This window comes from Sciurus vulgaris (assembly GCF_902686455.1).
Source record: "Sciurus vulgaris genome assembly, chromosome: 10".
In the NCBI taxonomy this organism is placed as follows: Eukaryota; Metazoa; Chordata; class Mammalia; order Rodentia; family Sciuridae; genus Sciurus; species Sciurus vulgaris.
This window is the reverse complement of record NC_136470.1, coordinates 87,228,206-87,338,840: the sequence shown is the minus strand read 5'-3', so window position 1 is coordinate 87,338,840 and position 110,635 is coordinate 87,228,206. Positions and strand designations below refer to the sequence as shown.

At 40.8% G+C, this 110,635-nt stretch overlaps 1 protein-coding gene across 2 annotated transcripts; it reads right to left on the bottom strand.

The window, feature by feature from the left end:
- Window positions 1-50,738: 50,738 nt before the first annotated feature.
- ETV5 (ETS variant transcription factor 5) lies at window positions 50,739-107,955 on the bottom strand. 2 transcript variants are annotated; one of them, XM_079100621.1, is made up of 13 exons: window positions 107,787-107,955; window positions 104,619-104,717; window positions 104,406-104,493; window positions 104,225-104,272; window positions 104,081-104,131; window positions 80,823-80,952; window positions 79,650-79,937; window positions 69,224-69,483; window positions 66,571-66,630; window positions 60,739-60,807; window positions 60,397-60,566; window positions 55,544-55,645; window positions 50,739-53,257 (listed from the first exon to the last, which is right to left on the bottom strand). In XM_079100621.1, the coding sequence occupies exons 2-13, from the start codon at window positions 104,661-104,663 to the stop codon at window positions 53,036-53,038; spliced, it is 1,533 nt and encodes a 510-aa protein (XP_078956747.1). In that variant the 5' UTR covers window positions 104,664-104,717; window positions 107,787-107,955; the 3' UTR covers window positions 50,739-53,035. The 2 variants fall into 2 exon arrangements, with proteins under 2 accessions (XP_078956747.1, XP_078956746.1); XM_079100620.1 differs by having other exon boundaries at window positions 104,619-104,737; window positions 107,787-107,954.
- Window positions 107,956-110,635: the final 2,680 nt, after the last annotated feature.

Sequence of the window (110,635 nt, the reverse complement as noted above, 5' to 3'; positions counted from 1 at the left end):
AGTCAACCCTCCAAAAACTGGCAAAGCCACATGTACTTATAGGCTGTGAGCTACAACTTTCCATAGGATGTTGCTTGCTAACCCTGTTTCCCACATGCACACACAGGAGAAAAATGAAACCAGTGCTGGGGTAAGTATTAGGGGAAAGAAGTATCACAGAATTCCTGTATGTGAGCCAGGAAGTGGCATGGACATGTATGTAGTCCCAGCTACTTGGAAGCTGAGGTGGGAGAATGGCTTGAACCTAGAAGTTGAGAGCAACCTGGCAATGTAACAAGACCTTGTGTTAAAAACCAAAAACCAACCAGGTGTGGTGGTGAACATGTGTAATCCCAGCATCTTGGGAGGCTGAGGCATGAATATCCCAAGTTCAAAGGCAGTCTCAGCAACTTCGAGCCAGACCCTGCCTCAAAATAAAACATAAAAGGGCTGGGGATGTGGTTCAGTGGTTAAGCATCCCTGGGTTCAATCCCTGGCACCAAAAACAACAAGAACACACGCAGAAAAATCCACTACAAACAAATAGCAAAAGTTCATGTACATGTCTAGAAAGAGAAAGCAGAGCAGAGGCTGGCCTCAGGGTACAGGCAAAGCCATGAAGGTCAAATGGCTGGTCAGTGGGCAAGAGAGGTCACAGGTTTGAGTGTGGAAGCCCAACATGGAAATCTAGAGAGCCTCCAGGAGGCCTTGCAAGTATCAAACCCAAATGGTTCCAAGAGCCAGGCTGGTAAATGAAGGAGCAGGCCAGATAACAGACAGCATGGAGTGGCAGGGATTATGCCAACTGGGATCTAGGTGACACACCTGTGGGAGGCATGACCGATAATTTTTTGGCGGGGAGGGTACTGGGGATTGAATTCAGGGGCATTCGGTCACTGAGTCAAATCCCCAGTCCTATTTTGTATTTTATTTAAAGACAGGGTCTCATTGAGTTAGTTGCTTAGTGCCTCACTTTTGCTGAGGCTGGCTTTGAACTTGTGATCCTCCTGCATCAGTCTGCTGTGCTGCTAGGATTACAGGTGTGAGGCACTATGCCTGGCTTGAACAATAAATTTTAATAGAAACAGTGACAACCAACTTTGTCCCAGCAGTTCCTAAACTAGTGGTTTCTTGGTCTTAGATTTAGCACCTGAGCCTTCTGATTTTTTTTTTTTTTTAATTTTTTAAAGATGTTGATAGACCCTTATTTTATTCATTTATTCATACGTGGTGCTGAAGTGCCTCACACATGCTAGGCAAGTGCTCTACCACTGAGCCACAACTCCAGCCCAAGCCTTTGGATTTGTGGCAGGGGAGGGGCTTTGTGAAGCAGTAGGGGTGTAGAAGGATGCTATCCCCCTGCAATGCTGCTGTGTGTGGAAGGACTAGCGAGATGTTTACCCAACCTGCTCTCCTCGACTTCCTTGGCATGCAGCTGGGCCCCCTTTTCCAGTGTTTTCTTGCAATTAATTGCAGCCATGTGACTGAGTTACAGACACTAGCGTGGGAGTGGAAGTGATGTGTGACACTTCTAGGGCTGCCTTACAGCTCTTCTCCTTGCTGAAATCCTCCATCGTCATCCCCCTGCACATGTGATCCATGTGCACAAGCCAGATGACCTTGAAAGCCACATTTAGGAAAGAGTGTTTAGGAAAGCCCAGCCACCTAAATTCTGTCTTGGAGGAGAGTGGCCCGCAGACAAGGAACATCTGTTCTAGACTTTATGCAACCCAGAAATAAATTTCCATAGTGTTAGAGGCAATTTACAGTTTGTGTGTGTTTATTATAGCAGTTAGCATTGCCTTCACCAACACAGTATTTTATGCCTATTAGAAAGAAACAAACTGAGGCCAGACAGAGCAAGTCATTTGCTCAAGGTTTTGCAAGTGAAAATAATGAAAGTAACTCCAAGTTCATCCAGCTCCCATCCCAAGCCCTCTCTATAATAACATACTGAATCCAAAGTAACCAGTACATCCTATAGAGCTTATTTTGTGATTCTTTTCTTATCATAGACCACGCCCCATTTGTGGGAGTCTCCAAAGTGTAAGCAAAGTGGGTGGGCAAGAGTTGGAGTCATGGCGTGAGGCACTGAATTATGAAAAGTCTCCCTCTGATATCAAGTTGCTTAGGGGGAAATCCACAGGCAACGCTCAGGTCCTTCCCTGAAAGCCAGGTGTGGCTGCTGGCAGAAATGAATCGGGTCAGCATCCCGCAGTCTGCCATCAGGAGCCTGAAGTCCTGGGTGAGCTTTCCCTTCCCAGTGCACTCTTGCTGGTCCTCTTGTTCATTAACATCTGTGTCCCTCCAATTTTGGGCTGTGGCTTGAACTCTGTGAACTGCTCAGAAAGAGGCCCTTGCTACCTCTTTGTTCAAACAGACAATAGCTGCATTAACAAGGAAAATCAGATGCAGGTGAAAGTTTATTTTTAACATTTCCGAGGCCAAATGGGGATTTGACATGAAAATAGAGCCATCACTTCCTCCTGCTCTCTCCCAGAGTGGCCGGGGTGCTTTGGACTGGCCAGGACTCTAACAGGCTTGGATCCGATTCAAGCAAGTGTCCCACTTGATGCGGTAGACAGTTCAGTCTTTCTAGGACCCCCTTTTACAAGAAATAGACATTGTGCTTATAAATGGGTCAAACTTGTGCCCATTGGGCATGATTGGCCTAGGGAGCCCCGCCGCTCTGGGCACCCCAAATATGTGCAGTTTCTTTACATTTTCATCAAATGAGACAGAAACCTGAAAAAACGTGTGATAAAGCACCATCTCTGAAGCCATTAGGATGAAATCCTCTTTGGAGGCAAGTGCCTAGCTGATCTTTCCCTTGAGGTGCCCCTAGATGCCTGTAGATGGCAGAGGTCTGGGAGGCTCAGGAACCAGCAAAGACTCCTGAGAGGTGTTAAGTGAGGCACCCCTACATTGTGCACACAACTTGGCCCCCTTATCACCACGACCACCTCCTGAGGCAGGAGTGGTTATCAGCCGTGTCTGATCAGGCAGGGAGCGGGCTCAGAAAGGTGATGAGTTGCCTGTTAGTTGCAGAGCACACCTAAGATTATTTGGCTCTGAAACTGATTTCCTTCCCATTTCTTCCATAGTGTGCAAGGGCCTTGACTTTCTTTCCCTGCTCTTCCACCTGCCAGGGGGAGGCAGAAGTGTACAAGTGCTGTGTTTGCTTTCTCCTGAGAACCCAGGCAAGGGTGCTCTTCCTGTAGAAATGCAGAAATGAGAAGTTAGTCTGGTGCAGTGGTGCATGCCCGTAATCCCAGTGACTGGGAAGCCTGGGACAGGAAGATCGGAAGTTCAAAGCCAGCCTCAGCAATTTAGTGAGGCCCTAAGCAACTTAGCAAGCCCCTGTCTCAAAATTAAAAAAAAAAAAAAAAAAAAAAAAGCGGGAGCTGGGGATAGGAATGTGGCTCAGTGAGTGAGCATCCCTGGTACAATCCCGGGGGGGGGGGGGGAGTTATGGGTTCTCAATAGCTACAGTTGCAATAAATGTTTCAAGAAACCAAAACAATTAAACAGTGAAATGGCTTGCTCTTATTTCTGGGCTTTGCTTTAAGCTAAACTGGTGTTCTGATATAAAGTGGCTTTCCTCTTTATTTCAGTTCTTCCATTGACATGTCTGGATAAAGTGTGGATTGAGAAAGAAGGAAGAGGGGGGCAGTGGGGGCTGGGGTTGTGGCTCAGTGGTAGAGCACTTGCCCAGTGTGTGTGAGGCACTGGGTTTCATTCTTAGCACCACATATAGATAAATGAATAAAATAAAGGTCAATCAACATCTAAAAAAGTAAAATAAATAAATAAGATAGAAGGGGGAGCAAGAGCTAAAAGCCACCTTTCTGCTCTCAAGACACCTGGTCTATAGTCCCTGAACGTGCTTGTATTTTATGTCTTCCTTCATGAAGCAGGGGAAAAAATGGGGGCACTGAAAGGAAGGGAAGAACAGGGAAGGGCATGATGAGGAGGTGCAGAGCAAGAGGACATGGGGGGGTGGGGATGTGGCTCTGTGGTAGAGTGCTCACCTAGCACAGGTCAGGCCCTGGGTTCCATCCTCAGCAACACACACACACACACACACACACACACACACACACACACACAGAGGATATCTGGAAAAAGGCTTCTCTTCTTTTTTTTTAATTTTAATTATTTTTATTGTAAACAAATGGGATACATGTTGTTTCTGTTTGTACATGGAGTAACAGCATAACATTTGCGTAATCATACATTACATAGGGTAATGATGTTTGATTCATTCTGTTATTTTTTCCTTCCACCTCACCCCTCCCACCCCTCTTTTCCCTCTATACAGTCCCTCCTTCCTCCATTCTTACCCCCCTCCCACCCTCCATTATGTGTCATCATCCGCTTATCAGCGAGATCATTCGTCCTTTGTTATTTTGAGATTGGCTTATCTCACTTAGCTTGATATTCTCCAATTTCATCCATTTGCCTGCAAATGCCATAATTTTATTATTCTTTATAGCTGAGTAATATCCCATTGTATATATATACCACAGTTTCTTTATCCACTCATCAAATGAAGGACATCCAGGTTGGTTCCATAGTCTGGCTATTGTGAATTGAGCAGCTATGAACATTGATGTGGCTGTATCTCTGTAGTATACTGATTTTAAGTCATTTGGGTATAGGCCGAGGAGTAGGATAGCTGGGTCCAATGGTGGGTCCATTCCAAGTTTTCTAAGGAATCTCCACACTGCTTTCCAGAGTGGCTGCACTAATTTGCAGCCCCACCAGCAATGTATGAGTGTACCTTTTTCCCCACATCCTCTCCAACACCTATTGTTGCTTGTATTCTTGATAATCGCCATTCTAATTGGGTGAGATGGAATCTTAGTGTAGTTTTGATTTGCATTTCTCTTATTACTAAAGATGGTGAACATTTTTTCACGTTTGTTGATTGCTTGTAGACCTTCTTCTGTGAAGCATCTGTTCATATCCTTAGCCCATTTGTTGATTGGGTTACTTGTATTCTTGGTGTAGAGTTTTTTGAGTTCTTTATAGATTCTGGAAATTAGTGCTCTATCTGAAGTATGAGTGGCAAAGATTTTCTCCCACTCTGTAGGCTCTCTCCTCACATTGCTGATAATTTCCTTTGCTGAGAGGAAGCTATTTAGTTTGAATCTGTCCCAGTTATTGATTCTTGCTTTTATTTCTTGTGCTATGGGAGTCCTGTTAAGGAAGTCTGATCCTAAGCCAACAAGTTGAAGATTTGGACCAGGGTCTCTGGTCTGATTTCAAGGTCCTTGATCCATTGTGAGTTGAGTTTTGTGCAGGGTGAGAGATAGGGGTTTAGTTTCATTCTGTTGCATATGGATTTCCAGTTTTCCTAGCACCATTTGTTGAAGAGGCTATCTTTTCTCCATTGTATATTTTTTGCCCCTTTGTCTAGTATGAGAAAATTGTATTTATTTGGGTTTGTGTCCTCTATTCTGTACCATTGATCTACCTGTCTATTTTGGTGCCAATACTGTGCCGTTTCTGTTGCTATTGTTTCGTAGTATAGTTGAAGTTCTGGTATTGCGATACCCCCTGTTTCATTCTTCCTGCTAAGGATTGCTTTAGCTATTCTGGGTTTCTTATTCTTCCAGATGAATTTCATGATTGCTTGCTCTATTTCTGTGAGGTACGTCATTGGGATTTTAATTGGAATTGCGTTGAATCTGTATAGCACTTTTGGTAGTATGGCCATTTTGACAATATTAATTCTGCCTATCCAAAACATGGGAGATCTTTCCATCCTCTAAGGTCTTCTTCAATTTCTTTCTTCAATGTTTTGAAGTTTTCATTGTAGAGATCTTTTACCTCTTTGGTTAGATTGATCCCCAAGTATTTTATTTTTTTTGAGGCTATTGCAAATGAAGTTGTTTTCCTCATTTCCCTTTCAGCTGTTTCGTTGCTTGCATATAAAAATGCTTTAGATTTATGCATGTTGATTTTATAGCCTGCTATTTTGCTGAATTCATTGATGAGGTCTAAAAGTTTTCTGGAGGAGTTTTTTGGATCCTCTAAATATAGAATCATGTCATCCGCAAATAGTGACAGCTTAAGTTCCTCTTTTCCTATTCATATCCCTTTAATTTCTTTGGTCTGCCTAATTGCTCTGGCTAGAGTTTCGAGGACAATGTTGAATAGAAGTGGTGAAAGAGGACATTCCTGTCTTGTTCCCATTTTAAAGGGAATGCTTTCAGTTTTTCTCCATTAAGAATGATGTTGGCCATCAGCTTAGCATAAATAGCCTTTACAATGTTCAGGTATGTTCCTACTATCCCTGTTTTTTCTAGTGTTTTGAGCATGAAGGGGTGTTGTATTTTGTCGAACGCTTTTTCTGTGTCAATTGAAATAACCATATGATTCTTATCCTTAAGTCTATCAATATGATGGATTATGTTTATTGGTTTACGGATGTTAAACCATCCTTGCATTCCACGGATGAAACCCACTTGATCGTGGTACACAATTTTCTTAATATGTTTTTGGATATGGTTTGCCAATATTTTGTTAAGGATCTTTGCATCTATATTCATCAAGGATATTGGTCTAAAATTTTCTTTCTTTGATGTGTCTTTTCCTGTTTTGGGTATGAGGGTGATATTAGCTTCATAAGAATGAGTTTGGTAGGGTACCCTCCTTTTCTATTTCCTGGAATACTTTGAGAAGTATTGGAATGAGTTCTTCTTTGAAGGTCTTGTAGAACTTGGCTGAGAATCCGTCTGGTCCTGGACTTTTCTTGGATGGTAGGTTTTTAATGACTTCTTCTATTTCATTGCTTGATGTTGATCTGTTTAAATTGTGTATGTCCTCCTGGTTCAGTTTGGGAGGAGCAAATGTCTCTAGAAATTTGTCAATGTCTTCCGTAGTTTCTATTTTGTTGGAATACAGATTTTCAAAGTAGCTTCTCATTATGTTCTGTATCTCAGTGGTGTCTATTGTGATATTTCCTTTTTCATCACGAATTTTAGTAATTTGAGTTTTCTCTCTCCTTCTCTTTGTTAGTGTGGCTAAGGGTTTGTCTATTTTGTTTACTTTTTCAAAGAACCAACTTTTTGTTTTGTCAATTTTTTGAATGGTTTCTTTTATTTCAATTTCATTGATTTCAGCTCTGATTTTAATTATTTCTTGCCTTCTACTACTTTTGCTGTTATTCTGTTCTTCTTTTTCTAGGGCTTTGAGCTGTAATGTTAGGTCATTTAGTTGTTGACTTTTCATTCTTTTCTGGAATGCGCTCCATGCAATGAATTTTTCTCTTAGTACTGCTTTCATAGTGTCCCAGAGATTTTGATATGTTGTATCATCATTCTCATTGACCTCTAAGAATTTTTTTATCTCCTCCCTGATGTTTTCTGTTATCCATGTTTCATTCAATAGCATATTATTTAGTCTCCAGGTGTTGGAGTAATTTCTGTTTTTTGTTTTGTCATTGATTTCTACTCTCAGTCCATTATGATCTGATAGAACACAAGGCAGTATCTCTATTTTTTTGCATTTCCTAAGGGCTGCTTTGTGGCATAACATATGGTCTATTTTCAAGAAGGTTCCATGTGCTGCTGAGAAGAAAGTAATCCACTTATTGATGGATGGAATATTCTATATATGTCTATGAAGTCTAGGTTATTGATTGTGTTTTTGAGTTCTATGGTTTCTTTGGTTGGTTTTTGTTTGGAAGATTTATCTAGTGGTGACAGCGGTGCATTAAAGTCAGAATTATTGTGTTGTGGTCTGAAATTGAGAAGGATTTGTTTGATGTACAGGGATGCACCATTGTTTGGGGCATAAATATTTACTATCATTATGTCTTCCTGATTTATGGTTCCCTTAAGCAGTATGAAATGTCCTTCTTTGTCCCTTCTGAGTAACTTTGGCTTGAAGTCCACTTTATCTGATATAAGGATGGAAACCCCGCTTTTTTAATGAGTCCATGTGTGTGGTAGGTTTTTTCCCATCCTTTCACCTTTAGTCTGTGGATGTCTTTTTCTATGAGATGAGTCTCTTGCAGGCAGCATATTGTCGGGTCTTTCTTTTTAATCCATTCTGCCAGTCTATGTCTTTTGATTGATGAGTTTAGGCCATTAACGTTCAGGGTTATTATTGAGATATGATTTGTATTCCCAGTCATTTGGCTTATTTTTGGTTTTTAAGTTGGCTTGGTTTCTCCTTTGAGTGGTTTTTCTCTAAGGTAGTTCCTCCCTTTGCTGACACCTCCATTGTTGTTTTTCATTTCCTCCTCATGGAATATTTTGTTGAGAACATTCTGTAGCGCAGGTTTTCTATTTTGAATTCTTTTAACTTTTGTGTATCATGGAAGGATTTTATTTCATCTTCAAATTGGAAGGTTAGTTTTGCTGGGTATAGGATTCTTGGTTGGCAACCATGTTCTTTCAGAGCTTGAAATATGTTGTTCCAGGCCCTCCTATGTTTTAGAGTCTGGGTTGAGTAGTCAGCTGCTATCCATATTGGTCTTCCCCTATATGTAATCTGATTCTTTTCTCTCGTGGCCTTCAAAATCCTATCTTTATTTTGAATTTTAGGAATTTTCATTATAATGTGCCTTGGTGTGGATCTGTTGTGATTTTGTGCATTTGGTGTCTGTAAGCCTCTTGTATTTGATTTTCCATTTCATTCTTCAGGTTTGAGAAATTTTCTGATATTATTTCATTGAATAAGTTGTTCATTCCTTTGGTTTGTATCTCTGTGCCTTCCTCAATCCCAATAATTCTTAAATTTGGTCTTTTCATGATGTCCCATAGTTCTTGGAGATTCTGTTCATGATTTCTTACCATCTTCTTGGTTTGGGTGACTTTATTTTCAAGATTAAATATTTTGTCTTCCTTGTCTGAGGTTCTGTCTTCCAAGTGGTCTAGTCTTTTGGTGATGCTTTCCATTGAGTTTTTTATTTGGTTTATTGTTTCCTTCATTTCAAGGATTTCCGTTTGGGTTTTTTTTTGAGAATCTCTATCTCTTTTTTGAAATGATCTTTTGCTTCCTGCAGGTGCTCTTTCAGCTTATTGGTATTATCATTCATTGCTTGCATTTGCTCTCTTATCTCATCTTTTGCTTCATGAATCATCTTAATCATGTAGAATCTGAAGACCTTGTCTGACATTTCTTCTAACATACTGTCATTCGATTCTACTAATATAGAATCTAGATTTGTTTGGATCATTTTCTTCCCTTGTTTTTTCATGTTGTTCATGTACCTTCCCCTCTAGCAGTGCAGACCTGGGGTATTGAAGATTTCCTCCTATAGGCTTATAGTGTCCCTATAGGTTTCCAAAACCCTTTCTTTAAGGGGAGATCAATATTAGCAGTGCCCAATTCAGACACTATGCAATCCTAGACCAAATAGCCCCTATGAGGACAATAACAAAATTGTCATAATAAACAGAATGAGTTCAAGTATTATCTTCAGTAAAACAAAGAGATTTGCAATAAGATCTGCAGTTTCTAATGGAGGACAAAGAGATGCAGAGGGGTGTAGAATGTGGCTGTTAATAGGAGAAGAAAAGAATATACAGAAGTTCTAGATAATAGAAAGGGTGAGAGTGTAATCAAAAGAAATTGGATGTTAGCATGTAAAAAAGGGAGAAAGAGACTCTGAGGGAACAGGTAAACAAAAGGAAAAGAGAGCAAGAAAAGTAAAGAAATAAAAACTTAAATTTTTTCAATAAGGAGAAAAAAGAAAATCTACAGTGTAACAGTCATATAGTAATGAAACCTCCCAGTAGCCTGATGCATGAGTGGTACCTCACAATGAGCTTCAGCCACCAGCAGGCATCTCAGGATGGGATTTGCCCCACCTAAAGATCGGAGCTATGGCTTCCAGGATTATCCAAGATGGACACTCTGGCTTCAAAATGTGTTGGCAATGGGGAGCTGCAGCTCAGGGTGTGGACATGGTCAGTTGGAGGTCCTGGAGGCGGGATGCGGTTGGTCAGGCAGGGGTCCTGGAGGTTGGGTGTGTTCGGTGTGGTTGTGAGATCCTGGAGGCTGGGTGCAATCAGTTGGTCTGGGGTCCTGGTGATAGGGCGCAGTCAGTTGGTCTAGAGGTCCTGGCAGCAGGGAGCAGTCAGTCGATGTGAGGGCCCTAGAGGCAGGGAGTGATCGGTTGGGCTGAGGGATCCTGGAGACGGGGCTCAGTCAGTCTGGCTAGGGGTCCTATGGAGCCTGGCTGTTGTCTCAAAATGGTGGCAGCCACGTGTAATCAAACCTGCAGGTACTGTAACAGTGAACTTCCAGGCAACAGCGGGCAGCTGGTGCTCCACTGGCGGTCGGCGATCAGTTTGCTGACTGTTGTTGGATGATTGTGTGTTGGGTAATGGATAGGTGTAAGGCAGGCGATGGACAGGCAAGAGGCAGGCAAATGGCGGATGATAGGCGCCTGACAGTGAGCAATCTGCACTCAAAAAAGGCGTCGATATGCTGGAAGACTGCAGGTGATCACTGCAGACAAATGGGGTAAACAGCAGGGGATTGATAAGCAGCAAAAACTGCCTCACCAAGAAACAGATATCCTCTGCTTGAAACCGGAGTTATGGAGCGACAAGGAATGCAGCCTCCCTCTAATTCACCATCTTGGATCTCTAATCAGCTTCTCTTTCTTATCAAGCTCCATGTCTTTTACAGGGCCTCCCTCTATGGAAAAAAACAAACAAACTGGGTCAGAACTCAGTTCTGTGTTCAAGTCCTAGTTTGCCGCTGTCAAATCTGTTCTTCCTGCCTCTCAGTTTCCCAGTGTCTACAATAGGAGCATTACTATCCCCCTCAGAAAGCCATTGTGAGTATCACGTGAAAACAATCCAACTGATGTGTTTTGCAAACTCTGGAGTCCTGTACAGATGCAAAATAATTGATATCATTTTCCCCTCTTGTTTCTCAAAGTAAGAACACTTCTATAAAGTCCACATTTCACTATAGCAAAGTTGACTCACACATTTCTTGAGTAGTTGCCTATCTTTCTAAACCTCAGCTTTCTCATCTGAGAAATGAGCACAATACCATCTGCTCTATGTATAAGGCAGTTGTGGGGATTAAATGAGATACTTTTAAAGAATTAGACACAGACCAGACATTCTAGAATGTGTATTGCATGTCCCCGCAACCCTTGGTTTTTCTCTAGCTGCTGTGGATACATCGGTTTTGCTTCTCCTGGGGGAGGGGAAGAAATGCCTTCCCTCTTCTTCCATTTTTTTTAGTGCATGAATGGCTCCTGTCTTCTTGGAGCTTCTGAGTTCATTCAGTATTAACACTGCAGCATTTGTTTACCAAAGAAAAGCATCTGCATGCTCCTCTGTGTTGTCCACACGCACCTCCACCAGCTGCCCAAGCCAGTTGTGAAGTGGCAGAACATTTTGCGAGCTTAGCAGCCCTCTCTGACCCTCAGAGTGCTTGTTCAGCTAAAATGACTTGTGTCTGGCACAGACCTTCTCTTTTGATTTTGGCAGTGCTTCAGGGAGTGAAAAAGCTGGGTTAGTGTTAGGGCTCGGATTAGAATTCGGGACTCAACAGATCATACTGTTAACACTTCTCTTCTTTGCTAACTTTATGAAGTTCAAGAAAAGCTTTCTGGGGAACGGTACCAATGTATTTGCCAAAAGCTGAGATGGGCCAAGGAAGATGTAGTCAGCATTTGGACTCCCCTTGCCTTAGAATTTAACAGCCAAGGAGGGAAGAAGGATCTGCTGGGGAGCTGGGGAGCGGGGGGCCATGTGGGTAATGTGTAAAAAGGATTTGGAAGGATTCAGGACGCTGAACAGGCTTGGCTCCTTGTGCTTCCACCCCCGCAGCGTCTCTCAAGCCACCCCTTCCTCTCCTTCCCCAGCACAGCACCCTGTCCTGGCTCTCATCTTTGCCAACCACAGCGATACTTTCTGATGCACCCTCTTGCCCCTCTTGTCTACCCTAAACACTGCTGCCAGTTTTTATTTCTGTGCTTAAAAACATTCAAGGCTCTCTGGTGCTTATTTAATAAAAACCTCGCCTTTCAGTAGAGTGCTTAAGCCCCCAACAAGTCACGTGATCCTTCTGTCCTCATCTCATCCTTTATCTATCTCCCATGAAGCCTTTAATGCCAACCAGCTAGAAACATGCTCTCCAGACATGCCATGTCCATTCCAGCCTACCAGTCTTTCCCCAGGCTGGTTCTTCTGCCTCGGTCTCTTTCCCCTCATTCCCATCTCTCCCTGGCAGTTCCCTGGTCATTTTTGAGGACCCTGTTCAAGTATTACTCTTTCTGTGAAGCTTGTTCTGTTCCTCCAGCAAAGCTAATGCCTCCTCCTTTCTACTCCATGAGGCTTGGGTACTGCTGTCCTTTGTGTGTGCCACTAGGCGATCTTTGGGACAGGGCTGTGCCTTATTTATAATCATGCACCGTGTACTCCAAATGGAGTGCCCCATTTTAGCACATCTTGCTTTATTTGAATTTTTGCAAGCTGATGGGACAAATGCTCATGATGCCAGGGAGGAGCCAGTGCCATAGACTGAGTTTTTTGCTGTGTCAGGCTCACTGATTCTGCCTTCTCTAATTTCAGAAAAATGCAGCATACTGGGTAATGGACACTGTGTAAATACCCCCTTGTTTGTCATGGGTAACTGCTCCCTGTGAATGTGTCTGTCTCTGAGAAGGTGTCCCAATTGGCAGGCACTTCAGCCCAATTAAACTCACAACATTTATCCCCAGTGCATGGCAGACCCTGTGTTGCAATCTGGGGATGTCAACCACAATGCCAGCTCTGTCCCTCCTGTGTACATTCCGGCAGTTTAGAGAGGGAGGGACACATACAAGAAATGAAGCTTAATGGGGTTCTCAGCCAAACCCAGGAGCATCAGGGTAGGCTTCTTGCAAGAAGTGATAACTGAATCGAACATTAAAAGATGCATAGGAATTAGGCAAAGGCAGCAAGGATAACCAGACAGACTCAAGCTACCACAGGCATTCTGGACTGAAAGGTCATTGGCGAGATGGGGAAGAAAGAGATATCAATAGAGAAGATGATGGCATAGGAACTGGGCTTTGAACATGAGGAATACGATACAGGCTGAAGAATAGTCTGGGCAGAGGGAGGAAAGACAGGAAAAGTAGGCACCTTGCTTTGAGTGATCAACTTCAAGGAGGTTATCACTGAAGTAAAGCTAAGAGATGGGTCATGGGAGAGATGGGACTGGAGAGAGGCAAGGGGCCAGGTCTTGGAGGTTCTAAATGTCCCCAGAGAGTAATTTGGAATGACGTGGTTAGACTTATATTCTGGGCAGATTCTGATGATCTATTACCAGTGGCGTCTGAAGACCTGGGTTAGTCTCCCTGCTACAGACAGGGGTCAGGGGCTTGGTCAGCTCTAATATTAACTAGCAAAACACCAGCAGGTCATTCACTTCTTTTCTATCTTCTCTGTCCCCACACGGTATGATCAAGCTGACTCACCTCCTAGTGGCAGAGGTAGGAATTAAAGCAACTGGGGACTCACAAAGCTGAGAAGCTGTTGAAGGACAAAGCAGGTTTCTCTCTTTGGAAACACAATCAAGTACACATTCCTCCCCTGAAGGAGTAGCCTGGGCACTCCCATGCTGGATAGCCTGTTCTTAGAAGCGAAGTTCTCTGCCTCGAGCATTTCTGTTGGCCGAGAAATGTGTTGGGAATTGAGAGGCCTTAGGCCCTGCAAACAGGCTGGAGGAGCCTCAAGTCAGAGCCCAAAGGAGAGGACTGTGAAATTGTCCACTAGCCTCCAAAGGAGTTCAAGTTGATCCAATAATTCTCTCTGCTCTTAGCCCCAGGTTCTGCCAGAAATGAGTGTCTGTTGGAATGTGAGGATGCTGAAGGCTCTGGTAAACAAGGGCATGGCAGTCCTGGACCCTTGACCTCAGGCTTGCTATTGGGCTCCTCCACAAAATATCTAAGAAGGGCTTCTGCTTAGTTACAAAATAAACAGCTCCTGAGGAAACACCTGCATTTCAAGGCCTAGTTTGGGTGAGGGTGAACACTGAGATGAGTAAACCTGGCCTCTATACTTCTAACTGGAAACTGAAAGTTAGCATTTAGTCTTTTTTTTTTTTTGTACCAGGAATCAAACTCAGGGGCACTCGACCACTGAGTTGCATCCCCAACCCTATTTTGTATTTTATTTAGTGACAGGGTCAAGCTGGGTGCTTAGGGTCTCGTTTTTGCTGAAGTTGGCTTTGAACTTGAAATCCTCCTGCCTCAGCCTCCCAAGTTGCTGGGATTGCAGGTATGAACCACTGAGCCCAGCTAGCATTTAGTCTTGACCCACACTGCAGCTTCCCTCATGACCCAAACCTATTCATCTCTGCTGATGACCCAGGAAAGATTTTGACCTTGTTTCAGTCACTGCCCAGAGAAGGGACAAAGCCTCTTTTAGCTACGCAGAGCTCTGGGATCTAATTAGAAATGTCTAGTGGCGGCAGCCTCAAGTCCATCCAAGAAACCACTTTAGTACCTACAATGTGCCATGTATGTGCCAGTGGTATGACCACTGGGGACAAAACTGAAGATAAGACCCAGTCTCTTCTCTCAAAAACCACCCTGCAGGGTTGGGGATATAGCTCAGCTGGTAGAGTGCTTGCCTCATAAGTACAAGGCCCTGGGTTCAAATCCCCAGCACCACCAGAAGTTAAAAAGAAAAAAAAAAAAAAAAAAAAAAACCCTCCTGCGTAATTGCAGCAGGAGAGTTGAGCGATAGGACCTAATAGTTATTGCCCTTTTGTTTGATGACTTAAGCAAGGTAAGTGAATAGGCACAAGAGGGGCCAGGAGCCCTCTTTGGGTTGATTCCATGTTCAGGTAGACTTTGCCCTTGTGGTTGTAAGATGGTTCCCAGATCTACTGGACTACCTATTGGGTTGATGACTAATGGGAAATGGAGAATAGTTTTTTTCTCCCAGGATCATTGGCAAAAGCCTCACAATGCATCACTGGCTGTATTTCTCAGCTAATCATTGCTGTGATGCACAGGAGGAGAGAATGCACAGATAAATGTTGATCCTAACTACAAGCTCCATCTTTGAATCAAAGGTAGGACCCAGGTGGACCCACAAGCTGAAGAAAAAGGGGGTTGTGGTTACCTGAAGGGTGAATGGAAACTTCACCCCCCAAAATTAGATACTCCAAGGTAGACTAAGGTAATAGGGTTCTAAATGCAATCTACAGTAACCCAAAGCAAGTGAAGGGGTCAGGGAGGAAAGACACTGGGGTAGGGGTCACAGGATTGAGTGAAGAGTGGAACAGCAGATTTCCCAGGACAGCTCCTGAATCCCGTGGAATCTGTGAATGACTCATAACATAGCTTGAGGCTGTGTTGATTACACTCAGTGCCTTTGCCTAACTCTTGTGCATCCTTTAATGTTCTATTCCAGTGAAAAGACTTGAGTCAATAGCAATGTCCAACCAGTAGAGAGAACATAGGCCTTTGGTGAGACTATTTAGCAGCTGTGTCAGTCAGCCCAGGAGACCACCTTGCCTGAGATTATGGGAAACATTTAATTAAAAAATTTTTTTTTCATTTTGTTTATGGTTTGAGTTCAATGTCTCCTACTTTCATCTGAAAGAAATTGGTACGGGGTCAAACCCACACCTTTAGATTCTGCATTGCATATGCACTTTCTGGCTTCATTCACTGCAGGAGGGCTCCTCAGTGGCAGGCTCCACACATGCATCTTAATGCTGAAAAATCATGGGGAAGTGGTCTGATTGGTCTGGCATGAACAGCTTGCCTGCTCTTTGCACCGATTATGTGCCAATGGGCATGCTGGTTTCTGAATGGTACCCTTTGAGTTAATTATCTCTACTCTTGGATTAAGTAGCCATGGGCAAGTGTTGATGGAAGAATAGACATTACCCCTGGGGGCGAGTGTTCTACTGCATCAGTACCTGAGACTACAAGGGTTTTCAGAGTATGGTCCCCAGGTTAGCAGCATCTGCATCACTTGGGAAATTGTTAGAAATGCAAATTCTTGGATCCCACCCCAAACTTCCTGAATCAGAAACTCAGGGGATGAGGTACTGCCATCGCCTCCACATGTCCTGATGCACACTAAAGGCTGAGAACCTTTAGGTCACAAGCATATGAGGACCAAAATCAGATACCACAGTGGTTCAAAGAACCAATCACATTTTGTCCAAAGATGAGGAAAGCCTTAAGAAACGAGGAAGTTATGTGAGCACTTTTGAAAATTGGGTAAATGGCTTGAGAGGAATATAATTTCACAAATAATATGGAAATTACAGTGAAGAATTTTGAAAATCCTTCACCCAGATAAATCAATTGTTTCCTTTTACCTATGGTCTTTTTCACTCTTGGTCCATGAATAAACAAACATATTTGTAATGGACACAGGTAAAATGATTTTACTGTTTTCATTTAACATTCTTCTTCATAATATGTTAGGGTTTCTATTGCATAAACATGTTAGCCATTTAAAATAACCTTGGGGAAATTCATTCAGGAAATTTTGAGGGGGTGGGAAGCTGGAGATTGAACCTAGGAGTGCTTTACCATCAAACTATATCCCCGGTCCTTTTTATTTGAGATGAACTGGCCTGGAACTTGTAGTTCTCCTGCCTCTGGAATCACTGGGAAGCTCTGTGCTTGCCACTGTGCCCAGCACATTGGAAGAAATTTTGAAGTTAGCTGTGGACCTACTACCCTAACTGGATAACTATCCTAATTTCCTTCTTTCATTTTTGTTTTTGGTACTAGGGATTGAGCCCAGGGGTACTTTACCACTGAGCTACATTCCCAGTCATTTTTATTTTTTGAGACAGGGTCTTGCTAAGTTGCTGAGGCTGGCCTTGAGTTTGCAATCCGCCTCAATCTCTCCAGTCACTGGGATTATAAGCATGAGCCACCATGCCTGGCTCTTCTTGTCTTTTTCTTACTGAAATTATTTATATAATTGGAATAGCAGTAGATATATATATTGTGTGTGTGTATGTATATATATATATAAAACATGATAGCACAAACATTCTTTTTTCTTTACAGAACAGTTTTCTTAGCCATAGTTTTCATTATGCACAAGGGGCCAGAAAATAAATTTATCATGATTTATTTAACCAATATCTTATTTTTGGACATCAGTTGTTTCCAGTTTCTGCAGTGATAAACATCTTTGTGTATGAAGTGCTTTTCCCCACATTTTGAGTTATTTCCTTAGGACAGATTTCCAGAAGTGGAATTACAGGGTCACAGGATACAAACTTTTTTATGATCCTCAATACATCTTGCCAAACTTCTTCCAAAAAGTTTATACCAATTTACATTGCCACCAGCAACGTGTGAGAGTGCCAGCTTCCTCGCACCCTTGGCAGTTTTAGGTATTCTAATTAAAAAAAAATTTTTTTTTTTTTTTGCCAATTTAATAGGGGAAGAACTTTGCTTCATTTTAATTTGCATTTTTATTAGTTTATCTAATATTACTTAATAAATTTTTTTCCTCTGTTGCTTTGAAGTCCTTAACAAGCCCTTGTATGGTTGCCAAGCTCTTTTATGGTTGAGATTTGAGGCGTGAACATAAGGGTAGGGCAGTGTTGTTTAGAGACTCCCATGAGCAGCAGCACAGGGTCAGGAAGGTTCCCACAGAGCCAGGCAGGAACCAAACTCACTATTTTTAGCATCCTTCTCTTTCTGGGCTCCCCTCCTAGTGGAGGGCCCCACCCGTCATCTAATCATTCAAACCAAAATCTGGGTGTCATTGTTGATTCCTCCCTGACCTTTGCTACCTGCATCCAATCAATAGCCAAGTCCTCTGAATTACTCTTGAAGTTGTCCCTATTGCTACTACCAAAATATCATATTTTTTTCCCTGAAACTATTGCACAAACCCCTAATGGGTCTGATTTCCCTCCAAATCATGCTTTACATTGCAGGCAGACCAATCTTTCTAAAAGCCAAATATGACTCAAGCTTTTTATTTTCTAAAATAACTTCCCATTGCTTTCAGGATGAAGTCCTCTTGCTCCTTAGTCCAGTTTGCAAGCCCTCTAGGATCTGAACTCTGCTCTACAAGAACTTTTCTGAGTGGGGCAATATAAGGAGGTTGTATACTTCTGTTTTTTTCATAAGCCATATGGCAACCATGTCCCAAGACTTTGGGGACCATAATCACATTTTCAAAATGGTTGATTGGGACAGGGGTGGGAAGATGGGAAGCATTACTTGGTTCCATGAATGGACATAATTATGTGCCCTATCTCCAGACCAATCACCCAGAATTTACTTTACCCCAGAGCTACTCAAAGTAGCTACAGGTTTAGTGAAGTGTTTGGAATCAGAACTTTTCTACTAGGAAATGACCTTTGGTCATTTGGTAAAAGCTAAATGATTTATAAAAATTATCTATTAGTAGTGATTTTTTTCCCCCTAACATCATAATGCAAATAATTGACTGCTCAGTCTGCTTCTGGATGTTTCTTTTTATGTCTGATTGTACTTGTCAAAAGACTTGAAGCACCAAGGGTCAGTGCAAAGATGGAGTACTCACGAGAAAGAAAACATGGTAACCCCGTGTCTGTAAGAACACACTGGAAAGAACTAGCCATTAGTGCTTGAAATAGTAGTAAGAGGAAGGCTTAACCTGAAGACATTCCCTGCATTAGAGCCATCTGGTCACAGCAGACTAATAACCACATTTTTCATTATACGGAGTTGATTGAAAATGTCCTGGTTGCAAAACAGTGTCCACGGTGGGGAACTTGGGCCTGTGACTCTACTTGCATCCATCTCTGCACGTGGAAGTCCCCACTGCAGTCAGGGTCATATTGTGTAGGCCTCTTACCATGTGCACCTTTGGCATCGAAGGCTCTGGGATTGGACTAGAAATGTGACTAGTTGATTCCTACGAAAAAGAACTTCATCCTGTTCAGACACATCGATCTCCTTTGAGTAGTACTTAAGTCTTCTAGCCCATGGCCTGAAGCTTGTGGCAGCTTTTCAGACTGGGAACCTGAGACTCAGCAGGAACCCCCCTGTTCAGCCTTGGGTGTGGAGGACTCAACCAAGAAGTGCATTTCCTCTGTGGGCTGCTGTGTGTTTACACAAATTTAATCTCGACTTTAAAAAGTGCTGCTGTTAGTTTGTACTTTTGGTGAACTGTACTTTTTTTTACCCCTATTGAAATGATACTTCCATACTTATAGAGTGGTCATTACTATTTATTTTAAAGGTGCTAGATTTATTTTTGTTATGAAGTTGAAATGCTTATCTTGTACTCTACTTAGCACAGCACTGATATTTTTCTTTTCTCAACAACCTGCACTTAATGTGAAATAACTCAGGGATACTGTAACAATTTGACCTAAGGATTTTGTTTAACCTTATAACATTGAACCATTAAGATGTTCTTTTTTCTGTACTTTTGAGCAAACTGTCAATTTAAATGAAAGCAAAACCCTAAAAAAAAAAAGGGGGTGGGGAACTGGAAAAAAGAAGCAGATGGATAACTATTACTCTGTCATTGTTATTATTATTTTGTATTTTCTACAAGTTCAACAAAATTTCTAATGAATGCATTAAATACTGAATCACTTATTACAGACTGGGTGCTTCACCCCTAACTTGCTATGTGACTGAGGATAGACACCTTCCCTTGTTTGTGAAGAATAATGAGGGGGGCCAAATGAGTGGCCAGTATCCTTAAAGTGTCATAGGGTACAGGGGAGAAAGATGGGAGCCAAGCAAGGTGGGTACTTCTTGGGAGTTTCCCCATCCTCACACAAAAGAACTCTTATTTTGTGTTTAGAGGTGGGCCTTTGTGTAAGATTTTATTAGAAGAAATACTTCCCTGCCCTCAAAAGGTTGGGAAAATTATTAGGCCATATGATCAGCAGTGTCCCTGCTAGCTATTTCTTTATTGGTGCATTATAGTTGTACATAACGGTGGGATTTGATTTTACGTATTTGTTCATGCACGCAATATCACAATATAATTTGGCCAATGGCACTCTCCAGCACTTCCCTCCTTCCTCCCTCATCAGCTTTATTTCTGCCTACTGGCCTTGTACCCTTTAGTAGCAGATGCCTGAATTGCAGTGTAGGTGTGGGTTGAGAATTCAAATGTATAGAAGATAGGTAAGCTACGTAAATGAATGAGGAAAGCTGGAAGAAAGTCCGGTGAGGACTGGGGGAGACAAGGAAGTGCCCTGTGTAAAGACAGCCTCAGAAATTCAGCTCTTGCCATTGTTGCTATGTGGGGGTGTAGGCCTGATTCTCATCAATATGTCTTCTGGAAGCTAAATGTGACTCAGCTGCCTCCGAATCATAGTTTACCTGAAATTCTTAGAATTGTTTTTTTTATGTTAAATTACTAGCACACGTGAACTCGCCGGCTAATAGACCTGATCATCTTCCCAGTTGCTTAGCCTTGTATCTGGCATGTGGTAAACAGACTATGGATATTAGCTGTTATTATTATCATTATCATTATTACCAAATAATGATGGAGCAGACTTGGATCTGTTAATAATTGCAATGGAATTGTAACATAATTATACAATTTTGTGCTATTCAAATTTAATTCCTTTAAAAGCCATATCATAAAACTGGAACATTTTGGAGAATTACTGACAACAGGAAAAAGGAAATAAATGAATCTCACAGTGAACTTGAGTCATAGCCAAGGTAGGGCCTATGTTACTCTGCCAAGTGTGGCCCTTCAGACTCATCACTGCTCACAATGAAAAATACGAGGGTGGCCAGCACAGTCACACACTCGGATGTGATTTCTCTGTGTGTGTCTCACAGTCGGGACTATTCCAGCGATAATAACCGACTCAGTCACACTCAGGTGCTTGGATCTTTGGTTTCTTTCTTATTCACAAGATTATTGTGGCTTTGTAAAAAGTGATAGCATCTATGGAATAAGATCCTCTTCCTTACTCTTTAAAAAAAAAAATGCCTTGCCTTGTCTTTCAAGTTTATAAATAAACTTGCTTGTGCCAGATGAACTTGATTATTTATATGGGATATAAATGCACCGGGACTGATTTCAGATACTACATAGTGAAACCTGTCCTAAAATTGGCTCTTAAAAAAAAAAAAAAGAAAAAAGATTGTGAAACAAAACATAAAAGGGAATTAAAAAAACTTTTTCTCTCAGTTCCATCAGCCTAACAAAATTATTGCTATTTTCTTGCATTAGCTCTTGTACATGATTTTACCTTAAGTAAAATAAATTACGACTTTTTGGAACTTGTTAAAGGCTGGTAAAGGGGTAGGCAGTCACAAAAATGAGTAGAAGAGCTTGGTTTCTATGGTGCGGGGAGGTGAGGGGAAGCTGAGAGGCAAAGAATCTTTTCTTTTTTTTTTTTTTTTGGTACTGGGAGTTGAACCCAGAGGTGCTTAATCTCACTGAGTTGCTTAGGGCCTTGCTAAATTGCTGAGGCTGGCTTTGAACTCCAAATCCTCCTGCCTCAGCCTCTGGAGCTACTGAGATTACAGGTAGGCCCCACCACACCCGGTGAGATAAAGAATCTTAGACTCCTTCTCCTGCTTCTTTTATGGTGCTGGGAATCATACCCAGGGCCTCACACATGCTACAACTCCAACCCTAAAGAAGCGTCTTAAATGGGTTGAAGAGAGCAGAAGATGACAAGAGCTGTGGCTGGCTAGGTGTTGGAATCATAAGGCAGAAGCACTGATTAATACCATGGAGTTATCGAGCCTAAAATTTCCCAAATTCCTTTCAAACCTGCTCTAGTCGAGGGTTTCTGATGGATCTGAGGGCTAAGGTTGTACTTATTGGTTATATGCAATTTCATATTTTCCTTTTATTAAATTTTATATTGAGAAGAGAGCCATTTATTGTGTTACTATGAAGCCTCTATAATCTGAAATATTCCCTTTGTGTTAGGTATATATGCTATATCCAATTTATCACTAATATAAATAATACTGTGACAATATTTTTTAAAACTATTTTTAGGGGGCTGGGGATGTAGCTCAGTTGGTAGAGTGCTTGCCTCCCATGCACAAGGCCCTGGGTTCAGTCCCCAGCACCACAAACAACTATTTTTAGTTGTAGATGGACACGATACCTTTATTTTATTTATTTTTATGTGGTGCTGGGGATCAAACCCAGTGCCTAACACATACTAGGCAAGTGCTCTACCACTGAGCCACAACCCCAGCCCACAAACATCTTTCTTCTTCATTATACTTTTTTCTTAGAATAATTTCCATTGAGAATGTTGAATTTAAAGAGATGATTATGATTTTGACTTGTGACATGCTGCCCAGTTGTCTTCCTAGGTGTTTGTACAAATCTACATTGCTATTGGAGCAAGTGGAGTTTGGGTTTTCCTGATGACTTCTAAGAACTGGAGTTTTATACAATTTTTGATTTTTATTATCTTAATTCTTATATCTTTGATAAAATAGAGGCTCTTTTAAAAGTTTCTTTATTGCTTTTATTATGTGCTAATTGCCTACCTTTCACCATTTTGTCTAATGGATATATATATCACCATGTTTAAATATAAATGCCCACATTTTTATAGTATAAAAGTAGCTATGTCCAGTGCAGTGGTTCAGGTCTGTATTCCCAGCTACTCAGGAGGCTGATGCAGGAGGATCTCAAGTTCAAGGTCAGCTTGGGCAATTTGGTGAGATCCTGTCTCAAAATAAAAAATAAAAAGGGTTGAGGATGGAGCTCAGTGATGGAGCACCCCTGGGTTCAATCCCTGGTACCAAAAATAAACAAAGAAACTGTGACAATTATTTTTATAAACAGTTGTTCTGATCAGCAGTCTCTGTTTTTAAATCTGTACTTTGCATTGAGCTCCCCGTTACTTTGCATTGATGTCCCCACTAGGTCATTTTTTTTTTTTTTTTTTTAGGTCATATTTTATTATTGGTTTACTCGTCCCTCTCTCCTGTTCATCCATGAGTTCCTTTCTACGTGCCCAAAATCTTACATCAGTTCTAGTACATAGTGTTTACTCAAAATTGCCTATTGAGGTTTTGAAGAAAAAGAACACTTGAATGAAAGAATTAAAGGAATGTACTGCAGCCATATCACCATTTGTCCAATGAACAAATAAAAATAGTTTATATTTATGGTGTACCATTATGGAATAATGAAATCAAGCTAATTGACATATTCCTCATCTCTCAGACTTATTGACTTATTTTGGCAGTGCTGGAAATTGAACCCAGGCCCTCGTGCTTGTTAGGTAAGTGCTCTACTATCAGCTGAGCTACCTCCCATGCACCCAGCCCTTTTCATTTTAGTTTGAGATAGGCTCTCTCCAAGTTGCCTGGGATGGCCTTGAGCTTGTGATCCCCCTGCCTCAGACTCCCCAGCTGCTGGGATTACAGACATGCTGCACTGTGTCTGGATACTGATCAGTTTAATTTTCTTTTCCTTAGGAGTTTTGAAATATACATATTATTACTAACTTTAGTGGACCTTCTGGGCAATAGATCTCAAGTCATGTTCCCTCTGAATAACTGCATCTTACACGATTGACCGGCAACTCTGTGTGCCCTCTCACCCCGCCCCACGCTCAGCCTCTGGTTATCACCATTCTACTTGCTGCTTCTATGAAACCAACATTTTTAGATTCTCTATATGAGACATGCAGTATTTGTCTTTCTGTACCTGGTTTATTTCAGGATCATTTCTATAGTTTGATATTATCATTCTGAATTTCAAGAATTTGAGGGAAACCTGAATTTTCTTCTTCCAGTCCTGAGGAAGTAAGGAAAACCTCTGGCTGACCCTGTAGGGAAGCTTAGCAGTTGGAGAACAGGCCTTCCTCTCTCCCCTGGGGCCTCACCCAGGACTCTGAGGTCCTCTCAGGAGAGCCCCTGGGGGTCTGGTGGGCAGCTGCTTTCCTTTGGTACCTCTTTCTGGGCAAAAGGTTCCAGTGTTCAGATTTTATTAGCCAATAAAATTAAGGAGAAAATGCTGGAAAAAAAATCACAGCATACTGTTGTTACTCTTGTGAATGAATAACATAGCTTGCAACTAGACTATTAATGTCTAAATGGATTTTCTGTGCTCCAAGCCAAAACACATTTCATAAAGTTACACAGAGATGGACGATATCCCAGTTAATAAAAACAGTCGTGGGCGAAGGATGCATGGTCCGACAGAAAGGAAGCTGATTGGTGCTATGTTGTTGAGTTATTGCTTTAACAGTGATTTTACTTTACTTTTAAAAATGAAACATTTTATTAAATAGTTGCACTTAAACCTTCTTACCAAACCCCAACTCTAAAAAAATATATATATATATATATATTGAGCAAGTTCTTGGAGATATAAAGATAAAATATGTAGATGGATTTTTTATGAATTATCTTGAATAATTTTCAACACTATATTGCCAACCAATTTACTCCGATTCTAGTTTGCCTCTGGTTGTACATAGAGATGCTTCTTTTTAAATCACATTTATTTTATTTGCAACTCTACAGATTCTGTTAGCTGAGAATACCTTAGCTCAAAGAATTATTTATGTGTTTTTCTTCCTTCGCAAACTGTTGTGATAATACAATTCAGAGTTTAGCATCTTGAGAGGCTCCTTTATAGTCAGTCACACAAGAAAAGAAAGAGGACAAGTTACTGCATCAAAGGCTAAAAAGACCTAAAACTTCTGTCTGAAAAAAAAAGGTAAATTTTCATTGTAAGAAATCTTTCCATCTTCATAGATCTTTTTAGTAGGACTCAGTGGCTGGTGGCTGGTGACTGGTGGCTGGTTATCACTTCAGTCACAACTGCCTTTTCCAGGAAGGCAGTTTTGTAACAATGGCAAGGGAATGTGTGGCACAGACACAAATGCTTGGACAAGAGCAGGGAGACTCCCGTATGTATTTAATACATACCGTTTTCCTTTTTTCTGTATAGTACTACAACATAAAGTGAAAAAATTGATAAAATTCAAAACCAAATTTGATGTACATGTGGAAATGCCTCAAATGCGAACAGGGGTTATGGTCTGGGTCATCAAATTAGAAATAATATTTACTCATTGTTGGTTTGCATTTGTTTTAATCTGTAAATAAGCTTGTACCTCTCTTTTGGGGGGGGGGTACTGGGGATTGAACTGAGGGGCACTCAACCATTGAGCCACATCCCCAGCCCTATTCTGTATTTTATTTACAGACAGATCTTGCTTAGCTTCTCACTTTTTGCTGAGGCTGACTTTGAACTGACAATCCTCCTGTCTCAGCCTCCTGAACTGCTGGGATTACGGGCATGCACCACTGTACCTGGCCCCATATCTCTTATGTTAGGAAAAAATCAGCTACTTTTTTCTTACTATGTATTTTTTAAGTTTTGGAATTTTTAAACAAATATAAAAATAGCCAGACTAAGCTGGGCTCAGTGGTTCCATGTTTATAGTCCCAGCTACTCAGGAGGCTGAGACAGGAAGGTTGCTTAAACCCAGAAATTTGAGGCTAGGCTGGGTAGCATAGTAGGACCCTGTGTCAAAAAATAAAAATAAATAAACAATGAGACTAGTGCGCCTAGGTATATTGAGACTTGTGCATTGAGCTTCAGGCTTGCTTGAGTCCTGTGACTTCTGTTTCCTTCCTATTTCTCCCTTTTGCAAATGGGAGTATCTATCCAGTAACTAGCCCACCACTGTATTTTGGAAGTAGGTGTTAGTTTTCTGGTTTTGCAGATCCACAGATGGAGAAGAATTTTGCCCAGGATGTACCTACCATACCCCAAGTCTCACTCATAACATATGAAATTTGTGACTTTTTGAGTTGGCCATCTCTAGGTAAGATCTTGAACTTTAAGAGTTGATGATGAAATGGCTTGAAACTTTTGGGGACTTTGGGATTAGGTGACTGAATTCTGTATGTGAGACAGATATGAATTTTTGGAGGGTCAGGAGCCAGACTCTACTAGATTAGTTAATGTTCTCCCAAATTAATGTCCTTTGTGGAACTTCAGAATGTGACCTTATTTTGAAATAGGATAGCTGTAGATAGAGTTAAGGTGTAAGTTGAGATGAGATTATCCTGTCATAGGGTGGGTCCTTAATTCAGTACGATTGATGTCCTTTTAAGAAGAGGAGAAAGATACAGAGAGATACACAGGGAGAAGCGCTATGTGACAGTAGGGGCTGAGACTGAAGTCATGTGTCTCTAAGCTGAGGGACACCAAGAATTGCTGACAACACTAGAACTCAAGAGAAAGGCATGGATCAACTTCTCCACTTTAGAGCTTTCAGAGAGAACATGACCCTGCAGACACCTTGACTTTGGATTTCTAACTGTAACTGGGGGACAATAAGTTTCTGTTGTTTGAAGTTATACAGTTTATGGTACTTTGTTATGGCGGCCCTAAGACATGAATTCTCTTATGTGTATATGCTACTAGATTTTTCAACATTTTATACATAAAAAAGCATCCATGGAAAGAAATATTGAAAAATGTATAAGGTTGAAACATTGATATCTCAAAAATAATTACATATTGAAGCCAGGCATGATGGCTCACGCCTGTAATCTCAGTGATTTGGGAAGCTGAGGCAGGAGGATAGCACATTTGAGGCCAGTCTGAGGAATTTAGCAAGACTCTGCCTCAAAATAAAAAATAAAAAGAACTAGGGATGTAGCTTGATGGTAACCCCTGGGTTTAATCCCCAGCACCATAAAAATAAACACTAAAATAATGGTAATTTCATCTTGTTTATCTATAAGATGCAAAAGAATTTTGAGAGCAATGATATTGATTTTGTGTCATTTTAAAATAAACTTTTAATTCTGGAATAATTTTACATTTTCAGAATAGTTGCAAAGATAGTACAGAGCGTTCTCCAGAGCCTTCCCTGGTGGGGGTGAGGAAGCAGATGGTGCCTCTCAGATCAGTAGGCTTCTGTGATACCGAGAAGAGCGATGGCTGACTTGCTCTCCACATCCAAGCCTAGCTTTGTGCCCTCTGCTCTCACAACCTCCCCACCTCAGTTTCCTCATCTGAAAACGGGAAAACTTGTGAAGGTAAAGAGAATCCTGGCTCTGTCCTGTGCGAGCTAAATGCACCCTTTAAGGTATAGCTCACTCCCACCCCACAAAGTGGCAAAACAAATTCCTTCCCTGCAAGGCGGTAGGTTGGAGCAATGCCGTTCAACTCTAGGCTACTGGATTGTCTGTTCTTCCCTTTCTTTGCCTTTCAGCCATGTTTCCCAGGCTCCTACTTAAGCTGAGTTCTTGTTTGTGGTTGTAAAAAATGCCAGAAGGTAGATCAAATATCCTGGCATTAATATTAGTGTACACACGAGAGAGAGAGAGAGAGAGAGAGAGAGAGAGGGAGGGAGAGAAAGAAGAGAAGAGAAGAGAAGAGAAGAGAAGAGAAGAGAGAAGAGAAGAGAAGAGAAGAGAAGAGAAGAGAAGAGAAGAGAAGAGAAGAGAAGAGAAGAGAAGAGAAGAGAAGAGAAGAGAAGAGGAGAGGAGAGGAGAGAGAGAAAGGAGAGGAGAGGAGAGAGAGAAAGGAGAGGAGAGAGATTGGTGACCCCTCAAGGACCTCCCAGTTTTCAGGTTCTTTATACCAAGATCAGCAGGATCTAGTCTGGAGGCTTTTTTTGCGGGGAGTAGTCCTCGGTTCTGTCTGGAAAATTCCAGGAGGAGGCTTCTTCAGTACATATGTCTGAGAAGAGCTGATTTGTTCTAAAAGGAGCAAGTGCGTGGGTTGCTACGTACCACCGCTCCTCAGCACCCTCCCCTCGCCCCCACTTCTGCCAACACCAGTCTTGCCTCAGCTAAGGAACCTCTGCTCCCTCCACTCCTTCCTTCCAGACTCCCTTGGAGGAGGGGATGTGCCCCAAGAGCCCGACTTCAGCCCCTTTCTCCTCCTTTTCCATGATGGCGAAGATCACAGAATACCCATTTTAGAGTCGTTGTTCTGATATCACAGAGTTGATTTTTCTCAATGCTAGCTACATTTTAGAATCTCTCAGGGGAGAGTTTAAAGCATACAGATTCCTGGGCCTCACTCTTGGAAATTCTAATTTAACGGGCCTGGGGAAAGACCCAGACACTGGTATTTTAATAAAGTTTCCCTTGTGATTCTAAAATCCAGTCAGGATTGAGGACCACTGCCCCAGTCCAGAATTTCCCAGAGCACCTGGAAACACTAAATTTGTTGAATGGATGATCAGACTTACTGCTCAGAGCCCTGGGGAGTCCTTGGATGTTGCTATGGTATAGATATGAGGCATTCCCCCAAAAGCTTGTGTGTGAGATGATTTAATCAGTGGGTTAATTCACTGATATGGATTAACTGGGTAGTAATTGTAGTCAGGAAAGGTGTAGCTAGAGAGGAAGCAGGTCACTGGGAATGTCTCTGGGGTTTGTATTTTGTCCCTGGTAGGCTGAGCTCTCTCTCTCTGCTTCCTGGTTGCCATGTTGTGAGCTGTTTTCCTATGCCCTACCCTTCCACCATGATCTGCCTCACCCTGGGCCCAGAGCTATGGGGTTGGCTGACCATGGACTGACCCTCTGAAATCATGAACTAAAATAAATTTTTTCTTCTTTAAGTTGTTCTTGTCAGGTTTTTTGGTACAGCAATGCAGAAACTGACTAAAATAGATGCCCTGGAGGGTTAAGGAGAGGAAGACAATTTGCGGGCCCCATCCTTACTTCTACTGGAACAGCTGTACTTCCAGGTAAGCGATGTGCTCTAGTTTGGATCTTAAACAAACCCTATAGGTCCATGTGTTTAAGACTTGGTCCCAGGGTGGTGCTATTGGGAGGCCTTTAAGAGGTGGGTCCTAGTGGGTGATCTTTAGATTATTAGAGACATATCAATGAAGGGGGTCATGGGACCCTAGCGCTTCATCTTTCTTTTGCTTCCTGCTCATGAAGTGAGCAGTTTGCTCTGCCACATTCTCCCTACCATCGCCATCTGGTACCCTCACCAGAGGCCTAAAAGCAGTGAATCTGCTTGATCATGGACAGGAATCTCCACAACTATGAGCAAAATAAATCTTGCCTCTATCAGTTAATAATCTCAGTTATTTGTTATAGTGACAGAAAGCTGACAGACACAATATGGAAACCCCTTATTAATTATACAGTGTGCGGTCATTCTAGACAAAAGAACGGGGAGAATTTCTGCTAATGTGGCAAATGACCCAAAGACTAAGGGTCCTGTGATAAAACCCCAACACCTACTCATTAACAAGTTAAATTTTGTATTTAAGAATGATTTAGTTACACAATCATGGAATTCAATACATTAGAGCCATTTTCCTAATAGACTAATTTTAGGAAATTCTTAAATTTGCAGAATTGTGAAGACAGTACAGAGTTCCTACATATCCCATTCCTAGTTTTCTATTAACATCTTATGTTAGTAAATCACATTTGTTCCAATTAATGAATCAATACTGATATATTATCATGAACAAAAAAGCTTATACTTTTTTCAGATTTTCTTAGTTATTTTCCCTAATGTCCTTTCTCTGTTTCTGGATCCCATCCAGGATCCTATATTATATTTAGTTGTTGTGTGTACTTAGCCTCTTTTTGGTTGTGATGGTTTATCACTTTCCCTTTGTTGAAGACCTTGACCAATGTTGAGGCATACTGCTCAGGTTTTGAGGATTGCCCTTCCATTGGAATTTGTCTCTCTCTCTTTCTTTCTTTCTTTCTTTCTTTCTTTCTTTCTTTCTTTCTTTCTTTCTTTCTTTCTTTCTTTCTTTCTTTCTTTCTTTCCTCCTTCCTTCCTTCCTTCCTTCCTTCCTTCCTTCCTTCCTTCCTTCCTTCCTTCCTTCCTTCCTTCCTTCCTTCCTTCCTTCCTTCCTTCCTTCTTCTTCTTTTTTTTTTGGTACGGGGATTGAACCCAGGGGTGCTCAGCCACTGAGCCACATCCTCAGTCCTTTTTACATTTTATTTGGAGCCAGGGTCTCACTGAGTTGCTTAGGGTCTTGCTAAGTTGCTGAGGCTGGCTTTGAATTCCCAATCCTCCTGCCTCAACCTCCTCAGCATTGGGATTACAGGTGTGTGCCACTGTGCCAGGCTGGAATTTGTTTTACTCATGGATATATAGGATTTGGGAGAGGAAGTGCTCAGAGGTCATCTACCATTTTCATAACACCATGTCAAGGGAACATACTGTCAATGTGACTAATCACTGTTGATATTGACCTTGATTACCTGGTTTCTCCACTTGAAAATTATTCTTCCTATCTCCAGACCCCCTTCCCTACCTTGGAAGCAACTTTCCTCTTTGGAAGGAAGTTGCTATGTGCAGCCCACAATTAAGGAGTGGGGAGTTATGTAACCCTGAGAGAGCAGTATTCACACAAATTATTTGGAATTTTTTTTCCCATAGGACAGTTCTCTCTCTCCTTCCTTCCTTCCTTCCTTCCTTCCTTCCTTCCTTCCTTCCTTCCTTCCTTCCTTCCCCCTTCTTCTCCTTCTCTCTTTAATCATTTTTATCTCTCTGGTCCCTTTATATTTATATTATATTTTGGGTTATAATCCAGTACTTGTTGATTTTGTCATTTAAGTTATTCCAGCTTTGACCATTGGAAACTCAGTTCCTACATTCTTTTAAATATGACTACCATTTTTTAAAAAGCACTTCCTTACTTTCTGGCACTAGAAGATGCTATAGGCTCATCATGTATATTTCCTGCTCTGGTTTGTAGCCATTTAAAAATATATTTGGATTGTTCTTGTGTACTCCTTAATTTAGCTTAATGTTGTATATTTTCCTTAGAATAATTGAAAATTTTAAAAAAGTATTGGGTTCTTAGGGTTTTGTAGTATTGGTCAGCTTTAAAATTTTGCAAATTGTGATTTTTTTTTCTTAGAAATAAGTATTATTTTTAGACCTAATTTGCTATTCATGAATTTGTATATTTTTTCTTTAAAAGAGTCTCCCCAATTATAAAAGTATTAGGTTCTAGATATTTCTTGGCAAGCCCTGGGTGCTTCTTGGCTGCCTAAGTGAACCAAAGTATGAAGCTAGATCTTCAATATACAATATACAATAACTTCAATTCAAAGTTAAGAGAGTTAGAGAATGACAAAATTGGGACATAGAAAAACACTGGCCCAGTTCATGGACCAGGACAGCTGAGCCTTCCCTTAAACTGATTGCTGACCATGACCATGAAAGAACAGCCCTTCTTTATTGTAATGTAAATTCATCGTATTTATTATTTTACTGAGCACATGGAGCTAGCAATTGGATCAATAAGAGTTCAGTGAGATCAGCCTCTATATTGTGGTCATATTGCTGAGCGGAGTGTTAGACAATAAGTAAGACAGTCTCCAACCCCAAGGAACCAATAGCAGAGCAGGAGAGAGAAAGTAAGAGGGAGTGTGGGTAATTACAAATGGAATGGGACAAGTCTCTGGGGTCATAAAATTCTCCAGAAGAGTCCTATTCACCTTGGGGGTGTCAGGGAAGGCTCCATAGGGCAGGGCACATTTGGATTGGATCTTGACAAATGGGTAGAAGTTTGCCAGGCACACCAGGAGCACCCAGAGAGTTCAGCAAGCTCAAAATGTAATCATGAATGTTTCAGTGTCTTTTCCCAGAGCAACAGTTCCTGTGCCAAATTTATCTTTATAACTCTAACACCTAGACAGTTCATGGTGAATAGCAGGTGCTCAAGAGCTCCTGTTGAGAGTATAGAAGAAGCATGTGCACTCGTACTGAACTGACTTCTTCAAGGTATGCGAATATTTGACTATCAAGATGTCCAGCAAAGCTGGATGTGGTGGCGCAGGCCTATGAGCCTAGCAATTTGGGAGGCTGAGGCAAAAGCAGCACAAATTCAAGGCCAGTTTCAGCAATTTAGTGAGGGCTGAAGCAACTTAGTGACATCCATTCTCAAAATAAAAAAAATGTTAAAAGGGTGGCGGATTTGGTTCAGTGTTTAAGTGCCCCTGGGTTCAATCCCTGGTACCAAAAAAAAAAAAAAAAAATGTCCAGCATAACATTATGTATAATAGTCAAAATCCCAAAAGAACTTAAATTTCCAATGAAAATAGATTGGTTAGGCAAAGTATGGTATATTTACTAATATGACAAAATTTTATGAACTTATTAATAGTTATGACTAAGACTTGATGAATTTTGAAGAGTATTTATAATATATTGATGAGTGGGAGTAAGAAATTATTAAAAAAAGTATACAATGTGAACCAGTTTGGTAAATTTTATATATGTGTGTGTGTATATATGACTGTGTGTGTATGTATACGCACATATAAGTATATATGTATATGCACATATATGAAATATTTGGAAGGATTTTTGCAAATAAGTTATGGATTATTTCAATTTTTTCTTTTTATTTGCCCTTCCTAATTTCTCTATAATGTATATAAATATGAAACAAGAAAAATGTTTTTTAGAATACTAAAATTTTGAGAACAGGAATGGTTACCGAAAAGCCAATGGTAACCAAGAAAAATTTCCTATTAAAATGTAAATGCTTGTGTGTATATTGTGTCTGTGCATGCATGCATGTGAGTGTGTAGGGTGCAGTCATATTTGTATTTTAGCCCCTTGTTGCTTCACATTGAATAGTCTTTCCCTAATTTTTGTCTCATTTACTTCTCATGACAGCCCTGGGTTAGAGGCAAGGCTGACATTATTGTGGTTGAGAAATTGAAGTATTGGGACCTGAGATTCAGAGCCCAAGTTCACATAGCTGATAACTGACTCAGTGGAAGTGATCCACCAGTCTTCCCCCGCCCCCCCCACTTCTACTAGATAATGAATCCAGAGGCATTCTACCACTGAGCTACATCCCTCTTTCTTTTTATTTTTATTTTGAGACAGTGTCTCACTAAATTGCCCAAACTGATCTCAAACTTGTGATCCTCCTACCTCAGCCTCCCAAGCTGGGATAGCAGGTATGTATTCACAGGCCTTTTGACTCCTAAGTGCAAAGTTATCTTCTTTTTTATCCCAGAGATTATCCTGGGGAGGCCAAAACAAAATGCTATAGTAATATTCCAGGACTTTTCTGACTTCATAGCCTTTGAAAATGATACTGTAGAAGACTATTTGAAAATATGCAAAGATGTCCATAAAAAAAATCCTCAAGTAAAAAAAGCATGTTTCAGAAGTCTGGTTCCATTTTAGTAAAACTAAAATGTTTGCATAAACACATTTAAAAAATCTGCAATAGGATGTATCGTCAAGTGCAAAGAGCCAAATGCAGCATGTGTGGTATGCTACCTTTTGTAGTAAGAAAAAATGTAAAATGAGAATTTGTGCTTGTATTTGCATTAGGAAACATAAGAAGGATATACAAACAACCAAAAAGAGTTTACCTAAGAAGTGGGGAATGGGGCATGGGGAAAGATTTTGGAGGGTGATGGGCGGCAGGGGCAATACTTCTCAAGGAATATCTTTTTAATACCACTTTGATTTTAATGATTCAAAAAAACTAAAATAAAAAATATTAATGTAGTAAACATACCGAAATGCTTATTTTTTTTGGATAGTGGAGAAATAGAATACTTACTCCCTTTTTTTTTGGTACGTGTGCATTTTCTCAATGTTTTACATGTGTAAGAAAAGAGTTATTTCGCAAGTTTTTTTTCCAAACTTATTAAAGTTTTTATACTCATGTTTGAAGAAAGGAGTTGAATGAGATTTCTAAAGGATTTCAGAGGTGGAAGAAAAGGCATTTTTTAGGATACTGTGAAAATAAATCTGTTTTTCACCTGGAACTGTTTATTACTCCAGCCTGCCAGGCTGCAAAGATGTGTTCTGGACCTGGTTTCCATTTTAAGGAAAACAGCACTCCCCAGAATTCCCTCTGGAATTGCATTCAGGGTACTGAAAGGTGAAAGCAGATTTCCCACTGGGAGGCCAGTCTTCCCCACACCCTCATTGTTGATTCAGATAATGCTTAAAAAAGAATCCCACACCACCTACTTGCAGAGAAATGGAAGAAGTTCAAAGATAAAGTCCAAAGATATTCTCTGGGCCTTTAGCATTTTTGATTGATTGTGAATTTAATATATTTTTAACTCAATTCAAGTGCTTCTCTCTCAAGAGACGGCTCCTCCCGTTTCTAGGCTGTGCTGACTGAGTTGTATCTGTGAAGTTTGGCTGGGTGTTTGTTGACACATTTTCTGGGCAAGGCTATTTGAGAAACACTGACATTTCCCCTAACTTCCTCTCTAGGCATCAACCCAGTTTGTCTCCCCATCCCTGTTGGGGCTCTGGTCTCTTTCTTGGAAAGGAAGAATCTGCTTTAGTCCTCACAATCGCTTTCAGATTTTTTTCTCCTCCTTTATTTCCTTCCCCAGCTTTGACTCTGAGCCCAGACAGCTTCCGACCATGCTGTCTTGCTAGGCTCGGAGTCCTCTCCTCTCCAATTTGGAAGGGACCTCAGGGATCTTTTTAGCTTGTGAATTAGGAATCTCTTCTACCACACACCAGATGGTCACCCAATGTCTTCTTAAACACCCCTAGTGACAGAGAGCTCACTACCTTTCAAGTCACTGCTGTGTTAGCTGCTTCCTCAAAAGCTGAGAGCAAGCGGGAGGCCTCCTTGTCTGCTTCTTAGTCTTCATCCCAGTGAAAAGAGTGGCCTGAGAGAAGGAGGATGGTGAAGAGAGGCCATTGCTCAGCCTGACCAGAGGGAGCAGGTCCAAGACAGGCGTTTGCTCTGAGGACAACCAGTGACATACAAAGAGCTCTGCGTTTTGCCTCAGAAGACAGGGCTTTGCCCCAACTCCGTATTGCACTAGCTGACTCAATGATCTGGGGCAAGTGATTCGTACTGCGAGTCTAGTTTCCCTCATTTAAGAAATTGGAGTGGTAATAGCTACTTCATAGGGTGAACGGGTTGGGGGTACTGAATGAAAGTGAATGCAGTGAAAATATTTTGTGACCAAAGAGTTTTACAAACTAGAGCCTAGTTCATCTAAGCTGCTGGACACTTAGCTGAGTAAATTTGTGAGCCTACCCAGCTCAGGGAGGCTACAACATGGAAGGATTTACTCTGCCTGCACCTAACACTGGCAGGATCACTCATGACCATTGCTGGCCTCTCTGAGAGGCCAACAGCCATGTGATGACAGAATCTGGGCAGTGAGTGCCTGAAGGATGTAAGTTCCCATCTGGTGAAAAACGGTCATTTTCAAGACCAGTGAGGAGGTTGGTGGCTTGGCTGGTCACAGAGCTCACTCGGTAATGGTAGGTGGGACTTTGACCCCAAAAACCTGATTTCCAGGCACAGCTCCAGTAGGGTTTCTGACAGAGATGCAGTTGGTATTTTGGATAGTACCATCTTCAGCAGCACTTCCTGGATCTCTGTAAACAAGTTTAACTGTCTTGCTGGGAGCAGAGGCACATGCCTGTAATCCCACGCTTGGGAGCCTGAGGCAGGAAAATACAGAGTTCAAAGCCACAGCAATTTATCAAAGCCCTAAGCAACTTATCAAGACCTTGTCTCAAAATAAAATATAAAATGTCTGGGCATGTGGCTCAGTGGTTAGGTGCCTCTGGGTTTAATACCTTGAAAGGAAGGAAGGAAGGAAGGAAGGAAGGAAGGAAGGAAGGAAGGAAGGAAGGAAGGAAGGAAGGAAGGAAGGAAGGAAGGAAGAGAAAGAAAAAAAGGGAAAAAGAAAAAAAGAAAGAAAAAAATCATTTTTCCTCTTTATTAATAATAAATTACACTGATAAATTTGCTGGTATTGAACTATCTATACATTCTTAGAGTAAACATTACATAGTAACTACTAATTATTTATGCTACTGAGTCTAATGTTTTATTTAGAAGTTTTGCATCTATATTTCTAAGTTAAATTGATTTATAGTTTGTGTGCATGCAATCTGTGTTATTTACCAGTATCTGTTATATTTGCCTAATAAAAAAAGTGCATCATTTCTTTTTTATCTAAGCTGTGGGACAGTTTAAACAGTACTGACATTATCAAAATCTCAAAAGCTTGGTCAGATTTCTGGGGAAATTCTCTGAGCCTGTCTTTTTGAGGGAGAGCTCTCTGATAAACTTCTTTTATGGAAATTGATCTCTTTTCATTTTCTGCTTGCTCTGGGATTGGTTTGGGAGAATTATATTTTCCTAGAAACTTACACATCTCATTCAGGTCTTCAAAGTTACTTGTATAGAGTTAGCAAATTAGTTTGATGATTTTTTAGTTTCTTCTATTCTAGGTTTATTTTCCCCTTGTCATTTCTTATTTTGTGAAGTTGAACTTCCTCCTTGTATTCAATCTCAAATTTTGCTGTAACAGATTACTAAAAACTTGGTGACTTAAACAATACACATTCATAGCTCATATTTCAGAAGATTAGAAGTCTAATTTGGGTGTGACCAGGATACATCAGTGGTGGCAGACTCTGTTGCTCCTGGAGCTCTGGAGAGAATCTCTTTTTCTTGTCATTTCTAGTTTCTTGAGGCCGCCTCCATTATTGGACTTACTTACTATGGCCTCCTCCTTCTGTCTTCCAGCCTCCAATAGCAGGTTGCATTCCACTTCACAGCTCTCTGAACCTTCAAACATTATCACACCTTCCTGTATTCCTTGTGTGTGTGTGCATGCGTGCGTGAGTGTGTGCGTGTGTTGCTGGGGATTAAACCTAGAACTTTGCTCATACTAGCAAGTGCTCCCCAACCCCAATGTCACATCTTACTGACCTCTGCTGATTTTCAGGACTCATGTGATTAAGTTGAGTATACCTGGATAATGTAGGATAATCTCCCCATTTTAAGATCCTGCATCTAAATCACAACTCCAAAGTCCCTTTGGCTGTGTAAAGTAGCATATTTACAGATTAAATTAGAGTGTGGATATTTTGGGGAGAACCACTATCTTGCCTGCCATCCTCTTTATTTATTTATTTTTTTAACATGGTCTTGCTAAATTTTCCAGGCTGGCTTTGATTTGTGATTGTCCTGTCTCAGCTTTCCAAGTAGCTGGCATTATAGGCATGTGCCACGGCACCTGACTTCCATCCCCCCGCCATAAGATTGGCTAAATTCGTATCTACTTCATTATGTTTTCTTTAATTTATTCTTATATCTGGATTTATCCTTATTTCTACTGTTTTTGCTGTTTTCCAGCACATTAATTTATCCCTTTTCTTTTTATTTTCCTTTATTTTTTTTTCTTTTTCTAATTTTGGGGGCAGATGCTTAATTAATTTTTCTGCTTTCTTTACCAATATAAATAAAAGCATGGAATTTCCTCTGAAGGTTGAACTCTGTTCATGAGGTTCTGATATGTTGTTTTCATTATTATTGTTTCTAGATATACCACGCTTGTTCTTTTTCCTTAAACCCAATAAATGTCTAAGAATTTTAACATTCTTTTCACTTTGGAAAGGATGCTTTATTTTCTGATTTTCTCATTATTACTGGCTTTATTGTATATTGGTCTGATAATGCTTTCTTGTGACCAAATTTTTAGTCAAGTTTCATGAATGTTTCATGGTCCTTGGGGGTGGGGAGAACTTGGTCTTTATTTTCACAGTATGTGGGATTGAAATTTTATCTGCCAGAACTTCCTTACTAGTAATTATATACAAGGTCTTACCTCTCATTGCTTATTTGTTTATCTGCTTGACTTGTCTCAGACTCTCCAACCAGTGTGTTTTGTCTATTTCTCCTTATATCTTATATAATTTATGGTGTATGATTGCTGGTCTTACATTACTTGGTGTATGCATTTTCATAACTGCTATATCTTCATTGTGGATCTTTCTTATTTTGTTTGACCTGGTGTTTTTTATGGAGAAAAGCTTTTAAGGTTTTATGTGGTCAAATGTTATCAATATTATCCTTTATGGTTTCTGAGTTTTGTGTCATGCTTAGAGAAGCTTTTTCTAATCCCAGCTTTTAAAATTACTCAATCATGCTTTCCTGCAGTATATTTGTGGTTTCGTTTTTTACATAAAAATGTGTAAATCATCTGGAATTTATTTTGATGTAAAAATGAGTAAGTGCCTAGCTTCACTCTCTACCCCCTAACCATGGCCCTTTTAAATGGCTTAAGAGATGTTTAAACATCCTGATTGAATAATCAATTATAGTAGACATCTGCTGGTTTTGCCTCCTTTCCAGCATCCCCACCCCCAGCCCTCCCCACCCTCTTTCAGTAACAGCCCTTCTTTTTCCTTGTGGAATCACCTCTTCATTCCTAGAGTTGGTTTGAGCGGACCCCAACTCCTGCTCCAGGATTGAGTATGCAGGTCAACCTTGGTATCATCTCCCTAGCCACAGTGATTGGTTTGGTTCAGGGATGGAGTATAACCCAAGCTAAGCCAATCAGAATCAAGAACACTAATCTCTTAGAACTATCTTGGCATTATTTTATTTTTTTGGTACTGGAGAGTGGTCCCAGGGATGCTTTGTGACTGAGCTGCACTCCTAACCCTTTGATTTTTCTTTTCTTTTCTTTTCTTTTCTTTTCTTTTCTTTTTGAGACAGGGTTTTGATAAGTATCTTAGGGCTTCACCAAGTTGCTAAAGCTGGCCTTGAATTTTCAGTCCTCCTGCCTCAGCCTCCTGAGTCTCTAGGATTACAGATATGCATCACTGTGCCCAGCCCTTTTGACATTATTTTAGAAAAGTTAGTCTTTTTCTGTTAGATTTGAAGTTGAAAAAGTATAAGTCTGGGTTTCCATGGACTACCACCATGTATAGCCCAAGAAAGAAATCAATACAGTGAAAAGCAGCGCCTTCTGTGATGGAAAGAGACTAGGTACTGGTCAAATTATCTGAGCCTCTGGATTCAGTATGTCCTACCCAGTTTCAGTAATGATATATATGGTTTTTGTGTGCAATTAAAAGACCCCTGACTAAATGACAAAATCCCCCAACAGCAAAAAAAAAAAAAAAAAAAAAAAAAAAAAAAACACCAAAAAAACTCCAAAAATTACTGATTTGAAATAAGACTTCCATCATATGTAACATTCTGATATGAACTTGTCTTTCTCATCTGATTCATTGATCCATTTATCTATTCCAAGAGTGACATCACTAGAGGAACTGCCTTTTCAAATGTCTTTTTTTTTGGTTAGCTCAATATTTAATTATATTTCAGAGCTGAACGCTGCTATGAGCAATAGCTGATAACAATTCTTAGCTGCCCCCTTCCTCAGAGGCCCACCCTTGGCCAATCAGGAGACTTCATACAAGGGAGGGGCCCACCATTGACCAATCAGGAGACTTCATACAGGGGAGACTGTGTCCTGGCCACCCAACCTGCTAATGACCGACCTTCATGGGCTACAAAAGATCAATCATCTTATCTCAAAGTGGGACTAACGTTGTGCACCACAGCATTCTTGCTCAACTTTTCCTCCTTGCCTTCTCTGATTATCTCTCCTGAGACCACTTCCCAGACAACCGCTTGAGCAAGAATCCCAATCCCTGGCTTTGCTTCTAGATAAGAATTTTTTCCAGGTGTTCTTAACGCTCCTCTCTAAGCTGCCACTAAGTGGAAGGAATAGCCCGTGTAGCAAAGGAAACAACACAGGTCAAGGATGTTGATTCTTTTAAATTTATCTGCAAAGTTTCCTGGATCTTCTAACCTTTCAAAATATACCAGATCGTTAATGCTGAGTGACTACCAATGTGTAACTTTATTTAGGCAAGTTCATCAGATAAAACCATTGGGTGATATTTAGTTAGGGAATGGGTTAAGTACACAAGGGAAAAGGTGTTTTTGTTTATTTTGCTGTTTTAAAAATCGACATATAATAATTTTACATCTTTATTGGTACAGTTGATGTTTCAGCACATTTATACATTGTGTATTGGTCAACTCAGGACGTTGAAGTTATCCATCATCTCAAACACATACCATTTCTTCATGATGAGGACATTCAAAATCTCTCTTCTTGCTATTTTAAATTATATGATATGATATTGTTGACTATACTCACTCTACTGTGTAACAGAACATCAGAACTGGCTATGACTTTGTATCTGTGAACCAATCTCTGTCCACTGGCCTCTGGTAACCACTATTCTGCTCTCAAACTCAGCTCTCAGATTCCACCTATGAGTGAAATCATGCAATATTTGCCTTCCTGTGTCTGACTTCTTTCACTTAACATTTATCTCCAGGAAAATGATACAATTTCACTCTTTGTTATAGTTGAATAGTATTCTATTGTATATATGTGTCACATTTTCTTTGCCCATTCATCTGTTAATGGATACTTCAATTGATTCCATATGAAAAGGTACTTATGATTATAAGTTTGGTGTTCTGTTACACAGAAGGGTGAGTATAGTCAACAATATCATATCATATAATTTAAAACAGCAAGAGAGAATTTTGAATGTCCTCATCACAAAGAAATGATATATGTTTGAGATAATGGATAACCTCAATGTCCTGAGTTGGTCAATACACAATACACATCACCATCTTAACAAGTGATCAAACTCAGAATCCATTTTATTGGGGCAAACTGACATGTGTCTCTTGAAGTGATGTGGCATGAAATATGTAATGGCACTTTAGTGGTATTCCTGCCCGAAACCGTGAACCTGAGTCCAACCATGAGAAATGTCAGACAAATCCAGCTCATGAGACATTCTACTAAATAATGAGACTGGAGAATGTCCTTGTGTTTAGGAACTGAAGTTCATTAAAAAGTGAATAAATAGATGTGACAGATGAGTTTAAGTGTTTATATGTATTTATATTCTATCTACTTTGTGTGGACTTGAAATTTCTACAAAAACAAGTTTGTAAACAAAACCAAGTATCCTTCATACATGCACGCAAAATAATCCTATGTAAAAATCTCACGTGCTTTCAAATTTGTTGTGCAGCATTCAGTTAAAACCCATTTTATCAAATCATATTATGAAATGTGCATTATAATTATAGTCAATACTCATCTTATTTCAGTTTCTAATAAGATTTTCTACCTCCTATTAACAAAAAATAAAATTATATGCTAGCTGCTGGGCCAATTAGTTATAGCAATATATACCTTCCTTTTTCATTAAATACATGGAAAATTGGATCATAATGCCTAATGAAATTAATGGAGCTATTTTGGCCTTTTAAATGCATCACTTAATTGCATTATTCCCAAAAGCTGTCCACTAGAATTCAGTACCTATATGGACACACATTTACCAAAGCAGTACGTTGCCTTCAGCAACACTCATCACATTAATAATAATCGGTAATTTTAGTCAATTTTATAATTTAGATGATCATAAAATAAGGAGGACTACCATTATCATCTTGCTTTGGTAACTTGGTGTGATTAATTATGTTAGATCTGCATCTTCGTCTGTTTAATCTTAGTCTGTCTGCTTTAGTAGTTTTTTTTTTTTTCCGAGACATGGTCTCACCCTCCCAATAGCGGGGGACTTTAGGCACGCACCTCCACGTCTGGTTACTTTAGTAATATTTCTTATGTTGATATGTGCTACAAAATATATTGTTCCAAGTTTTCAAATTTTATTCCTTAAAATTTGTAGGAACACAAATTTATTTGAATTTTAAAATGACATCAGACTCTTTCTGACAAATTCAAAGTCAGAATCTGATTTATAGGTCTGACAATGAGGCCCAGGTTTGCTAAAACTATTCTAGTAAACATTTTCTAGAATATTCATTATTGAATTATCTAAATGGCACTTTGAAATCTTGACAAAACAGAGTCAAGTATACAATAAGACAAAGGCTTTTAAGCAAAAAATTTGAGACGTGACAGATTGTATGGTGGTCCCATGATCCCCACTTCCTGGTATCCTTGCCTTTGAGTAACCCTCTGTCCTTGAATGGGGATGGAATCTGAGACTTGTTTCTAACCAAGAGAATATGGCAAGGATGATGGGATGCCCCTGATTGTGTGTATGTGATTGTGTTACCTGAGGTTATAACAGAGAGACTCCTTCGCTGGTTGTGAAAAACAAGTGACCCTGTCAGGAAACTCATGTGGCAAGGAGCTGAGGGTGGCTTCTAGCTGGCAGCCAGCAAAGAACTGATGTTGCCAACTATCAAGGGACCTTAGAAGTAGATCCTCTCCCAATCATGCCTCAGATGTGACTGCTGTCCCTTCTGACACCGTGACTGCAGCCTGGGGAGACTGTGAAGTAGAGGACACAGCTAGATGAACCACAGCTAGGTTTGGTGCCAAACTCCTGACCCACAGAAATGGGAGAAAATAATTTCTTGGGTCAAAGTCGCTAAGTTTGTAGTAATGTTTTTACACACCAATAGATACCATAAATGGTGAAGGTATGTTGAAATTAATATTTTAATGTTTAAGTGATCTGGAAACCAGCTGATTAAGTGGGAGTTCAAGAGGAAGAATTGCAGATGTAATGTAAGGCAGTGGTTCTCACTCTTGAGCATGCATCAGAATCACCTGGAGGCCTTCCTGGAGAAACAGATTCTGGGTCCCACCTAGAGTTTCTGATTCCACTTGTCTGGGGTGGGGCCTGAGAATCTGTGTTTGTAACAAGTTGCCAGGTGATACCCATGTGGCTCATCTGAAATCCACACTTTGACAACCCCTGGCAACCACTGGTAACCAAGCCTTGGTAAAGCCCCTTTGTTATACCTCTCAGAAACTGAGAAAAAGATTAGGTTTTAATGACCAGTACAGATTCTTTCACAAGTTAAACTGTTTCCAATCTTTTATTTTCAACAAAATTAAAGGAGGACCTAAAAGAGTTATATAAGAGAGATCATTAAAAATAATTTCTGATGAAAAATAAATATGGGAATTTTGGCATATAACTTGGAAGTACTTCTAAGAATAGAGGGAGTGGCTTTTCTCTCTCTCTCTCTCTCTCTCTCTCTCTCTCACACACACACACACACACACACACACACACACACACACACACACACCTTATTCCATTCTTAAGTATGTATTTAAGTGAACAAAGTATATTAGGGAAGCTAGACTGCTGTTACAAATAGACCCAAAAATTGTTCAAATATAATCAAAGTTTATTTTTTGTTGATTCTCCAGCTTGTGGTGAATCAGAGACCCAGGCTTCTTCCATCTTTGACTCTGCCATTTTCCAAGGTCTCAACATCATCTCCATCCAACCTGAAGAGCATATGTAGGAGGTATGTCTGCTTCTTAATAACCCTAACCCAGAGAGAACACATATTATTTCAGCTTATCTTTAGAGAAATGAATAACATGACTACTATATTCATCTGGGTCCAAACAGAAGAGAAAAACCACAAAGTCATTTGAACAGGGAAAGTTTAATATGAAGAATTCCTAACTGTAACAGGGAATTGGAATAACAGGTGGTTGGCAGTCCAGAAGTGAAGAGACAGCAAAACTATAGAAGGGATGCTACCCATAGGGCTGAGACAGAGGGTTTGAGGAAGTCTCCAGCTCCTCTTCTTTCTAAGATTCACACTTTATTTGAGAGGTGTGTTTGAGGAAGGACCCCAAGATCACCATTAGGTTCAGTGATTTGTGAGAAGGATTCAAAGAACCTAGAAAAGCTGTTACTCTTAGGGTAATTGTTTATTACAGTAAAAAATTGCAGATTGAAGTCAGCAAAGGAAAAAGGCCACATAGGGCAGTGTCTGGGAGACACCAGGCCCAGGCTTCCAGTTGTCCTCTCCCAGTGGCAGATGAAAAGACTTAATTCTTCCAGCAATGATGTACCAAAACACCAATGAAGTATTGCTGGCTAAGGAAGCTCATCTGATCCTTGACGCCCAGGATTGGTACTGGGGTGGATCACACAGGTATGGCTGATGGTGCACATGGATGACCTTAGTTACTCAGTTCCTTTCAGAGTCAACAGGGGTCTAAGGTCCCTGCCATAAATCACAGTGTTATCACAGATTATCTGGGATGGCTCAAGGTCCTAGGTAAATAAAAACACACTTATCAAGAAGGATATTCCAAGGGTTTAAAAGTTATTGCTGAGGAGTCAGGTAAGGGCCAAAACTTTTTGGAATGCTCAAGGTTTGGGCAGTGCAAGCTGAGTTAATCCTTTACTTCAGACCTTCAGTTCAATGAGAGTTGATAAACATACACATTAACGCCTGCTCAAACCAAGGAAGAGCACATTCCCTCTATACCTCCCAGTCAGTACCTGCCCACCCATCCTCAGCTATTGCTCTCTATCACCAGAGATTAGTTTTGCCTATTTAAAAATTCCACATAAATTGAATCAGATAGTATGTATTATTTTGTGTCATTTATTTGTTTTAGTTTAATATGACAATATGATGGCTTTTTTTTGGGGCGGGGAGGTGCTGGGGTTTGAACTCAGGGGCTCTCAGCCACTGAGCCACATCCCAAGCCCTATTTTGTATTTTTTATTTAGAGACAGGGCCTCACTGAGTTGCTTGGCATCTCAACGTTGCTAAGGCTGGTTTTGAACTCATGATCCTCCTGTCTCAGCCTCCCGAGCCTGGGATTACAGGTGTACGCCTCTGCACCCAGCTAATATTTTATTTATTTATTTTTTTGTGGTGCTGGGGATCGAACCCAGGGCCTTGTGCTTGCGACTCATCCACGGCTCGTTACCTATAGTACGAACACCACAAGTGGTTTATTTTGATCTCCTGTTGATGGACATTTATTTTTATTTTTTAGTGGCTATTGTAAACAAAGCTTCTGTAAACGTTCTAGCAAAGGTCTTTTTATAATATGTATTTATATCTCTCTGGAGTAAACACTCAGGATTGGAGTTACCGGATCATAGATGTTTTCTATAGATAAATGTTTTCCTTTATAAGAAACTACTAAGTAGTTTTCCAAACCGTTGGTGCCTTTTCACACAACCACCAGCATTATCTCCATGCCCACATTTGTGTTGCTAGGCTTTCTTATTTTAGTCATTCCAATGGGTATTGCTGAAAGGTCTCAAGCAGGGGGAGACTTGACTTTAAAAGAAAATCACTCTTGCCCATGCGGTGGCATATGCCTGTAATCCCAGCACCTCAGGAGGTTGAGATAGAAGGATCACAAGTTTGAGGCCAGCCTCAGCAACTTAAAGCCCAGGTAACAATGAGATTCTGCCTTAAAAAAACAAAAAGGGCTGGGTTATGTGTTATGTGGTTCAGTGGTAAAAATGCTTCTGGGTTCAATATCCAGTACAAAAAAAAAAAAAAGAAAGAAAGAAAGAAAGAAAAATCACTCTGACTCCATTATAGGAGAGGGGAGAATGAATGAGGTGAAAAGTGTTAGATAAACATTTATCTATGGAAAACATCTATTCCGTGATCCAGCAATTGTAATCCTAAGTGTTTACTCGTAAGAGATAAAAATATGTATTACAAAAAGAACTTTGCTAGAACATTTATAGTTTCATTTATAACAGCCACTAAAAAAATAAAAATAAAAACCCTCAAATGTCCATCAACAGGACATCATATAAACCACTTTTGTTCATACTACAGAGACACAGTGCTGATTTCAATGGTACAGTTGAGGGAGAATATGGATTGAGTTAGGGTACTGATGGTGAAGATGGACTCGAGAGGTATTTAGAAGGTAAAATTAGTAGGAGTTTGCTACTAATTAGGAACATTAGAAAAGAACCAAATTACTTTTTGCTGTTTAATTTTGGTGGGGATGGGGTGTATAGGTCACTTGGCTTGATTTTTTTTTTGGGGGGTGGGGTACCAGAGATTGAACTCAGAGGCACTTGACCACTGAGCCACATCCCCAACCTTATTTTGCATTTTATCTAGAGACAGGGTCTCACTGAGTTGCTTAGCAGCCCTGGTTTTGCTGAAGCTGGCTTTGAACTTATGATCCTCATGCCTCAGCCTCCCAAGCCCAGCTTCTTGGCTTAGTTTTGAATGGACATTTGTGGTACCTCTGACAATGTGACTGTTTGAACATGTTGTACATTTACTGTGGAACAGCATATAGTCATTAAAAATGGTCTTTTTTGGGCTGGGGTTGTGGCTCAGTGGTGGAGCACTTGCCTACCATGTGTGAAGCGCTGGTTCGATTCTCAGCACCGCATAAAATTAAATGAATGAAATAAAGGTCAACAACTAAAAATGCATATAAAACTAATTTTTTTAAACGGCATTGAAGAGGAATATTTCTTGACCTAGAACGGTTTCAAAGTAAGTTGCTTAAACTATAAGTTACAAATTTCTGTAAATGTGGAATGACCACTTTTTATATTTAAAAATCCATGTTGAGGGGCTAGGGATGTAGCTCAGTAGTAGAGTGCTTGCCTGTCATGCATAAAACCTAGGTTAGATTCCTAGTGCTGCAAAAAACAAACAAAACAATAACCACAAACAAAAACAAAAAACAAACTATTGAGAAAAATCATCTGAAAAGCTGTACAGCAAATTGTTAACTGTTATCTCTAGGTTGAATTTTCAGAATAGTTTTTAATTTGGGCTATTTTTTTTCCATTTTTCTACAAAGAACATATGCTAATTGTATAATATGAAAAAAGTTATTTTTACAACATTGAACATTTCAAAAATAGAAATTTATTTTAAGAGCACACAAAAAAAGAATACACAGAACCCCAAAGGGATGGGAAGGTAGTGTAACAGCATCTGGATCCTTCCTCCTTTATCCTCGAATGGCTCCTTCCACCCTCTGGGCACGCGATTTGGCAGGAATTTCTAGGCTTCCTTCAGATTTGAGAGTCTGAGGGTGGAATGGAAGGGCTTTTGAGACTGAGGTTGAACTCAAATCCATGATTTTAAAACCAATGAAGACTTCTTTTTCTCTGATCCCTGTACCCAACTTACTTTGGTTAGTTGTATCCCCCACCCGCCACCCCCCTGGTCCAGTACTGGGGCACTCCACCTCTGAGCTACCTCCCCAGTCCTTTTTATTTAGAGACAGGGTCTTGCTAAGTTGCCCAGGCTGGCCTCCAACTTGTGATCTTCTTGCCTCAGTCTCTTGAGTAGCTGGGACGACAGGTACGTGCCTGTCCCTGGCTGGATTCCAGTAGTGTTGGTTATTACATCTGCCACTTCATGGAATGGTTTGTGCACATCATCTGTGACCTATGTTGCTGATCCAGCCCCAGTCCTCATCTTACTTGACATGTCAGAGGCATCTGCCTCTTGGAAACACCCTCTCATTTACCCCTACTTCACCAGCCAGTCTTTTTCAGTTGTCTTTGCCGATTCTAAGTCTCTCCAATCTCTTAATCTTGGAGTGTCCCAGGGGCTCGGTCCTTGGAATCCCTCTTTTTTCTATCTATACTTATTCCTTAGTGATTTCATCTACCATCAACTTGAAATACTCTTGCACACACAGACAACTCCTAATTTCTATCTCTGGCCTGTCTCTTTCCCTGAACTCCAGACTCCTATATCCCAATTGGTGTTTACATGTGATTTCTAACAGCCATCTCAAAGTTAATACACCCAGTGGAATGCCTGTTCTTCACTGATCGCCAACCCAAATTGTTCCTCCAAGTCTCTCTCTGTTAGTGGCAACTTCAGTCTTCCTTGTGCTCAGGCCAAAAACCTTGGAGCCGTGATTAACTCTCTTTTTTCTTCACTTTACATGTCTAAAACCTATTGGCTCTATCTTTAAAATGTATCCAGATATGCCCTCCATAGGCCCCTGGTCACCCTCTTGCCCCACCTGGATTACTGCAGCAGAATACAAGGGTCTTTACTTCCTTCCTAGTTACTTAATTAAGATGTCAAAGTGATCCTTCAAACATACATCAGATGATGTCATTTCTAAGCTCAAATAACTCTTGGCAGCTAAACAAGAGCAGAGTTAATGCTGGAGTTCTAAAAATCTTACTGGCCCTTCATGGTACGACTCCAGTTCCTTTCCTGATTATAACTTACAATGCTCTGATTTCCTTCAACCCAGTTTCACAGTCCTTGCTATTCTGTATTTCAAGCATGCTCAAGCTTCACTTTTCTTTCATATATCCATATGGCAGCTACTGTTCTCAAGTCTTTGCTCAACCGTGAGGCCTTCTCTGACTTCCCTGTTTAAAAATTTCAACTCTCCACCCGCATCTTTCACTATGCCCCCTCCTGCTTAATTTTTTCCATAGTACTTAGTACCTTCTGACAAACGTCATCCTTTTTTTTCCCCTTCTCTCTCTCATTTCTTCAGATGTAACCCAGTCCCTGGCATAGAATAGACTCTATTTGTTGGATAACTGATACTCAGTATGTTATAATTTGTATTCTAGTTTCACATAGAGAAATGTTTTCCCACTAGCCTGAGCTACTGAAGGGAAAGGTGGATTTGTGATTCCTCCCCCACCCCCAAAGTTTATCTTACACAGTAAATGATTGATACATGAAAACTGAATGATGGAAACTCAGATGCAGACTTACCCACCTTGGAGCCAAAGAAATAAGGTCATCCAGAAGAGCCCTGCTAATTATTAGAAGTAGGTGTAGCACACTGCATTGATGCTCCGTGACCACCTGAGTTAACGGAGTTGCTCCCTGCACACTGATACCTGTACCAACTCTCTTTTCTTCCTGGTAAGATGTACATCCCTGAATAACCTTCAACCAATAGAGGATCCAGTCTCTCCAGCCTGGAGCCCATAGTGGTCAGAGTAAGATGGTGGCATAGTATTTAAGTATGGAGCTGCAAGCATGGCTATTAAATGTTTAAGGGGTTATCCCATGTATTGTCACACCACAAACAGCCCTTTAGTTTGAAAATGCCATTAACATAATTTCAGTATCCTTCAGTGCCTGCCATCTAGTAGGTACTTAGTGGATGCTTGGAAAATAGATAAACATATGCCTTTCATTGTGGGACTGAGCTATCTTTGGATATTGCTTAGAGATAATTGTTGAATTTGACCACACACACACACACACCTCAAGTTACCTAAGAAACGTCTTTCCCCCGCTCTTAGGTCTGGGAAGCAGCACATTATTAGTTCTCCCATTGACCTAGGAGGTCCTCCAAGACCATGTAGTCAAACTTAGTCAATCACAGAGAAGGGAGCAGAACCAGATGTCTGGCCTTCAAGGGTCTAGTCTTATTTCCACAATAGCCACTGTAAACATTCCAAGGAAGAAAGTAATTTTGGAGGCTGACAGCCATGAATATTTTCAGATTCAATTCAATAAGTGATTCTATTTAAGAAAGACTGCCAAGAGGGTAATGGAGATTTAAAAAAAAAAAAGTGCTCTGTAAACTGTGAAGTACTATCCAAAGGTTAGCTATCTGAGGTTCATCGCCAAGGTCAACAAATCCAGGTTTGGAGGTAGAGCCAGCTGTTAAATTGGAGGAGCGAAGGGAAGGCTGGTCCATTAAGGGGCCCCTTCTGAATGGGATTATCAGTGTATTTGCTGGGCTCAAAGGATACTGTTGCTTGCCCCCATCACCTATTTTAAGTACACTATACACCTAAGCTGAATAGCATCAATGCTTACATTGTATATTTGCCTTAAAACTGATCATTTTCTGGACTTTACCCCTTTTTCCTTGTTTTTGGAAGCTACCCGCTGAGCTCCAGCCACCTGCAAGGCTGGGCATCAGACTGTCTCTCCAAGGTTTCCAACTGTCTGGGTACATGAGTGTTTTTCTTCCACATTAGTTTCCATTTGTCCCAGCTGCATCAGAATTGAGATTCTGCACATACTCTGGCTTTCAGAACTACATTCTTTTGCCCTCACACTACCTCTTTGTCATCTGACAACTGAATAAGCATTGTTCCCCTGGCATGGCTTGTGAAAGGGGACTCTGATGAAGAATAAACTTCACATTTTCTGGCTTCCTTATCCTAGCGCCCAACACTAGAAGGGCAGCAGTGTTTGGTGACCTCCCGCATTAGGTTAACGATCTGGGTCTGGGCCCAGGCTGGATAATGAGCCCGTGAATAATGGGGGAGCTGACTGTCAAAGCCTTATCATGGTGGAGCTGAGAGGAGGGCCCCTTTGTCCTGCACCCCTGCCCCTTCTCCCTAAGCATCTTTTCTTAATCTGTTGAAGCTAATGGGTTTTATGTGGCAGACATTCATTCCCCACAAGCTCCAAATAGAGTGGCTGTGCACCGATTCAGTCTCGATGTTTCTACACTTAAAGGCTTGTAAACCAGTGAAAGAAAGATAGTAGATAAACTTACAGAAAGCCTTCTGTTGTAGACTTGAAAAAAAGCTCCATTTTATTTCTCCACTGTAACAGGAGTCTTGAAAACCCCAAATTAAAGGTGCAGAACCTTAAAGGGCACAATACCGCATACAACCCTGCAAACTTTATTTCCTTCCCTGGATTCCCCAAGTGATAAACACAAGAAAGAGAGACTTGGAGGAAAGATATCCACTGTTGTATGGCCAGAAAGAAAACACAACAAGCCAAGTTCTTTTCCTTTTTTTCCAAAGGGATCAAATTTTACTAATGAGTAAAATTTTTACTTGTCAAAAGCAAAACTTGTTGGGAGAAAATTAGGAAATGGTCTTGTAAGCTTTTACTGGTTTTCAAATTATCTGTCTAAGGGCTTGAAATAGAATCATTCTGGGACTCAAAAATCCTAGTCTAGTTAATCTTTTCACACAATCCAAAGTCCAAACATGAACTCTGCTTTTAAAAAATAGTTACCAAGAGTTGGTGACTAAGTGGGATCAGGGGATGGGGTGATCTCAGTTCACCTTTGGCTAGGAAAAGGATCTGTCTATCTCTCATCCCTTTGGATGATTTTTTTTTAGCCAGAATATCCAGGTAACAGTTCCTTCAGCTACTTTGAACACTACCATCCATTGGCTAAATAGTTGCAAGACAGGTGTAAGGGTAGGTGACATAGAGGAAGACATGTGGCTTTCGCTTGTTTGAAAGTTAGATCACTGAGGGCAAGAAAGAGGCATTTTAGGCACTTGTTAAACGAAAAGCAAACTTCTTTATTGTACACAGTACAGAATATAACGCAGCTTGGCAGGATGCATACAGCCCTGCGCAGGGGAAGTATTTAAAATCAATTGGCAGGTTAAAGCCTTTCTGCACTGTAGACTTTCCACACTCTGGAAAAGAAGCAAACAAACAAACAAAACCCCCCATCAAACCCTGAAAAAAACCAAAAACCACCCAGGAGCTGCATGAGTCCAATGGGAATGCAATGGTGATGCCACCATCCTATATCTCGTGACAGCACAGGCCATGTGGTTACAGCAGGGGAGGGGCAGCTCAGGCTACAGAAGATTATTTTCATACTTGCTAAAACAGCATAAATTCATTAAAAAAAAATCCCAAACCAGGATAAGTAAAGAAAGGAAAAACAAATCTATACAGCATTTACAACAAATAAATCTCTAGCCAGCTGGGGGGTAAAATATGCATCTATGTATAGACTATGTGTAGATTAGAAAGCTATAAATATGGTTTAGAAGAGTCCTTTGATTAGAGTACAATGCTAATTACGACCCAAGATACAAGCTCGACACCTTTGTGGGCTAATTTCCCATAAAGGAAAATCTCATATTTCCATAACTACAAAACGCATCTTTATCCCTGTGAAGCACTTCACAAATGTGCCGTTGGTCATAGGGGGATCATGGAGCATTCCATTTTTTGAAAAGCAGCTCAAAGCATGTGCCTCCCACTCACGGACTCAGCACTGTCTCCTCCACACGAGGAACAGCACGGTCCTTCTGAACGTTCTAAGTGATGCAGGGAGCACAAAATTCCATCACTGGAACAGGTAGCAAGGTGCCACCACCTTCTGTTGACTTTCCTCTACTTTGAGCTCAACTTTTACGCAGCTTTAGCTTGGTTGTTTTAAACTCTTCCAGTATAATACAGCAATTAGAATAAACTTTAAAAAGTGGCAGGAAACCAGAACGCTAGCACTGTTTCACCTGTCAGGGTCACATGTAAGTCTCAAACCCCACTTAACTGTTATGCAGGGTTTAAAGCCCAAGATTTAAAGTAAAAGGAAAACAAACAGATGAAATGGAAATTGTCATTAGTCATGCCCAGGGAAGAATCCCTAGGGTTCCCACCAGGTGACCAGGTTTCAAATGGACATGACATGTAGTATGTACATCTGCTTTCCCAGAGAGGGCATGTTAGTGAACACGGGGAGCTATACATATAGAATCTATGCTTGTGTCCAGGCTGCCCTGCACACTTCAAAAATGTACAACTCAGGTGCAAATGTTCCATCAGGTTGTCAGGTGCAGAAAGCACAAAGCAGGCCACAGAGCGGGCTTTCCGTGGCTAAGGGGACGCCCCAGCAAAGCCCCTCTCAAGCTGCAGCTCTTCATAAGTCGGCACAGCCCTGCCTACGGGACACAGTGCACAGTTACCAAAAGGTTTGTTTTTGTTTTTTTGCTTTAAATACCAAAACTACAAAAATCAGTTTATAAACTGTTTTTCCAAAACAACCACCAAAACAAAACAAGCCCTCCCCTCCCCCCAAATCGAAGCAAAACTAAATACTGTTAAAAGTGTTAATCGCCTTTCTCCTAAAATGAAAGCCATCCACATTCAGCCATGTGACTGGGAAGAGAGAGGGGGCCTGCTCTATTTGGTGACCACACGGCTGGAAGGTTCCCAAGAGTAGCAATGGTTTATGATTTGAGAACCATGGAGTGGGTAACAGCTATCCTGATTCCCCCCCTTTTCTAGACCAAGGGGAAACACTTCAGATCGAGCTAGAAGAACTCTCCAAATTTCAACATCTTTTTTTAACTCTTAATAGGTCTGAGCCTCCCCACTCAGTCTACCTACTTTTCTATAGGCTTGTGATTTCTTTTTTAATAAATTGTGCAAACCAGAGCCCTTCTTTGTAAAGGCATTTAGTAGTCCATGATCAATGCAGATTGTCACACACTCAGTCCCATTTTGCGGGTACTAACCTGAACAAGGTATTGCTTTGCATATATTGTCCATGGTGGTAAGGAGGCTCCATTTCCATTTCTTCCCAGAAACCTCATCAGAATCAATCAGTGTCGAGGCACCAACCTTTTGGTGGTTTTCTGCCCCCGCCTGTTCCCACTCCCCAGCCAAGGTATCTGTCTTTCAGGGTGACAAATCCAGAGGCGGCTTGGGCTCCCCAGATAATACTCAAAGGGCAAGCTTTAGAACAGCCAAGAACACAAACAAAACCACTGCCCTCATCTGCCTGAATGGGAACTGCTAGCTCTAGGGTTTGGCTGCTCAGCCACTCAGGAACTTAGTAAGCGAAGCCTTCAGCATAGGGGAGGCTGCTGCAGCGATCCATGTCCAGGAGGTAAGCAGGGTTGTCTTCAAAGTGGGTCAGTGGCAGGGTGTCCTCCTCGTTGAGGGGGCATTCAGACTCTGCCTTCAGGAATGGACGCTGATTGTCCGGGAAGGCCATGGAGAAAAGGGCATCCGGGTCACAGACAAATTTGTAGACATATCGCTCCCCAGCCACCTGCAAGAGAAACACACCTTAAAAGGCCCAGCTGGAACAGAGAATGGGGGTCAGATGACATAATTTGAAGCCCAACCTCTCAGGGAATCAAAAGGTCTCATTAGTAGTCGATTATACAAATCATTGGGCTCTGAGTAATCTTGGGGACCTAAGTCAGCAGTTGAAACAGATGATATTTCAATTTCGAATTCACAGCAGACAGGCTCTTTCAGAAGAAAATCCTCATTTTTGGTCAGATCCTGATAGCCTGGAAAGCTTAGAAAGCATGTGTATGCTGAAGCTGCTGCCTGGGGTTCCAAGGTCTGAGGGTTGAAAGGTGTAATGCATAAGCCAGACCCCATTTTCAGTACCTCCAAAGTTTACTGCCTTCATGGGATGGATCTATTGCTTTGAAGGGTGAGGAATTTGACTGGAGAATCTGTGTGAAGATTTTAAGGATATTCCAAAGTCAAGTAGAAGTGCTTTTGGTATAAATGCAGTTTTTAAAAAAATCACTTACTACATGGTTCTGCTATAATGCAGGGGCTCAACTGCCTTGGTATAGACTTTATGCATTGTAATATCATTGGAACCAGAAGGCCTTGATTATTTAAGGTACTCATCATGTAGCTGATGAGTTAATCTGGTCAAAGGAATCACCCACTCTCTTCTGGTCATGCAGCAACAGTGCAGGAGGGCACATATCCCTGAAACCAAACCTGGTGTCAGGTAATGAAGAAAGGGAAGGAAAGACTGCTATCATTACTGGTAAAATAAGCATTTTAGACTAAAAGAAAAATCTGAATTATTGAGTTTAATCCTGCCCTTCTATCGTTCTGCAATAATTCTCAAATAATTGAAAAACTATGGCTTTGCTTCCAAATCTTGGGTTTAAGAAGTCTGTGGCTCCAGTAGAAGATGGCAGAAGTAAGTAACAGTACAATCATGCCAACAGGTCTTAAGGTTTATTTCAGTTACACTTCTATGTATTTTTAGTCACCAGAATGTGGTATCTGCACCAATTTTCCATAGAACCCAAACACCAGGAATCAGACTATCTGAAGCTGGATGGCTACGGTCTTCATCAAAGCAACTTTTAATCAACCATCCCCATTGGTTTTTTTAAGCCACAGCTTTCCCCCCAGAGTCCACCGTGTGGAGCAGTGAGGCGTGAGAGCAGGATGGTGATACTACTAGATCATTGTCAGGCATGGCTGATGACACTAAAACTGAAAGGGAAAGGGGATCAGAAGAAAATGGGGAGTGATTTCTAACAGGAATGAGGTTTCTTTGGAGGGTTATGTTCTAAAATTGTGGTGATTGTTGCATGGATAAAGGATGCTCACCTAGTAAAGTTCATGTGACTATTCCAAAATCTGGAAAACTGTATAATCTAAAATACTTCTGGTCCCTAGATTTCAGATAAGGGATACTCAATCTACAAAATGTAGACTGCTTAAATGTGTAAATGCCAGAATTTTGGGAAATGTGCAGTATAAAATTTGGTGGCTAAGAAAGATCAAAGATTTGCCATTCCCATCTTCTTATCCACGGGACTTTAGGATTATGGTCTCTACCACCTATCCCAGTAAGAATTTTGTATTGCCTGGCTTCTTCAAAATATACCTTGTCTTCTCTGCAAAAAGCAACCTGCTATTGGGTGACTCAGTTGCCATTTTATAAACTTTGGATTTTAAGTGGAGTTTTAGTTTTCATAGGTTCTGAAAAATTAATAAGATTTTCCTATTCCTTTAACTTTGGAGAGCACTGAACCACCAGATTTGGAGGGTGCAGAGTTTTAACAACTGAAGAATTCAACCAAGCTCTTGTGGGAGTGGAGATCTTCAGACTGATTCCCTCATTTGCCCCTTAATGGACACAATAATCCACCTTAGTGTGGACATCTTAGTAAGCATGCAGTTTAAACAAAGTAGAAGAGGCTAACTTTCTTATTGTGTCTTCTATAAGCAACTACTCGTTTTTTTCTTTTTAATTAGTTTTAGATGTTGATAGACCTTTATTTTATTCACTTATTTATACGTGGTGCTGAGAATCGAACCCAGTGTCTCACACATGCTAGGCAAGTGCTCTACCACTGAGCCACCTTTGTATCCAAGAAAATTAAAGGTGCTCTTAATCACCTACTTGGTTCTTGTCTTACTTGTTTCTTCAATATTCCTTCCTACTACAGAACCACTCATCAGGCTAACATTTTCTTTCAGCCATCATAAATAGTCTTATTATAGAAGCCTTGGAAATTTCCTTAGAAACTGATCAGAGTGGCCTGAGTCTCTTGTAATTGCTCACCTTCTGCATGATGCCCTTTTCATAGTAGTAGCGCAGAGAACGGCTCAGCTTGTCATAGTTCATGGCTGGCCGGTTCTTCTGGATGCCCCAACGCCGAGCAACCTAAAGAGACAAGGAGAGCAAAGGACAATGGAAACACATTCCCTGGGCCTACAGTTTTCTCCCAATCCCAGGAGCACTAGTTCTGTCACCTGTCTGCTTTGGCCAATGATCCATTTCTCTGACCTGCAAGGGAAAGCATTTAATTCCCTTCAGACCAAACATTGAACAAAGCTGATGATTCAGTCACAACTGCTGGGAGGGTGAGACCTAGAAGAATCCTAGCACTTTAAGATTGCAGAGGGCTTGGCTCATGTCCCAGAGGATGCACGCTCTCTGCTGTTTCTCCACGTATGAATTATTGACCAATACCCATAGACCATTAACATGTTGCCATTAAGTGCTATGGTTTCTGTAGCAGTCAATAAGGAATAATTAGAATGGTCATTCCTGAAACATTAGAAACACACTAGTGAGTTGCTAATGGGCCAGCAGAGCAAAAGTTCAATTCTAATAAGATTGGAGAGGGGCTGGGAGATGTTTACTTATTGCCACTCACGGACTAAGGGGGAATCAGATCATTTCGGCCTTCTGCCATCCAATCCCCTTCTCCCAGAAGACTTGCAGAATGGACGTTAAAGCACGTAGCACCATTATCCACTTAATGAAAAATTAACAGGGCTTCACAAACAGTTCTGAAGTGCATTATATCTAACCCAGTCCACCTGAGGTACAGTGATGAGGGATGTAATTGGAGCTTTGGGCAAAGAAGAATTATAGCATGAAAACTTCTTACTACAGTCTACCCAGTTATCAGGGCAGTCAAGCAATTTCTGGTTTTAAGTATTTCAACTTCCAAAATTTTACTTATGAGGACAACTGCTGAAGCAGGAGAAAAACAGTCCTGGAAATGTGGGTTTTCTTAGAGGTCTCTAAATGCATGCAAATCAGATCATGTTTTGAACAATTTAGGTCAGTTGTGGTAACTTAAGAAAAAAAATTAACTATATTCCTTTAACCATTTCACATAAAGTATTTTTAAAATTATTTTGACAGAATGAAAGCAACATTTCCTGAATTCCTGATTATAAAGTAACCTTTAATAAATACCAGAAGAGCTGGATGCAGTGAACACACCTGCAATTTCAGCTACTTGGAAAGCTGAGGCAGAAGGATTGTAAGTTCAAGGCTAGGCTGGGCATCATTCTTGTCTCATAATAAAAAGGGGTGGGGGTGTAACTCAGTGGTACGGCACCTGTCTAGCACATGTGAAGCCCTAGGTTCAATCCCTTTTTGCAAACAAAGCAAAGTAAAGCAAAACAGCCCCACAAAATTGAAAAAATAAATGCCAAAAATGATCTATAAGGAAGAATGCACTTGTCCTAATTGCATTAGAATAGTTCAATGGTTCGAATCCCTGGTGCCTCAGAGAAAAAAACAAAACAAAACAAAACAAAAAGAACCCCAGAATAGTTTAGTAGTAATGAGTCTACTCTGCCTTGTAAGACAACCCCATGAAAGTTGTTTTCATTTGTTTGCTTTATGACCCTTTGGCACATATACCATTCCCATGTTGTACACCCATTTAACTCCATCTTAAAAACAGCTCAAAAGGCAAAATAAACCAAAAATACATCTTGGTCAGACAATAAATATTTTAAAGCAAGGAAAATAGTGGTTAAGGAAAATTTGCTACATCAGTCTAAGTCCTTCTGCTCTATTCAACAGAAATGATACTCTCTGAAACTAATCTTTAACCACTGTCTGCCACAAGTGACATGGGCAAAGAATCCCAGCCTCATCATTTTACTATGCTCAGCGATGGAAAGCAATTTTGAATATTCTTCAACTTCATTTGTGACCTCTCTTTGCTGTCACTTGCATATGCAATAGCTTACTGGAGAGAGGGTTTGTATATGCACAGATTTCAAAGCAGCTCTGGTAGCCATAGTTACTGACTCATCCTCCCAGGCCAGAGCCCTGTGATTCAGTGGCCCTCACCACTGCTGCTCCTTCTATAGTAATGCATGATGTGACGGCACAGCTCCAGAGCAGCTGGAAGCGAGGGCTGCCCCTCTTCTGCGGTGGGAGAAGCAGGCAACAGATCATTACCAGCTCTTTCTTTCACATCTCTCATTAGTTACTTTGGGAGGACACATCTTAAAGACTGAGGCTGAAGGAGTTAAAAAAAAAAAATCCACCTATTCGCCTCTCCTTTAAGAGAGAACAGCCGCAGCACAGGGAGTGGTTCTTTCTAGCAGCCCATCCTTTAAAACCTCCCAAGGCATCAGTTATCTGCCACATGTTCAACAAACAACCCTACCCCCCAAAATATTCATTAATGCAGATTCACAGTTAAAATGGCTCCAGATTAAAGCCGAGTCAGTCATAATTGAGAGGGTGCTAAGCTGGATGACTATCAAAAGACATTTGATTAGGGGGCCTGCCAAAACGCAGTTTTAAAACCACAATTTCCATGCACAGTGTAATGGATATTATGGATAATTACCCAGAGTGCACTACTCAGCCACACAGCTGCCTACAATTACGTCCCCAACAGCTTCCTCCTCCGTTTCACCCTTCAAGCTCCCCCATGACGACGACTTATAGCTTTTTCCAGGAGTTGGTATCTTCCTGACATTAACGAGAAGGGCCCTTGCAGTTACACAAGGAGTAGGGGGAAACTCAACAATGGCACGTGTCCTGAGGCTAACAGTTCGTCTAAGGAACTCTGTCAGTCTAGGGTTAAGGGAGCAGAGTACTGGGAGCTTGTGGAATGCTTGGGAACTTCCAGGTGGGATGGGAAGGGCAATTCGTGAAGAAACAAAGCTGCCCAATCAACACAGAGAAGCTTAAGGCTGCCACAAGCCTCTCACATATGCAACTCGGCTGGTTGGCATTTACGAACATTCTGGATTAATATTAGTTTATTTATTAAGAAAGCAGGGGCCCTTTGCCATCTGTTCATCATTTTCTTTACCACTGGCAGGAGAGCAGAAGATTCAATAACAGCTTTACAGAGGGTCATAACCAGCTTTACCTGTAGCTGGACAGCCTGTGCTAGGCCTGAGGCAGTGGCAATAAAGTAATAAAAGCTCCTGTTTGTGAAATGAGATAAATCAATAAGGCTGCCCACATGACAGACTTGCTTTCAAAAAGCCTTGGTGAGCTGAGGTAACTCGCTTTCCTCAAGCCTCACATAAACCAGGCCACATTATTAGGAAGACAGGGAGGGGAAGGATGGGCCTATAAGCAGCGGATGGCTCTCCAGGAGGGCTGGAAGCCTAAAACGTGGTCCATTTCCACATGACTTAGCCAGAGAGAAACGCTTGGGAAAACACAGTGGTACCAGCTCTGGCTTTGAAGGTAGAATGAGCCTAATTACAGGCTGTTTATAGTATCCAATGTGGACACACATCCATTCTCGTGAATGAATGCAAGGCAGAGAATACCATACACATATCTTTTATAACTGCTTTTAAAGAAGCCTGCCTATTCTCCTGCCAATCAGGATTTTCCCCATGTTTCCTACCCATACTTTCCCCATTTCATCTTTCAGATCATTTCCTTCTTCCAAACCAAGTGCTGGTTGTTACCTCCTGCTGCTAACCCTGGTGCCAACATATCCCCTTAGTGTGCTAAAGTGAGCCCTGGAAGTTAACTGAACATCTAAAATTGCAGTCCTTGCTCAAATGCTTTCCAAGAGTGTTGTTTCCATTTCAGTTATACCCATCTCGAAGATATCGTTTACTCTGCTGATTTAACAATATAGCCTAAAAGTTCATGCTACTGAAATGTTAGTTTGGGGTGGGGGCAGTTATTGCTTTTCCATTTATAATCTCTCTAGATTATAAAACCAAACAAAATTAAAACACCCCCTCCCTTTGAAATATGTTACATTGAGAGATTGATTTAATATATTCTGTTATGTGGTATTCCAAAAGAAGTTCTATGGTATGTCTTTTCTATTAAAGAAAGGATATTGATTCTGTCCTAGGTCTTTCTGTTAATAGTGTTTGGCAAAAAGTTTTTTTCCTTCTTTTTCTTCTATTAACAAAATAATGGCAGTTCGTGTCATTTCTTCAACTACTGTGATGCTATGTAATACACTGTAAGAAAATCCAAGTTCCTGCTGGGTGTGGTGGTGCATGCCTCTAATCCCAGCAACTCAGGAGGCTGAAGCAGGAAGATCACAAGTTTGAGGTCAACCTCAGCAACTTAGCAAGACCCTGTCTCAAAATAAAACATAAAAATGGATGGGGATGTGGTTCAGTGGGTAAAGCACCCCTGGGTTCAATTACCAGTACAAAAAAAAAAAAAAAAAAAAAAGAAAGAAAGAAAGGAAATTCAAGTTCCTAAGATTGACCTATCTCTGATCATTTCTGTGGGTTAGAGGCACTTAAAATAGTAGGGTAATCACGTGACTGAAGTAACATACAACAAGTTCATATAAACCTCAGATATAGGCTACAACATATAAGGCTGACACCAAAAAAAGCCTGTGCTGTTGAAACAACACTTGAAAAGACTTTCCGAGAGTCAGAACACATCCTATTTGGATGTACATGTTCATGGCCTCACTCCTTGATTTTGCAGAACTGTTACAGATTCTTTTCATGTATTCTACGCTGGAGAACTCTGGCTGTCCATGTATTAGAAATCGTTTCATTAACAAGAAGGGCACTGCCAAGCCCACTGCCCAGGCCAGAATAAAGAGCATACTTAACACAGGAAAAAGCCTCAGTGGAGATCTAAATAACAAACATCAACCACTGCAAATCAGAACTCATTTGAGTCCAGTGTCCAGTACTTACCTCCTCAGGTTCTATCAGCTTAAACTCCATGCCTCGGCCTGTCCAGGCAATGAAGTGGGCATTGGCTGGGTCATCAAGAAGCGTGACCAGGAACTGCCACAGCTGAAGGGAGCCTCGCCTTTGGTAAGGGGGACCCTCCCGATACATGGTGGGCTCCTGCTTGACTTTGCCTGTTTGGGACAAAGACATATATCCAAAAATTTAGTCCAGAATTTCTCAGAAGATCTGAACAAAAAGAAGCTTTTGATTCTGATCTAATCATTCCAACTGGTGAGACTGCTTGAGGAATTCTGACATCTCCAACCCTCTCATTTAGCATCAAACTGTGGGTGGGCTACTTACCTTCCAGTCTCTCAGGCACAACGCAAGTGTCATCAAAATATAACCGGGGATCTTTTTCATATGAAAAACCTGAAGGAGTTGAAAGAGAAAGAGCATGTTGCTTAATAGATTCTCTGTGTAATACTAAAACTATGGATTTGAGAACTAAAATGGGATTCCATCATTTCAGTTCATAAGCCCTATGCTGTGTCTATGCTGCACTGAATTTTGGGGGACTTCAAAGGGACTTAAGGCATTTGAGTTCTGATGTAATCACCTGAGCCTCAGTCAGAGCAACATCAATTCCTGCTATCAGAGCTAAGACTAAGGGAAGCGCTGAGTCACCAGTAGGTTCTGTCACATCTTGTTTATAAGGTCTGCATGGGTCAATGTTGCTGTGACTGTGTCCTTAGATCAGAAAAGACATCTATTTTGGATGTATTTATTGTATCTGTACATAGTTTCATCATCTGCCTTTAACTAATATTAATTTCAACCTTCCGTATAAACTTGTCCAGGCTATCTAAACATCTCAAATACGTTGATGGAGGGTAAAGAACATAGTTCAATAAATAAAGACCAGGGCCTACAGAGGATCATGAAGACGTGTAAATTGCAAAGCCAGTGGGTGGAATTACCAGACAGTAGAAGGAATCCCGCCCTCCCGTTGTCTGGCCTGTGGGTTTCGTTCCTTTACCACACTTCTCAGAAGCAAGCCTCAGGAGCTCCTGCCTCTCTGGGTCTGGTTCTCAGCGGATTCACCTGACCATACAGTACAGGTATATGTATTGGATATGCAGTGAGGACAGGTAGAGGAAAGCACTCTGTGATAAAGGGCTGTCATTAGAATCAGAGAGGGATTCACTGTGACTTGAAAAATCTATGGGTAAAGGAGCCAACATATGATTCCACTATTCTCTGTTTCTTTGCAATCTGCCCAAATCAAGTAGCTCCTTGGCAGGACTAAAACAACGTTTAAAGAGGTTGAGACTAGAAAATCCTGGCCCAACTTGGAGGAAACTAAAGACTGTTTTGAGTTTTTTATTACTTATTTTTGTTTCCTTAGCCCTGGGCATGATTTCTCTGTTGCTTAACTACATCAAAGGAAGTATATTCTACTGACATTTATTTGTTATTGGGTCCTCTAAATATTTAGGCCAGGCATTGCACTAGAAGTGGTAAGTAGCTAGAACAATACAGACTTGGTCCCTGTTTTCATGGAACTTATAGCTGAACTGGGGAAGACAGACAAAAAGGATAAAAAGAAATAAACAAGACATAGTATAATATGAAAGTGCAGGTCCTACAGCCAAACTGGTGGGTCCCAATTAGCTCTGTGATTTTGAATAAATTAATCTCTCTGTGCTCCAGTTAGCTCATCAAGGAATACTGGGGAAGAGAATAATTCCTACCCTGTAGGTTGTTATGAGAATTTAATGAGTTAATATAGAGTCTATATTGATCTATTTCTTTAGAACTGAACATCAAGAATAGCTCCTATAATAAATGATAGTTTTAGCACATTGTGATAATTACTATTAAGAAATTAATTGGGGCTGGGGAGATAGCTCAGTTGGTAGAGTGCTTGCCTTGCAAGCATAAGGCTCTGGGTTCGATCCCCAGCACCACAAAAAAAATTAAAAAAAAAAGAAAAAAAGAAATTTATTGGACAGTGTAAGAGCTTTCTCTTATGCTCTCTATAACGAAGTTGAAATTCCTTAATAAGGACCACATCCTGAGTATTTTAGTGTCCTCAGAGGACCTTGAAGAACAGAAGTGCTCCATAAATATTTGAATAAATATGAGATTCTACATTCTCCAATAAGGAAAAGATTTAAGAAAACAATGCCAACCTTTAAGTCAGAGATTTAGTGAGTCCTGATAAATTTATTTTCCAATTTGGTATTAGAAAAACCTTTCTGATTTTTATGACAAGTTGGTATACTTTACATCATCAATTAGACACAATCTCTTCTGCATGATTTTTTTTTTTTTTTTTAAACCCTGGCTGCTAGGAACCTATATATTTTCTGACCTTCCATGTATGTTTTGATAATTAAAATGATGTTTTAATGGTTTCATTATAAAGTCACTGTAAGTGAACTACTTCAAAGTTTATACACCTGTCAAAGCTATCATGTTAATTTTTAGAACCTTTCTTCCTCTAAGGTAAGAATAATACATTTACTGTGTGTGTGTGTGTGTGTGTGTGTGTGTGTGTGTGTGTGTGTGTGAAAGAGAGAGCAAGAGAGTGAGAGAGACAGACCTAGATTAAATTCTCGGTTTGTTTTTTAAAACTAATCTGATGAAGGACTGCCTGTAAGGAGTATCATTTTGTGGTTTCTAGTTATTGCCACATGTCGTCCTTAAAACATCTGGAAGATGCTATTGGTTTAAGTAAAATCTATGTCAGTTGAATTTGTACCAGCAGTTATTTCAGTTGTGGCCACAACCATCTAATCACTCAAATAAAGGTAGCAGGAAGGAAGAACCTGTTTGAGGTACAAAGTGGAAATGAAAGATTCAAAACATTCTGCAAGGATTCCAGGTGAAAGCTCAAGGCAGGAAGGCTATCTTAGCAATCACAGATGCCAATCAGAAACACTTGTTTTGCTAACTGTTTCAAGACATCTGTGGTCAAGCATGTGTAAGAAGCTAGAAAAACCATGTCAGGGTTATTTAGAAAATTAAAAATATTGGTCTCTTTGGAAAAACTTCTATGCGTTGGGTCAGGGAGAGAGTGGGGGAAAACACACACAAACTCACCAGATAGTCTGTGTATAGTAAGCAACCCAGTGTCTTACTAAAAATATTTCCTTTAAGAGCGTGCTCTTTGCTAAATGTCGTAATTATGTAAAATGTTTTCCTCCCTTTCTTCCCTCACTCCCTCCTAGTTTGCCTGCTGCAAACATCGATTGCTTCTGTAGAGACATTCAGGAACCTGGAAGAGAGCCCTGCACAGCTGTGTCCACCATAGCCAGTGGTTCAGTAGTCAGCCCTTCCCTGGCAGGGCTGGACCCTCACAGGATGACCAGAGGAAAAGTACTTGGGTCTTCCACCTAATCAATGGGAAACAGCTACCCATAGGAACCATTCTTGTGAACGAATCACTTGTAAAAATCAGTCAATACTTCATGGGTATCAGATCTTCTATCTAAAATGCCAGAGATCAGTAGATCTGAACTTTACATGCACCAGAACACACCTAGCATTTTTTTTTTTTTTTTTTTGTACAAGGGATTGAACCCAAGGGCACTCAACCACTGAACAACATCTCCAGTCATTTTTAAAAAAATTTTCATTTTGAGACAAGCTATTGCTAAGTTGCTTAGGGCCTCACCAAGTTGCTGAGACTGGCTTCGAACCTGTGATCTTCCTGCATCAGCCTCCTGAGCCTCTGGGATTACAGGTGTGTGCCACCATGCCCATCCCATCCCAGAATTTCTGATTTAACTGCATCAAAACCAGTTTTTTTTTTTTTTTTTTAAAAGCTTCCCAAGTGATTCCAATATGCAGCCAAGTTGAGAATCACTACTCTAGTTCTCACACTTGAAGGTGCATTTCCTACAGGCCTTGTGAAAATACAGACTGTTGGGCCTCACTCTGGGGTTTCTGATTTAATAGATCTAAAACAAGTCTTCAGAACGTGTTTCCAATGAGTTCCAAGTGAAGCAGATGCCACAGGTTTGGGGAATAATACACTGTTCTACATGTTTAAGAGGAAACATTATCTAATAGAAAACAAGACACACTTCTGGGGAAGCTGTTTTAAGGGGAAAAAAAAAATCTTCCCTATTTCAGTGTTTGGAAGAGAAATCTGAAGCCTACCACCAAGTACCTAGAAGGGTAACTTTAAGCCCCGAGCATGCCTCTGAAGGTCTTTCATGCCCCACAGACTTCAGTGCTCAACGGTGCTCCTTCCACCAGATGAGCCCACTGACTGCTATTGTCACCCACTCATGCAGGAGCTGTTCAGCAAGTGCTCCTTGCAGCTCTGACAGCTCAATTATCCTCCCCCCACAAAAGGCCCCTACCTCCTCTGCATTCCCACCTCATTACTCCTTTAAAGAAATCCTAAATTAAAAAAAAAAATCTGTGATGATACACTGAAAGCAAACAACAACAAAATACAGGCTCTCACAAAAACTGGCAGCAGATGCCTTGAAAATGTCATTCTTTTAACCCAGAAATTTCAGGGATTTAGCTTCAAGAATTAATCAAGAGAATGTGAAAAGATTTAGTTAGATAAATGTTTATTTCTGGTTATTTTGCAAATAATCTGGAAATATGTACGTTTTTAGCAAGAGGTGATCAGCTAAACGCATACCCATAATAAATACTGTGCAGCCACTACAGAGGCCATCAAGGAGAACGCTGGATGCTACAGCAATCACACTGGAATACACTGTGGAGGGAGATGAAGAATGGGGGTCCTGGAGCCCAGAAGATTTGGTTCAGAATTCTGGCTTTACCTTCCCAGATGTATGACCTTAAGCAAACATTTTGAACTCTCTAAGCCTCAGTTTCTTCATACAATATGGGGCTAATAGGAATATATGTCTCCAGGAGTATCATAAAGATTGAATGACTAAAACCAAACCATGTAAAGAAGTTAAAACAGGATTTGAAATATATTAAGCATTCAATGAGTTAATGACTATTGTTAAAAGAAAGAACAGTATAAAATGATGAATCCTGTGTATGATCTGTATAATATTTGTGTATGAAAGAAAAAAGTGGGAGATTTTATATAGCAATTTTATGATCATCTCTGGATAATGAAATTTATTTTTTATCTTTTTGCCTGTCTATATTTGCTAAAATTTTGTGTAACATTTATTACTTGTGTAACTAACATTTATTTATATAGAAGCTATAAAAGTTTACCTTTTAAACAAAACAAGGTCAAAAGCAAACTCCTCCTGGAAACAGGTTCTAGCTTCATTCTGACCACTTCCTTGGTCCATATGCTACAGAACATCTATGTATCTTATTTGTTTTAAATTACTTTTACACCAATTAGGTCAGTGTTCATGAAGGCAAAGTCATAGGCTCAACCATACCCACTGCTCTTGCTCCTAATTATAGCAAGTTTATCTCAGAGACTTGAATAGTTGATCCCAAAGAGACTGGGCATAAGAACTTGAATAGATAGCATTGCCCTGACATAAAACCATCATACAATTATCAGGACATGTGATAATTCAGGTTTGTAGGTAAGATGCTTTATATTTGTTCTCATGTTTCTCCTTCCAGGCATCTTTAATCAATCCAATTAGAAAACAGTTGTCTCTTATCCTTCTATAGAGTGTTTTGTACATAATATCCCTCTACGTAGTCTCATCAGCCTCCTGCCCACTAGGGACCAGCTCACCTCCTCAGAAGCCCTCTCTGAGATCAGCCGAGAATACCTCAAATTTCCCTCCCTTGTTAAAAGCAGCAACCATTTATCATGTAATAATTATACGGAAGAGCTAGCCACCAAACTAAGTCAAACCTAGAAACACATTTTAAAATTGTTTTCATAAGATGTCCTTGGACTACCCTCACTGACCTAATTATTCACTTCTAGTTTAGGCTGATACGTCTGGAAATGTGGAAATAAACAAAGTTCCCTTTTTCTTCACATTGTCCTATGAACTCTTAAAAGTTAGGGTCATTACTATTAAAAATGATGGCAGCCCTCATAAGTGCTTAGGAGTATGCCTCAGACCCTATGTACAAAATAACTGAAGATTATCATCAATTAGTACTCACACTCACTAGCTAAGGAAAGTTTAACCTATGATCTCAAATCTCAGCCTGGAAACAGCAATTTTAAGTTTAGTGTATTTAAAAAAAAAAGTTCCTTACCTTCATGGCTGCTGGAGAAATACCCTCCTCTCATGTAGGATGACTGGCAGTTAGGCACTTCTGAAAGGGAAACAGATGCACAAATTCCTGTCAATAGGTTCTGCAGGAAAAGTAGCACACAGAATTAGCGTGGTAGTAAAGTCCTAAACCTTCCGGTCTTGTCCTGGGAAAGTGGTAACATCCCAATAAGTAACATGGGAAACACTCAATTCACCATCTGAAAGTAGGACACTCTTCAAGAATCACAGGAAAAAAGAAGTGGTGCCTTAGCCTCCTAATCCACTCACTTCAGAAACAAGTTAACATAACTATGGCCAGAGAATTAACGGGAGAAAAAGAAATTCACTTTCAAAAGGCTGAACTTTATCTCCTAGGCTTTAGGGAGAGTAGAGGAAGAAGATTGCTTTAGATCTTTCTCAGTTTGCTCCCTTTTACTCTTAATGGTCACGACCAATTCAGTTCCAAGGAGTGAGGGTATTTTGGGCCAAAGGAATTGGGGATCCAAAGTTAAGCCAGGATGAGAACTGGCAGGGGTGGGGACTGTAATCTGGTGAGCCTGTTTTGTCCTGTCAAGTCTGTTATACTGAAACCCACTCATACTCAGGTTATCTCTTCTTCAGGCCTCGTGGTACATCAAGGAGTCCGTGAGAGGAAAGTGAACTGGGCTGTGCCCATGTGGGACAGGCCTTCACCCAGGGACACCACCACTCAGATCAAAGAATTATAGATAAGGTAACATCTGTTGAGTGTCTTGCTTCAAGTGAGTGGGGTATGGTGAAAAATCTGTCAGGATAGATTAAAACATCAATCCCAAAGGGAAAAGGGTTGCTGGTTATGCCTTCTCCTGAGAAAAATACTTCAAAGCCTTCAAGAGAAATGCTAGTGGACATTTTTACAAGTTATCACTACCTAATTTTTCTGTCATAAATCAACAGATGTCTTCCTCTGCCTTCCTTCACAGCCTTTCCCTTAACCGATTTCTGCTTAAATGGAGCAATCTATGTTATCGCAGTAAAGACCAAGGGCGAATTCTATATCCCATTCCATCTGCAAAAGCTATTCAAGTTCATACTGCCTGACCTTCCCCAGGGTCTTAAGAAAGCATACTAACAGTCAAGTGTGGTGGCGCACACCTGTAATCACAGCACTGGGGAGGTGGAGGTAGGAGGATTACAAGTTCAAGGCTAGCCTGGGCAACTTAGTGAAACTATCTCAAAATAAAAAAATTTAAAAGGTTGGGATGTAGCTCATTGGTGGAGCACTGGGTTTAATTCCCGGTTCAAAAAAGAAAAGAAGAGCACTCAAAGGAAAGGTTAGAAACACACCAACTATCCTCAGATTCTTTTATCTGCAAGAAAAAAAGAGTGAAAAAGTTTTAGTAATTTCTGAGAAGGAGAAATGATGAGGAGGAAACAGTTCCTAAATGTGTAAGCTACAAAATTCCAATTCTCCTTTCCCTCAGTGGTCTCATCTAATATGTCTGACCTACAAGACATGGTATTAACAAGACATGGTTGTGAGGGGAGGAAGAATTTCTCCATGTACAGTTTAAACTTCTTGATATGCTGAAGTTCCTAGGCAAGAGGTATCCTCCAATCAAAAAAATAGGTGGTCTCCTGTTGCATCTCTCCACTGAAGGACACAGTTTCTAGTTGCAAGGGCTATAACAGAGCTATGAATTCCATGAAGCAACCAACAAAACAGTTTTTTCTATGGGATATCCAGTGCTCTAAACAGCTATGAGGGTTGGGGGTGTAGCTCAGTTGGTAGAGTGCCTGCCTTGCATGCACAAGGCCCTGGGTTCAATCCTCAGCACCGCAAAAAAAAGAGAAAAGAAACAGCTATGAAATAGTAAGTGCTTTCTCAGCACACCATTCATTTCAAGAATAGAAAGAACATGCCCTAAATGTACACTCTTTCCTATAGTTACACTGGGATTTTTAATGAGTCTATTAAATTAAAAAACAAAGACAGGAACAGAACTAAAATACAGAAAGTGTTCCCTGTGTCCAGTGAGCCTATAGCTAATAAGCCTTAAATGGAGACCATACCCCAGAAATCTCAAGGCTTGACTCAGAGGTGCACTTTGCACTACTTCTGAATGTCTACTGTACTTCCTACCATCAGCACTGCTATTCTGTTTTGTTTAGTATCTAATTATGCATAACCACGTTTGCTTTACTAACTCATAAGTTCACAGAGGACAATTAATTTTTATTTGTATTTTTTCAGTTCTGGGAATCAAATACAGGACCTCATGCTCTACCACTGAACTACACTCCCAGTCTTTGAAGGCAATTCCCATATGGGAATTGAACCCAGGGGTGCTTCAAGAACAGAACTTGACTCTCTGGAGCAGAAGGTTTAGGGGACCCACTGAGCGACATCCCTAGCCCTTTGTATTTTTCATTTAGAGATAGGGTCTCATTAGGTTGCTTAAGGCCTCACTAAGTTGCTGAGGCTGGCTTTGAACTTGCAACCCTCCTGTCTCAGTCTCCCAGGGTGCTGGGATTACAGGTGTGCACCACTGTACCCAGCCCTTAAAGGCAATTCTTATGAAGTTATTATTCCCAGGACCCTACAGACAGAAGACACTCAATAACAGACAGATAAATAGGAGAACAAAGAAACAAATGGCATGTTTTGTGCTCACCTGAATCAACGCAGTAATCCCGGGGCTCCTGCTTGATTCCCATTGGTGACTGGAACCCATGTGCTGGGGGACCTGGCATTCCAGGGACCCCATGTTCATAGAGTGGGTCATGGTATTCTTGTTTGAATCCCTGAGGGGGTGGGGGAGCTGCAGGGACAATAGGTTCTGACATTTGCCGGTGGAAACTGGGGCGATTATCTCCAGGAACTCCTGACTGCGGAGGGAAGGGATGGCAGGGTTCAGACAGTTGTCTCTGAAATCTGTGAGAAAGAAAGAAGTTCTGTTGTTTAACTAAGACACGATGCTATTTACTAAGAGGGAGCACTAGGGACTAGAGGTTCAGATTAATGAAATTACTTATTAATGCTTATTTCTAGACATTTTACCCTCTTCCCAAAATTACATTACATATTTCCAATCTTGAGTCAGTGAGAGGCAAAACAACAATCAAAACAATGATGTGATTAGTTTCTATATTTATTTACTGTATAGTCTATCTGTACAGATTATGGGCCAGATTATATATCTAATTATATAAGGCCAAGAATTTGCAATTACCACTAATACAGGTACATTTTTTCACTAGTTCATTTACTCTGTCACATACAGAATAATTTGTTTGAAGATTGAAGAATATAAATTAACTAGTTAAAAATGTATTTTAAAAAAAGAAAAAAAAATTTCAGTCACATCAGCAATCAAAATCATAAAATTCTAGGAATAAGCAGCATATGTGCAGACCACATAAGAATAAAATCTTGAAATTGTTTTCTGTGGCAAAGATAGAAGATCTAAGTAAAAGGAAAAATATTTAGGACTTTGAAGCTGTTGATTCATTGCAAATTATTCCATAAAAGTAAATACCTTTCCAATCAACTTCACAAAACTATTCTAGCCTTTATTTAAAAGATTAAAAAATTGGGGGAAATAATGACCTACTACATATTGACACAAATCATAAAACTATAATAATTAACAGTCATGCTAGGAGTGAAAAATACATTACAGATCAAAGGAATTGAATAGAAAGTCAAAATCTGTCAAGTATATTTCAAAATTTACTACTTGTTAAAGTTGGTATTTCAAATTAGTGGGGAAAATGTTAGATTCTGTTTAATTCCACATGCCAAAATAAATTTCAAATGGATAAAAGATTTCAATGTAAAATGTGAAACCATAATATCAGAGTGAACAGATATGAAAATTTAAATAATTTTGTAGTGAGGGAAACTTCTAAATATCATACTAACAGCAGAAACCATGAAGATAAACATGGATAGACCTCACTGTATACATTTCTACAAGCCAAAAACCAGCAAAAACGAAACCAAGAGAAAAACATCAAACCGGTGGAAAAACATCTGTAATAGTCAGAAAACATCAAACCAAACCAAACTTACAACCTGGGAAAAATCTCAAACTGACTATGTTAATATTTTTCACATAGCTTTTAAAAACCAATAAAGTATTAACATTTCAGTAGAAAAGAATGGATAAAGGGTATAAACAGGAAAATCATTAAGATACCCTTATGGTCATAAACAAATGAAAAATTTAATTTCACTAGTAATCAAAAAAGTACAAAGTAAAAAGAAATATTTTTACTTGGAGGATAAGCAGGCAGCTAATAAGTCTGTATCTGGCACATACGTATCACTTGAATCATAGATGATTAGAGAGAGCTACAAAGATGGTCACTCACACAAATGTCTAACGAGGGAACTGGCTAAATGCATTGTGATACATACAGCCACTTAGATGCAAGCAACCATTACATACAATGTACTATGCAAATGCATAGGAACCTGGAAAGAGTTTCTATATATTAAAGGCAAGGTGCCAAACAATACATAGAACAAAGTTTTACTAAAATAACAAAAAAAATTATGGTAGTCATATAAAGTGGTGGGAAGATATACAAGCATATTGACACTGCTTGCCTTGGGGTAATTATGATTTTAGGTGATTTTTCCTTGTTTGCTCATCTATGGTTTAATAATAAACATGCATTGTTTTTATAATAAGACGACAATAAAAAAGCTTTTTGTCATGGTTATTCATCAATGAGCATCCTTAACACTTTTTAAGCTGTCAGATAAATCTAGCTGTGTGCCAATTGCCCTCTCCCTGCTGGATGAGCAGTATGACAGAAGGGAAAGTCTGAAACCCTTGACTGATTATACTAAGGAAGTGCCAGAGCACAGTGTCTTGGCTTTGTTTCCCTATCTGTGATGTGGGGAAATACTATCCTCCCAAAGCTTCTGGAATGGTGAAACACAATCATGTCTATGAAGCCTGGTTTCTGCCACGGCCCTAATCTTTGACAGACAGGGACAGGCATTGGGAGTGTGGCTAGACGAGACCCTCAAACCATGAAGCTTGCAAAGAGGCATTCGTGGTTTTCTCAGGTAGAAAATAGGAATCAGGGTTTGAGAAGTAATGAAGGATTTGTAACAACTAATTTCAAAGAGGGTTTAGTTTTTACTTTTAGTGTTGGGGACTGAATATAGAGTGGCCTTGTATATACAAAACACACTATCACTGAGCTTCACCCTCAGTTCCTCAGTGAGTTTTTAATAAAATCAATAATATAATTCTGTAACATTAAGGTCTTATTCTCTATTTTAGCTTGAATTCTTTGAGTAGCTTAGATTTGAATCAGTCTGTGGCAACAGGTGGCCAACAGATTTCTAGAACATCAAGATTTAAAATCTTAAACTGCAGAGATCTGGGTGCAGATAAAACACTGTTCAGATCAGGGGGTAGCACATCACAACGTGTTCTTGGGTAGCTATCATTCCACTGCAAGCAGTACTGCAAGATAAATCTTTCTTCTTTTTTTTTTTTTGAGTACTGGGGATTGAAACTGGGGCTACTTTACCACTGAGCTACATCCTCAGCCCTTTTTAAAATTTTGAGACAGGGATTTGCTAAATTGGTGAGGCTGGTTTCAAACTTGAAATTCTCCTGCCTCAGTCTCCTGAGGAACTGGAATTACAGGTGTGCGCCACCATGCTTGGCGTAGCACCATAAGGTAATCTTATAACATGATCGCTGAGCAATTTTACATGTACTTATCCTTTTATCCCAGACACCAAAAGTAGCCAAATCTGCTTGGTCAATGTCTTCAATGTGTTTTAGTAACTGCATAAGGTTAAGCGGGACAACAGCCTTTCACAAGGGACAGTGGTGCCACACAGCAGAACTTCATCAGGAACTAGATTTTCAAGGTTGCCATTATTTAAGGAAACCCTGCAAGGGTCTCTGAAGAAGTGCAAATTTGCAACTCAGGTTTAGTCTTGACATTTAGAATTCAGGCACAGCAGCATGCTGCAAGCCTGAAGGGAATTCTTTCAGAAAAGAAACTCAAAAAAAGCTATTCTTAAGGCTTTATTTTTATTATGCCCAAACTTAGGCAACTTAGGAGGAAGAGTAACCAGGGCACCCCCACCTTCTTTTTTCTCCTTTTTCTCCTTGGCTACCATCTTAGCAACATCAAAGGTGACCTCCACAAATCAGTTCCTTTGATAGCTCCAAGATGGCCTGTACCGCTCAGTTCTGTAACCAGAGCCGCTGCAGCTGGCAGGTCTGATGGCCCCACTTCCGCTTAGTGCTCATCTTCTCACCTTCCAGAATGAAACTCTAGAGTTGGCCTGGGATAGCCTCTGCAGGAAAAGGTACTTCCATATGGGCACCCGCCACCCGCTAATCCCACACTCTAACGATACATGAAGCTAAGAGGCCTGGGGTCTGCAGGGCAGTTTCTGTAACCGGGGTTATTCAGCACTGGTTTGCTTTGAAAAAGTGGGGGTAGCAAAGGGGATCTTGCGGGTAGGTCATAAATCCAACATATTTGGAAGAAAGATTCTCTCAGAATTCATCACTGTAATTGTTTCTATTTGCAGAGATTAGTAAAGTAATTCAGTTCTTGTCCTCAAAATACATTCTGTGAACTTTACTCACTGACCTTCATTTGAACCCGGTTCTCCTTTCAGCAATGCTTTTGAAGTATCTAAGAATGTGCTGTCTACATACAACAGCCCGGACAAAGCTGCTGCTTCTTCACTGAGGCAGGCACTCCTTGCTGATGGAGCAGCCGGTTCCTCACTGGTCTCTTTTCCCTCCCACTGCTGCCCATGACCCCAGCAGAGCTCAAGCATAATGAACTCACATTTGGTGAGCAAAGGGAGATGGACTACTGAGTAAGGCTTTTTACAGTGCCCGTTTATTTAAAGAACCAGTTATTTATTTATTTGTCAGATTTATATAGCGCCTTTCCTCCCAAGAGCTCACCCACGCTACCAACATTTGGTTTACGTTATGAAAACCGTTAGATGATTTTTTCTGCATTTCCTTTTCAGTCTCTGCTGCCAACATACAGAGTAAACACAATGCTTACGGGGGAAAAAGGAGAAGAGTGCAGATTCGATGAAGCCTACACAGTGAATATGGGTGCCAGGTGAGGAAGTGATGGTTCGGAGGCCAGCTAAGAGATGGTATGTTCCATCTGCCAAGAAACCAATACCACACACTGAATATTTCTGTTAGGGCTAAGAGAAGATGACGGAAAATAGAGAAGCAGCACAGCCAAGTGAGAGGCTCCAGCTGTGAAGTCCAAACACCCCAGGCTGAAACCCAATCTTTACCACTTACTAGCTGTGTGACCTTGGGTGATTTACGTAACTGCTCCGAACCTCAGTTTCCTCATCAATAAAAGACAGACAACAAGGGTATCTGTCTCAAAGGTCTGTTGTAAAGGTTGCATAATATAATACATGTAACAGGGCCCAGCACACTGCTAGATTCTCAATACACAAAACCTTCAACTACCCTACCTTTTCCTACAATTCCCCAGCTAAAATCAGAAGCTATGCAAATATAAAGACTTTAAGAAGCCAGAAGAAGACTATCACCAACACAAAACAAACTAAGAAAGCTTATTAGTTGTCTATAATATCCATTCTCCCCTTTTCAGAAAGGGGATGCTGATTTTTATTATGGGTGGCAACGTGCTGCCCAACTTCACATTTGTGTTTATTTTAGGCTCAAACATGGTCCCTAAAAGCATACCAAGAAACCTCTGAAACACCTCCCAGTACTGTGAACTCCTGGAGGCCTGTCAACACTGCTTAGACTCAAAATGGTCCTTCTAAACAGTAATTAAACACTGAGAGATGTAGAGGGGGGAATGTGTCCTTCCTAGGTCTAGATGTTTGTCTGATTTCTCAAGATCAACTCTGGGAGGAGGAAGGCAATGCAAAGATGACATGTTGCTAGGATATTAGATGAATCAAGTATCAGTTGTGCATATATAGCATGATAAGTCTGGCGATGAAAAGATTGGGATAAAGGGAGCTCTACATTTAAAAAACTTAACATTGAACTTTCTCAGTTTGTAGTATTTTCACCTGTTTTGGAAGATTCTTTTAAGTAAATGGAATATAAAAGTGATGTTTTAAGTAAAATTGTCTCAGAAGATAATATTTACTGAACATCTTCTCTATCCCAATGTGATTTTATTTAATCCATACAATGATTTTGTGCAGTAAGTGTCTAGTATTCTTCCATTTTCAGATGAAGAAACCAGAGCTTACAGAAGTAAAGTGCCTGCCCAATGTCCTATAGAAGCAGAGGTGGGATTCAACTCCAGGTCTGCCTGTCTCTTCAACTCCAGAGTCACAGGCCTACCATTTCCACAACTATTTCTACATCTGTTTTTAAATACTCTGATGATGACATTTAAATGAAAATCACATTAGTCCAGGTCACTAGAAAAATTTCATGATTAGAAATTAAGAAACTTAATTGTAAACAACTTCTAGGTCAAAAGAAATGTTAGGAAATACTTGTAACTGCATTTTTAAAATCGTACAAATTGGAACTTGTATAATGTAACTAAAGCAGGACTTGGGTGGGGAGATCAAATAATTGATTGTCCAAACTGGAACATTTTGGGGAGTGGAAGGGGAAATGACTAGCAACTATTTCTAGACAAGACATGAACCTTAAGAGACCCGGGAAATCATCAGTCTATGGCCACCCCAGCCTCAAAAGACATTTTACTTGGTTATAAGCTCATATTCTAGAGAGAAAGGGCAAAAAAATTGATGTGCTAGTTATTCAATCAAATAAGTTAGAAAAACAGAATGAATAATTATAAAGCAAAAAGAACAGTTTTAGTAAGAAATCAATGAGATACAAAATACCAATAGAGAGAAACAAGGCCAAACATTACTTACTGAAAAGACAAAGTGTATGCTAAGGCTAATAAAAGCAATAAAGGTCTGAATAAACAATACCGAAAATGAAAAAGAGACGACTACAAGTGCTATAGAGATTTTAAAATGGAAATTATTAACAACTTCCTGCCAATTAATTTTAGAACTCACACAAAATAGACAAATCCCTAGGAAAAAATACTTTATTAAACTTACTCAACTAAATAGAAATCTGGAACAAAACTGTGACAGGTAAAGACACTGAACCAGTAATTTAAAATCTTCCCACAAAGAAAATGTCAGGCTCAAATGGTTTTACTGGTAAAATCTTTTTTAAAACTCAAGGAATGAAGAACATCAATTTCACATGTAATATTCCAGAATACAGAAAAAGGATGGCACCCTCTACTCATTTGATGAGCATAGTCGCCATGCTAAGACCCAACAAGGACAACAGAAGGGAAAAAACAAAAAAATGACACCTTGTTCTCAATCATGAATACAGATGCAGAAGTCCTAAATAAATACTAGAAAACCAAGTTTAGGGCTAGGGATGTAGATCAGTGGTAAAGCACCAGTCTAGCATGTATAAGGCCCAGGGTTCAATCCCCAACACTGCCAAACAAACAAAAAACAAACTCACCAAATTCAGCGACTTACAAAAGATAACACATAATAAACAAATTGAGTGTTGAATGTGTCACAAGTATCCAAGATTGGACTGGGAGAGGTGATGCATGCTCGTAATCCCAGTTACTCTGGAGACTAAGGCAGGAGGATTGCAAGTTGGAGGTCAGCCTTGGCAACTTAGAGAGAACCTTTCTTAAAAAAATTAAAAACTAAAAATTAAAAAACAAAAAACAAACAGAAAAGGACCTGGGGGATGTAGCTTAGTGGCAAAGTGCCTTGGGTTTAATCTCTAGTATCAAAAAAAAAAAAAAAAAGTTGGTTTTGTATAAATCAGTATAATGTGCCAAATAATTAAAGTATAAAAATCATATGATCATTTCAATGGGGGCACAGTGTCTGATAAATTTCAAGATCAATTCATGTTAAAAAACTTTTAACTACTAAGGGTAGAAGGAATATTTACTGAACACCTTGATAAAAAGTAACAACCCTTCAGTAAATATGGTAAAATGCTGAAAACCAGCCCTCTTAAGATTCAGAATTTTTAAAAAAGAGAAAAAAAAAAAAAATATATATATATATATTGCTGCATTCCAACTAGTAGAAGTTCATTATTTAGGTTCTATTAATCATCCAAGAAACGTAGTCTGGATCTCAAAGTGAATCTGTGCTGTCATACATAACATGCTATAACGGGGTGCGTGGAGAAGAGATGCGTCAGACACATTCACTTTGTTTCAGGTCAGCCCACAACACATGTGACTCACAGTCAAGTCTTCTCCTCTCTAAAAACTACAAAATTTGAAGGGTAAAAATGAATAGCAATTTATTAGGTATGGACTTTAAGAGAAGAAGTGGAAACAAGAAAAACTTGAGTCTATCAAATATCTTAAATTTATCTACTCTTTAAGAAATGAGTAGTTTCTATTAAATCAAAATTCCAGAGATCTTAGCTCATCACTGTAAGTTTTCAGACCTGGACTGTAACCACCAAGGGAGAGAACAGGTTAGGCCATTTCCTCTTCTAGAAGATGCTGAATGTAATTGGTCTTCTTTTGATGACTCGGCCACTATAGTCTATCAACGATAGTGTGATCGCCCCCTCCAATGCTGATACTCTCAGGGACTATCCAGAAGCAGATTTTTCTACTCAGGAGTATTTTCTTAAATTTTGTCTTTTCTGATTGTCAAGTGCGTGAGGGTATCAGGGTATTTCAAAATTCTAAAAGACATACTTCTTCAGTGGAGCCCCTTCAGCTGATCTTCCTCAACTGGAGATGTAATGAGATACCGTACAGTAAGACAGAAATATATATGGCCACCACTACGGGAGTAACACAGGAATATCCTCTCAGTTCCTCCACCCAGCACATGTAAACACCATGAGCAGCCTGATGAAAATCCTGGCAAGACTGGGCTGGCTGAAGGCAGAGCACGTCCCTGGAGAAGCAGCTGGTCGTTCAGTGTAAATGGAACATGTCTGAACATGCCAAATTACATGGTATTCCCCCTTCTTGCGGGGAGGAAATCAATATAAATCACGGCTTTCAAACATAGTGTTTATCTTCTAAAAATAAACTGAGCTGTGAAGAATTATATACGAAAATTATACAAAACATTAAGAATGCACTTTTGACTAGATTACATTTTAGTTGCTTCAAGTATGATTCTAGCAAACTGCCATCACTATCAACATGTACTGAGGACAGTAAGTATATATGGCTAGATGCAGTCTAGAGAAAGGGATCTAAATCGTGGCTTACTTGATTCAACTGACCAGAAAACGTACAAGAGGAAAACAAAAAAGATATGTTACCATGTGGGTTTAGAGTAACTATGTAGGAACTGGGGATTTTGTAGTTTGAGGGAGAGCAGTTCTGGTGGGATTATGAGATGGATACAGTTTAAATTGGAATCAAGGTCACTTACTCAGCTTTCATAGCCATTAGTGGATGTCAGCAACTCAAAGAAAATCTTAACCAAAACAAATAGTATAGTTACAGGAGTTCACATTTGGTTTCTGAATATGGGACCTTGTATTTGGCTGTGTGTTCTTTAGAAGTCCTTTAGTTGCTCTGACGCCTGATTTCTATTCTGTAAAATGGTCACAGAGCTGTTAAGAAGTTCATAAAACATAACACTAAAAAACTGTTGAAATAAAAATGGTGTCTAAGCCACAGTTCACAAATTGGCAGGAGGCCTGCAGGGTGATTTTGCCCACAGATAGGTTTTGTTTAGTCTGCAAAATGTTGTTGTTGTTTTTAATTTGAATCAGTTGCCAACTTAAAAAAAAAAACAAAAAACTGTATTTTTTTTTAACATAAAAATCCAAATTTCTCCAGTATCTCAGAAAAAACAAGATTTTTAATATAAAGTAACAATTGTCAAAAGCCTGGTGGCAGCTGCCTCTTTCAGATGAGCTCCCAGTCCCAGTGGAAGCCCCTCCTGAGCCAGCCCAACATTCATCCCTGGGGCCCAGTACAACATGGGTGTTCCTGGCCCTTGCCCCAACCAAGGGAATAAACACCAACCAGCCATGTTATGCAATTCTTTACAGTGGCTGTCAGAGCAAAGGAGGAGTGGGATCAAAACCAGCCAGAAATGCTTTACTTTCCTGCATTTCCTCTAGAAATAAGGAAAGTGAACTCCAAGTAAATATGGGTAGGTATCTGAGCTGGACCAGGCCTGGGGAAGATACCCTCTACGTTATTCCTTCTGCTCCCTCACCCACCCAATACATGGCAAGAAAGAAATGCAATGGCATGGTCATTATGTAGCAGTCCTTGGTAACATCACTGACAACTGCCTGTTATCTCAGCACCCCAGAGACTTGGATTGAAAAAAAAAAGACAGGCCCCTAGAGCATCCTAAATGAAGCAGGCTATAAACCTTCAAAATTCTAGAATACCACAGAGAATGGAGTTAGAAGGCTGGAACTTAAGAAGTCAAGTTTGGACCTTAATACTTTTATTTTTTGGTAAATCAAGGACTCCAAGTTATCCGATACCTCACTTTTCTTATTAGGAGTGAAAAATACCTGGAGTATAACCATGAAACTTCTCAAAAGCAGATTGTTACAACCAAGGTCTTAGTTAATCTACTGCTGAAGCGTGTTAAAATCAGATGAATAATAATGACTCCTGTCAGCAATCTTCCCTAATATGTATGTATAAATATTGGTAATAAAGTAATTACGGGTAGCATAAACCAAAGTTCATCTCTCACAGACAAAAATCAGTGAGGAGCCAGGAAATCTGCCCTTGAAGAGGGTCAACAGATCATGCATCGTGGGCAAGTCGACCTTCCTCTAGCTTGGAGGGGGGCAGGCAGCACCAATTATCTCTCCCTTACCTACCTCATAAGGATGTCGTAATGTCTGCCAAGCATCTGGAGTACCTCAGGAACAGCATGGTACATAAACAAGTCATAGTCATATCATTATCGGTCTTACCTCACAAGATGCCTCAGTGGAATAAGAACTTTATAGGTAGCTGGCAAATACGACTAACTGTTTCCCTTCTCCCAGTGAGAAAAGGAGAGGGGTGGAGGCAGTTCAGGAGGTCCAGAGCAGCACTCACCTCTGTTCTGATGGATACTGGTTTTCAGGCATCATCTTTGGCATCTGCAGGGGCTGATGTGGTGGTCGGGGGACCGCAAATGTTTGCTGCTGTGGTCCAGGTTCTGGAAGCGTGTGAGGGGTGGGGGTAGGGCCCACACCTTGTACTGGGCCAGCTCCAGGGGCATGCGCTGAGGTGGGCAGATTTGCCTGAGATGGGGGAAACAGGGAATTCTGATGGGTGGGTGACAGAGGAGTGGTAGGAGGGGTTAATGGCTTGAACCCAGAGGGAGGCTTCCTATCATAGGCACTGTGAACAGAAGAAGAGAAGGAACCATTAAGCTGCAATGAAGCCATCAGCATGGTTACAGGTCCAGCAGAACACAAGTGTGCAGCCCATTGTTGCCAGGAAATGACAAGCATTAACATAGTTAAATTGCTAGCAGCCCTGAGGGAATATTTGTACCTCTGAAAAGTGACAAACACACTGCGTCACAGGGACTTGTTTAACACTTCTAGTGATTTTTCTCAAAGATAATTTTAGCCTCTGCTTCCGGTTTCCTTTTTCCCTCTTTCTAAAAGAATTCTCTGTGTATGTATGCATGTGTAGGGGTAGGTGGGTGAGGGGAGAATTTACACTTCAGGCATTCTCTGGTCCCTTCTCCTAAATATTCCAGGGTTCCTGGAATTAGAATCTTTGCAGAAGGTAAATTTCTGATGTAATATCACTTGAATGAACAACTCTTCTCCTCCCCTTTTCAGGCAGATCTATGTTTACCTTCTCGAGCAAAGAATGATTTAAAATTAAAGCTTCATTCCAGGGGCCTGCATATTCTTAAGTAAAGGGCAAAAGCATCGGGACTCTTGTTTATTCTGATTTGAAGATTACTTCCTTGGTGCTTAAAGTTCACATTAACATATGATAGACATGAAGAAGTATATATTACCTGCCTCAAAGCCACAGATCAAACACCCCAGTGTTCCAGGCTCTTTCCCTAAGCAGGGCTTGGTAGCCCATGAACGTGGTTCCCTTGGTTGTAGCTCAATGGCTCCATATGGACTGGGCTACAGCTATTCCAATGCCACAAAAAAAGGCATGTTCTACCCCCAGGGTCTGCTGCATAATACTTGGATCACTGAACTTGTTGGCTACTTCCAGAGCCATTCTGGGAAGCCTTTCCCTGGCTCCACTTACCAATAATTGTAGAGGCACTTTTCTCCATAGTTAGCACCAAGAGCCTGCTCATGGCTACAGGATGACAGCTCAGAGGAGGGGCTATGCAGCTCCCGTTTGATCTTGGTTGGAGGTGGGGCATGAAGCACCACTGAAACAGAAGAGAGAACCCGTTAGCAGGGAGCTTAATGCTTTTGACTGCAAACCTTGTAAATGCAGATTGTTCTTGTCAAGTCGCGTGTCAAGGAAAGCAAACCACATACACGACCTTTCGTCAAAAGTCGATGAAAAGCTATTTAAAATCAAAATAATCATCTGGCACTTTTAATTAGCCAAATCTTTCCCCCAAAATCTTGTTGGCAATGGATCCCAGAGGTTCCAAAACCCTTAAAAGTCCTACAGGTGATGGGTCTTCAGGAAAAAAGCAGGGGCGACACCACCAAGAGTTATGGACACAAAGAACTTTGTTTCCGAAAAAGACAAAACTGCCAAAAATGTGTTGATAGGCACTACACATTAGCTTATCCAAGGCTTAAAACTGCTGTGGCAAATACATTTCTTATTCAGAGACAGAGTTATAAATTATATATATGGTTTTTAAAAAGTCCTTCTCCAATTTACTCTAAATATGAGCTCTACATAAGAAACCCTCAACTTTAGGAGCACTACAAAAATTTTAAAAGCAAAGGAATCAAACACAGATTGAACGACTAACTAGGAAAGGCTAAACACATACTGAAGTCCTGGTCACTTCTGTGGTCAAATCTGCCCCAGGCCCAACCAGTGACCAACCAGCAAGGGCAGATTTTCATAACCAGTCCTTCCATACATGGTGCCACTGATAGTTTGAATGTGGTTTGTCCCTTCTGAAACTCACTCTGCAATTTGGCTTTAAGGTGGTGTTAAGTGTTCTGCCACCAGGATGATATTTAAGGATGTTATTGTGAGAGCGAATGGGTTATGATATAGACAATCCAGCTTTTCAGACTCGTCTCTTGCACATGCTCGATTTACCTTCTGCTTTTCTGCCATGTTATGAACTACCAACAGACACTTCCCAAACTTCTAAACCATAAGCCGAATAAACTACTATTTTATGTGTGCACGTGTGTGTGTGTCATACTCGAGATTGAACCCAGTACCTTGTGCATGCTAGGCAAATGCTCTACCTTTGAGCTACATTCCCAGCCTTTTTATTTTTTTATTTTGAGAGGGTCTCAATCAACTACCCAGGCTGGTCTTGAACTTGTGATTCTACTGCCTTAGCCTCCTGAGTAGTTGGGATTACAGGTGTGCACCACTGTGCCTGACCCCAGGCAATGAAGTTTAGCTGAGTCCTGCCAGTGAGTGACTAGAAAAGACTGATTTTCATAATTCCTTTCTTACATAATGCCAATTGCTTTTCCGGAATACATGAAATAAGTTGAGAACAGGCAGATTATATTTAGAAGTCTAATATTAGAGTCTCTCGTGATTTTTCAATGGTGACATCATGGCAACCAAAACTCAATTGTTATCAAATGTCTCTTCAGATATTCAGACACAAAGTAGCCAAGCTTGTTGTTGTTTGGATGTTGTTAGTAAATGAGAGGGGAGAGTCAGATGACTTGAAACAGAAAACCATTCCCCTGAGGCAGCTCTCCACATGGCTCTGGTTTCTGCCTCTACTCTCACCAGTCCTCTGCCATAGGTGTTTTTGGCAGCATTAATGAGGAAAAATAATGATGTCCCAATCTAAGCAAGTTACATGCCCTTGAAAAGTACTCTTCTTACTTTGAATACTTTGTATAAAAGCATTCATTTATAATCACTTTTTAACCTAAGTCTGGAAAGTAAATGATTTGGGAAATTATTCAATTTTCTCATTTGGCTTAAGAAATGTTTTGCTATTTTCAAAATATCATTACAAAAGTTATCAGTTCTACTGACATGATTGATACTAGAGAGCAAACCAAAGTTGCCCAGAAAAATTTTACAGTGGTTTCAGGAACAGCATATATATATATATTAAAAGAGAATCTAAACTATGAGTTAATTTTGATGTCTCTATTTCTTCAAATACAGATGGAACTTTTAGCGTGTATCATACCATCTTGGCTCTAAGTTATTTTAGTATTTTTTTTCACCTGAAAACTATCTTATATGTGAAATCTTCTGTTCTCTAAACAAGGGGGAGTTAAGAAATCAACATTTCAAGAAATGCTGAGCTCAGTGATGAGTAAACCAACAGATTCTATTTCCAATTGGTTCTTAACCTTGAAAGTCTAGGCACAATGTTAGTCATCTACAGTTTTTCCCCCCCAGGAATCAACAATTTGAAGGACAATGGAAGACGGCAGGAAGAAGAATGGAAAATCTCACAGATCCACCCCGAAAGGAGAGTTCTTAGGGATCCCAGAAGTGGTGAGGAAGAAAGCTCAGCTCCCCAAAGTTCCTGGACCAGTGGTAGGAGTTCCCGACTGCAGCATGTGTTTGAGACAGTGGTGTATTTAAAGTAGGAACTCAGAAGCACAAGGAATGTTCCTTGCTTTCAGTCTGATTCCTCATTTGTAAAATGAGGTATGTGACGCTGCCCTGAGAAATAAAGAAAATGGCACAGCACCTTGCAGATGGTGCCATGATGTTGCATAATTACACCCTGTGGTTTCAAAAATAGAGTACCTTTGCATAGCTGACTTAAACGGCAACAGAGACCTAGGACTGTAAAGGATGGCAACAAATCATAAATGAAAACGGATCATAAACTATTGAGGAAGTTAGAAATGTTAAGTGTTTATTTGAGCTGATAAGTATCTTCTACAATTAGAAACTCTGATTTTAAGCTCAAAGTTTTAAGAAGATGGGCTCACAGTGTGGCACGTCAATGGTGCCCTAATAAGAATCCCTGATGAATATGGACCATTTTCCTTATCATAAAGAATTCTTCCTTCCCTTCTCTTTCTCTCTCTCTCTCTCTCTCTTTGTATTCTTCTTTGAGTATCTTCTATGGGTCAATCATTCTGGAGGTGCTAAGGATATGATGGAAGCGAATCAGACATGGCCCTTTCCTCAATGCATGCATAATTTGATTCTTAGCATCTTCTCATAGATGTAGTTAAGGGAGACTGGGGCCTCAGTACACTTGAATCAAGCCCTTACACATACAGATAAGAACCCTGAAGAGCTAGGCATGGTGGCCCATGTCTGTAAGCCCAATGAGGCAGGAGGATCAAAATTTCAAGGCCAGCCTTGGCAACTGAGTGAGGCCCTAAGAAACTTAGTGAGACCCTGTCTCAAAATAAAAAAAATTTTAAAAAATGCTAGGGATAGGGATCAGTGGTTAAGTGTCCCCTGAGACCCAAAAGAGTTGAAGGAACTGCTCAAGGTTTCGGAGCTACCTTTGTGAGAGGGGAGAGGAGGCAAAGGGTCCCTACTTGTCCTTTTAGCAATCTTCTACCATATTGACAAAAATGGAATATATTCCACTCACCCACTTTGTACATTTAAAATAGAGGATATATTTTGAAAAATCTTTTTTTTTTTTTCAACTAAAATAAAAATACTTCATTACACCTGGTTAAGAGAAAGTGCTCTAGAAAACAGGAAAAATGGGCATAAAAAAACAAAGCTTTGGAAAAGAACAAGGAAGACCAACAAAGAGGCACGTGGACAGACCTCTTAGCATTTACTCTGTGCCAAATTGCTCTCATGTACCTTATTTCATTCAATTTTCCTAGCTTGATGAGAAAACTACTTCCTCTGGCACAGACGGTAATCCCAGCGAATTGGGAGGCCGAGGCAGGAGGATTCCAAGTTCAAAACCAGCATAATCAATTTACTGAGGCCCTAAGCAACTTATCAAGGCCCTGTCTCAAAATAAAAAATAAAAGGCCTGGGATGCAGCTCAGTGGTTAAGTGCCCCTGGGTTCAATCCCTGGTACTCAAAACAAACAAACAAAACTACTTCATTGTCTCCATTTACAGACAGGAAAATAAGGCTCAAAGAAATGTGCCACAGTCACAACTAGGAAGTACCTGGAATTTCTGCCCAAGCAGTTCTTAGCCATTCCATTATATTGCCTCCTAGAGGGAATCTGATAGAAAAAAAGGCTACGTCAGAAAGAAATTAAGAAACAGGGAAAGAGATGGAGAATGAAGACAAACCAGGAGCAAAAAATGGAAGAATTATTTTTCACCACTGGCAAGGCTGGATCCTTACGTCTCTGCACTGTCCAGTAGGGTCACACCTCAGAAACTTAATTCCACTCAAGAGTGCACACCTTCCCATATCTGTAGGACACCAAAATGCCCAGGATCCTCTTTTACCCCTAGTGGCAACTAACCTTTCTGACTCCAACAGTCTTCAGTTTTTGCAATCCTTGCCTCCTGATCTAATGTTCCACTTAAAAGGTCACTTTCTCCTTTTATACTCAAACTGATTGAAGTCTTCAGCTCATTTAGACAACTGCAGGCATTTTAGAAGACCTGCTATCTTCTACAGCCAGTCACTAACTAACCAGACTCCATACCATTGGCTGGATACTGTCTCTTACACCAGAAACCCTGCCCTTCCCTAAACATTGCTTCTGGATAACCCTCTCTTAATACTACCTCTGAGGCAGGAACACTTTGAGTGAGCTATCTGGATCTCTATTAGACAAGAATTCTATTAAGGATCGATGCCAAATTTATATATATATATATTTTTTTACACACACACACACACACACACACACACACACACACAAAGTCTATTTTCAGGGATAGAAAAGCCAAGGGCAATTAGTAGATAAGATTTAATTAAGTCTTTATTTATGGGTATGTACTACAAAGTATGGTGGACTGCTTTATACCATAACAACATTTTAAATTCAGAAATGATGCTGGGCACACAGTGGTGCATGCCTATAATTCCAGTGACTTGGGAGGCTGAGGCAGGAGGACTGTGAGTTTGAGGCTAGCCTTGGCAACTTAGCAAGACTCTGTCTCAAAATAAAATAAAAAGGGCTGAGATACAGCTCAGTGATAAAGCTCCCTGGGTTCAATCCCCGGACTACAATCAACCAATCAATTAAAGGAATGGGGTTGTAATTCTGTAGTAGAACCTCAGGGGTAGAGCACCCTTTGGTTAAATTTCCAGTACAGTCAAAAATAAATAAATAAATAAAAAACTTTGGGTATGGGGTTTACAAATGAACCAACATAACGTCCTAGTTGCTCTTCATACTAGAATAGGGAGCTCCTTGGAAAATTTTTCTGTCACAGGGATGATTATTAAAAAAAAAAAAAAAAAAAGGGCTTGGTCCTAGCCAATGCAATAAGGCAAGAAAAACAAACACTAGGCAAAAACATTAGAAAGGAAGAACTATAATTGTTATTCACAGATTGTTTGGTTGAGTATACAGAAAATATTGAAGTATTCACAAAATTTAAGAACCGGTCTGCTTTGCAGGTCATTGAATATAAGGTTAAGATAGAAAAAGAACTATTTCTATATCCAGTAACCAAAACAATGTGAAATTTAAAAAATAATTCCTAACAACAAGAACATCAAATATCTAGGAACACATCTAATAAAAAACATGTAAGATGCCTATACTGAAAATTACAAAACACTAAGAAAAATTAAAGTCTCAAATGTATCATCATGGATTGGGCAGCTTGATATTGTAAAGAGATTAATTGTTCCCAAGTTTATCTATAAGTTCAATGTAACCCCAAACAAAATCTTAGCACTACACAGAATGAGAATGAATAAATTAAAACTACATTAACAATATGAATGAATGTCACATACATGCTGAGCAAAAGCATCCAGACATAAAAAGCTACATACTGCATCCATTTTTGTAAAGTACAAAAGGAGATAAAATTAATCCATTAAACAAGGATGGAAGTTACTTTCAAGTGGACAGTGCCTATTAAGGAGGCATAAAGAGACTTCTTGTATTCTGATAAGTTGTTTCCTCATCTAAATGCTTACATGAAAGTTCATCATGCAGCTGTACCCTTAGGATTTCTATGTTATTTCCATTAAGTTTCTACTTGTTTTAAAAAAGCAGCTCTGGCCTGTTCCAATGGCATCACTGAATTAATACTAAGAGTCCTCAAATTTTAGAAAATTTTTCTTTTGTCATGGTAGAAAAACCATCTTCCAAAACATAACCCAATTATTTTAAGGTAGAAAAAAAGACAAGCTGGTCATTGAAAAGAAATAATAATTCTCTCCATTGACAAAATTTGTTTCCTGTCCACAAGTACAGGCCTGTGGACTCTGCCTAAGGCAGCTCCCATACAAGTTAATAGCAAACTTCGCCATTTCAACAAGAGGACCAGAGCATGGGAAAACACTAATTCTAAATGTTAGAATGAATGACAGTTTCATTCAAAAGGATTTTTTTTAAAGGTAAACCCCACCTTGACTAATAAGGCTTTACTTTGGTGTTTCAAAATCATCTAAGTTTCAATTTGCCACAGACTTTGTTGAGAATACATCAAACATTTATATAGCTATGGATAGTAAAAGAAATTGCTCATCAGTTAGGACTGCAGTCTTGAGTGGGGAGAAGGATTAAACCCACCCTGACTTCTCCTGCTCTACACACGGGCTTTGCCTGCCTTCCACCAGGTGTTGTTTAGATTTCATTTTAGGGTTTTCCTCCTCCCTTCTTCAGTTTCATTACCTTCATCTGGGACACTCATTTTCCCCAAATCAGCTGTGTGAGCCTGACCATGGGAGAGGCCCTTATTTGGTTACACTCAACAGCCATGATCCTTTACTTTACATGGAAGGTTCTGTCTCTTGATGGAAGTTGACCAGAACACCAACACCTGCTTCTGAATGACATGCCCATGAGGTTGCATCTCAGGTGGCCAGTGTCTGCTCCACAGCCTCCCATAGCACTTCAAAACAATGGGATGTGGAATGCACTCAAACAGTCTTGGCCAGATATCATTGGAAATTCCACAGCCATAATCCTAAAGTGGAGGCCTATTGCTAAACACACTACTATCTTGGCTACCAGCCTTGGCTCACTGCTTCTCAGACTGCTACTATGCCACTCATTTCCCTCTAGGGGAAGAACCATGTGCTGCTTAGTCAAGAATTGGGGGTGGGGAAGTCAAGGCATCTAACCATACTATGTTTTTATTATGTTAACTGCAGAGAACATAAGGCAGAAGGTAGGAAAGGATACCAAGCAGAGGGACATGTGAATATAAAAATGACACTGAAAAATAGAACCAAAAGACTCAACAGGAAACAGCAGGTGTGGTCTGTTCTTCCTTAATTTACCCTTAACTTGTCTAACATCCCAGTGGCAAAGACCAGAGGGATTTTAGTGACCAGGAGTGTATTCTGGGGTCTGCAGTGTGAAAAATCAAAATAAAGTCAAAAGTCTACTTTCTAACCCAGTCTTGCCTTTTCTTAGCTCTGGCTGTTTTTGATGAATTGTGAGACAAAGCTCATACAGCTAATTAGCAAGAAAAAAAAAAAATGGGCAATTGCGATGGGCTTATTTTTTAAGTTCTTGCCAAATTACTAGAAGTGGTCAGAAATGTTTCTCTATTTTAGCACTGAGTAGAAACTCTTTTCAGACATAAAATATATTACTATCTTCATATTCTTTATGATCGTCATAGCAGCACTATGAATGACAATGAAAATAGATAATACCATGTTCTGGGAACAACAAGGATCAGAAGGATAGCACCAAATAAGTGGATGGTTTCTGGCAGTTTAAAAAAGAGTATGTGGAAAAAGAGATGTCTAAGATTTCCCATTTCAAATAAGAGGCATGCTCAAACACATCCGAATGGTTAACATTGATCCTGCCTGGCAACAGTTTCCAAAAATAAAAACTGGAAATACCAATTTTAGTTAGGGGGTACAAGTTCTAAAAGCAGAATTGAAGAAGGTACAGGGGAAAGTGCCATTTCAATATCTAACATGGTGAACCTTTGTAAGCATAAATTCTCAAATTTAATATAGTGAAATATCACCATAAATTGTAGAATCAACTATTGGACAAAGCTATGCTAAAAACCGTTAATAAGTATCCCCAAAACCCCTCGCCACAAATATGCTCAAATTATTTGTGATGGGATTAAAGGAACTCACTCTGTTCTTTTAAGGGCAGCACATACATGGATGTGAAAAGTGAGAGAATCAATAATATATTGAATTTCCAGGCCTGAGATCAGCATTTCTGAGTGCTATTTGCATTTCTACATATTCTTTTAAAACATATCCTAAAAAACTTGACAACTATAAAATAACTGATCTGTACTCTTAAGAAGTCAGTGTTATGGGGGCAAAATTGGGAGACTATTACAGATTAAAGAAGGTAAATGAGGAATAAAATAAATGCAATGTGTGATTCTTAATTCAATTTTAGGTTAAAAAAAATGAACAAAAAGAAAAACAATATCGACATTAGCCAAAAAAGACCGCTGGGGACAACTGGAGAATTCTGAGTATTACACCAAATGAATGTAATTTTCTTAGGATAAAGGGAAGAAATATCCTTAATTCTTGCAAATGCACATTAAAGTATGTGGGGGGTAAAATGTCATAATGTCTGCAATCTGCTTTCAAATATTTCAGAAGGAAAAAAAGGATACTTATACAGAAATCAATGAAGTAAATGCAGAAGTCTGTTTTAAAAATAAATCAAATAAGACAGATATTATATTCCATTTCCTCTAAGAAATGGAGAAAAAGTACTGAAAGGGGAAAAAAATCCTTCATTTTATGGTTGACTAACATGTCAAAAATAAAAGTGTTAAGAACTTCAAACCCATGCATTCACACATGAAGAAAGCCACCCTTGGCCTGTAACCAAATTGGTAGGATAATACAGCACTGGGAATATAAAGTTACACAAGGATAAATGTTGGTCATACTCTAAAGTCTAAGCCCGTGGTTCTCAAATATTTTGCTGGCCTTGGCCCATTTAGAAAGGGTAAGGAAAACACCCTCGAGATGGCAAAAACTGCCACTGTTCCCACTGTGATTAACTCCTGCTCTCAGCACTTTACTAGGTAAAAAGACAACTGAGTAAGTACAAAATGACAAACCAAAGTAACACCTATCAGTAATTCCATATACATATTATTGATATATAACAGGAATTAAAACATATGTTCAACTCAAGGCCACAAAGCATTTTTGGGGAAAAATAAAGACTTTTCATTCTTTGTGACTATACATTCACAAGTTTAGAACACTATCAGAACAGCTAGACAATGCAATAGATTCTATCTCCAGAATCCTCTGGAGAGCAAAATATAGTCATCGTCAACTGTGAAGGCTGGCAGAATTCAAAAGAATTCAAGGTCTCTTTCTTGAGATTCTCCCTCATTCTCATCCCCCAAGCAGCAGGCTTGGCACCTTCTGTCCATAATGGCTGAACAGAACTAGGACCAGCCCAAGGAACAGAACTTGGATTGGGTGGCCTAGGTTTCTGCTGCTGGGCCTTAGGCGGGAAAGGTACAAGATGTTCTGAGGCTCCAACTGGCACAAACTAGCTTATCAGGATGGGGAATCAGAACGGGATATGGAGCTAAAGATCTAAATTGTGTTCAAGAAAGCATGCTGGCTTGGAAAATCCCTTGTGCATTTATGCCTTAGGATCTAAGGATGGCAGCAGGACTATGGGGTGGAATAAAGGTCTATGAGAGACATGACAAACCTGGTATAGTCAACAACTAGGTAGACATACCTCACGAGATTTCAGGACAGGTTCATTTTGCAATCTCAAATTTCAAGAACAGATGTACTTGACTTAGGCAAAGTCCTACACAAAGAAAGCAATGTTTCTACTCTGCAATAGGGAATCAGTAGGTAGAAAGAAAGATTGCTTCAGGATTGGTACAGTTGCAATACTCAGGATTTTAGATTGGTGATTAACCATGGAGGTAGGAGGAGGTTATTATGTTGATTATTCCAGGCATTCTTTCCAATTTGACCTATTTCTCAGTGAGGACCAAAAGAACAGACCCTGGTGATATATTTCAGGGCCCCAGAGTATAGGATTAACCATGAGGTTAAAGTCCTTTCTATATGGCCAATATTACCTTCTATACAATAAATAACCCATGAGACAAATTAGGAACCAATGGAGCTAGTTCCTGGAACATTTGGCTACAGGAATCAGATTTTTCCTATGTGGTGTGAAAAGAAAAAAAAAAAACTAGTCAGCAAAGAGGCTTCGATAATTGGTGTGCGGACCAAAAAAAACCACTCTATTGTTAGGATTTAGTCCCAGAAATTTGGGTAACATAATCAGCTCGAGGAGAAAGCCTTTGAACTTAATATCATGAAATGGGCAAGGGGAAAGACAGATCCAACAGAAAGAGTTGGGTTACACTGATATAGGAATAGGACTAACCTAAGATCAAGATTCAAGTTTCTGAAGTTTTGATGACCCTACATGAAAAAGCTGGGGAATACCAGAGCCAGGTCTTGCTACAGTGGAAACAGAAGTGAGGTAAGGAGACATCTCTTATACCTAAGAGTCGATGAGATTATTCCGTGTTGGGAATTCAAGAACCAGAACTGGATTTGGGGGGGTGGGGAACAAGCCCAGGAATTTTATTAGTGAACTATTAAAAAAATACTGGGTTGGGGATATAGCTCAGCTGGCAGAGTGCTTGCCTCACATGCACAAGGCCCTGGGTTCAATCCCCAGCACCACAAAAAAAATTTAAAAAGCTAAGCACTTTGCTTTAAAGACAGTGTGGGGACTGTTTCTCCAGAGAACTCACTCTTGCTTTATATGTGGTGGCAGGAACACATAGTTGTCAGGAATCAGGAACACTGGAAGATTACTTTAGCATTCTGAAAAAGGAAACTCAGGGCCCCTGAATGTAAGAGTTAGAAATTAAAGGAAGGAAAAGGAGCTTAGAAAATAACTGGACTAACTTTTCAAGAAGCTCCCTGAGAGGTAGTGGAATTTCTCCCAGTATAAAGGAATTTAGAGTTAGTGATAAAATTTCCCCCACCTAGGTTTAAAACTAGATAATACTTGATACCCTGAAAAGGTTAAGTCCATGAAGCCATGCTCTGTAAGCCTCTCTCCCATTCCCAGCTTACCTCAGATCACCCTTAATCTCCACTGTGGACTTCAGCCGACAACAGCACTGCGGGTCTAAGCTGTGACATGTATGAAGTATTGGGTTTGTAGAACATCACTTCTCTGGGAAGATGCTGGCTGTGTACAGAATTGTGCTTTGATGACAGGTACTGCAGGGTGCAATGCTGGTTCTAGAGAGTGGGGCGTTTCTAACATTGTTTGTATAAGGCCAGTGTTACAGTATTTTATGCCCTTATTGCTCCTTGGAATGTGAACTATATGAAATGCAAGATAGGTTCAACTATGGAGAAACCCAGCTCTGAAGGTGCCAAAGCACATCAGCAATTTAAACTTAAGGGGCCCCAGGTTGTAGCTTCCATGAGACCCTAGAACAAAACATTTCTGGTTGGGATCAAAGCAGGAAAAGATGAAAATGGTGGCTTTGCAATCACAAAGGCAGTTCAACTTCTTTGTGGGAAGAGATGTACTCTACAGGACGGGAATCTTTCTGGGAGCCTTCTTACACTGTTGGAATCGTATCGTCTGAACGACGGTGTCTACACTATCTAGTGATATCATTTAACATGGGCGGAGGGAAGGCAGTTGGGAGAGTTGCTTCTGCTAGACCCAGCTCAAGGATCACCACATCCAGAAAGAAATTCCCTTCTTTCCCTCCACCATTTCTCACGGCATCTTCAAGCAATAGTAGCAGCTAGCTGGACCACATGATACCTCACAATCAAATCATCACTCAGAAGATGGGAACCCCAATTTTTCCCATGAAAGGCAGCTTAAGATGTCTCTGAATTATGTACAACCAAACAGGGGGGAACAGTACCACTCAGACTGACCAGGAAAATGTGGAGGGCACTCCAAACTCCAGGGGAAGCTCAAGGTTTCCCCTTTTTACAAAAATAATACATGATATTGAATAGTTATACTTGATATTGGAGTCCATTTTGACATGACCATACACGCATAGAATACAATTTGCTCTACTTCAGTCCCCAGTACTTCCCCTTTCCCTCCTCTCCTCTCCCACTCCCCGTTTGCCACCTTTTTTTTTTTTTTTTTTCCATTTTATTTTTGGGGCTTGAACCCAGGGGTACTTTGCCACTAAGCTACAACCCCAGCCCTTTTATTTTTTTATTAAGACAGGATCTTACCAAATTGTTTAGGGCCTCATTAAGTGACTGAAGTCAGCCTCAAACTTGCAATCCTCCTGCCTAAGCCTCCCTAGTTGCTAGGATTACAGGTGTGTACCTCTCCCTCTTTACTCCCACTTCAGAGATATGAAATATTATCCAGGTTAATATTATCCACTTGGCCTTAAAAGATAGACAGTGCGACAAATGGGGAAGGGAAGCTTGGCTAAGAACAAGTGTTCCTCAAAGCTCTCTCTCTCCTGATGCCTGAGGCTAGCAGCCAGTTCTACCCTCCAAAGGTTGAGAGGGCCCAGGGAAGAGCTCAGGGTAATGGGTTCTGCACAGAGGCACACACTGATCTACTGCAGGTCTGCAGAGTGAAAGCATCACAAGGGTGATGTACGTTCCAGTGTCAAGTTTGTCAGGGTAGAAAAGCTGGCAAGTCATGTCCTTGGGCATCATCTAGGAAGGCGGGTTGCTAGGATGATTTTGAGATACTGGTTTTGTCCTTTTTTCACCTCTATCAATACTAACAATAATGAAAGGTGATTTTCAAAGGCTTCTATTCTAAGTCTGGCTGAACAGAAGGAAAGACATTCTTTGTATTAATGTCCTTTCTCTCCTCCACCCAGAGAAGTGGTCCTGGAAGTAAGAAGAGCCCACTTTGTACATATGTACTAAATCAGGAATGTCCTGACTCACAGATGGTAAGAATAATTGTCTAGCACTGAAGTGCTTTCTCATTCTTGGTACAAACTGCATCTTTTAAACAGTCATTTCCAAACAGAAAAACTATTATCAAATAAGGAAGAAAACTGAATGCCGATGGTAGCAGACACTTTTTTCTTTTCTTTTCTTTCTTTTTTTTTTTTAACACCTAGATGAACTAGTTTCGGGTTTACTTGAAGTTCACACTCTTTCCAACAGCATTATACTTGAAACAGTTTGGATCTATGAAGTACCTTTCCTGCAAAGGACACATGTCCTAACAGTCCTAACCATTTAGGATTGTTGCTTTAAAATTCTAAAAATGGGAACTCACGAGGGCTTGAATATAAGAGAAATTAAAGAGCAGAAAAGGAGTATAGAAAAGAGCAGGGTCAATTCTGATTAAGGTAGGGCTCATGTGTCAATAGATGTGGATGGGGCTCTTCCATAAAAAATATTTTGTACAGAATGATTATTTCTAAATAAGAATCACATCTCAGAGCTTGTGGGCCTTGGAGAAACCAAAGCATTTAACAGTTTTAAAGTAAATGGCTTCCCCACGTGTACACAGCTAACTGAGAAAAACCAAGATAAAAATAAGAGGCTCCCCTGGGGTTCTGATACACTACCACCTTCCACTGCCATGTGCTGGGGCTTTCAGACCTCGGCCACAGAGCTGCTCCCACCTGGGGAGTTTGGTTACTTTTGTGCATATGGCATTGACAGCAAAACAATGTGGCTGGCCTGATTACACCAAAACGAGGATCTGAGCATCCTTCAGACCAGCGTACGACTTTTCCTTGGGTGGCTGTTCAAATAATTTTAATATTCAACATTTACCAATGATAGACAACTAGAGAGCCCTAGTCTTCCCACTCCAGTGTGGTCAGAGATGACAGCATGGCTTCTGCTGCTGTGGCAGACCATGGAGGGCTGCTCACGGTGGAACACACCACCTTGATTAGGGTAACAGCATTTTTCCTGAAAGGAAAAAACGAGCGAAACCAGACCTTATCATCCATTCTACACTTTACTCCCAACATACAATTCTCTTCTAAACTGGCACTAAAATGAAATATAACAGTACTTGAAATAGCATTTAAACCCTGTGGAAAAATCTTATCTTCAACTTCAAATTTAAAATTCATCCTTAAAATCTGACAGGAGAAAATCCAAACCCTAGAGGAATCACTTCTCCTTCCAAAACCATTCCCTTCTGTCTCTAGCCCCCCTACTAGCAGAAACTCAGTATGTGCGCAGGGGTGCCTGGACTGTGCCTGTTCTCGAACACATGCAGTTTTACTGGGAAGCATAAGTATCAGCTGCTTAAAGTTTAAATGCAACCAAGGAGCACCTGGCTAATGTAAGCACCCAAAAGAAGAAATGGAAAATGAGAAATAGATTATTTTTTGCCAAGGTCACCCCAAGGACCCTTAGAACTAGGTTTTGAGACCCAAAAAGTTACAATCTTTCTAGTGAGGATTCTAGGCCTGTTGGAAGATGGAACGGGAAGAAAGAACAGAGGATGTGGTCATGTGCAAAATACATTTAGTAGGTATTGACTGTGTACAGAGCAGGTTGCTGTAGCTGAGCTAGATATAAAGAAATATATTATAGGGCCTCTCTGCTTTTGGAGACACTTGGAACCTTAGAAACATTTTTTTCCCTATTTCAACAGAAATGGAATGAGATTAGAAGCAGGGACTAAATTTAATATTCATCAAGATACAGAATATGTTAAGACCCTATGTGCTTTTCTCCATGTTTCTCAAGAAATAAAATTCTATGGCTGGTCAGGAAAGGAAGAAATGAAAAGAAAATTGAGAAACAAACTTTCTGGCTTAAGATAGTCCTCAGCACAGTGCAGTTACCTTCATTCAGTTATTTTCTATTAAAATTCAAATTAGGAAACTTGGGGTGGGCTTTAGGATCTGTTCTTCACTAAGGGTGACTATGTGCAGGAGACATCCCCCCTTCCATTCTAATTTTTCTATGGGAAAGTATAAAATATCCTTGTCAAGTGCTCTTTCAGGCCATTACAAAGCATTTCCAGGCACTCAGCTGAAAAGTGTTTATGTAAGCTAAGTTCTCCTCAGCTCCAGAGGAGAAGCCCCCTATCAGCCTCATCCCACACAACCAATATCTAGGGTCACCTCCTGGCATGTTTCAAACTCTCTCACAAAGGACAAACTGCTCAGGCCCGTTCTTATTGTAATAAGGAAGGGAAAGCATGCTTACAAGATCAATTTACGGCAAGAGGAATCTTTCAGGGAAAAAACCTTATGACAAAACACAAGTGCAAATGGCTGTATTATCGTTATGAAGATGAAGAGTAAGCAATAAGAAGGGCTCTGTAAAATCCTGAGGAAAATGCATCGCATCCCGCATCATTGCCTTAATGTTAAGTTTTGTTTTGCTTTTTAACTGACTGTTCTTTTCATGCTGCCACACAGCCCTGGGCTAGCCCACACAGCTTTTTGTGGGTCTTAACTAGCTGAAGATACTGAAGGATGTTTAATAGTGGATGCTTCTGAGGTGTGTGTAGCCCTAGATCCTGGTCTGGTTCCAGTGTGAGGAGGTCACTCTGGTTTGGGGCTTGATCAGAGACTGGGTTCTTTTTGGTACTTCCTAGGATGTTCATTTTGGGAGGCAAAGTATTTGATTAGTGCCCAGTGTAAGAATTGCAGCCATAGTGAGATTCTTTAACAGCTGAGTAGCAGTTTGTGAAATGTCTTCATAAAATGACACTTATCCAGTCACAGTGGGAAATTAAACAGGAAAGAAAGCCAAGGAATAATTACAGCTTTGTCAATCCCATGTTAAAATCTACGCAAGAAGCTAGGCACAGTGGCACATGCCTGTAATCCCAGCAACTTGGGAGGCTGAGGCAGAAGGATCACAAGTTTGAGGCCAGCCTCAGCAACTCAGCAAGACCCTGTCTCGGAACAAAATAAAAAGGACTGGATATGTGACTCAGAGAGAGAACACTCCCAAGTTTGATCTCCAGTACCGCACACAAAAATAAATAAAAATAAAAATTAAAATAAATAAATCTAATCAATAAATACATGCATGTGGCAGGAGCACCTAAGTTCTTCAGGCCTGGAGTGGAGACTAGTGGAGGTCAGAGCCCAAGAGCAGGCAGGAATCTTTTATGGGGAGTTAAAGCCACAACTCCAGGGAAGGAGATAAAAGGAGATAATATCCTCAGATCAAGTCTCAACACCTCTCTCCAGGGGAAGCTACACCACCCTCTTCTCTATTATCCTGCCCTTTAGACAGCTAGTCTAAAAAGGGAGACAAGGTGGGGCCAAAAGGGAGAGGACTCATGGTCTCCTGAGCAGGAACAGCCCTTCCCCATAAACTCAGGCCATCAGCAGGGCAGCTTGAGGGTTAAATACAGTACTTAAAAGAAAACTCAAACTCCATTAAGCCCAGGCTTGGAGAACAGGGAGCAGCAGGGAAGCCAAAGGAAACTAATTTTGGAGGCTCTCCAAGCTGCCAATCACAAGCATATTTCTAACAGTCCCAGTGTTGTTTGAGTTGGTTGTTTTTCCACAGGCTGCACAATGGGGTCTGGTTATTCATTGAAAAAGTCTGCAAGTGAGCCCCGCCCTCCATTCACAACCAATTTGGAATGCTCCATTCAGGCAAAAGGGGGAGTCTGCAGCTCAGCTAGCTAGGGCAGACCTAACAGTGCCCAGCGCCCAGCTGTCGGGGCAGGGACGCTTGCTCGCCCAGTGCGCTGTGTTTATGTAAGAAATTCAGACACTGCAGGGGCGCCTGCCTGCTCTGCACCCTCCCTAGGATCTAAATAGCCGAGACCATTGCTGAAATCTGCAAGGGTGTGCAAATCTGCTATAAGTGAGGTCGGGAAGTGCCCTCTGGCAAAAGGGGAAAGGCAAAAGAAAACTATCATGTGCAGCCCTGTTCAGAAACCAAGTGTAGCTTCCAGCTGAGAAAAACAGACTGCACTGGTATTTCTCCTGCCCCTGGGCGAGCTGGTTTGCATTAGGAGACGGCTCTCTCTGGAAACTTGCCTGCCTCTCTAGACTTTCTTTCCCATTCATTGCCAGTAGCTACACTGGGAGCCACCTGGCTTCCTCCCAGGGGAGAGGGACTCTGGAGACACAGATTCTCTGGCTGCAGAGAAAGGGGCTGTAAGCTACCTATTAGGACAGTTTCACAGTTCCTTTTCTTGGCTTTGGCGTGGTTTTGAAGAGTTTGGGACACCCCTTTGAATGCCCAGGAGACATTAAAAGGGAAGAATGTGCAAATCTGGGGTTGGAGGGTGAAATTTATTCCAAGATTTCCAAAAGTACAAAGCCAAAAACTGGTTTGGTTTCTTAGAGATTTTTTTCCAAACCTTTAATAACCGCCCCAAGGGAGAGTCGATGGAGCCGGTTTGACAACCACACTTTATTTCAAGGAAAAGCATATTTCTTTATGAAAATCAAATCCAGGAGATAACTGTGTTCACAGATTGTTTCTTTCTCTTTTTTTCTTTTTTTTCAAAACACATTTGGCCATTTTTCAAATGTCTGATGTTTATGTCTTTTCCCTGCCTGTCCGCATTTCTGAGGTCTTTCTGACCAGAATCTCTACTCCATTCCTTGGTGGTTCAGCAGACCAACCTCAAACTCCTAGCTTTTTAATACCTAGATTTAAGCCTGCTCCTTGGAATCTTTCATCCTCTGCTGCAATTTTCCTTACAGGCTTGTTCCTTCTAATCAGGAGAACCTCCTTTATTTGCTAGGCAGGTTCCCTTCATGTGGGGCTCTTCTTTAACATGGGAGTTACTATTACTAGTCCATTGTCATCTACCCACCAGGCCCAAAGGTGTACACACATTATAGTTATGATTTACACACACACACACACACACACACACACAACTAGGGGCCTAGTATCTTGGTATCCTGTCACTCCTTTTAGCAGAGCCTAGAGGACTAGGACAATGATAGAAACTGACGACCAAAGCCTCTGTTAAATGAGTTTGATGAGTTCACAAAATGAATTTTTAAAAAAGCAACCTAATCCGGTAATGGCATCAGCATGCCTGGCACTCATCCAAGAGCTGGGAGCTGCAACATGACAAGACTCTGAGCTCCTTGGAATCCAAGTAGAGAAGCACTGTGTGCCAGGGTACAGATGGGGCCCAAGCTGCCTCAAGGGCAGCCGTATGCCTGAGAGGGGGCTGTCAGTCTCTGAGGCTGGATATGCTTTACCATCATTAAAACCCCAAAACACTGGAGGAAACAGTCTCTAGGTAAGTAATCAGGTTCCCAAACCCACCCCATTCCCAGTAACTGAAATCATACTACTATTCTTACTTAGTAGAAATGGCAGTTAATACAAATCTTTGGCTTTATCACACTACCTATATCTTAATCTTGTAAAACTTAAGACTGCTAAAGGAGAAAGGGGTGAATGGTGGCTTCTTGATGGATGCCAGGATTTTTTGCTTCGGCCACCTGCACAGGTGATCTGCCTGATAGAGATTATCTCTCCAAGTCTTCCTCACCTGGTTTTATTAGAGGACCAAGAGAAGAGAGACATAGAAAGTAGGAGAAGATTCCATTGTTTTAAATAAGCCTAACTGAATCGAAGTTAGAAGAAAGCAGACTTTGTTAAACTTATGGCTCTTTTAGATCAATAGGTACTTTAGGTCTTGGGTCCTTAAGAGTTAGAGGCTCTCAGAACAGGAAGGACTTCAAATCATTTAGCACCCTCTCCGGAGGCAAGGTAGTGGGCTGCCTAACAAAGACGTTGAAAGCACACTGTAAAATCGAAATCATCTCTCCTCTAAGCTCTCCTCGTGCTTTCTTCAGCATGCTTTTCTTCCTTCTCCCTACCTTCAGAACTACTGGCTCCTGAAAAGTAAAAACCAACAGCCTTGACTTCCTTACGCCTCTCCTTTGTAAAGTGCCTGCTGTTCTCTTTCTTATCTTCAAAAAATGTTAAAAAGACTTTAGGAGGATCCTTTCAAATGGAAATGGCCTAGACCACACAGCAAGTAAATGTGGAGCTTTTTGCTACACCCCATCTGGGTCAGAATGATGTGTCTTGCCCAAAAGAAAGGAACTGATTATTTCTACTATATTTGCCTCCCATGTTAAAAGAAAAAAAAAAAAAAAGTTCTGTAGAATAATCTCACAGTGACACAGGATTAAGATCAATGTGTTTTAGACTCAAAGGTTGGCGTAACAGTTAATCCTATTTCCCTAGTCATCTACTCCAATGTATTTATGAAAAGTTGATCTTATCAGTTAATTAGTCAGTCCTTAGGAAATTACTTGTACTTCCTTCAGTAGTTCCATTCTTTTTGAAATACAGGTCTAAAAAGAACACTTCAAGGGGAAAATGGAGTCATTTGAATTTTAGAACAAATCTCTAAATTGTATTTGGTATTGAGGCTATGATTTTAAAGTAAGATTTTATCATGCCCTCTCCTCAGTATTAAATATTTTAGCTATTCAAGATCCTAATGGTGGTATTCACAATACCATCATTGAAATAAATGAGTGGTATTTTAAAAAATCAGAACTGAAGTCTGCATTTTTAAAAACTGCTATTTATATATGCCTAAATCTAGTATTACCCCCTTAAATACCTAAGGAGTCAATTCAGAAAAAATGAATGTAACATGTACCCCACACCTACAGTGAAGGGCTCTTGAAAACCAATCTTATCTATGACTTTGATTTGTTAATTCTGTAAAAATGTGTTGTAAAAATGTGTATATATGGATATACTAACACGTGCTTGTGTATGTGTGCATGTTTATTTATAAACATGAATTTTTATCTATATACACATCAATATGTCTTTAAGGAAACATATCAATTTTAATATTTTTTGTTTCATAATTTCTGGCTCTCTTCCAAATCCTAAATGGAAAAACTTGAAGCACTAAGATTTATAATGGTTTCCTCAGGATCATGGAAGAGAACTGAGGTGTTGGACTGAATGGCTGACAATCTCCCTAAGTCTTTCCTGAGAGTCACCTTAGGTATCTGAATGGTGAGGGAGACTTAAATCCACTGAGCATGCCAGTAGCCTGATTCTGCAGCTTTGTGAAAGCTTCTTAAAGAATATAATTACAGATTTTTCTTCTCATTTCACCTAACTCTATTTGCCTCCAAACCACTGGTCAGTCTCTCCAGCTATCTGGACCTTATATTATCTCCTCTGTAAAATGGGAGGGTGAAACAAGATGATCTCTACAAGGGATTTCCAGCTTGAACAGTTCAGGATTTTTAGGGTTACTTCTCAGGCAGGACCAAGGGACAATGGAAGGTACTGGGCAGAATGCTTACCACCTATAGGTCACACTTTCTGCTTCCTTGAATTTGACTTTAAGGAATTTCCAGTAAGAGATACTTCATTAATGTCTATATCTGAAAGGTAGAGGTAAAATCTGCATAGCTAGAGGTAAACTGGACATTTCCGTAAGACTTACAGTTATTTCACTTATTCATATAACTTGTGGATGGATATCTACGGGCAGGGAACCCAAATCTGGAAAACTTACAAAACATAATTTCTTTAGAAGTTAAGCTCATAGTGTTTACTTGCCCCACCAAAAATTCATAATCTTCAGTACTGACATTCCAAAATAAAAAAATAATTATTCACATTACTTAGCATTTCTTCTTTCATACCTACACACACTTTCATTCATACAAGAAGGGAAATATATCATTTTAAGAGGAAACTGACACGAACAGTGGTCACTGGCGAGAACATTTATTATAAATATTTCTGATGCTGTAGGAAAAAGGTTTGCTTTTCCTGGCAATTATAAGTGTGCTTTATATAATTCATTGACTGATTGGGAGATTCAAACTAACTCATAAGACTTCATTCAATTTGAATATGTTTCTTTCCCTCCCCTGGGGAAATAATAATCATGGCCTCTTCCAGCGGGTAACTATAGTGGAGGCCTCCGCACAAGGCTGTGGACAGAGAAGTAAGGGTGCTCTGCTCTGCCCTGCCCAGCTGTGGGCTCTGGCAACTCTGGGGCTCTGTGTCAGTCTGAACCACAGTCAAACATACCAGTCTGAATGAACAACTCAAGGCCACACTGCCCCATACTGGTATTCTTGCCCAACCTCTCAACAAGTAAACCTATTTAAATCTATCCTTCCCTAAGCTCCAACTCAAGAAATAAGAATCAGAGGGGAAAAAAATTATTAAAGGCTTTTCTAGGCTACTCAACCATCCATTTTATCCTTAAAATATAGAAAAACTCAATCTTAAGCATTTAAAGCAAAAAGCAAAGAAAGTAAAAAACATCACACTTGGTAAGCAGGGACATCTCCCAGAACACCTCCATTTAAGGTATGGTATTTTAATTAGTGAACTTAGCACATTTTATTCGCTGAGCAGGAATTAATTCTAAGGAATCAAAACACATTTATTGATTTCTTTGCTTTAGCTTGTTCCTCCAGATAAATATCCTTTCAAAAACAAATCCTATTTGCTGACATCTTTCTCTCATGAACAGACCTTTCCTTCAGCACATGCAATCAATTTGAATGCAGTTATCTCACCTCCCTTTTAACTCTTTTGGGTTACAGAGAAACAAACAAAAGTGTCATAAAAATGTTTCAAAGAACCTCTGCCAAGAAAGCCACCTCCCAAACAGACTATAGTTTACGTTGATCTGAGCAAGAAATGGAAAGACTGGGCCAAACTGTCAACACAGAACAAAGTTAGATTATAAATTCTGTCTTTCATCTTACACACACACACACACACACACACACACACACACACGCACGCACAATATTTGGATTATCTTTATTTAGCTTTTCAGAGGCAAGTTTCCCAATCACTTGAAAGCAATCAAAGGGCAATAATTAATAAGCATTTCCTTTCGTATAGAAAACATCCACAGCAAGCTGCAACAAAGCTAAGGCAACCATGCATCTGTGCATTACAGTCTATTCCCTTTTAAAGTTTCATGGCATTGTGCCTTGGACATAAGGCCTATCATTAAAGAATGTTTAGCTGGTACCTCTGTTCTTTCATTTAAAAGATTTAGAATACCCAGCTTTTACTTAGATTCAAAGATACCCTTTCTCCCAGTGGCATTTTTACACACACACACACACACACACACAATCAAAAAGATTAAAAAAGGTGGGAAGAATCTTGGTACAAAATGAGAAATTGAATGCTTGCCTGGCTCAGGTGCTTGCTATTATAAACTATGACTAAGAGACATGAATTTTTCTATGATGCAACTCTCGAGAGAGGCAGCATTTTCTCCAGGCCTCTCTTAAATCTGCTCATTCGCCAGTGACTAATGCTCTCTAGAGCAGCCCTGTGCTGCTCAAATTTCATCAGCCAGCTTTGTCCTTGATAGCTCTGCCTGGACCATAAAAGCTCCCAAACCTGTTGAGGACAGCCTCTAAACTTCAGGTCAAAACTAACCATGCTCCTGTCAGCACCTAGAGCCATCTTTGGAGCCACACACTGCATTTTATTATCTCAAGTAATGAGCACTTAATGACCATTTTAAGAAAAAGGTTTTACTTGTCTATGAATGGTAAAGTCACAGCAACTGCAAGAAAAATAAAATCAGGTCACTCTGTGACACCCTCTGATAGCTTAGCAGAAACAAAATTAACATGTTGAGTGAAACCACAATTAACTGGGATTTCCCATTAACTATCTTCTGCATCTTTAAAAGAAAAAAAAAAGCCAGACTCATCATCATTTGCATCAAAGGCTTACTGTATTAAAAAAAAAAAAGTTATAAGAAATCAGATGATTAATAATTGCTTGGCCCAGCATCTTATATGTCAGTTAATTTACAATTTTTGAGATTGAAGCTTTGCAATATCCTTAAAAAGAAATTTAGGCCAATAAATTTACAGTAGCACGTTCTGTAATCCCAGATACTCAGGAGGATTGCAAATTTGAGGCCAGCCTGGGCAATTTAGTGAGAATCTGTCTCAAAAAATAAAAAACAAAAAGGATTGGGGATGTGGCTCAGTGATAGAGTACCCTGGGTTCAATCCCCAGTGCTGGGGGGAAAAAAAAGTTGTGGGGGGTGATGTAATGGTAGAATGTCTGCCTAACTCATGCAAGCTCCCAAGTTCAACCCCCAGTATCCTCCCCTTCCCCCTCCCCCCAAAAAAAGAAAAAAAGAAATTTAGGATGAAATCATGTTCAGTAAATCTTGCCTGCGATGGAGTAGAAGCACTTCAGAAATAATTTCAATAAGAAATGGAACAAAGGCTTCCGTTTAACCATGAATTATTAAATTGGCTTGGTATGGCTGAAAAGAGTATTCTAGACTTTGATGATCCAAAACCAACCAATTTCAGAACAAATGTGTCTTCACTAGAAAGGTACTTACAGTTATCAGACTGAAAATCTGGGACAAATTGTTCATCATCAGGAACTTGTGCTGAAAAAGAGATTTTTATTTTAGATCTTTAAGTTTTATTAAAAGGCACAGTAAAATGTTTTATATGGAAAATAGGACAGCCAAGAAACTTGCCTTCAGCTAACCAAGCCTCTTGAAGTTGACTGAGATCCTGAAACAACTCTGGAATTAAAAACAGAAGACCCCAGAATGAGGCTATTACTTCCACTAAGGAGAAGAGGGGGAAGAGTCTACATGCTGTTGTCACTGGGAGTGACGTGAGGAAGACACAACCGAGGAGGGGAAGCTTCACTACCTTCAGAATCATGAGCCAGATCTGTGTCCAAAAATTTCCTCTTTCTGTCAATCACAGGCCGTCCTCGACATTCCTCTGATCGAGATTTCTGAAAGAGGCCAACAGACAAAAGATTCAAGTAAAGAGGCCCAAAGGGAGCTGACCCACTAACAAGTGAGAAGACTACTCACTGAAGAGGGAGGACAAAACAAACCAAAAGTCATATAAACTTACCCCTGGGACCATAAAAGGGACTTGCTGATCATAAAACCCATCCATGGTGCTTCCAACGTCTCTAATATCACTTTGAAAGGTTTCAGCATTGAGTAATTTCTGGGGGAAAAGAGATCCTCCTGTAATATGAATTTGGGAGATTTTAACTGGGGGATAAGGGGAATGAAGCAATTTTATGCTACTCTTTTCTTTATGATTGTACAAAATCACTACCCTTCTCTCAAGTACTTTAAAAGCCCACTCAATGTGTAAGCTTTCAGACCAACTTTGGGCTTGATTAATGGTATCAAAAGTTCACAATGTACTCAGTGCCAAATCCATTTACCTAGTCATTATTGTCTTTCTTTTTATCATTAAGATTATAGATTCCGTACTCCCTTTCCTCTACAAAACAAAAACAAAAACAAAACAAAACAAAAAACCCAAAAAACCTTATTTTCATTATAAAAAGGTGATCTCCTGATTCTCTGATATAGAAGATACTCCAGAGCATTTGTAGTAGGATTTTAAAAACACAGTGACAGAAGTAGAGAAACTGGGTTTAAGTATTCTAAATTATTGGCAATTAAGAATCTGACACACGTGGTGTTTCTAAAAGTATTTTATAGGTCAGTGGTAAAAACACTATGTATAATTCCAAGTAAAAATTGATCAGAAGTGTACTCATCTTCAGACACAACTCATTATTTAAAACCTAAACCACCTGTCCAAACAGGTGTATGTCTGTAATGTCACAAATATCTCCATGGCAACTTACAGAGATATCTGCGTTATCTCCAATTTCTAAAAGAATAAAATATCTATGAAAAGAAATTGATAAAGAAACAATTTCACTGTACATATTTTTAATGCATCGTTACCAGAGGCCTTTTAAAAAGCATTATAAGCAAAAGATCCATGGAAAGGAAATTTAAATTTTTTTCTTACAGTGAAGTCAAATTTCCCAGACATTATCCCCACCCCCACTCCCCATTAAGCTCATTTCATTCCTGGTAAGTGTTGAGGCTGGGGAGAAAGGTTGGGGTCAAAAGGAAGATGAGAGAATGTTTCCTAATTTGGGAGGAATAAAGTAGCAATATTAGGAAGGTGCCATCTTCCTAACTTGGTTTTATTCTCCAAATAAAAAATGCAGTTAGGTCAACAAAAAGGTAGAGAACATTAATTTCACTCACCCCAAACCTAAGCAACGCTTAGTGAATAATTTTTTTAACTTGTGTACAAATTAAGTGGAGAACTTTTTTTCCCAATGGGCAATTCCATCCAAAATGTGGAGCCTATCAAATTTTCACAAGTGAGCAGGATACAAGAAAACGCTTCACAGCCAGCCTTCTCAGCACTTGGCCCAAGTAATCAGATATTTTCAAAGTCAAAGGAAATAAAGGAGCAAAACAGCAGTTCATAACTTCTAGAAAAACACTGCCGCCAGTCTGCCTGCTTGCTTTCCCAACAGCGCAAAAACGTTCAGAATAAAGCCTCACTCAAATGTCACCAACCCGTATACAAAATCTGAGAAATCTTAGCAGTGAGTTGATGGGCATGAAAAAGAGTTCTCTGTCGCCTTCGAAAATATGTCTGAGGAAGTCGTGGCATTAGGAGGTCTGTAAATGTCTGTCGGCGAAGGGAGACAACGATTAGAAGAGCAGAGGGGGAGATGGGGAGGTATTTTCAGAGTCTGATGATGAAATACTTCACCCTGAGAGCAAAATTTTCTTTTAAAATTCTAATAAAAGAAACTGCCATGAGCGAATCCAAAAGCAGCACGGAGGATCTTTGAAGCAGCCCTCAGAGTTCAAGGACTAGAAACATCGTGTTCAAAGTATTTTTTAAAGCCAGAAGGGAAGGCTCGAGTTCATTCAGGAGTTTAAACCACTTCCTTTGTGCACCCCCTTCCCGGGTGCCCACAGGAAAACTTCAACACAGTGCAGCGGCGCGATGGAGGCCCCTCCCCGGTGGCGCGCAGCGGGCCTGGTTTTATGAATGGGAAAGCGAGCCGCGGCCGCCACATCAGGTAGAGACTGTAACTGGATCCCTAGCGCTGGGCCCCATTCACAAAACAAGACACACTTCCACCCAATTCCCAGCCTTCCCCATTCATGAAAACTCCTTCAGCTGCGCCCCCGCCCCCACTCCCAACGCACGCCCAGCCTCCGACGCAGGCCCCTCACCCCAGCGTTTTAGGAAGAAAGCTAGATGCTTCATTCACAAAAAGGGAAAGGGAGGAAAAAAAAAAAAAAAAAAAAAAAAAACCCGCAGAGAGCCGCGAGCCAACGAAAGAAACCCGCTTCATTCATAAAGTCACCCACATTCATAAAAACGAGGTGCGGCGCCGTGCGCTACCCACCGCCTCCAATTTATCCCCCTACAAGCCCAAACATCTCTCCTTGGCACCCCATCCTCCACCAGGAGTTCGGTTCCCCCCTCCCTGAAAATGCAGCCAGACCCCTAATCCAGCGCGAGGCTCCAGCATCTCTCCTTCCCCGCTCCGCACCGGGTTTCTCCCTACCATCCCCAGGCCGCAGTTCTGGCGCTCCCGGATTTTTCTCAAGAGTCTCCGCGAAGCCCGGTGCCCTCACCCTGCTAGGGGTTGGAGTGGGGGATTGGGTGTCCCCTTTCCAAAACCTGAAAGTTGCAAGAGCTGCGTAAGTTCCTGGCCCACCCCCAACCCCGCAGGCTGCACATGCCTATGTCATTTAACCCTTCTTGGTTTGGGGGGGCGCAGCACCTCTCAAACATTCCGCCTCGAACTGCTTCCCGCCCCCTCCTCCTAACTGCAAAGCTTCGCCAAGCTTCTCTTCTCGCGAGCCTCCTAGTCCCCTCGGGGCTCTCAAATCTCCAGAGACTGTAAAGCCCCGCAACTCCGCGCTCCCCCACCTCCATCCCGAGCCCCGCACCCGCACCTAGCGCTCGGGCGAGCCTCCCCCGCAACATGCGGAAACCCGCTGGGCTCGAGCTCCGGAACCGTTAGCCGCCTCCGCCCGATGCCTCCCAGAAACCGAACCGGACCGGGCCGCGGGGGGGAGGGGCCGGTCAGCCCCCGGGGTTCACCTCAGATGTGCACCTCGACTTTGAGAATTCTGATGGGCCCATGAGCACTCACCGGTTGGGCCTTTCGGACCCATTGCAGGACACCCCTTGTAATGCCCCTTTGCCCCTGCAACGCCCCCTCACCTGAGGCTGCGGCTCTCTGCCCCTTGCAGCGGTCCCGGCGGCGCAGGCGCGCTCACGCACGCGCGCACCGGGCCTGGGCGCCTAGTCGAATGGCTGGGTCGAGCCGCTCCGGAGACGGTGAACCGCTCCGCACACCAGCGGCTGGACTCTGCGCGGCAGCTGCCAACCAGGCTGGAGCGCTGGCCCGGCCCCCAGCAGCCCGCTGCTCCGCCCGCCGCCATTGGCCCGCGGCCCTAGCCCAGCCTCGTTCCCATTGGCCCGAAGCCGTTCCCGCGGCTGTCCATCACCGCTTGTTTACCCTGTCTTCGGGCAAATCCTGCCGAGCCGCCCCATCAACTCCACCTCCTATTGGCCCACGGTTGGTCTCTCTCCACCCCCTCAGGGGTCTGTTTTACATAATTTATGCACCGGGGGCCATTGGCCAATCAGCTTTGGCTTGTTTATATAATGAATGTAAGGACGTTTTTCATTCATAAAAAACGCGACCTGAGGGGGAAGCTTAGCTGAGTCAGTGAAGCACTTAAAGGGGCCGAGGCCGGGAGGAGCCGCCGTTACTTCCCCTCTTGCAGCTCTCTGGACTTTTCACCAAGGCTCGGCTCTTCCCCCTTCTCCCCTCGCCCCCACTTCTCCCTCAGCAACGCCACGGCCAGGATTGGGTCGCTTGGCGCCAGACGATCGCAGCTGCAGCACCAAGCAAAGTTATCTTTTTAGAATTCAGACGAGAGGAATTCGTCATTCCACAGGGAGAAACTCGCTGACCGACCTGGGCGTTCGGCCCACAGAAACACCGAAAACGGAAATCGAGCCTTCTAATCTTAGTTACCTTTAGGACAGGCCTTAATTTCTTTTAACCAGGTTTCCAGTGGGAAGAATAAGCACTTATCTCCCTTTAAAATCTGAGCTCTCACAGCTTTTAGCTGCTGTTTTCGTCTGGCAAGGCCTAAGGCCCAACCAAATCCCGTTCTCTCCTTATGCTTAATTGCAACTCGTAACCTTCGCGGGGGTGGGTTCAGGAGGAGAGGATCGTGGCTCCGTAAAATCCTCTCTGCAACCGGCACCAGCTAGTCAAAGGACCTTGAAACACAAATCCCTCGGAAAGGGCGTGCAGAGTTAGACCACTTGCTTCCCTCCCGGGGCTGCTTGTTTTCCATTTAAGTGTTGAATGCAAGATGGTGTATTTGCGAATTAGATCCCGTGCAGCTGGGAACGACGAGAAACAGCTCTGCTTGCCAAACGATAGGGCACTAACTGCAATTGCTGAGATTCTTAACAGGGTGTTCCAGGAAACAAACAAACAAGCAATCTACAACCGCCCCCCACCCCGCCCCCTCCACCTCCTCCTGTGAAGGCTTGGGGCAGCTCTCTCCTCTTCCCCAGGATGCTGGGGGCTTATAAGGGAGCATTTCTGTTCTTGTTCCGTTGGTGTGCCCTGCCATTCACCCCATGTGTCAGAGGTGGGGAAAGAAAGGTACCAATGTTAGGAGAGAGCCCCTAGTAAAGGGAGTTCAAGGCTAGCCAATCCTGGGGTTGCCCCCATCCCCCGTGGTGGGGAGTGCAGTGTGGATTTTTAGGGGGGCAGTGAATTATTTTTTAAGTCAAGATTTGCTCACCTTTTTTTTCTGCCTCCACTGGTATATCAAATAGTGTGGGCATTTAGTGTGTTGATTACAGCCCTTAAAATGTTTGAGTCCTAAGGAAAAGTGAAATGGAATTAAGATGGGAGCCCAGCAGCCACTAAACTGAACTGTTGACTTTGCCAGAGAGAATGGTATAGGCAGAAGTTGATGTATGGGGAAGTGCTCTGAACTTTTAAGGAGCAGTTCCTTGATATTTAACTTTCTGGTTGAGCATTGTGCTTCCTTCTCCCATTTTTTCTTAGTACTATTATTTATTCCACAGGCAGCACCATTTCTGTCTGGCTGCTGGACCTTCCAGCTTGTTGCTGACATTCCTGCAGGCTGTCTCCTTAGATGCAGGGCCGCTTAGCATCCAGATCCTCTTGCTTTCCACTTTGTCTATTCCCCACTGCCTCCACTCCCCTATCTCATTCCCTCTCAGCCTTCTGCGATCTTGATTCTCTCAGTTTTATTATTTCTCTTCATTTTGAGTCTCTCAGGCCCCAAGCCTCCGGAAGGCTTGTAGCCACATGTGATCACCACATAAGCCAGAGCAAACCAATCCCAATTTATAACTTTGGCTGCAGGAGAACAGTGCAGGATACTTCACGGTGACTTTCTCTACAGGGTTGGTCTTGATACCTGGAGGGTGGCTCTTGTGACATTTGCCTTGAGCCAAGATTCTCCATCCCACCTTGGGAAGAGAAGTTGGGAATTTCTGGATTGAGTAGCAACAAACAGTGGCTAAATGGAGGACAGGGGAAGAATTCAGTGATAGGTTTTTATAAGAAAGTTGTCGTAGACCCAAGATGATGTACAGGGATTTATGCTTGAATACAGCTATTGTCAATTAATTGTTTAGAATCCAGTAACCATTTATTTTGTATAAAATATTCAGCCCAACCCTGTGCTGGAAAAAAAAAATGTTACAGAGATAAATAAGACCCAGTTTTTGTCTTGGATGACCCCATGGTCTAGTACAAAATTTCAGTAGCTACATTTTACTGAGCACGAACACATGACCTGTTTGTGCCTATATAATTCTCTACAGATCATCTAATTTTGTGCTCACAGTATGGAACCTAAGTGGTCAGTACTATTAGTATCTCCATTCTGTAGATGAGAAGCTGAAGTACAGAAAGATTAATTTGCTCATGGCCACAGAGCTAGTGCATTTGTTGCTGAACCTGGGTAAGAACCAAGGTGGTCACACTCTGGAGTCCACACATCCCT

Bases quoted from the DNA above. Each gene is read 5' to 3' on its own strand.
- ETV5 (XM_079100621.1), bottom strand. From the start codon at position 104,663: ATGGATGGGTTTTATGATCAGCAAGTCCCTTTTATGGTCCCAGGG. The intron at 104,273-104,405 runs GTAGTGAAGCTT...TTTTAATTCCAG, and splicing joins TCTGGCTCATGATTCTGAAG to AGTTGTTTCAGGATCTCAGT. The intron at 69,484-79,649 runs GTGAGTGCTGCT...TCTTTCTCACAG, and splicing joins CAGTATCCATCAGAACAGAG to ATTTCAGAGACAACTGTCTG.